This window comes from Dipodomys ordii, unplaced genomic scaffold (genome assembly GCF_000151885.1).
Source record: "Dipodomys ordii isolate 6190 unplaced genomic scaffold, Dord_2.0 Scaffold203, whole genome shotgun sequence".
Taxonomy (NCBI): Eukaryota; Metazoa; Chordata; class Mammalia; order Rodentia; family Heteromyidae; genus Dipodomys; species Dipodomys ordii.
Genome location: NW_012267419.1, coordinates 487,369 through 609,928, shown reverse-complemented (window position 1 = coordinate 609,928; position 122,560 = coordinate 487,369). Strand labels below are relative to the sequence as shown.

At 40.7% G+C, this 122,560-nt stretch overlaps 6 protein-coding genes across 7 annotated transcripts; 2 read left to right on the top strand and 4 right to left on the bottom strand.

The window, feature by feature from the left end:
• Window positions 1-3,042: 3,042 nt before the first annotated feature.
• On the bottom strand, window positions 3,043-20,696 carry Taf7l (TAF7-like RNA polymerase II, TATA box binding protein (TBP)-associated factor, 50kDa). The gene is made up of 13 exons (XM_013035063.1): window positions 20,408-20,696; window positions 17,003-17,070; window positions 15,957-16,035; window positions 13,522-13,655; window positions 12,024-12,147; window positions 11,753-11,808; window positions 8,318-8,359; window positions 6,767-6,911; window positions 5,958-6,071; window positions 5,357-5,569; window positions 5,067-5,179; window positions 4,234-4,293; window positions 3,043-3,087 (listed from the first exon to the last, which is right to left on the bottom strand). The coding sequence occupies exons 1-13, from the start codon at window positions 20,694-20,696 to the stop codon at window positions 3,043-3,045; spliced, it is 1,482 nt and encodes a 493-aa protein (XP_012890517.1).
• Window positions 20,697-32,393: 11,697 nt separating this feature from the next.
• Window positions 32,394-36,189, bottom strand: Timm8a (translocase of inner mitochondrial membrane 8 homolog A (yeast)). The gene is made up of 2 exons (XM_013035106.1): window positions 35,910-36,189; window positions 32,394-33,437 (listed from the first exon to the last, which is right to left on the bottom strand). Exons 1-2 carry the CDS (start codon window positions 36,036-36,038, stop codon window positions 33,276-33,278), a joined length of 291 nt encoding a protein of 96 aa, XP_012890560.1. The 5' UTR covers window positions 36,039-36,189; the 3' UTR covers window positions 32,394-33,275.
• Window positions 36,190-36,774: 585 nt separating this feature from the next.
• Window positions 36,775-72,058, bottom strand: Btk (Bruton agammaglobulinemia tyrosine kinase). 2 transcript variants are annotated; one of them, XM_013035095.1, is made up of 20 exons: window positions 71,865-72,058; window positions 64,705-64,837; window positions 62,897-63,067; window positions 61,330-61,428; window positions 58,701-58,769; window positions 55,389-55,470; window positions 47,047-47,175; window positions 46,600-46,667; window positions 45,703-45,890; window positions 45,259-45,321; window positions 44,594-44,648; window positions 44,275-44,354; window positions 43,970-44,097; window positions 43,240-43,314; window positions 42,576-42,747; window positions 42,086-42,302; window positions 40,848-40,912; window positions 40,179-40,297; window positions 39,558-39,715; window positions 36,775-37,263 (listed from the first exon to the last, which is right to left on the bottom strand). In XM_013035095.1, the coding sequence occupies exons 3-20, from the start codon at window positions 63,035-63,037 to the stop codon at window positions 37,192-37,194; spliced, it is 1,980 nt and encodes a 659-aa protein (XP_012890549.1). In that variant the 5' UTR covers window positions 63,038-63,067; window positions 64,705-64,837; window positions 71,865-72,058; the 3' UTR covers window positions 36,775-37,191. The 2 variants fall into 2 exon arrangements, with proteins under 2 accessions (XP_012890549.1, XP_012890548.1); XM_013035094.1 differs by lacking the exon at window positions 64,705-64,837 and having other exon boundaries at window positions 71,865-72,057.
• An 8,645-nt stretch (window positions 72,059-80,703) lies between these two features.
• On the top strand, window positions 80,704-83,223 carry LOC105999911 (60S ribosomal protein L36a). The gene is made up of 5 exons (XM_013035069.1): window positions 80,704-80,783; window positions 81,175-81,280; window positions 81,684-81,751; window positions 82,705-82,827; window positions 83,151-83,223. The coding sequence occupies exons 1-5, from the start codon at window positions 80,781-80,783 to the stop codon at window positions 83,169-83,171; spliced, it is 321 nt and encodes a 106-aa protein (XP_012890523.1). The 5' UTR covers window positions 80,704-80,780; the 3' UTR covers window positions 83,172-83,223.
• A 2,826-nt stretch (window positions 83,224-86,049) lies between these two features.
• Gla (galactosidase, alpha) lies at window positions 86,050-94,321 on the bottom strand. The gene is made up of 7 exons (XM_013035101.1): window positions 94,022-94,321; window positions 92,014-92,188; window positions 90,248-90,425; window positions 89,669-89,760; window positions 87,381-87,542; window positions 86,926-87,123; window positions 86,050-86,444 (listed from the first exon to the last, which is right to left on the bottom strand). Exons 1-7 carry the CDS (start codon window positions 94,210-94,212, stop codon window positions 86,172-86,174), a joined length of 1,269 nt encoding a protein of 422 aa, XP_012890555.1. The 5' UTR covers window positions 94,213-94,321; the 3' UTR covers window positions 86,050-86,171.
• A 207-nt stretch (window positions 94,322-94,528) lies between these two features.
• Window positions 94,529-102,192, top strand: Hnrnph2 (heterogeneous nuclear ribonucleoprotein H2 (H')). The gene is made up of 3 exons (XM_013035100.1): window positions 94,529-94,623; window positions 94,844-94,977; window positions 99,984-102,192. Exon 3 carries the CDS (start codon window positions 100,039-100,041, stop codon window positions 101,386-101,388), a length of 1,350 nt encoding a protein of 449 aa, XP_012890554.1. The 5' UTR covers window positions 94,529-94,623; window positions 94,844-94,977; window positions 99,984-100,038; the 3' UTR covers window positions 101,389-102,192.
• Window positions 102,193-122,560: the final 20,368 nt, after the last annotated feature.

The window sequence follows — 122,560 nt, the reverse complement described above, 5'->3', positions numbered from 1 at the left end:
GACTCCTATCTCCAATAAACCACCAGAAAACCGGAAGTGGCGCTGTAGCTCAAGAGGTAGAGCGCTTGCCTTGAGCTGAAGAGCTGAGGGACAGCGCCCAGGCCCAGAGTTCAAGCCCCACGACTGACCAAAAAAAAAAAAACTACCAAAAAGCCAAAGTGGAGGTAGAGCACTAGACTTAAACACAAGAAGCCCAGAGGTAGAGCCCAGGCCCTAGGTTCAAGCCCCAGTCCTAACACACACACACACATACACACACAGAATGCAAAATTAGTGATCATTTCAGCTCCCTAGGTCCATTGTCTCATTTGCAGCACAACTGATAGAATGACCTGGAGTTGAGTAATTGAGACCACACCAGTGCAGCAGTTTTATGGCTTATATCTAACCCACCTAACAGAAAGGCCTATACCCTTTGGAAATGTGGGAAACAAATGAGAAATTATTTCATGGTAGCCAGCCTTGATAGGAAGGCAAATGAAGAACCATGTTGTAGTCACTTCTCACAAGATTGCCTTTCTTCTGATTCTGACAAAAGTCAGAATCATTGAGCTATTATAAAACTTCATGAGGTATGTGTACACATCTGTATGCACACCCATGTGTTCAAGTAGGGTGGAGAGGAAGCAGCAAAGCTGATGACAAGGGCAGTAGTGAATGTATCCCCTGGGATACATTGAGAAGTGGCAACAGAGGGGGCAGAAGGGCACTGAAGACACTCTAACTCCCCCCTCAAGTTGTCAAACTCATCACCCTGCATCTCAGCAGAGCTCTGGCTGTTTTCAGGCTACAATATTGGACAGAGCTCTATGAGAGTTCTTCTACCTTGCTTACTCCTGAAGGCCACCTTAGTAAGTTTGGGTTGAATTACCATGTAATAGAATGAGTATGTGGTTGCAATTCCAGTTCTGACATTTGTCTTGGGCTCGTCTACCATGTGTGAAGCCCTGGAGTTAATCTTCATTATTAACACACTTTTTTCAGAAACCCAGAATGCTAAAAACTTGAGAATAAAGGGAGAAAATTAGAAAGGGAATTTAATATCAGAAGCAGAAGGTGGAAGAAGAGGCAGAGTCGGAAACAAAGCTAAGCCATTTTAGATAAAGCAGAGGGATGGGACAGAAGCATACGTAAAACATGCCTTTATATACAGATTGGGGCAGTGAGGGAAGCATACTGAGAACAAGAATACATTTCCTAGAGCAGTACTTTTTTGTCAGTTAGGACCACATCTGCGGCTAGCTGGGCTATGTCTAGAAAACCCTTAGATGCTTCATGATGATGTGTATTACCACCCTTACTGTGGAAATAGGAGTGTCTAAGAGGTATAGGGCTTGCCCAGGGGAAGTGGCAGAACTGTTCATTCCATCGTGAATCAATCCAAATACCAGAGCTGCCATTTGTATCACTCCTCTGAATCCTTTGGTTTTCCCCATTCTTTAGAACTTATGCTTCTTCTTTGAAAGGAGATGCACCTTGTCATTTCCTAATCATAAAATGCTGTGGTTTAAATGTTACCCTTAATTCACATAAAATATCACCTGCAATGTGCTGATCCTAATGGGTGAAACTTAGGAGGATGTCTAGGGTCACTCAATGAACTTAGTACCCTTATAAGACGCTGGAGTTTGCCTCTCGTCATGGTAAGGTTGCCCAAGATAGCAGTGTCTTTGAAGCAGACATATGCAAATAAGCTGTCTGGCATTCTAGGCTACATTGCATTGGCTGATGCCTTAATTTTGGACTTCCCAAACTCTAGAACTATGAACAATGAACATATTGCTTATAAATTACCCTGCTATATTTTTGTTGCATCAGCCTGAAAGAACCAAGACAGAGCTTTCTCTTGTCTACTTGTGGTATGAGTATGTTTCTTGTTTAAATATATTTAAGAAGATAACAGCAGCCGGGCACTGGTGGCTCATGTCTGTAATCCTAGCTACTCAGGAGGCTGAGATCTGAGGATTGTGGTTTGAAGTCAGCCCAGGTAGAAAAGTCTCTGTGAGACTCATATCTCCAATAAACTACTCAAAAAAGCTGGCACCTGGTGCTGTGGTAGAATACTAGCCTTGAGTGCAAAGAGGCTCAGGGACAGCACCCAAGCCCTGGGTTCAAGTCCCAGGATCAGTAAAAGGGAAAAGAAAAGAAAAGAGCAGATCAGAGCAGGATAGCAATTAGGGCCTGGGGATTTAGCTAGTGGCAGAGAACTTGCCTAGCAAGTGCAAAACCTTTCCAACATCCCTCCCAAAAGTTGACAGAATTTAAAAGGATTTTTAATTTTTTTATTTTGCTTAAAAACACATCATACAATCATAATAGTGTAACTTTAGAAACACCCCAAAACATCCCAGGGCTTTATAACAAGTTTTCATAGGCATGACAGGCATTTGGATTTTCTTTATATTTTTTTTAATTTTTATATTCTTTATCTTATGCAGGTTAGCTCAAAATAAGAACAGTTCAGAATTTCTTCACTTTGCCCTATTTCTTTAGCTAATGAATAACAACCAGTCACAGTTGGAATTACACAACAGAATACAGATAAACAGCAAGAAGTTATCTCAAATTGGATAGCAGCTTTTATCTGAACAGAGGCGGGGCACAACCTAGTATAAACTGCAGAGAGACAGGCACTCAAATTGTGGCAGGTCATAGCCCTTGATAGGAATGGACTTTTTTCCTTTGTTCAGAAACAAAGTGTAGGAAATACGTAAAACAAATAAAAGATCTTTAAAAATGTTTTAAAAGATACAAACCAGCTGTATGACTTTCTAGGATATACTGTCTGCCACTGATAAACACAGGCAAGAATGATCTGAAAAGCAGTATAGCACAGAGGCAATATATGTAAAGTCTCATGGTGGAATGGGATCTTTAAAGCTATTACATTTGTGTACTGTCCTCATCTCCATTACTACAATCTTTGAACATATTATAACTAGCAAAAAATATAAAAGAAACAAATGGAACTGATTGATCATAAGGCAACTGAAGAAACATGCACTGTTTCACCTTGTCTTCAGATTAGATGATGAACACTTCTCACTTCTTCTGAAAGTACCTCAATTGTTCCTGAAGGAAAAAAAGCTGCAAGCAAGGAAAGCCAGAAAAACATGAACAATTCATCTAAAAACTTGTTTTATTACTTCATTACCTCACAAGAACTAAAAAGAATGATTGTCACTTGACATTCATAAGGTTACCTTTGTTTTACAATATTCCAAAGAACAGCACCACATCATCCATTTTTTGCACTTAAAAAATAGGGTCTTGTTTTTTTGCCAGAACATATTGGGCCTATACCCATAAGACCACAATCCTCTCATTTTATGATACCTATTATAGGGAGGATGAGAAATGGACCTTACCACACACAAATATTGGTTAAGACTGGGCTTTATAAACTTGCTCTTTGGCTGGCCTCAAAGCATAATGCTACTAACCTTACCCTCCTAAGATCACAGGCAGGAGCCTCCTAAGATCACAGGCAGGAGCCACCATGCCCAGCAAACTGTTTTTTGTTTTTTCAGTGCTGGTATTTGAACTCCGGGCCATGCACAGGCATTGTCCCAGGTAAGGTACACCCTCAGCCCTAAGGTAATTTTTTTTAAGTTTAAATAGATGTGATTCTCCTACGCAAGAACTCTTTAAGGCCCTCTTTAAGCCCATTTAAGACTAAAAGCCAACTTCCTTATATCCTGCTAAGAACTACTATGCTATGACTTGTGCCTACTTTTTCCAACCTTTTAAGATAATCTCTTCTGTGCTTTAAATATTTGAGTTCTGCAGTGAGACCAAGTTTATTCCCAGTGTGTTACACTAAATATGCTCCACTCACATGGCTGTTCATCCCACTATCTGCCTGGCTGTATACTTGAGGTGTAGACTTTAAATATCACTCTCTCTCTCAAGAGGTTTATCATGATCTATTGGTTTAATTCATGAGTCTATTCTAAAAACAATGACTTCCTTTTTCTTCACAGTACTTTCTTACAGTTTGTATATTCATGTTTGTATGATAACTTGTTTGTTGTCAATCTTTGCAGATAGACTGTTAGCTCTTTACTAAGGACAAGTATTGTATATCACTCCTCACTATACATTCAGTGCTTTTCTGCTATTCTATTCAGAAGATTTGTCTACCCTTATTCTTGTGAGATGAAAAGCTACAAATGAGACTGGAAGAAGGTTCTTTGCAGCAAATATATTCTTATTTGAAAACGTACTTCTCACCTGATTCTGCCTTTCCTTTTCTTGTAACCTAAGCTGCTCCAGCACAGAATGCAAATGAGCCTGGAAAATAAATTGTATAAACAATGAATGCTGTGTGTCAAAGGAAAGGGAACAACTGGATATAGAATTTGTTGAATAATTTGATAAGAAAATTGTTAATAACCTGGGAGCCCGTGGCTCATACCTATAAGCTACTCAGGAGGCTGAGATCTGAGGATCGTGGTTTGAAGCTAACCCAAGCAGAAAAGTCCCTGTGAGACTCTTACTTCCAAGTGGTAGAGCGTTAGCCTTGAGCACAAAGAGGCTCAGGGACAGCGTCCAGGCCCTGAGTGAAAGTCCTACCACCAACAAAAATGAATAAAAGTGTCAATCATATAAGAGTGACCTTTTTAGATGATTTAGGTCATGAAAACTACCCTATTTTATTTTATATACTCTGCACTAATTCTTTTTTGTTGGTGGTGGTGGTGATGGGGCTTGAACTCTGGGTCTGGACGCTGATGCTGAGCAATTCAGCTCAAGGTGAGTGCTCTTCCACTTGAGCCACAGCACTACTTCTGGTTTCCTGAGGGTTAATTAGAGATAAGAGTCTCAAAGATTTTTGTGCGGGGCTGGCTTTGAACTGCGATCCTCAGATCTCAGCCTCCTGAGTAGCTATGATTACAAGCATGAGACACCTGAGCCTGGGGCTCTACAATAATTCTTTATTGGAGTCTTCTAAGAGGTTGTTTAGTTTCTTGAATGTACAAGAACACTCCATAAAGATGACAAGAGTGGAAACACAAAGATGAGATATGAGGATGTTGTCAATGCTAGTCAATAAGAGGACTTACCTTTAGGGGTAGGTTATCCACTTTCCTGATGATCGTCTTCTGTCTTTCTGCTTTGTTCTGAATCCTTTGCAGTTTTTTCTCCTTAAAATAAATCTGCTTCTGAAGTTCCAAAACTAACAAAGATAAAGACTTTTATGTAACTTCATACAGCCTAAACTACTGAACAAAGATCCAAATCAAGTTCTGATTAAGAACTCTTCAAACTTAGTCTTGTACCTTGCATATCAGGAGTTAGTGTTTAGCTCTGCTACCCATCTCATGAAATACCTTTGTCTTTTCCGCTGACTTACCTAGCTCACAGGTATCTTCTATTCTTTCACACTTCCTGACTTCGAGAATTCTGGCTCGTAGTATCCTTTCTTGATCCTCTTCAAAACCATCATCTTCCTCTTCTTCCACCTCTATGAGTTCATCATCATCATCTCCTTCATCTTTGTTACATTTATCATCATCTTCACTGCTACTGCTAGAATCACTGAACATCTTCCGCAGTCTCTCATATTCTATTGATTTTGAGCAAGAAGTTGAAATTACCTGAAGCTTTGCAAATGACTCCCACCCCAGATAAAATTACTCCTTACCCTCAAACTCACTAGGCAACCAGTAAATTTTATGCATCAATTTTCTAACAGGAAAGTTATTCCCTTCGTGAAACAATGTCAGGAAATACAGAGCAAATATCTCAAGGTATTTAGAGAATCTAAGGGTCCATAGGAAATTTAATACCTAGGATGAAAGGGAAATTAGAATTCCAACTGGAGGACCAATAACAGGCGAGAAAGGTAAAATCATCCTTTTCTTGATTTATCCTGTGAATCTACAGAGAATCACCTCATACATAGGTTAGCATTTGGCCTACCTGAAGTACCAGTTCTGCTTTTACTAAAATACCTGATAAGCTATAATTCTCCTTATAGTCACCAGTTCCTGGAGATACTGGAGAGTCTGAAAGGCATCTTTGAAATTCTGTTTCCTTGTTTTCCTCATCAGCAACAACTTCCCATCCTAAAAGGAGGAGCAGTCAAGGAACAAGCAGAAGGAAAAGAGAGGGCACAGCTAAAAGGTAAAGGTTCTTCCACTAAAAATGGAGTTCAAATTTAGGCCACTTTTCTTTGTTAGTGGTAGGGCTTGAACTCTGGGCCTGGGCACTGTTTCTGAGCTCTTCAGCTCAAGTCTAGCACCCTACCACTTGAGCCACAACACCTCTCTAGGCCACTTTTATCCATATTCCTACAGTGGCAAAATGCCTTATAATGAATTAAACAAGTAAATACATTTCCATAACAGGTATTTATGTTAGTTTAGCCTCTTGGGAAGCTGAAATCTGGAGGATCAAGTTTTGAAGCCAGCCCAGGCAGAAAAGTCTGCCAGACTCCATCCCCAATTAATGAGTAAAAGTCTAGACTGGAAGCTATGTTAGCTATGAACAAGCAAGTGGAAAAAGCATGAGACCATGATTTCAAGCCCTGGTACTGGTATAAAAAAGTAATATTTCTAAAATTCCTAAGTTCTCTGCACATCAAAACTATCACACAAATAACAGAAGTGAAGGCTGAGAATGTCACTCAGTGGTAGAAAGCTTGCTTTAGCAAGGTCCTGAGTTTGATCTTCAGCCTGCAAAAAAAAAAATCCATAAATTTATTGTCATATTCATATTGGGTGGAACAGACCATAGGGAAAATATTTGATATAAAGGATACGTATGTTGATGGCTTCAGCATCTGAAAAGAGCAGTCTCTTCACTTCCTTTTCCACTTCTGGAGAGTCAATGAACTGAAGCAGGGTTTGGGAGGAACTACTACTACTGTCATTTAACCCCTTGTTTTTTGGAGAAGTACCCAGTTCCTATAAACCAATGAATTCAATTTAAAATTTAGCCTTTTTAGATACCTATCCAACCACCAGTTTTACTGTGTGTGTGTGTGTGTGTGTGTGTGTGTGTGCGCTCTTGCTCACCAGTACTGGGGCTTGAACTCAGAACTGTACCTTCCTGCTTTACTTTTTTTTTTGCCGGTCCTGGGACTTGAACTCGGGGCCTGGGCATGGTCCCTGAGCCTCCTTTGTGCTAGCATTCTACTACTTGAGCCACAGTGCCACTTCTGTCTTTTTCTGAGTAGTTTATTGGAAATAAAAGTCTCCTGGAGCCGGGCGCTGGTGGCTCACACCTGTAATCCTAGCTACTCAGGAGACTGAGATCTGAGGATAGCGGTCCAAAGCCAGCCGAGGCAAGAAAGTCCGTGAGACTCTTATCTCCAATAAACCACTAGAAAACCAGAAGTGGCACTGTGGCTCAAGCGGTAGAGCACTAGCCCTGAGCTGAAGAGCACAGGGATAGCACCCAAGCCCAGAGTTCAAGCCCCATGACCGACCAAAAAATATTCTCGTGGCTTTTCCTGCCCAGGATGGCTTTGACCCAATGATCCTCAGATCTCAGCCTCCCCAGTAGCTAGGATTACAGGCGTGAGCCACTAGCACCCAGCCTTAAAATTTCTACTTAACAGAGTGCTACTTATGAAAGAATCCTTCAACATGGCTTATATTTTTGTTTAATAAACTTATTTTCTCCAATTAAATCATGAGACATTTGATCTTTTTAGTCTGAATCTCAGAGCTACTTCCCTAAATCTTTAATTGGGAGAGACATTCCTACAAAAACTGGATCTTAGGTAGGTGTTTTCTCTTGAATCTACTTTTTTTTGGTCAGTTGTGGGGCTTGAACTCTGGGCCTGGGCTCTGTCCCTCAGCTCTTCAGCTCAAAGCTAGCGCTCTACCACTTGAGCCATAGCACCACTTTTGGCTTTTTCTGCTTATGTGGTACTGAGGAATTGAACCCAGGGCCACCTTCCCAGCCCCTTGAATTTATTTTTAAACAATTGTCTCTACAGCAATCAGTTCATCATTCTACAGATAAAAATTGAGATTATGTAGCTATAAGCCATTGCAAACAACTACTAGTAAAAGTGGACCTTAGCCTCCAAGGAAAGGCTTTGAAAATAAATTAGAGAAAAAAATCAAGACCATTGGCTAAATGGTATCTTTTTCTCTGGGAGATTTTGGACACTAAATAACAAATGCACTTCTCAGTGAAAATCCAGGCTATGTATTTTTGACATACACACACCCTGAGCAAGGGCTAGAGGTAAGATAGAAGGTTCTAAAAAGTTTGTAATTCATTTGATTTGTTTAAAACTAGTGAGCTAACAAATAAAACACTAAATTTAAGCAATGCAGTTACATTGTGATTGCTTTACCTCAAAAAAGCTCATTTCTTCAGCTGACTTGGCATCAGGGACCTATGAAATAAACACAGCAAATACTGAAGTTATATTACAATTGGTATAGTTACTAAACTATTACTATTACTATTACTAAATGTTTAAAGATCTCTACAACTATACTTATTTTTATATTTAGTAGGCACCTAATAACAGTATGAAACCAAAGCAACATATTGGCCGGGAAAAAAAAAACATAATAAAGATGTCAACTCTCCCCAATTTGGTCTATAACTTGAATTACATTAAAATATTCTTATTTTAAATTCCAGCATGTATTTACAGCCAGAGACAAGTTAATTCTAAAATTTTTATGGAAAGTATAAGCTCTAAAATTGCTACAACAATCTTGAAAAAGAAAAATGAAGTAGAAGCAAACAATTTTCTGCTTTTAAGACCTATCACATCAGTGGAGAGAGTCATACATTGATCAGTGGGCCAGAATAAAAAGACCAGAAGCAGACATTCACAGATATACCAAACTGATTTTGGCAACATTATAAAACAATATATCAGAAGAAGGATAACAAATGATACTAGAGCACTTGGACATGCTCAAGCAGAAAATGAACCTTTAAAACTAATACCTTTTATTTTTGGTGTTGGTACTGGGGCTTGAACTCAGGGCCTGGGCACTATCACTTAGCTTTTTTTTTTTTTTTTTACTTTTTTGTCGGTCATTGGGCCTGAACTCTGGACCTACGTGCTGTCCCTCAGCTCTTCAGCTCAAGGCTAGCACTCTACCAGTTGAGCCACAGTGCCACTCTGGCTTTTTCTGCTTATGTGGTGCTGAAGAATTGAATCCATGGCCTCATGCATGCAAGGCAAGCACCCTACCACTGAGCCACCTTTCCAGCCCTCACTTAGCTTTTTTGTTCAAGGCTGGCACTCTGCCACTTGAGCCATAGAGACACTCTGACTTTTTAGTGGTTAATTGAAAATAAGAATCTCATGGACTTTCCTGACCAGGCTGGCTTCAAACTGTGATTCTCAAATATCAGCCTCTTGAGTAGCTAGAATTACAGGTGTGAGCCACTGGTTCCCAGAAAAACTCGTACTTCATAAAATTTAAGAAGCCAGCTTCAGTCTTAAATATGAAATTAAAACAAAAAATACATCAAAAAAAATCTTCAGGATCTCCCCAAAGTAAAGTGCTGTTAAACATAACACAAAAGAGAAAGACCCTTAAAAGAAAAAAGTAACAAATTGGACCTCATCAAAACTAAAAACAATGTTCCTTCTAAAATATCCTATGAAGAGGATAAAAAGACACTCTAGAAACTGGGAAAAGGCATTTGAAAACTATACATTTAACAAAAGACTGTGATACAGAAAATGAAAAGAATTCTTAAAACCCAACAATAAAATATCAATTTAGAAAATGGTCAAAAGGCATGAACAGATACTTCACTGAAGTGTATATAAAGATGGACAATAAGCACATTTGATCTTCAATGTCATTTTCAGAGAAATGCACATTAATACAACAATGAGATCACCATAGCCATCAGAATGGCTAAGATTAAAAAATAGTGATAACACCTAATGCTGGTGGAGAACACGGGCCACTCACATACAACTGTCAGGAATATAAAATAGTAGATAAAGAATTCCTACAAAAACAGCATGGCAGGGGCTGGGAAGGTGGCTCAGTGGTAGAGTGCTTGTCTCGCAAGCATGAGGCCCTGGGTTTGATTCCTCAGCACCACATAAGCAGAAAAAGCTGGAAGTGGCGCTGTGGCTCAAGTGGTACAGTGCTAGCCTTGAGCTGAAGAGCTTAGGGACAGCACTCAGGCCCAGATTTCAGGCCCCATGACCAACCAAAAAAAAACAAAAACAAAAAAAACAGCATGGCAGTTTTAAAACTAAACATGCAACTATCATATAACTCAGTAATACCTGGGCATTTATCCCAGAGAAATGAAGGCTTTTGTTCGTACAAATACCTATTTGTATTTTTATTTATACTAGTCAAAAACTGAAAACAGCTCAGATGTCCTTTAATGAGTAGACAGCTAAACAAACTAATAATTTCATACCATGGAATGCTTATTAATAAAAAAGCAATATTGACAAATAGAAAAAAGTACTGATAAATACAAAAACTTGCATGGATATATAGAGAATTTTTCTGAGTGGAGAAAAAGCTACTATCAGATGTTATATACTATATTATTTAATTTATGTGACATTCTAAAAATGGAAAACCTACAGAGATGAAGAATGATTAGGGCTGGGAAGGTGGCTCAGTGGTAGAGTGCTTGCCTTTCATGCATGAGGCCCTGGGTTTGATTCCTCAGCACCACATAACAGAAAAAGCTGGAAGTGGCACTGTGGCTCAAGTGGTAGAGTGCTAGCCTTGAACTGAAGAGCTGAGAGACAGCTCCCAGGCCCAGAGTTCAGGCCCCACAGCCACCCCCCCAAAAAAAATCATTAAAAAAATGATTAGTATGCCAGGTACTAAGAACCAGAGGTGTAAGGTAGGAAGGAGGTAAGTATAATTATTTAAGGACAAGACAAGAGATACTGTGGTAATGGAATTGTTTATTGCCTTAACTGAGTATGCGCATATGAATCTACACATGGGATAAAGCTGCCCAGAACTGCCATGTGCCAGTGGCTCACACCTTTATTCTAGTTATTCAGAAGTCCGAGATAGGAGGAGGATAATTTGAAGCCAGCCTAGACAGAAAGTCCCTAAGACTCTTATCTCCAATTAACCACCAAAAAGCTGATATGGAGCTGTGGCTCAAGTGGTAGAGTGCCAGCCTTGAGTAAAAAAGCTAGGAGACAGCACCCAGAGCCTGAGTTTAAGTCTTAGTACTGGCACATGCATGTGTGTGTGTAAACACACACACACACACACACACAATCTGCACAGAACTATACACATACTTGTGTACACATAAATGAGAAATTTGAATAAGATTGATGACTTTCAACAATGTCAAATACCTGTTTATAATATTGTATTATAGTCTTACAAAATGTTACAATGGGAAACCAAAGAAAAAAGTACATGACATCTCTCTGTCATTTCTTATAATTGCTACAAAATAAAAAATTCAGTAAAGAAAGAAGACTCATAATACTCCCATAGCCTGCCCAAGTTCTTACCAGCCTGAAGTAAGGTTAGGAATATAAACACAGGTCCCAGTTCTCACATTCTAGACATGTTAATTTTAAAGCTAAATCTTATAACCAAAAACTAAAAGCATGAGCTCCAGATCCCTAATTATCCTATAATATCAGACATCAGATATTCACAACTGCTAACATACAGTGTTGGAGTTGTTTACTGAATATATAAACAAATGAACAAATTAACTCCCAACTGACTTCCTGCCTTTACTCCTCAATCAGAATCATCTTCTAATTTACCCACAGATATACAAATAGCACAAGACTAACCTTTTTTTTGACTTTTCGGAACCTTCTCTTTCTGACATTCTTAAGTGGTGCCGCAACTAAAAGAAACACAACAGTGTGAAACATATACATGAACAATAGTGGTCAAATATCTCTGAATTTGATAAACAGGTTATGATATAACTCCTTTCATAGCAAGTGTCTGAGAGCCTAATGAAGCAGGCAAGAGGTATTTGATTCACAGGGAATTAGGACTCACTAAATACATGTAGTCACCTAGAATGAACAAGATGAACAAGATTTAGTAACTTACTACCATGTTTCCAGGCATATTTTTTCTTTTTTTCCTCATTATTAGTCCCAGTCATGCTATGGTTGGTGGAAGTAACTGCTTCCTCTGGAGATGGCTGGACACCACCATCATTGCACACAAGCATCTACATTTCACGAAGAGAAAGAAGTTAACTGTGGTCCTAAATCTTGGATTAGTAATAATTACTACCAAAAATCCTGAACCACAAAAAAGAGTGATGCTTGATATTTCTAGGAAGTCCAAGTATTATGTGATATGTATTCCTTCTTCTCACCTCTCTCCCTGTTTATCTCTCTCTTCATTTTCTTCTCTCATCCTCTCCCCTTTCTCTTCTCTTCTAGCAGTATTGTGATAAAAAGCTGATTGGGGGGGGGGTCCGGTCGTGGGGCCTGAACTCTGGGCCTAGGCGCTGTCCCTCAGCTCTTCAGCTCAAGGCTAACACTCTACCACTTGAGCCACAGCGCCACTTCCGGCTTTTTTCTTTTTGCTTATGTGGTGCTGAGGAATGGAACCCAGGGCCTCATGTATGCAAGGCAAGCGCTCTACCACTGAGCCACCTTCCCAGCCCCAAAAAGCTGATTTTTTTTATTTACAGTATTTATTAGTGCAGAAGGAATATGTTGAAAACACATATATTTTAGCATTTTGATTTAGGGAGGAAATCGGAAAGACTTGCAGAGATGATGAATATGGGCCAACTTAAACCTCCAAAGTTAACATACTATATTAGCAGAAAGTTCAGAATAACTAGATGTTGCTCGTTTTTTAATTAATTGAATTCACTATAGATGGCAAAAGAGGGTTCTGCAAGTTATTTGGATTAAATAGGGTAGTGAAAACTTAAGCATCAAACATTGAACGAGAATTATGATATTGTATTCCTGCACAAACTATCTAGAAATTAGGAATGGCAGCAGCCATTCATCAAGTGAAAAGGAATACTGAAAGGAAGGAAAATAAAAGGAATTGCTTGAAGGATGTGAGAGCAAGAATGTGGGAACACTAGAGTCGAATGGAAACTATGCCTCATTGCAGTATATTTGACAGTGTACTTGAAGTATGAAAAATACCAGTGGAAAACCACTGTCCCTGGGCTGAATGGATTTTTATGAATGTTTGACCTTTTGCATTAATTACTGTCAAAAGACAGCAGTCCTTGTATGTACTTATCTTAGTGAGGAAATTCCTGTATCCTTTTCCAAAACTGCTTAAGTGCTTCCTGATTTTCTGTCATCTACCCTTGGAATGTAACTGTAACCTCCTTAAGTTTTCCCTGGGAGAATTTGAACCTACAATAGCAGAGCTTGAGGGTAATAACACCAGCCTAGTCATCTCTGTCAGTTAAAATCATTCCTCTCTCTATGGTGGTAATTGGAATATTATTTAATAAGCAATATTCTGAGATATCACTGCATAGGCATCTCATCATCTGTCGCCTTGGAAACTGTTGTGGAAACTAGCACAAGAAGATTTTTTTAAAAACCAAAACTGTCCATACCTGGGAAATATCCCCCGTTTGATAAAAGCTTTTCTTATCAAGAGTTTTCAAGCTTCCAATAACACAAGGCAAATCAACCATTTTAGCAGATAGTCGGACATTTTCTATCTGAACAATCCCATGACGTCCATCAGCTAAAACAAAGTAGAAAAGAAAAAACAACATTTTCTCAATGACTTATTAAGCTCCATAATAATGAAGAGTTAGGATGGGCAGAATAGTTTTTTGGTGAAACCTGCTATTTCTTATGATGACAGAAGTAAGTAACTTCCAGACAAAAGAAGAAAGAGTATTTGGAGCTCTCCCCACCCCACCCCACCTCCAGTTTATGTCACTTGCTCAAAAGTAGTTACGATTTTGTTTTTTAGTTAAATGTGGACAAAACAAGAACTGTTTCATTTTTATGCTGAAAAGAAAACTCCCAACTGGCAGCCAGTAGCCCATGCTTATAATCCCACCTACTTAAGAAGCTGAGATGTGAAGAACACAGAAAACAGCCTGGGCAAAAAATTCTACAAGGCTCTTGTCTCCAATTAAGCACTGAAAAGCTGGAAGTGGATCTGTGTGATTCAAATGGTAGACCACTAGATTTGAGCAAAAAGTCTCAGACATTGCGCCCTGGCCCTGGATTCAAGCCCCAGGCTCATCATAAAACAAAAACAAAAAGAAAGAAAAAAAGAAAGAGAAAAAATAGGGGCTGGGAAGGTGGCTCAGGGGTAGAGCACTTGCCTTGCATGCATGAGGCCCTGGGTTCGATTCCTTAGCACCACATAAGCAAAAAGAAAAAAGCCGGAAGTGGCGCTGAGGCTCAAGTAGTAGAGCACTAACCTTGAGCTGAAGAGCTGAGGGACAGTGCCCAGGCCCAAAGTTCAGGCCCCACGACCGGAACCCCCCCCCCCAAAAAAAAAGAAAAAAAGATTTAAAAAAAGATTAAAAAAAAGAAAATTCCATTCACTTAAATATGTTCATTTTAACAAACATTCAATTTTGTCATTGTAGATGTACATTTTCAAAGGTTGGATGAGAGAAGGAATGGTCCAGAAATGGTGCTAAATAAGTTTCAAGTTAAAAAAAAACCCTAGTTAGCTATATAATGATTAAACTCTATCCAACAGCCAGACACACAATGAACTCTGAAGCCTGTTCACATATCACAAACAGGTATATTTTTCAGCACAAGATTATTCAGGAGAATATTATGCAAGATAGAATGTTTCGGCAGACATTGTATTTTCCACTTATACTACAGTGCTTATAAAGTACAATGTTATTTCTTTTCCTTGTATATACATTTCATATGCAAGTATTAAGAATGCACAGGGCTGGGAAGGTGGCTTAGTGGTAGAGTGCTTGTCTAGCATGCATGACACCCTGGGTTCGACTCCTCAGTACCCCATACACATAAAAGGCTGGAACTGGCACTGTGGCTCAAGTGGTAGAGTGCTAGCCTTGAGCAAAAACAGACATGCCCAGACCTTGTTTTCAAGCCCCAGGATTGGCACAGAAAGAATGCTCAGTATTTAACTACAGCAGCTCAATTTTAAAATTGAGACTTCTAAGAAGGCAGAAATTGGGAGGATTTCAAGAGTAGCTTAGAGAAAAAAAAATTAGTGAGACCTCCATTTCAAGAAGCAAGACAGGTATGTGGTTAACATTATATTCATGGCTATGTAGGTAATATAGGTAGAAGGATTATGCTCCAAGGCTAGTCCTACGCAAAATGCATGAGCTTCTATGACAAGAAACAACTCTTTCCTTGAGAAATATGTTCAGGTCCTCTGCCTATTTTCATTGTTATTTGTTTTCTTGCTATTGAGCTGTTACTTATATATTTTGGGTATTAGCTATTTATCATATATATGATTTGCAAATATAAAAATATTTTAAAAGAAAGTTCTATTCTTTTACAAAGACTAGCATATTTGTCATTCACTTCGACATTCAGAAATCATAAAGAATATAGCTTGAATATAGATTACCAGCTGTATGAGATAACCACAAATGATCCCCAAGATCATCCCTAAAAACACTACAAGTTGCATAGGTCTTTCTTTCTCTTTTAAAAAAGTGAGTCATTGAGTGAATAAAGTTTCTTTTTTGGGGGGGGGTCCGGTCGTGGGGCCTGAACCCTGGGCCTGGGCGCTGTCCCTCAGCTCTTCAGCTCAAGGCTAGTGCTCTACCACTGAGCCACAGCACCACTTCCGGCTTTTTTCTTTTTACTTATGTGGTGCTGAGGAATCAAACCCAGGGCCTCATGCATGCAAGGCAAGCGCTCTACCACTGAGCCACCTTCCCAGCCCCTGAATAAAGTTTCTTTAAACAGTGAATCCTTCAAAACAGAGATCATGTTCTTTTTCATATTTTTAGTATCTAGTACAGTGTCTGGCATGCAACAATCTTTTAATAAATTGTTTTTTAATTTATTATCTACTTACAATGTAAGTCAATTTTCAGTTTATTCCTCATAGGGACACTTCTGGAATGTATTAGGTTCCTAACAGTACAAGCATGTTCCTAAAAGTGAGGTAAATTGAAAAATCATAATCAATTGCCTAATTGGGAGCTAGAACAAACATATTAAAGAAACACATTCATGTCTTAAATAAAACCTTACATCTCCCAAATGTTAACAACAGTGCTATATACAAGAAATCATACACCATACAAGTAAGGATAAGACCAACTCTAATTTCATGGTTGTCCCAACTACTTCTCACAGCTATGTTACTGAATACATTAACTTTAAATGGAGAAATAGCTTTCTGAAACCATCCTTAACATATGTCCCTCAACTAAATAATGCTTGAATATTGGTCTTAGTAGGGGAAAAGATTTAAACACAATGTTTAGATGAGCTCTGACAGCCTTGCATGGTAATGAATTTGCAGAAGACAGTGCTGGTCTAACTTTCCCTTCTGAGGTGGAAGGTAAAAATTGACAATAATTTTATCTTGGCTGCTCAGGGAATAGGCTGTGTCTGTGATAAGTGAATGGTTTAATCATTATCACAGATGTGCTGCCAGGAAATCAACCTATGGTATAGGTGGTACATACAGAAAGGAAGAAATGCTCCTAGAAGTGTACACACTAGAATTATGGTTATCAACAGAAAATATTCCCTGTGAAACAAAGTATTTTGTTTTGGATTTTTGTATTAGTCAGTTGTGGGGATTGAACTTGGGGCCATGAGCACTGTCGCTTAGCTCTTTTGCTCAAGGCTAGCACTGTACCACTTTGAACCAAATTTCCACTTCCATTTTTCTAATGGTTAACTGGAGATGAGTCTCAAAGACTTTCCTGCCTGTGGCTTTGAGCCACAATTCTCAGATCTCAGCCTCCTGAGTAGCTAGGATATCAGATGTGAGCCATCAGTGCCCAGGTTTATTCTGAGTTTCTATGGCTTGAAATAATGTTACTGAATCCAAACAGAACTACCCTTTTGTAAAGGGGATATTGGCTTTGAGATGGAAAGGTTTCTTACCATAGGCAGACGCATTATAAAATGGTTCTCAAGTTCATAGGGAGGTTCGGTCACGCTTCTACCGGTCTCTTGTTTTTGAGGTCATGGAAAATAAATTGACAGAAAGTCACTTAAAACTGCTTTTGCTCATTCTGCTGATCACTTCTAGTAGTCACTGGTTAAATTATACAAGACCTTGGCCAAGGTCCAATATCTTATGTGATGTTTTAATTGTTCCTAAAGTCATTTATGTTTGCAAAGCAAGTACTTTACCACTTGAAGCACACCTCCAAACCTCTAAAGTCACTTATCAACCTTCTAATAGGCAGAGTTTTTCCAAAGTCAATGCAAAATGTTATGATGTAATAATCTGAAGAATAAGGTAAGCTGTTAGAAACATGAGTTAGCCATCTTAAAAATATTCTTTGACTCCTAAAAAGTAAAAATCAACCATACAGTGATAGCTACTTAAGCAAATTAAATGAACTCTAAGAAAAAGGAAAGAATGAAAACCAAAGGCTGAAAACAACCCTCAAACCACTTGCCAGAACATTATGTATGTTTTGACATAAACGGAGGCTTGTTTTTCTGTACTCCAGTGACCTTTTAGGACAATAGGAACTAATCAGTCCAAGTGATAGCAGACAGTTTTTCACCATACTAGAGCTAGCTTCAATGGCTCAGAGTTACCTTGGAAAAACAGTCCAGTTCTCTTTCTTTGGTACAGATGGAGGCTTGGACCCAGGCCCTCAAACTGTCCCTTAGCTCTTTCATTCAAGGCTGGTTCTCTACTGCTTGAGCTACAGCTCCACTTCCAGCTTTTTGGTGATTAATTGGAGATGAGTCTCATAGACCTTCCTGCTTGGGCTGGCTTTGAACCAAAATCTTCAAATCTTAGCCTCCTGAGTAGCTAGGACTACAGAAGCATGAGCTGGTGGCACCTGGCTATTTATAATCTTTTTTTCCATCTATTTAATATTTATCTGTAGTAACTTGTATTTTGAGTAGTATAGCCCACACTTCTAAGGAAAATTTTTTACCAAAGTAGAAGAAAACAATCTACATGTATGGAACCTAAGAAACTTTGTTATGCTCTAAGAACACTATGTACAAAGTTATAAAGTCTAATATCTTAATTTGAAGGATAAGTTCCAGTTAATTCACAGCTCTAATATTCTATATTACAAATATACCTTAATTCATATTAACTGGGATGTGAGTTCTGAATCTTAATCTTAAAAGCACAGGAATCTTCTCTTAACACATACACGTGAGTCTGGATCCCGATTGGTGTAAAAACATTGGTTATTGTTTAAATCCTTTCTTTAGTGGAATTTTAGAAACCTCAGAAACACATAGGAAGAACAGAAGTGTTGCTGGGCACCAATGGCTCATGCCTGGATTCCTAGCTATTCAGGAGGCTGAGATCTGAGGAGTGCAGTTCAAAGCCAGCCTGGGAAGCAAAGTCCATGGGATTCTTATCTCCAATAAACCACCAGAAAACCGGAAGTGGCACTGTGACTCCAGTGGTAGAGCACTTGCCTTGAGCTGAAAAGCTGAGGGACAGTGCCCAGGCCCAGAGTTCAAGCCCCACAACAGACAAAAAAAAAAAGAACAAAAGTGTCAGCAGTGTAAAAGTAGACAACCTTGGTGGGGAAAGGTGATGCATTATTTGTGGTAGTACTATTTTGGGCTTATAAAATATATGTTCACACACTAGTATAGTTATAACAATGAAAAGTATATGTAAGAAAGAGGTTCATTAAAATAACGTAAACAAAATACAGAATCTTAGGGCTGTGCACATTGCCTGAAGGGGAGAGAGTAGGGACTACTTAAGATTAGGAGTAGAGACTCAAATTTAAAGGAGTCCATCAGTAGAAACTTTTAGGTTTCTCAGCAGAGTTAAGACTAGGCATTTCATTCATTTCACTAATTTGGGGGGAAAGTCTTCTTTGTGGAAGAAATAATTTAAGAACTGAAAGGATTTCAAACTAGTCCTTTGTAAATCACTTTTATAAGGTCTAGTGGGAGAAAGATTGGAAAGTGAAGTTGAAATGATTTTATTTTTAAAATTATTAACCTACATTTATCTAAGGACTGCATGGTATTTAACAAACTGAATGCATCCACTTTTCCCCAGAAAGCACTCTGATACCTAATTAACAGGACTTCTCATACACCTTCACTGTTCTCTCAGTAGCTGCATTTCATGTGAGCAGAATCACAAGTGACATAAAGTGGCTGCAGTATGCACAGCCACACGTTCCTTTGCAAGTGCAAGTATCTTGGCTTGTCTCCCTGGCCTCAGCTTGGAAGAGAAGTTTAGTTCTTAGGTTTATTCCATTTCCTTGCAAACCTTCCACAGAACCAACTGCCCTCAATTTTGGTCCCTCTCCCGTCCAGTCATCCATTCCGGCTGCAGCCAGCGGGGTGTAGTGTGCATGATATTGAGCTCCCTCTTTCTGAAAAAAAAACACCCAGCCAGGTGCCACCAGTGGTTCACACCTGTAACCCTTGCTACCCAGAAGGCTGAGATCTGAGGATCGCCATTCAAAGCTATTCAAGCAGGAAAGTCCACCAGACTACTATCTGCAATTGACCACTAAAAAGCTGGAGTTGGGCTGTGGCTCAAGTCGTAGAGCATAAGCCTTGAGCAATAAATGCTTCGGGACGGTGTCCAGGCACTGAATTCAAGCCGAAGGACTGGCAAAAGAAAAACAAACCGAAAAAACAACCAACAACAATAACAACCAACCCTCCGCTGACTAAACAGTCACTGGCATGTGTGCCATTATCTTAAGGGCTGTGGGGCCTCAGGTCCTTCTCAACGGGGAGGGTTGTGGCCTATGAGCTATGCTTGCACAGGACAGCAACGGATTAGAGCAGCAATATTGCTTGGCCCCTCCGCACACTCCCTACTCAGAGCCAACTGAAAGAAGCCTTCCATGACTCCTGGCCAATCAAAGATGGCGGCAAATCGTTTGCCTCAGAGGAGGCGGGAAGGCTCGAAACAGGCCAAAGGTGTGTAGCATGCGGCGTCCGAGGGAAGAGGGATGCTTGGAGAGCAAAGCCACCATTTTCTATCCCATCACTTTCTACAACGTGCCAACCATTGGGTCTCCAGAGGGTTTTTCCCAACCAAGAACGGCCTATTTCCTTATTCCTCCAAATCAGTTAGATCAGATGATTCATTTCTTTGCTACAACGCCACTATCACACAAACCCACTATGTAAAATCCTACAATGCAAAAACCCACTACATAAATATGGCGCCCAGAGTCTTAGTAATCCACTCGAGTCCTCCCAGCCAAGTGGCTGAGGAATGAGTATCCCTCACAGGACATCGATCGAAAAACACTTTAAGCCTTGCATTTTGCCCAGAGGCCACCTCCGCCTGCTAGAATAAAAAAAATAACCACTGACTTTTCCCTGCGGGTCGGCTTGTTGGTTGGCTGGGTGGTTTGTTTGGTGTTTCGCTTGGAGTAGTCTTTTTCTCAGCCTCCACGCTGCTGCTAACCGCATCAGTTGGATCTCCATGTTCCACAGCAACTTCGGGCACTCTGTCCCCTGTTACGTCGGTGCTGCTATCACAAACAGCCTCAGTAGGATGGTTGTCAGGAACTTGGGTTTCTCTGTCCTCGATTTCCATCGAGGTGGAAGGTGTTAAATCACTTTCAGCTACACTGGTTGGCTCTCCCTCCCCACTCGCCATGGTCCACGCAAGAATGAAGACTCGTGGTAACGTAAAGTGTTTTCCGGTATATACGTATGAGAGCCTTCTAGAACTTTCAGAAAGTGTTCTAAAAAGTCATTTCATTAAAGGTACAGACATAATAGTATATTCTGTTACCCGGGTGCTTCTAGGCACCTGTAGACAGTGTATTTAAACATAATTATAAGTAATATTTATCTTTTTTTTCGGCCATGAGGCTTGAACTACTGGGCCTGAGCGCTGTCCCTCAGCTCTTCAGCTCAAGGCAAGTGCTCTACCACTTGAGCCACAGTGCAACTTCCGGTTTTCTGGTGGTTTATTGGAGATAAGAATCCCATGGACTTTGCTTCCCAGGCTGGCTTTGAACTGCACTCCTCAGATCTCAGCCTCCTGAATAGCTAGGGTTACAGATGTGAGCAACTGGGCACCGGTCATAAGGAATACTTTTGAAAGACTAGTGATTATGCGATCATTTCTTCTAGACATATGAATTTTTTCCATTTAATTAAGCTAGATAAGGATCTTTATTTTCTCATTCTGCCATGGATCCACAAATAAAAAATACAGGGCTGGGAAGGTGGCTTAGTGGTAGAGCGTTTGCCTTGCATGCCTGAAGATCTGGGTTCGATTCCTCAGCACCAAATAAGCAAAAAGAAAAAAGCCGGAAGTGGCGCTATGGCTCAAGTGGTAGAGCACTAGCCTTGAGCTGAAGACCTGAGGGACAGTGCCCAGGCCCAGAGTTCAGGCCCCATGACCGGACCCCCCCCCAAAAAAAAACAAATAACAAAACCAAAACATCAGTATTACATATATTGAATATTACAATATTCTTTTTAAGACAGTTTAAAGGTAATAATTGGAAGAACTTTATAAAACATGTCTATTTTAAGGGCATGAGTAATTGTTTTTAATCATATGGACAAATTGAAATATGTAATCAGCCTTCCTTACTGTGACTGTTAGGGACTTTAAAACTAAAGTAGAAAGCCATTTCTAAAAACTAGGCATTTCATGAGCATGTGTCAACCTTTGTCTTAACTTTCTTAATTATCTACATTTATCTTATATGTATTTCTTCTATATGATATATCATAAAGTATATAATTATGTACAATATGCCAAATATTGTCATACAATAGTTTATCATATATATTATTTGTATCTTATAGAAACAACATTAAAATTATCATGGCGTGCCTGTACCATGTCATAAATCTCCTTTCTCTGCCCTTCAAAAAAGTTAAATAAGCAAGTACTGATGACTCATGCCTGTAATCCTACCTACTCAGGAGGCTGAGATCTGAGGATCACAGTTTGAAGTTCTTATTTCCAATGAAGCATCAAAAAGCCAGAAATGGAGCTGTGGTTCCAGTAGTAGCCAACCTTGAGCTTAAAAACTGAGTAACAGTGCCTAATCCATGATTTGAAGATCCATTATGACAAGACATTTTGTTTCTTTTCTTTTTTGTGGGGGAGAGGCATCCAGTCCTGGGGCCTGAACTCTGGGCCTGGGCACTGTCCCTCAGCTCTTCAGCTCAAGGCTAGCACTGTACCACTTGAGCCACAACGCCATTTCTAGCTTTTTTTTCCTGCTTATGTGATGCTGAGGAATCGAACCCAGGGCCTCATGCATACAAGGCAAGCACTCAACCACTGAGCCACCTTCCCAGCCCCTGACAAGACATTTTTAAAAGGTAAAATAAGACAACACTAGAAACTACTCAAAAATTTAAACATCAGTTATAAGTGTTGGATAATTTTTATTAAATAACAAAAATGGCTCCAGGAAGCATCCCTTTAAGAATATTGGAGTACAGTAACTTTTCCCTTACAAATCCAATCATCTGGCTGGGAATGTGGTTTAGTAGTAGAGTACTTGCCTAGCATGCATGAGGCCCTGGGTTCGATTCCTCAGTACCACATACACAGAAAAAGCTGGAAGTGTGCTGTGGTTCAGTGTGCTAGCCTTGAGCAAAAAGAAGCTCAGGGACAGTGCCCACATCCTTAGTTCAAACCCCAGAACTGGCAAAAAGAATTCAATCATCAAACACAGAAATTATTTATATTATTTAGTGTTTTAGTATTCGTGCATATTTAATTGTGTTTTTCTGTATTAATTGTAAAAGAAAGAGGCTACACAATGCCATTTCTATCATGTACATTAGATGTTTTGATCCTATTCACTCCTTCTATTGCCCTTCCTTGTTTATTATTGGCTGAGATGGAGTTTCAATAATTTTTTTCTACCTGGCTGCTGCCTTTGAACTGCAATCCTCCCACTCTCAGCCACCAAAGTAGCTAGGATTATAGGTGTGAACCACCATATAGAACCTTATCGGTTCTTTTGGTGTTTAGTATTATGAGATTTTTCTTAATGTACTCTGGATAGTAATATCCTGTCAAAGGATATTAGTCCTTGCCAGGATTTTCTTTTATTTTGTGGGCTTTCTTCATTCTGTTCACTGTTTCTTTTTGCTGTGCAGAAGCCTTTTAGTTTAATACCATTCTATTAGATTTTTTTGCTATTATTTTATGAGCTATTGCAGTCATATATAGAGTAATTGTCTATGCCTATGTCTTTGAAGGTTTTCCCCTAGAAGTTTCAAATTTTCACATCTTAGGTTAGTGTCTATTTTGTTTAAAAGTTTGTAAAGGATTGGAGATAGGAATTTATTTAGGCTGAAGTCCTATTTATGCTTCCCATGGAGTTGGGATGATGGGTGCACATTATCATGCTAGTTATTGGTTGAGATAGGGTCTTGCTAATTTTTGCCGAGGCTTCGAACTTTTAATTTTTGGATCCCCACCTCTTTAGTAGATGAGATTATACATATGTGCAGCCATATCTGGCTTTCTATCCCTTTTGCTTCTTTCCTCTTATTGATCTGGACAATTAAGACTATATTCAGTAAGGGGAGGTAAGACATATTGGCTCCCTCTTTCCTCAAATTTTAGAGGAAGTGCTATCAATTTTCCCACAGTTAGTATAATGATGTCTATAGGTTTATCATTGATAGCCTTTAGTATGTTGATGTAAGATCTAGCAATTCCTAATTTCTTTGGGGCTATTATTATGGAGTGATATTGAATTTTGTCAAAAGCTTTTTTTCTGTATCTATTGAGGTGATCATATGATTCTTGTCCTTTGATTCTATTTTTGACATCTATTGATTTGCACAGGTTGAGCGAGCCATGCATTGCTAGAATTCACTACTAGCTTAGTATAGATATGTGAAATAATGGGACATGGAGAGATCATTTTTAATCATTTCTATTTGGGGCTCTAAATGCCTCTTATACTTGGATGAACATATCTTTCCCTAGCTTTGGAAGATTTTTGGCTATAATTTCAATGAGTAAGTTTCCTAATTGAGATATTTGTTTTCACTATTCAGGGCTCTTTGTTCCATATGAACATTAGGGTGTACTTTTCCTATTTCTGAAAAATGATTTTTTTAAAAATAAAGATTGCTGTGGGCTGGGAAGGTGGCTCAGTGGTAGAGTGCTTGCCTTGCATGCCTGAGGCCCTGGGTTCGATGCCTCAGCACCACATAAGCAAAAAAAAAAGCTGGAAGTGGCGCTGTGGCTCAAGTGGTAGAGAACTAACCTTGAGCTGAAGAGCTGAGGGACAGTGCCCAGGCCCAGATTCAGGCCCCATGACCGGACCCAAAAATAAATAAATAAATAGGGATGGGAATGGGAAAGAAAGGAGGAGGCAATAATGCTTGATAAGAAATGTACTCATTATCTTTCCCATGTAATTGTAACCCCTTTGTACAGTATTTTCACAATAATAATAAATAAATAAATAAAAATAAAGATTGCTCTGAATGGCAGTCACTATGAGTAACATATCTATCTAACAACATTTAGTCTTCCAGGTCACAAACAAATGTCTTTTCATTATTTCTTCTCTTTAATTTCTTTCATAAATGTTTTATTATTTTATATATTATTATTTTTGAGGGGGGGGGTTCTGGTCGTGAGGCCTGAACTCTGGGCCTGGGCGCTGTCCCTCAGCTCTTCAGCTCAAGGCTAGCGCTCTACCACTTGAGCCACAGCGCCACTTCCGGCTTTTTTTCTTTTTGCTTATGTGGTGCTGGGGAATCGAACCCAGGGCCTCATGCATGCAAGGCAAGCGCTCTACCACTGAGCCACCTTCCCAGCCCCTGTATGTTATTATTTTTTTTTTTTTGGGTCCGGTCGTGGGGCCTGAACTCTGGGCCTGGGCGCTGTCCCTCAGCTCTTCAGCTCAAGGCTAGCACTCTACCACTTGAGCCTCAGCGCCACTTCCAGCTTTTTTCTTTTTGCTTATGTGGTGCTGGGGAATCGAACCCAGGGCCTCATGCATGCAAGGCAAGCGCTCTACCACTGAGCCACCTTCCCAGCCCCCCTGTATGTTATTTTATTGAGTTGTAGTCTTAATTTTATTTTTTGTTCATTGTGATTATACAGAAATGCAATTGATTCTTTTTTCTAAGTAGTACCTATTTAACATAATGTTCTCAAATTCAGGAGATACATTTAGCAAAAAGACACAAGCAGCAAGTATCTATCTCATCAGCAGCATTGACTGCTGATAAATGATAAATGAAGTTGAAAAGTCCAGTAAGGGGCTGGGATGTAGCTCAGTGGCAAAGCGCTTGCCTAGCAAGTGCAACATCCTGGGATCGATCCCCAGTACCAAAAAAGAAAAGACAATTGTTTCTAACATATTTATAGGATGATTTCTATGTTGCTTTGTATGTCCCTCGTCCACAGTATAACCGATGTTTTCACTGTATAATTTGTGGAGGTGAAGGGAAAAAACCAAAGCGTTTAACTAGGGATACAGGTGGACTCATTGCAACAATGAGATGTACAAGTTGTTATGTCAAAAAATGAACTTTACAACTTTGATGGGGGGTGGGGGAGGACCTGGTGGGGTGGGGTGGGGAGGAGTATGGGAAGGGATGGGAAGGGGAAACAAAGAGGAGGCAACAATGCTTGATAAGAAATGTATTCGTTATCTTGCCCATGTAATTGAAACCCCTCTGTACGGTATTTTCACAATAAAAAATAAATAAATAACATTTAAATCTTGAAAGTTAGTTTTTCTTAGAACTAATATTTAGGACTGGAGACATGGTTCAATGATAGAGCACTTGCCTATCAAGCATGAGGCCCTGAGTTTAGACCTAGTATTGCCAAAAATGAATTGATGTTTAGATAATTTTTTAGCAAAAGTATTTTCTCAGTTACGAAGTTATATCTTCATCTTTAAAAACTGAAAGCAAGGGGCTGGGAAGGTGGCTCAGTGGTAGAGTGCTTGCCTTGCATGCCTGAAGCCCTAGGTTCGATTCCTCAGCACCACATAAGCAAAAAGAAAAAAGCTGGAAGTGGCACTGTGTCTCAAGTGGTAGAGTGCTAGCCTTGAGCTGAAGAGCTGAGGGACAGCGCCCAGGCCCCAGAGTTCAGGCCCCATGACCGGACTCAAAAAAAAAAAAAGAAAGAAAAGAAAACCTGAAAGCAAAACTAACTTCATTACAGTGTATAATGATAAACTGTAATAACAGAAAATATTTTAAAATAAGTATTCCTGTTCAAACATAAAGTTCATATAATACAGAGACAGTGTGATTTAATTTCTAGAGAAGAAGTAGCAGCCACGCTACTCAATAGTTGTTCAACTGGTCCTAAAACTTACATGTTTATTAACACATAAAGCAGAGCTCATCATCTTTATAAAACAGGTTTGCAAAATACTCTGTATTCTGTAACTGATCGTTATCACCTAAGAACACAAAAACAAACCCACACATCCATCCCCTTCCTTCTTCAAGAACTCACTGAATATTTTTATTTTATACATCAGAGGTCATGCATGTCCAAGTCAAACAAGTTCACCCACTTAATTATATGTGGCCACAAGCAAAGATTGTTGAGGTAAGTTTTCACAATACTTAATTTACCAGTGTCTCTATTTTATTAACAATGCGTAATATCTACAATCCATATATTTTTGTGTTTTGGAAGCATTGGTGATTAAATCCAGGTTTCACAAGTAATTGCAAGAATTCTACCACTGAGCTATATAATCCAGCACTTATCTATAATTTTATAAAGAATTCCATTTAGATTTTAAATTTATGCACAAATTATAAATGAGTAAATTTGTAATTTTATTTTTAACAATTTAAACTGTTACTCAGGTCTACTTTAAAATTAAATCAGTACTGTGCATAACAAAATTTTAAATGACCTGTATTAATATTTTAAAATTTAATGATATAAATGTCCTAAAAAGATGTTTTCATATTTCATTATGCAATAAATAGGCCATATTTTTAGGATTATAATTTTTTTCTGAAATCAACTGTTCCCCCAAATAAAGCACATTTAAAGTAAATATATCAATTTACTTGAGTCATATTTCCAGTTATTTTCTTTTTGACATACTATGCACAAATCCAAGTGAATATGGGACATATACACAGCATACACACACCTCACAAATGACCAGGTAATTCATGCAAGGTTTCCAGTTACCAATTACAGACAATAACACAGAGTATTCAAGGAGATGACATTGAGCCAGATGGTGACTCACACCTGTCATCCTACCTACTCAGAAGACTTGAGATCTTACGATAGAGTTTTGAAGCCAGTCAGTAGAAACAAAATCCATAAGACATTTATCTCCAATTAACCAGCAAAATCTTGAACTGGAGATGTGGCTCAAGTAGTAGAGTTCTGGCCTTGAGCAAAAATAAAAGCACATTGAAAGTGAGGAAGCCTCAAGTTCAAGCTCTAATAGTGGCACACATCAAATCAAATAAACCCATGTAGCCTATTGTTTTATAGTTTACCTTATAGGTAAGCAGATTTTTCTGTATAACATTGAACTTAAACTAGAGACATTCTGATCATCTCCAGTTCAAATGCTTTTCAAAAATTTTTATAGTTATTATAAAGTTTATGTATACAGGGGTTACAACAAATGCTTTGAAAGAGAATCTAGTTTTAAACTTTCTGATAACATAGGACAAATCTTATACAATGAATTTTGTTTTCAAAATAATGGAAGATCCTTTTGCAAGTTAGAATCTTGAATGCTGATTTTTTTATGAATGGATTTTTCCATCATGATTTTGCTAAATTTATTAGCTCTGTGTGTGTGTGTGTTCTAGAATTTTCTGTATATAATACCATGTCATCTGTGAACAGAGATAATTTTACTTCTTCCTGTCCATCTGGATATCTCTCCTTTCTTTTTCTTTCCTCACTACTCTAGCCATAGCATCACATGTTGAGTAGAAGCAGCATATTTATTGGTCGTTTCTGATCTTAGTCTATTATTAAGTATGGCCATTGTCATGTTGAAGTTTCCTTCTATTTCTTAATATGTTGAATGATTTTTAAAATCATGATAGTGTAAAATTTTGTCCAGCTTTTTTCAGTATCACTTAATATGCTCCTGTGTTTCCCTTTTCATTAACTGCTGTATTATGTTAATTTCCTTATATTAAAACATTCTTGTACTTCCAGAAAAGGCCCCACTTGCCAATGATGTACACTTTAATAACTTTGCTGAATTACATTTGCTAGTATTTTGTTAAAGGCATTTGTGCAAAAACTCATGTGGACTTATAATGTCTTTGGTGTTGGGGCATTGTTAGCCTCATAGAATAAGTAAAGAAGTGCTCTCTCAAGGAAAGAGGTGATATTGTCCAAAAAGAAATGTACTCTACCTTACTTATGTAACTATAACTCCTCTGTACATCACCTTTATTATAACAATACATTTTAAGTGCTCAATCCTTACATATTTAGGAAGAGTTGGAGGACTGGTATTATTTCCTTAAGTGTTTGGGAGAATTAATCAGTGAGCCCTCTAGTTCATTATTTTGGGGAGGTTTTATTTGGGGGGGTTTTGTGTATGGTATTGGGGTTTGAACTCGGGGCCCCACACTTGTTAGGCAGAAGCTCTACCACTTGAGTTATTGTGCCTCAGCTCTCTTTGCTTTTGTCATTTTCAAATAGGGTTTCAACTTTTGCCTGGGCCAGTCTGGACTGATTCTATTCATGCCTCCCCTGTAGCTGTGATGACAGCCCAACGTTTTACTGGTCTTATAATCTTTTTTCCTGCGCTGGTCACCAACCTCATTTCTCTAAATTAGCTGGGTTACAGGCATGAGACATTAGGCCTGACTAAATTTCCCTCTGAGTTTTCATGCATCCCATGTTGTGTTATGCTGTTTTCACTTTCATTTGTTTTGGGGTATGTTCTGATTTCCTGTATTATTTCTGACCCAATGGTTGAATATGTTGTTTAATTTCCACATATTTGTGAATTTTCTAGTTTCCCTTCTACTTCATTTCTATTTCACGTGGTCAGAAAAGGTAGTCTATATGATTCAGTGTTTAACATATTTTTATAGCATTAGAGATTGGACTCCAAGCATTGCACATTCTAGATAAGCACTCTACCACTAATCTACATCCCAAACCCAATCTTCTTCATTTATTAAGACTTGTTTTGTGATGTAACACGACTTATCCTGGAGAATGCATGCTGAGGGTGGGGCAGGAAGGGTCAGTTACCAGCATTAGCTTCAGACATTTTCCTGGCTTATTTATGTGTTTGAAGCTGCTGCTGCTCTCAAATAACTTTGGAACCTACAGATTGGGCAGATCCCCAGTTGCTCCAGAAGCCTCCTAATTTGTGCTCCCAAGAGTAGCAAATAACCAAGCTAAAGAAGGGTGATCCTTAAGCTCATTGGAGATTAGAGAAAACAAATAGAGCACTCAGTCCTGGTCTGGAAGGGGAGATCAGAAACAGGCAATCTACCTGCCTGTCATTGCCTCCAGATCCTGTCCAGGAGTAAACTACCCTGTGAGAGAGGAGATTGGGGAAATAGAGTAATCTGCTGTACCTGAGCTCAAAGTAAGCTCTCAGTCCACTCAACAGCAAGCCACTCAGTCTTCAGTAAATCCACAGGCCATTGGACTTGCTCTTCACCACAAAAGCTGGAGCCAACATCTGTACCTCCTGGAGCCCAAGTTCCTTCCTACTTACATTTCTCAGATGGTCCACATCTGTACATTCTCTCTCTGTTACTATTTCTTGTGGCTCTCTCACCCAGTGTGGGAGTGTCCCTGACTTCCTGACTTGTGAGTGTTCCCTGCTTTCAAGCCTCCCGAGCAGCTCAATCTCAAACATTAGGTTCCCTCTCACGATTGCACTTGGTGATAGCACTCCGAGTTATAAGGAACAATGTAGTTGATTTCTTCTACAATGCAGCTTCCAAAGGTCTCTGTTAGATCAGATCCTGACTCCTGTGTCTAGGACAGAAGTGTGTAAGCTGCCTGGCTTACTCTGTGGTTGTGACTTTGGCTCCCTACAACCACCTAGAGGTGTGGCTCAAGTGATAAAGTATCAACAGTGAGTGAAGAATATGGGTAAGAGCATGAATCCCTGAGTTCAAACCTCAATACCAACACAGACACACAAAAAGTTTGAGCATTAGGGGCTATGTGACTCAAGTGTTAGAATGTTTGCCCAGCAAATGTAAGCCAAGTTCAAATGCCAGCACAACTAAAAAAAGAAAAAAAGCCCAAGGCTGAATACTCTTCGATTTGTGTAAACATTCAAATGAACTGTTTGAAGATAGCTTTGGATATTTTCAGTACTGCTTTACTCATCCTCATGTTGTACCTTTCCCTTCAGCTGGTATGGCCTGCTTGTTATTCTATTCAAGAAATACTAACATGATCTCAGCAACTTCAGTGATACTATCTGTGGATACTATCTGTGGTTACCTTATATAGCTCTTGGTCTTTATTTCTGTGTCTTTTAAGATATCCATACTTGGAGCCACTTCAGGACAAGGGTTTGCTAACCTAGCCCAGTCTTTTTGTCCTAACATCTTTAATTCAAATTTTTTTTTTGTTGGACGTGGGGCTTGATCTCTGGGCCTGGGTGCTGTCCCTCAGCTCTTCAGCTCAAGGCAAGCGCTCTACCACTTGAGCCACAGCGCCACTTCCCCTAACATTTTCGAGTCAAATTTTCTACCTCTGAGTATCAGGGCTGAGAGTGCCCGTTTTCTTTTCTTTCTTTTTTTTTTTCCATCATGGGGCTTGAACTCTGGGCTTGGGCGCTGTCCCTCAGCTCTTCAGCTCAAGGCTAGTGCTCTACAACTTGAGCTACGGCACCACTTCCGGTTTTCTGGTGGTTTATTGGAGACAAGAGTGTCATGGTCTTTCCTGCCTGGGCTGGCTTTGAACCATGATCCTCAGATCTCAGCCTCCTGAGTACCTGGATTACAGGTGTGAGCCACCAGCTCCTGGCTAAGGGAGTGCCAGTTTTTAAATTAAGGTAAGACTGACAAAAACAAAAATCTAGGTCATTGTTCTTTCTCTCTCTCTCTCTCTCATGCTTATCAGATAGGGACAAATGTTAGACCTTTCCTTCCTGATTGTCTTATGCCTAGTAGTGTAACACAGATCTCAAGCACATTGGGTAGAACTGATAGACCTTCCTTCTCATTGGGTTAGCTGAATGAGTACTATTACTATAGAGCAGACATTTACTTTTATATGTACATGTAATGAGATATTGTTAAACTAGATGATGCTATATTCTTACTACTACTACTACTTCACCAATCATCAAAATTATACTTCTATAATTTAAATTCTATTACATCACACATCTGCTAAAACCCTTTAAAAGGCACTCCATTTGAAACTCAAAAGTCCTTAAATGGCCTATGAGGTACTATACCATTCTTGCACACTACCTCTCCAATACACATGCTATTATCATACATTTTCCTCAGCCTTCTTTCTTTTCTTCTTAAGTCATTTTTTCAGGGGCACTTCTGATCTTGGGTTGTTCTTCTAATGACATCATGGCATGCAATTCCCCCTTTGGAGCCTTTGGAGTTACTGTTACTGCTGCCTAAAATGCTCTTCTCCCAGATACTCATAAGAATTTGACATCTTATTCTGCTCTTTCCCAACAGTATTTATTATGACTACTTATGCATGTATTACTTGCCTCCCTTACCTACACTATCTGAAGATCAGGCACTAGTTTTATGTACTGCTTAATTCCTAAAACTGAAAATTGTGTCTATCACAAAGTAGGTACATTTGTTGAATTGCTTTTGTTATGATTTGCAAAATTTTCATTGTGGTGCATAAATATATATATATATATATTATATATATATGAGGAAATATAAATAGGAACTTGAAGCTTCTAGAAATGTGTATTTGCCTACTTTTCATCCAACTGCTCTGACAGTTGAATACAGTGAATACAGCCTCTCTTGCAGTGAGGGAGTTGTCAAGACAAGATTCTTTCTCTCCTGTCTCACCACAATGATCTCTCTTGTCAAAAAATGTCAGGGTTCTCCAGAAAGCAGACTGACTACATTTAAGCTTTTGCAATGAGCTCACACTACATCTATGTAAGTTTCAGATTAAAAAAAAAAACATCGGGTGCTGGTGGCTCACACCTGTAATCATAGCTACTCAGGAGGCTGAGATCTAAGCATCGCCTTATCACCAATAAACCAACAGAAAACTGGAAGTGGATCTGTGGCTCAAGTGGTAGGGTGCTAGAGGGACAGTGCCCAGGCCCAGAGTTCAAGCCCCATGACTGACAACAACAACAACAACAAACAAACAAAAAACAAAATAGAAAGCCTCTCAATTACAAAGTTGAGTCTTGTAGAAGCTTTTATTTCACTGATCAAAGAATGAACTAAATTGAATCACTAATGATTAACATCAGGCATGCACCCCTACCTGAAATTGCTGTTAGTTTCTGACCAGCCTAAAGTTTCATAATTTCTTTAGGCACATTTAAAAGTTTTTCATATCCTGATATATGGGGTAAGATACTTTCTTCCTGTGGCAGTCTAGTAATGAGAATTAAGTTCACTGACTCGATTCCTTTATAACTATAAAGGTCTCTAGATTCTCAAGCTGCCAATTCTTCTTTGAAACCATATTTCAATATAGGTATTTATTTCAATATAGATATTTAAGTAAATCATAGGGAGGGAAGAAAGTTAACCTAGAAAGATGAAGTGTACTATATAAACACTCCATCATTTTTCTGGCACTGATGGTCAAACAGTAGATAAAGAGGCCCACAGTTAAGTGCCAAGTTATTCTTCTCCCACGGCTGCCTTTTCTTGCACAAAGATCTCCCTCAAATCTGAAATTATTTCACACAAAAGAGATGTGGTCCTACTATCAAATTACAGAAAGCATTTCCACTATCAATATTATAGAAAGCAGTTAAGGAGACCTTAAGAAAAGCACAGCCCTACATACAGTAATCTGCATGTAATAGTTTTCCATTTGTCAATTTCACATGATTAGCATTAAAAACACAACCAAATACACGTGACCCTCAAGCTTCACCCCCACAAAACATTGGTCTTTGTTCATTGTCAAATGACAAGATGTCCCAACAGTGAGAAAAGGTGGGTGTCAATCCTCCATAGCCATTTCTTCAATCATTCCCTCAACAGCTCTTCATTTCTTGGACTACCTTCCTTTTCCAAAGAGGTAATGCTGAGATCAGTCAGAAAGGCTTTCTGAGAAGACTGGCTTGGATTTCTGGGTCTGTTCCAGTCGATTCAAGATGAATTGGCTCGTATCAATGAAGCGCTCAACGCAGTTCACAAAACAGGCCTCAGCCCGACTGTCCAACTTTGGCCCAGGCTTGTCCATGCACTTCTCCTGCTCAGGACAAAATATAAAATCACAACAGGAACTTGCAAAGAAAGAAAACATGTAAGAACAATATCTGATAAGTTACTCTTGCACATTTGGAAGTATACTAGTTGCCAAACAATTTTTTTACTGGCTTGTCTTAAATTCTTATAACAACCTTGTGGGAAAGACATTATTTTAAATCCTTGTTTTGGAGAAAATGAGGAAAACTGTGGCAGAGATATCCTTTGCCCAAGATTATAGGGCCAGGGAATTGTGTAGGTCAAGAAAAATGGTAAAAATACAAGATAATTCTCTTTTGTGCTGAATTTGGCCCTAACTGCACAACATTGCAGTACTTGCATTAAATGCCTTTATATTAACTGTAAGAATGAAAGGATTAGAGGATAACTCTTTATAGTAAGGCACCCTAAGTTCTATCAAGGAAATCATTATTTTTTTAAACTTTTTAAACTAGTACATTGGGGCTGAGAAGGTGGCTCTGTGGTAGAACGCTTGCCTTGCATGCCTGAGGCCCTGGATTCGATTCCTCAGCACCACATAAGCAAAAAAAAAAAGAAAAGAAATTAAACTAGTACATGGATGTATACAATAGATTTTGAACAAATTCACTCCTTCTATTATGTTCCTATGCCCTCTTCTCCCCTTCTATGTATGTGTATTTATGTATATATGTAACTTCATATATTTATATGTATGTATGTATATATATACATACTGTATCTAAGTACTTCTGTCATTTTTACCCCTCCCCTTTTTTTTGCCAGTCCTGGGGACTGATTTCAGGGCCTGGGCACTGTCCCTGAGTTGCTTTTGCTCAAGGCTAGCACTCTACCACTTGAGCCACAGAACCACTTCCAGCATTTTCTGTATATGCGGTACTGATGAATTGAACCCAGGGCTTAATGCATGCTAGGAAAACTCTACCACTAGGCCAAATTCCCAGCCCTCTTTACCCGTTTTTTATCATTTTGTTTCACTATGTAGTCCAGGCTGACCTTAAAGTTGCAATGTTTCTTTCTCAGACTGGGATCACAAGCATGCTCCACCACAGAGGGTTTTTTTTGGGGGGGAGGGGGGGATGGGATCTGGTCGTGGGGCCTGGACTCGGCCTGGGCACTGTCCCTCGGCTCTTCATCTCAAGGCTAGCACTCTACCACTTGAGCCACAGCGCCACTTCCGGCTTTTTTCTTTTTTGCTTATGTGGTGCTGAGGAATCGAACCCAGGGTCTCATGCATGCAAGGCAAGTGCTCTACCACTCAGCCACCTTCCCAGCCCAAGCCAGAGGTTTTAGAGTCTTCAAGATGAGTGAATATTTATGAGTTTTCCTAAAAAGTCCATAGTTCATAGATCCTTAAAGTGGCCCTTGCTGGGCACTGGTGGCTCAGCCTGTAATCCTAGCTACTCAGGAGGCTGAGATCTGAGGGTGGCAGTTCAAAGCCAGCCTGGGCAGTAAAGTCCATGAGACTCTTATTGCCCATAAATAAAACACCAGAAAACCGGAAGTGGTGCTGAAGAGCTCAGGGACAACACCCAGGCCCAGAGTTCAAGCCCCACAACCAATCAAAAAAATGTAGTCCTTATCCCCACCCTCTCCAAGTAAGAAATTAAAAATAAAGAATCAAAACACCTTAGTCAAAGACAGACCTGAATTAATAAGTAAGCATTCTGAAGGATCATAGTCCAGTTTATGAGGAAAGTGACTGTAAAAACCGATGCCTGATTCTAGTTCAAAAGTGGTTTCAATGAATTTCATTCTTGATTCTTTGCTGTAATCGCAAGCCCCCTACTCCAAATACAACAAATTATCTGTCCTCTAAGTTCAATAACTTTGTATGTGAATCGAGTGCAATATGCCCGCCTTGACAACCAGAATAGTTTGATCTCCTGCTACAAATGCTTTCTAATATTTTGCCAAAGTCTCCTAGTAGGGCAGACTCAAATCTTCAACTTTCAGATTCGAAATGGCTTGGGACTGCACAACTCAACAAGACAAGTAAATGTGTATGTTGGGAGAAATGCGCCCAACTTTTATTGTCAGTAGGCTCAAGCTACTCATTTTTTTCACTAGAGGGGTTAGAAATGGGTAATCAAGGTAACTCCTGAGAGAAATCCAGGAACAGAAGATTCCCAAACTCTCGGGATCTGGGCTCCCTAAAATAAAATTCCAGTACTGGGGGTCGGATCGTTCTTGGTAACCAGCATTAAGCAGCTTCAATCTCAAGTGTCTGGAAGTGCTTGGTAGGATGGCGGCCTAAGGCTGTGAGCTCCAGTTTCTTGCACCAACAAAGCGAGGTCCGGAGTGGAGAGAGTCCTCAGAAAAGTGGGGTCACCCTTCTCCCTTCCTGCTCGGCCTAGGGAGCCTGAGCCATGCCTCCCAGAGAATGCTGGTGACTCTACCCTCTTTTTAAATTCCCTGGGGCAAAGGCAGAGGGAACGTGAGGGCACTGCCTAGATCCCAGCCCCAGGATTCTTACCCAACAAAGTTCAGTCATCTGGTGCACCAGCTGCTGGAAGCGCTGCTTCTGCGTCTCCACCTCAATGAAATGCTGTAACTGTGGGTCCACTGCGCCCAGACCTCCCGCGGAAGACGAGGACGAATCCATCCCGGCGCGAACACGCGTGCCGAGAACTCCGCACCAAGTCACCGACCTTCACGTGTCTCAAAGACGGAACCGGAACCACAACCCACGGCCTTAGGGACCGCCCCCGTGAGCGCACTGCGTCGGCGCAAGGCTGCCGCCCTAGACCACTCCGCCATTCCGCAGGCCTGGCGCCATCACCCTGTTCTTCAGACGTGCGGGATCCGTAACCCGCCGCACTTTCGTGGCAGAGCCTGGCGTGCGCCTATTGCGCACGCGTGGTCGAGACGTTAACCCCAAAACAAAAGAATAAAGAGGATATTACATTAGACCACGTGTCCTGTTGCGGGAGGGCGGGGCCTGGCTGCTCTGCCCCGGTGCACTTCCAATCCGTCCCCGCCTTTTTACCACTCCCGGGGGGGGGGGGGGGGGGGGGGGGATTGCCTAGGCCGGGACTGGCCAAAGGCGTGGCTGGGAAGGGATGGAGGGTGGGGGAGGGATGAGGATGAAGGGGCGCTGGTTGTAGTTCTTTGATAAATTCTTCCACGCAGGCTAGTGAGGCTCTTGATAGTTTACCATTTTCTTTTAATGATACTGCACAGATACTCACTGTATCTGAGAATTCGAGGCAGAACTTAAAAAGAGCAAGACGGGTGAAATGTCGAGGATCCTTTGGAATATGGATACCCAATGCTTTACAGTTTTCTGCAATACTGAGATAGGATGCTCCAAGGAGGCTACATGATTGAGATGAGACACCTTCACTCTTTACAGTAATTTTATTTTTTCAAAATATCTCTCCCATTTTATGACACTTTCTGCCAAATTCCAACCCACCCGTAAGCTCTCATGCTTCCCCAAAGGGCAGTGGGACCCCCTACAAGATTATTTACATCCCTCTCTCCCCACCCCACCCCACCCCACCCCTCAAATGTTCCCATCCTAAATTCAGTCTCAAATGTGCTTCTCTTGGATCTGGGGCCAATACCAAGCACAGAAATCTTCTGATGTTTGTTCAGAAGGAATGAAACAAAACTATTCCTAGATGTACAGGGGCCTTTATGGATTCAGTTGAGAGAACAAAGACCCCTGATCCTGAAAACCTGTGATTTCTCAAAGAAAGTGAAATTGGGGTTTGGAGAACAAAGGAATAGAACGAAGAAGCTTATAGGCTAGTTCAGGATTCTTCATCCATGACATCTAGAATGTTGCTCAGGAGAATTTTGAAAGTGGGACGTTCATCTGCTTTCTAAAACCAAACAAAAAGTAGTGTGTTACAGTGATTAGACTCCAGAATCCAAGGAAAATATAATTGAAAGTAGCAAATGTTTATTAAAAATATACTATATGCTTAGCAGACTGTTGATTTAAAAAAAATAGCAGCTTTCCATAAAGTCTTTGTGCCCTTTTCATCTTTAGTAATTCAACTTATTAGTGATTAGAGCAAAACTCAGGTTATTAGTACAATAAGAATCTGAAAACTAAACTGATAAACATTGATTAAAACATAATTGAATATGCTTCTTATTTTGGAGCATCAAGTGAAAATGGATACCAAACAAGTGGCTGGAAGAATAAATGTCCTACTAGCTGTAATAAAGTTTAGTTTGGTTTCAAGCAGTTTCAACAATGCCAAAGAATATGAGTGAGGACTTAACATTTCCAAGCCACAAGCCATATAGCTGTCAGAGACCCTAAACACTTGGGACATTTTGTCTGCTTTTCAGACTTAGGCTCTTTCTTATATGTCTGTAATCCCTGAGGTATTTCATGATTGATGGAACATTCATGCCAGAGTGGGTTCAATCTGTTAGAACCAAAAGGACTTCAGTTCTTTAGTCCAGTGAATTGGTGGTTCTTAAACTAGCTGAGTTCACTGGGTGTTAGTGCTTTACACCTAGAATCCTAGCTACTCAGGAGGCTGAAATGTAAGGATCATGGTTCAAAGTTAACCTATGCAGCAAAGTCCATGAGACTTTTTTTGTCGGTTTGCGGGGCTTGAACTCTGGGCCTGGGCACTGTCCCTCAGCTCTTCAGTTCAAGGCTAACACTCTACCACTTGAGCCACAGTGGCACTTCCAGCTTTTTCTGCTTATGTGGTGCTGAGGAATGGAACGCAGGGTCTCATGCATGCAAGGCATGCACTGAGCCACCACTGAGCCACCTTCCCTGCCCCTCCATGAGACTTTTATCTCCAGTTAACCACCTAAAAAAAACTGGAAGTGGAGCTGTGGCTCAAAGTGGTAGAGTGCTACCCTCGAGCAAACTCAGGGACAGTGCCCAGGCCCTGAGTTCATGACCAAAAAAATAAACAAAAAAACTAGTTGAGTTTCAGAACTTCCTAGCAACTTTGAAAAGATCTCCAGGATCCATGTTAAATGTACCTAATTAGAAACTATAGGAAAAATTCCCAGAAATCTATATTTTTAAGAATTCCTCAGGGATTCTCACAGGCACCCAGTTTGGTTACCCACTACTTTAGCTTGTCTAGCATGTACAAGGCCTTAGATTACATCCCAAGCACTGCCAAAAACTGAGAGAGAGAGAGAGAGACAGAGACAGAGAGACAAGGAGACAGAGAGACAGAGGAAGAGAGAGAGGGATTGAGATTCAGAGAGATTGCCATTGGAAATCTGTTTTAGCCAGCCAAGTAAGGATGCCATGAACCAGATACTTTTCACCTCAGTAAGAGGGCTTCAGATTCACACAGATGCTGGTTGCTTATTGTTTCTTTTGTCCTATATCTATTGGGGCAGGACTGATAGCTATTTACTTCCTGTTAGAGTTCTAGGTTGTCAATTCAAGGTTGCCAAGGCTCTACTGAAAAGTGGGGAAAGCACTTCAGGCAGACCCCAAGGTAAGAGCAGCAAAGCATTTGGCAACAAATGGGAGTCTTTTATTTCCAAAATACCACACCTGTCTCCAAACTTACAATGTACCATATTTAAAAAGACATGAAAGAAGTAAAGGTGTAGGTCAAGTGGTAGAGCATCAACTTTGAGCAAAATAAGGTAAGCACGGTGTGAGTTCAGAAAGAGAGAGAGAGGAAGGGGAAAGAAGAGAAAGGAGAAAAGAGTGGATGAAGAGAGAGAGGAGGGGAGAGGAGAAGGGAAGATGGCTGGTTCCTGCGTTCTTCATTGAGAATGTAAAACAGGAAAAGTTGGCAGCTGGTGAAATGGAAGAAAAAGCTAATAACTCCCAAAGCAACTCCAAAGCACAACCTTTAGTGACTTTTACTGGCTGCTTATAGTAGACCACATGGCCGCACAAAACACCCTCTCCTTAGGGCTGAGTTGGTATAAGGTCCTCCCAATACCATAGTGAAAACTGAGGTAGGCTCAGCAAAGCCCCTGCAATTCAAGAATTGGTGTGCAAGCCAAGTCACAGAATCTGTATTTTATCAGTCTGTAGCTAGCTTGCATGTAGCTATGAAAAGTGGTCACTGACCAGCTAAATGAGAAACGCAGTGGAGATAATTTAATTTACTAATAAATTAAGGATAATAAATGGAAATAATTGAAGAGGGTACAATAAAACACTTACTTCATGCCAGCAGCTGTACATGATAGTATATACACTCTCTGAAGCCAGATGAGGCCTGTAGAGACGTAGGCCTTTGGCAATGTGTTCAGCTGTCTCACTGTTGGTAAATCTCTCATATGGCATCTTCCCCAGGGAGTAAATTTCCCACATCAAGACCCCTAGAAGATGAAATAAAATGGGTAAGTTTGCCATTTTTTGGAGTACTAGAGGTCCTAATCCTTCTAGATCAACTTCAAATATTAGAATCAGCTTTCTGCACATGTCCAGACTTCTTCAATAGTACTGATTACACTGGAGGGCTACAGAGTTGCACTAGACAATTAGCTACTCTAGAAGAGAGGCAGCATTTGATTTGTCTTTGTAGTTCACAGAGTCTGGCATACTGCCTAGTACATGATCAGTATTCAGAAGCTGTTGGATCCTGAATAAATTGTTTCCCTCAATATATTTTAAGTTCTAAGAAGGCAAGGTTAATATCCAGTTTACTGATTTTTGTCCTCAGAAACCCCCTCAAACACTCCCCAAGGAATAGATGGTCTCCCTGTACAGGTTACACAGTTGGGATTCTCTCATAGCACTAATCTTTCTTTCTATATGATCTGTATAATCTCCTTCACTTACCAAAAGCCCAAATGTCAGATTTACTGCTGAACTTGCTGTACATAAGGACTTCTGGTGGAGCCCACCGGACTGGAAATTTGGAGCCCACTGAACTGGTGTATTCATCATCCAGAACATACCTGTAAGGGATCCAAGATTTGTTGCCATTAGTATTTGGAGAACTTGATATTTGCTTAAATCTTCTTGGCACACTCAAAAGAGTTCCACAGGTTTTCTCAAAAGTCTTAGCCGATTAGCCAGTGTTTTTTTGTTTTGTTTTGTTTTCCCAAATGCTACCTTTAACAAAATTCCTGTTTTCATTACTGATTTAAGCTTTCCTTATTGACAATATGGTTACAGGAAGGATAAAGTGAAATGAGATCTAATCAATATTATTTTCCTTTTTTTAACACCCTTTGCTTCCTCTGTTTTCCTCTTCCTTCCAATTCTGCAGTTGCCAGTGGGAATTAGATGTAAAGGGAGAGAGGAGAGATTAGGAATATAATAATTAAACAAAAGGATGAAAGATGTGACCTAAGTAATTCAGAACAAGAAAAAGAACAAAAAGATGGTAAGAAATACTAGAATAAGAGCAGAAAAAGGAAATTAAGGGATTAAAACGGTCTCACTTCCCCATGTTTATGCTGTTCCAGTTTTAAGGGAAAAAAAAAACTTAAAAAGCACACTCACCTAGACAGGCCAAAGTCAGATACCTTCACAACTCCTCGATCGTTTACCAAACAGTTTCGAGCTGCCTGTAGTACAACAGAAACCGGTGAGACCTTATCCCTGGCACACAGGTTAAAGGAACAGAGCTTCTGCCTACCAGTGGAATGAAACCATCCGCTTCAATTAGAGATATGCCCATATGATAGGAGTCAGTGGATGCCATTGCCAAACACTGATGCATTGCTACCATACAGAAAGCAACCTGCTATGGAAGTCCTAAGTTAAGCACAGAGGAGGTACAGCACAAGTAAATTTACATGAGCAATTCCACTGCAATGAAATACTGAAAGAATTAGGGAAAAACAGAAAGGAAGTTTGTTTTGTTTTGTGCATGTCTGCCACTGAGGAAAGAGCACTTTGAGCTTTGGCCTGGCTGAAAGAAATGAAAGCACAAAGTCTGATGATTCTGAGAGCAAGGAAGGCAAGGAGTGAATTAGGGATGGTGGAGATAGGAAATACTAAACTGTTCTACAGTAGGTGGCTGCTCCTTAGCACCAGGTGACTCAGCATAGTGTATAAGAGTGTGCTCTCAGGGCTGGGAAGGTGGCTCAGTGGTAGAGCGCTTGCCTTGCATGCCTGAGGCCCTGGGTTTGATTCCTCAGCACCAAATAAGCAAAAAGACAAAAGCCAGAAGTGGTGCTGTGGCTCAATGGAAGAGCTTGAGCTGAAGAGCTGAGGGACAGCACCCAGGCCCAGAGTTCAGGCCCCACAACCGGACTCAAAAAAAAAAAAAAAGAGTGTGCTCTCAGTTGCTCTAGTTTCAGAGGAATAGAATTTACAGTCACTTTGCCACCACAAATATTTCTCTTTGTTAACTATCATAAAACTTTTTTTTCAAAATTTAATGTATCTATAGGCCCTCGAAATGGTGACTCCATGCCAAGAGTAGGCTCAATGGGGCATATAGGACTACCCTCATGCTCCTAGTCCAGAATTGCCACTGAAGAACCCAACTGCTTCCTTGTGAGTGGCAGAGTAGGGATGAGTAGCTGCTTTAGCTCTCACCATGTAAGACCTCAGGGAGTTGAGGACTGAGATATCTCATAGACTGGGACAGAGGTAAACTTTTAGAGCTTTTAAGAGAAAGCTGGAATGCTGACACCAGCAACTCTCCCCAACAGTGTGAAATATCTCTTTCAACATGAATTCCACCCTGCTTCCCAGCCCTGGATTCCAGGCCAATTCTTCTGAGGTCCCACCAGGTCTCGATGAAGGAACTGCTTTGACTCCAGGTATTCCATGGCTTCACAGACATCCTTGCACATCTCCAGCAGCTGCTGGGTCTGGAATGGGTGGCGCATCTCCCTTAGGTAGTTCAGAAGGCAGCCATTGGCCATGTACTCAGTGATGATAAAGATGGGGCGCTGTTTGGTGCAGACACCATATAACTGCACCAACTTCTCATGAGAAAGATTCCTACAAGAAAGACAAAAAACTAATCTTCCCCTTTTGGCTCTGCATACCTATTAGTCATAAAGGGATAGGGGAGGAAAGGGATTGTCTAAGATACAGTGCTAACATCTTAGAAGCAAGTTTACTTTTCTCCTCATTACAAACTTCCAAAGTGCCTAATATGTAAGTGTGAGCAGGAATTTCCTTCAATGTATGTCAACTTATACCACAATGTTTTCCCAGTAATTCTTAGACTTCAGCAACTGAATCCAGAATTGAGTTTGGAGTGTAACTCACATCATGACCTTGGCCTCTTCAATGAATTCATCTTCAGACATGGAGCCTTCTCTGATCATCTTGATGGCCACATCATATTGGCCTCTCCACTTCCCATACTTTACTACCCCAAACTGTCCAGTCCCAAGCTCCTTTAAGAAGGTCAGGTCCTTTGGATCGATTTCCCATGATCCTAACAACAAAGTTTTGGTGTGATTCTTTGGAGAATATGCTTATATAATTCATACAATAGATAAGACTCTCTACTAGGGTAGAAATATCAAAAACAGTAAAGGGAAATTTTTCAAGAATACTGATCCCTGCTTACTCAGGTAAATCTTAGGGGCAGGGGTTACTTGGAGGATTCTGAAAATTTTAGATACAAGTTTGTCATAATGTAAGAAGATAGTCTCTTCATGATTAAGTTAACTGTAGTTAATAAACTCAGGGATATTAAATTTTTTATGGAGAATTAAACACCCAACAAACTATGAATTTATGCTTTTGCAGTCCCAGTAGGTGCCCCTAGAGGGAGAAAAACCATAAAATAACTTTTGTTTGGCTCTGCCTTGACCTTCCTTGAGGTATAGAACAGTATATCCCAAGGACGTTTCCTAAAGCAAAGTCTACGAAAATGGTCCTTGCAACTGGCCAGCCCACTCTGCCCAAAGAAATAAGCAGTTACCATAGCCAAGGCCTGCAGTGGAAGGAGCATTCTTGTTTTGTTGAGACACTGGATATTTCAGCCTTGATATGAGTCCTAAAACAGAGATGTTACAATGTGGGTACAGCAGAGGGAGTGGGATTCTTCACATATTCTCACTTAAAGCCTTAAACTTCAAGTGTGCACCATTTTCATTTACTTTGTATCCCAGAAGATCCTCTATGAATCCACGTTTTTTTTTTTCTGGGAGTTTCTCCTCTCACACGAGTTTTTGGAGACAAAGAGAAAATATTAATTGAAATATACTCAATATTGTATATATTTCCACCTCCCAGCAAAAGGTCAGCTCAATTCCTATATACTTAATGGAGCTTTTGCCATATATTCATGCCTTCAACAATTTCCCAGTTTTTCAATTGTTCTTAGTCAGTGAATACTTAGAAACTGTCTCTGAACTGTCTGAACTGAGTTAAGAATGTGCTCTTCCAGATATATTGCTTGACTATACACTAGAACACAAATCACTAATGAATATTTAATGGCTGATTAGTCCCTAGTTTCTTCCATACCTTTCCTTAACACTAAGTATCAATAACCAAATAAAAAGTCTGCTGACCTACAATCACAGCTGTTTACTTTCACAGCTAATTCACAGTGCTTTATGAGTTCACAAAACTTTCTTAAATCTCTTTGTCCTGAATTGCTTCTCTTGGTGTCTGTAATACTTTTCTCAGTTGCCTTGGGTACTCACCTGCAGAGTTATGTTGATGGTAGTTAATGAGCTCAGGGATGGTGCTGAAAAGGTGCTTCTCAGCCAGATAATACTGGCTCTGAGGTGTGGAACATACAACATAATGGCGTATTACTCCTTTAGGGTCCCTATAGACATGAATGCTTAGTAAATAACTTGGGAACAGGGTTAGCAGGACCCCAAAAGTGGAGCAACATGAGTTTAAAGTTTAAAACACAGAAGGAGTGGGAAGGACATGACATTAAGCAGGTATTGGGAGGGCTCCTCTGAATTTTCTCCCCAAGGCCTTGGAATAGTGAACTCACCCTGTAGATCTAGCAAACACAGATACAGTGTATTTTCCAGCTTTGCTGGAATCTCTGACAATGAAACCTCCTTCTTTCCCCTGAAACAATAAATAAAGAAGCTGACTATAGAAAAACAGTGCTCATACCGGCATCCCACTTGCATGAATCTGAGAGAAAACAATCATGATTTTACTGCTAAATGTCATGCTCTAGCTGAGGCCCTTTGCTTTTAATATTGAAAAGTGTAACTAAAACCCTAGACAAAGGTGGCCATCAGTGAAGAAGCATTACTTGTTGTGCATACAAAATACTGTTGGTTTGTGGCTTTCCAACTCACCTCTTGCTTTAATAGTTGCTCAGCTTGACTCCGAGTCATGTGTTTGGAATACCACCTGTGGAGGGAGAGTGCTTGAGTGGTTCCTAGGCCATATGTAAATGGTTCAGATAATCTCTGAGCGTCCTGTAGGACTCATCCATGCTTGTGGCCTCATCAAATTCACTCAGACCCTACCAAAAGCCTATCATGCAAATAACATGCTCTATTATTTTCCTAAGCCTATAGTGGGAAAGGCAGGGAGCAAGGGTTTAAGGGAAGAGATTAGAGGCTGGATCCCTCAAGGACAATCCAATTTCATAATGGGGGAGAAAAAGACATCAGTATAAGTCTGGCATTTCTATCCTTCCAAATGTTTCCCATGAGGGTATCAACTCTCTCAAAGCAAGACCCCAAACAACAAATCCATTTATGGCATCAAAGAAAGAGTTGATACTCCCATGCTCATTCTGGATATGAGACTGTAGAAACCTTTCCAGCACTCAGAAACAGGCTTTTACAATCACAATAATATATAGACTCTAACTTGGGATGGCAACATCATTTGACCCAGCTGACACTAATTTTAATGTGATCTTGAAATAAAATACATTTATTGAAAATAAAAGCCATATACTATATTTTGTTCCTCTTGGAAGATGGTGCATCAGGAACATAAGCATACTCACTCATACATTTCTATGGAGTCTTCTGCTTCGGTGACATAATTACTAGGGATGTAGCCTTCCTGCCTGTAAAAGAGACAGTATTCTTATGTTGATCGTGCAGTACTTCTGTCATCCTCAGAGAGCTAGATTCATATACCTGAATTTGGAACCAATTCAAATTTTATATCTATATATGTATATATGTAAAATAACATACAGGTATATACCTCTGACACATAGTTAGGCCAGTGAAGGTTGGAGCTTCTGAATATGTGGCATCAGTTGAGGCACTTGAAGGTCACAGAGACCACATATAGATCTGTACCCTAGGAAGCACTTGACAGGAGAGTATATGCACTTCGGTGTGGGAAGACCAATCAGGGCAGGGAGATTATACTGCTGCAGGATTTTTTTTCATGTCTGGAGTGAGTAGGGACAGGTTCAGGAAGGACTATATGTGCTTACCCATTTTTATCTCGTGCTCGCCACCAGGGTAGGTTGCTCTCCTCCAGGATAAAATACTCATCACCCTTCCGAAGCTGTAGGTCATTTGCATTCATGGGCATGTAATCATAAAGGGCTACAACCTTTTTCAGCTCATTTGTGGAAATTGGTGCTGCTGTTGGCTCAGGAGGCAATGGCTTCTTCAAGATCTGTGTAGTTAAGAGGGAAAGTAGAGGGGTTGGCTAGTCATCAAGCATTCTCCTCTTTTCTCCCAGCTCTCTGGTTTACTAGAGATATTGTTCTAACTCAAAATCATGCATAGTAGGAGCTTCATTTTGTATTCATTCAACAACCATATTAAGGAATCTGGGACAGATATGAAAATCACCCAAGGAATGTTTTAACTATGTCAAAATTTCTGGAAATGGGACCCAGACATTAGTACTTTGAAAGCTTCCTAGATAAAAACCATGTATAGCCAAGGCCAAGAAACCTATCTGGGATTGAACTAGTATACGGATCTTACAAGTGATTGTGAACTTCAGCTCCTTTTTTGCAATGAGGACTAAGAGTTAGAAACCAGCCTTCATAGTGAGACCTTGCCTCAAAAAAAAACCACAAAAAACAGAAAATGTTAGTGGTTCCATGGATATTCCATGCTAAATTCTTCATTTTACTGCATATTTGGAAACTGTATTAATTTTTTGCTAAAAAGTTTAATAGATGATTAGATTCAATGGGTTCCAAGAGGTATCTGATAGCCCTCTATCTTTTCACTGAAGAGGAAGTCATAAGGAGATAGATAACTCCCCCCTCCTCTCTCTAGCAAAGTTCCAGAGAATATTAAGACTGGTGTGTTTCAGGGTTTGTCTGTAAATTTCCATTGAAGCAGTAGTAGTATGCAATTTTCCTCTGTACCTGGTCCTCTTCTGGTGTAGGGGGAAGAGGTTTTTTTGTTTTTCTATGAGAACTCCCAGGTTTTAAGCCTGCAAAATAAGAGAAACGGGTAATGATATAGAATGCATTTTAGGAAAGAGTCCAGAGATAAGTTTGGTTAGGGCAATTGCTGCTGCTCATAAAGTCTTTAGGTAATTTAGAAGCGTCTTGGTGCCAGGTCACATGGCTCAAAGAGCAGATTACCATTTGTATTTCAGCCTTCACTAGTACCTCTCTTCCAGGCCCATTTCTGCAGCACCCAGAATGTGTAAATATTCTGTGTCCCCGAGTTGACAGACACTTGTGAGTGTAATAGAGTCAAATTAGGAATAAACTGGAGCTGAGTGGTAGGGTACTTGCCTAACACCCCTAGCATCCCACCAAAAAAAAAAAGAAGAAGAAAGAAATGATATTGAGCAGATTTCTTACTTCCATTCCTGTTCTCCAAAATTTGGCAGCCCAAAGCATTTTTAGCTGTCTGAGAGCAGCAGAGATATTGCCCATCGATCCAGAAGCAAGGGTGGAATTTCTGTACCAGGTCACTATTGTACCGGATTACTGTAGCAGGAGAAAAAAAAAGACAGATCACATCTGACATGCAGAAGAATTCATCATTTGCATGTTTTCCTCTTTGAGGAAGGATGGTGGTGAGCCTCCCCAGCTACCCTGAAGGACTGCAAACCACGTAGCAGTTGGCTCACATGACTGGCCATTCTGCCTGTATGTCCTGGCCCCTCACACTTCCTGTGCTGTTGTCATCAGTGGTTTGTCATGATGAGCACCTTCAACTAACATGATAATAATATCTGATAATTCAGGAGCCCAGCAACAGAAATATTATCTATGTTTTCTCAGAAGGCATTGTAATCTTTCTGTAAGGGAAAGGCCGGGAGTGCTCCTTTGTTCCAATGGGGGAAATACAATGTACTCTAAAATCTCATTCTTTTCCCTTTTGGCTGACTGGAGGTTGAACTCAGGGCCTTGTGCTTGCTTGGCTTGCTAGCATTCTGCCACCTGAGACATACCTCTAGACCAGCTTTTTACTGGTTATATTAGAGAGGGAGTTTTGTGGACTTTTCTGCCTAGATTGCGCATTGGCTTTGAACTACAACCCTTAAGACCTCAGCCTCCTGAGTAGCTAGGATTGAAGTCATAAACACTAACACCGTGCATCATTCTATTTGTGTAGTGTGTATGCGTATGTGTGTGCATGTGCGTGCGCGTGCACACATGCACTTGTGGGCCAGTCAAGGGACTTGAACTCAGCACCTGGGCTCTTTTTGCTCAAGGTTGGCACATTATCACCTGAGCGACAGCTCCACTTCTGGCTTTTTTTTTTTTGCCTTTGGAATTAAATAGAATTAAGAGTCTCATGAACTTTCTTGTCCAGTCTGGCTTCAAACTACAATCTTCAGATCTCAGCCTCCTGAGTTGCAAGGACTAAAGGTGTAAACCACCAGCACCTGGCTTTCATTTCATTTTTAATATGCCAACTTTCTAGTTCCCAAGAGATCTTCCAAGAATATGTGCCCTGCACTGTTCACAATAGCCAGGATATGGAAACAACCCAGATGTCCCACCACAGATGAATGGATCCAAAAATTGTGGTATCTATACACAATGGAATATTATGCAGCCATTAGAAAGGAAAAAAATAATGGCATTTGCAGGGAAATGGATGGAGCTAGAAGAAATCATGTTGAGTGAGGTAAGCCAAGAGCAAAGAGACAAACGGCACATGGTCTCCCTGATAAGTGGATGTTAAATCCAAAACGTAAGGTGATATGACAAAATTAACAAGGCTTAAGAAACTCATCTGGTTGAATCATTACTAAATGACCCCATGCTGTTGATCACATATATGGTATATATGTACACACCAAAGGGAAACCAGGAAGAGGACACAGAACTAGAGGGAATCAGGGAAAAATGTACAACAGTGGGACCCATCAGTTGCACTGGACATTGATCAAAACATACTAAGCAACTCAATGGCAGCGAGGAAAGGGAGGGAATGAGTGGGAAAGAGGGAACAGCTGACGCTATGCAAAACAAAAGAAATGTACATATCACCCAATGTGGAAGAAATAACTGTATTGCAGAGCTCATAGAACTCATAAATGTTATAGACCACAATAGACAATTTGCCCCATGAAAGTTAGAATGTGTTGTGACTTTAACTAAGCAGCACTATCCCACAATACTGTGAAATTTGGGAAATTATGCAATCACTTAATCACAATAAAGAATTTGAAAAAAAAATATTTTCCCTAATGTAAACTTCCAGAAATAGGTTCCCCGTGTTTACAGAATAGTTAAGAGAGTTGAGTTAAAGAGCATATGAAGATGAGCCTGCCTTTAAGATCAACATGGTAGGGCTGGGAAGTTGGCTCAGTGGTAGAGTGCTTGCCTTGCATGGCTGAGGCCCTGGGTTCGATTCCTCAGCACCACATAAGCAAAAAGAAAAAAGGCCGGAAGTGGCTCTGTGGCTCAAGTGGTAGAGTGCTAGCCTTGAGCTGAAGAGCTGAGGGACAGTGCCCAGGCCCAGAGTTCAGCCCCCCCCCCGAAAAAAAAAACATCAACATGGTTCCAATCTTCCTTGGACCACTGAGGTAGGCTGAGCTCATTGCCAGAGGTAAACATAGCAGCTCAAAAGATCTCTCAGAAGCCAAAATATTATGCAAAGAGTGGGATGGAGAAAGGTGGGATCATTGTTTATAATCCCAAAATATTACCACAAAGTCAATTAGTAAAGGCATCCAGGGGATCAAGGTGACAGATAACTAAGAGTTAGCAAAGGAAACTGAAATACATGACAGTGGCCGGCATCAGGGCAAAGATCCAGGCTGGTCTAAAAGCATATATACATATATGTATGATATATATCGTATATCATATATACATATATATCATACATATATGTATGATATATACATACATATATATGTATGTATATATGTATATATGTCTCAAATGCATGTAGATAGATAGATTAGATAGATAGATAGATAGATAGATAGATAGATAGATAGATAGATAGATAGATAGATAGATAGATAGATAGCTATCTGGTGGCTCATACCTATAATAATAACCTAATTATGAGGTAAAGATTGGTAAGATTTTACATCATAATCATCACAGGGGAAAGCATGAAACTCCTCATCTCAACTAACATTTGGGTGCTGTGATACACATCTATAATTCCAGCCATGCAAAGGCTGAGATCAGAAGGATTGTCTGGTTTCAAGCCAGCCTGAGCAAAAAAAAAAATCAAGTTCCTATCTCAACAGAAAAAAAACAAACAAACAAGGGGCTGGGAAGGTGGCTCAGTGGTAGAGCGCTTGCATGCCTGAGGCCCTGGGTTCAATTCCTCAACACCACATAAGCAAAAAGTGGTAGAGCGCTAGCCTTGAGCTGAAGAGCTGAGGGACAGCGCCCGGGCCCAGAGTTCAGGCCCCATGACTGGACTCAAAAAAGAAAAAAAACAACTGGGTGTGATGGGGTGTACGTGTCATTCCATCTATGATGGAAATCATAAGTAGGAGGATCATGGTCCAGGCTGGACAGAGCAAAAAGTGAAACCATATCTCAAAAATAACCAGAGCAAAATGGGCTGTAGTCATGGCTTAAGAAGTAGAGTGTCTGCCTAGCAAGTACAAAGCCCAGAGTTCAAACCAAAAAAGAATTAAACCAAAATAAAACAAAACATTCCACAACAGTAAACAACTTGAACCATTCGCTGGTTCTGAGGTCTTCACAAGACAGGGACACAAGTGGTTTTTTCTTTCTTGCTATTGTTTTTAATGTACTATGTGACTCTTTTGTTTCTTTTGTATGTTCTTCTCCCATGGTATAATCCCTGTTTTCACTGTATTTGATTCCGGTGATCTGCATCTTGTATATACATTTTTGTAATTTGGGGAGGGGAAGGGATATAGTGGAATGCTTAAATGGGGATGCAGGCTGACCCATTGTGACGACGAGATGTACATACAGGACACTATGTTGAAAACGAACTTTACAGTGTCGGGGTGGGCCCGGCGCTGGTGGATCATGCCTATAATCCTAGCTAATCAGGAGGCTGAGATCTGAGGATCACGGTTCAAAGCCAGCCCAGGCAGAAAAATCCGTGAGACTCTTATCTCCAATAAAAAGCACTAGAGGGGCTGGGAAGGTGGCTCAGTGGTAGAGCGCTTGCCTTGCATACATGAGGCCCTGGGTTCGATTCCTCAGCACCACATAAGCAAAAAGAAAAAAGGCCGGAAGTGGCTCTGTGGCTCAAGTGGTAGTGTGCGAGCCTTGAGCTGAAGAGCTGAGGGACAGCACCCAGGCCCAGAGTTCAGGCCCTACGACCGGACCCCCAAAAAAAATTATAAATAAATAAATAAATAAATAAAAACCACTAGAAAACTAGAAGTGGCGCTGTGGCTCAAGCGGTAGAGCACTCGACTTGAGCTGAAAAGGGTAGGGACAGTACCCAGGCCCAGAGTTCAAGCCCCACGACTGACAAAAAATGTCGGGGGGGGAGCAGGAGGAGTTGGGGAGGTGGGGAGGGAAGTGATGGTAAAGGGAAAACAAAGGAGGAGGTAACAATGCTCCTACAAAATGTACTCATTACCTTACTCATGTAACTGTAACCCCCTCTGTACAACATTATATATATATACATACATATATGTATATATATACACATACATATATATATAGATATGGAAACAACTTGAAGCCAGGCAGGGAAGTGCACATCTGTAATCTCAAATCTCAAGAGATGGAGGAGAGAAGCGAAGTAAGGAGAGGAGGAGAGGGGAGAGGAGGTAAGGAGAAGCAGACAGAAAAGAAGAAAAGAGAACTCAAGTCCTTACTAGCTGGCTAGTCACATTCTCAAGTCACTCAAGCCCTTGGAGGAGGCTCAGAAGTTCTGATGGTCAGGTGTATTTTATAGGTCAATGAACAAAAGTACTATCTTTTTTAAGTGCTATCTCAATATCTTTAAATTTTTTTAATTTTGGGCTGGGAAGGTGGCTCAGTGGTAGAGCGCTTGCCTTGCATGCCTGAGGCCCTAGGTTCCATTCCTCAGCACCACATAAGCAGAAAAAAAAAAGCCGGAAGTGGCGCTGTGGCTCCAGTGGTAGAGCGCTAGCCTTGAGCTGAAGAGCTGAGGGACAGTGCCCAGGCCCAGAGTTCAGGCCCCACAACCAGACCCCCCCAAATTTTTTTTATTTTAAGTAGTTGTACAAAGGAGTTGCCATTCAACAAAGTAGAATATGAATATAATGACTCTTCATCAATGTCACCCCTTTCATCATTCTCCCTCATTCCTTCCAATTCTACCACTTCCTTCAATTTTCTTAATTTTGTAGAATATGTATTGAATTTTTTGCCAGTCCTGGGGCTTGAACTCAGGGTCTGGGCACTGTCCCTGAGCCTCTTTTGCTCAAAGCTAGCACTCTACCACTTGAACCACAGCGCCACTTCGAGTTTTTTCTGTTTATGTGGAAGTAAGCAATCAATCCCAGGGCTTATACATTAAATTTTATGTCTGCATTTCTTCCACTTCCTCTCTTCATTCCTCAGCCTACCCCCGCCTTCCACTTGATCCCACTCCCCAATTCCTTTCTAAGGAATTACACTGCGGTCTCTTTTTCATCATGGATTTGAAGACTTCTAACCACTCTCCCTTGCCTATCCTCAGCCCGCATATCACTAAGAGCAGGGTGATGGGCTCTGTTCAGGCTAGAGGGGGCTCTATTGCACATAGAAAAATTTATGACAATAATAAAACCAACAAAAGTCTGTCTGCCTTTTATCATTACCAGGCAATGAAAATTTTGAATAATGTTGGTGATAATCTTCCTTGTCAGGACTGATTGATCTCACCACCTTCATCTGCTGCCTACCCCATGTCAGTCTCCTCACCAGTGGATCTGAGACCCTCACATCCTCTGTGCCTATGCAGGCTGGCACCATCAAATGTGCCAACAATACTTCATCACAACTAGCTACTCATAAATTAAGTTATGTTAATACACTAATGAAGGGGAAAAAAACTTCCTGTCTTCCCTACCCTCAGAACTCTCATTAAGAACCCTCCCAACATTCCAAAATAATATCTGCCACTTAAGAAATCCCTTGAAGATAACATCTCTTCTTCATTGGCTAATCCAGAGCTTGTATTTCCAGCTGCTTATAAGAAAATTACAAAAGTAGTCCACTTAAGAGAACTTAGGGGAGGCTGATTACCAGTGTAACAGTGCACTGTCTGGGAAAAACTAATTGTTGACACATATTCTCCAAACACCCAATGGGCTGATCAGTGCTACAGTGCTATCCATGTTTATCAGGATAACAGCTAAAATTCTGTTCTGGTATGCAGGAATATTCTTCCCTGGATTGCAATTTTGCTAATGCCATTTTTCCATTCATTTGGGTGAGGTCAGGCTATTAGCATATCTTTGACATTGCAATTAATATAGGCTCTATTAAGCTTCACCAAACAACAATTCAAGAATGAGTATAAGGCTGTGGTATAACTCAATGGTACAGTGTATAAGAGAGGTGCTAGTATCAATCCCCAGCCTAAGGAAAGATCAAATGTAGGCAATATTTGTAGTGATGTAATATAAAAGTGCCTGCTACCATGTTCAAGGAAATGGAAGGAGAGTCTGTGGCTAAGTCCTTATGGATATAACCTTTGCATAGTATGTGACATGAGAAAAATATGGCAGCTGTATATGCAGTACCTGATGCCCACTTTGAAAACTAGGGCATAATTCACATATGATAAAATACACAATCTAAATTATATTGTGAGCCACATTTGTCACTCTAGTTTAATCCAGTAAAACAGGAGGCTACTCATGCCCCTCATGATCAAAGAAAGAAATCAGTATTCTAGAGCAGTGATCCATGTTCCAGTGAGGTCTCCTTACCACGATAGTGATTTGCACTTGGTATGTTTTACCCGAGAGGTATAGCATCACTGGAGTGTGATTTGATGGTTCTTTGAGTAGCTCACTATTAGCACTGCTAATACTTGGGGCCATCCGAGGTTATTAAGATCTCATGTGTATTTTCCAACATCACGATATTTGTTGGAAGGTATCTGGCTCCTGTGGTCAATCTGGGCAAGTCTGACAAGGCATACATCCATGTGGGACAACTGGGAAAAATATCTTCAGTGAAACAGAATGGGAGAGATTGCTAAGCTGAGGTGGGAGGATCAAGAGTCTGAGGCCAGCCAGGGCTACATAATGATACCCTGTGTCAGAGGAGGAGAAGAAAAAGGGGAGGGGAGGAGAAACAGTGGTAGAGTGTCTAACTAGCAAGGCACTCTAGCCTCTGAATTCAGTCCGAGTGCCACCAAAACAACAAAAATTCAATGAATGAACATTTATTTCCTTTCTTCTTTCAGTTGGAAAGACTTTATAACTACAATTTCTTTTCTTGCTTTCAAGGCAGTGAATAGGAAGGATGGTATAACCAACCACCCAGGATGAGAATGTAAATGTTTAAGACAAAGGGCTGTCATGCAATAACCGAGCCATGCAGTTATCAGGCTGCCCTCCTTCCTGTTTCTCTAGGCAGCCTTTCCTGATGTCAACTCAACCAGTTCATTTCTCAGTCACTTGACATGTGGCTATATTTACACACAAATATAAGAACTGCATCCTGTGCTGTAAGCATTCAGTCAAGTTTATCTTTAAGCACTGTATGGTTTCTGCAGTGCAGAAACAATATTCAAGTTTAAGTTAGCATGAAGTGAGGGACACAAAATGGTTCCTTGGAAAATATTTATCCATAATAAGGAGATGTACAATGCTTCCTTATATCGTGCTTTACAGTTTTGCACATATTTTCACAATTATTATTCTTCACTTGATTATTAGAACAACTCTGGAAGTAGTTAGATCAGGCATTATCATTATTCCCATTCAGGAAAAAAAAATGAGCCTCAAACAATCTCATTGGAATACTTGCCAGAAGCTACCTACCTTGGAAGTGATATACCAGGCAGCTTGAAATCAAGATGATATTTTTATTATAATTTGAAGCACTCTTATACATTACCTGTTTAATTTTTGGAACTAGATATTCCATATATAGGACTCTAACCATTGCATAGTCGTTGAAAAAGGCACTATCTTAACTGGTATATAGGGAAATAGAGGCTCCCATAATTACAATATTGCACTGAGTAGTGGTTGCACCTGTTGGTCTAATTTGTATATTTTATTCATATGATGAAATACTAAACTTTATAACTAATATTAAAGGAAAATATGATCTTTCTTTGCTTTCTCATTCCTTCTATCCCCCTTCCCCCTTCCTTCTGTCCTTACTTCTCTTTCTTCTTTTTTTGCCAGTCCTAGGGCTTGAACTCTGGGCCTGGGCACTGTCCCTGAGCTTCTTTTGCTCATGACTAGCACTCTACCACTTGTGCCACAGTGTCACTTCTGGCCTTTTCTGTTTATGTGGTACTGAGGAATCAAACCCAGGATTTCATGCATGATAAGCAAGCACTCTACCACTAAGCCACATTCCCAGACTCTTTCTCTTCTTTTACATTCCTTCCATTTATTCATTAGTTCATTCTTCCTCTTTATCTTTCTTCTCTCTCCTCGCCCCTCTCTTCTTTCCTTTTTTTGCCTTCTTTACTTTCTCTCTCTCTCTCTCTCTCTCTCTCTCTCTCTCTCTCTCTCTCTCTCTCTCTCTCCCCCTCTCTGTTTCTTTCCCCTATAAAACTATTTTACTTTCCAAATAATTCTCACCATTTTTGAGTTGATGAATCCAACGTTTTCTCAGTTCTTCAGTTGGGGAGAAGACATAGAGAGGCCCCTCATCATATACAACCTAGAGCAGTGGACACAGAATTCTTCAGTTAGGATTTGGGGAGAGTGGGGAGAAAGACATGGACACAATAAATTTAAATATAACTTTATATAACTTATATTCATTGTAGAAAGCAAAGAAAGGCAGGGTCTTGGGCTGGGAAGGTGGCTCAGTGGTAGAGTGCTTGCCTTGCATGCATGAAGCCCTGGGTTCAATTCCTCAGTACCACATAAGCAGAAAAAAAGCCAGAAGTGGCGCTGTGGCTCCAGTGGTAGAGCGCTAGCCTTGAGCTGAAGAGCTGAGGGACAGCGCCCAGGCCCAGAGTTCAGGCCCACGACTGGACCTCCCACTCCCCCCCAAAAAAAGAAAGGCAGAGTCTTCCACCAGCAGTTGTTCAGGGGTTCTGGAACAACCCTAAACTATTCAGGAAAGGAAGATGTTGAGTCTCTTAGCTTTTTTAATACTTTTAGTTCCTCTTTACTGGTGTATATGCTTTATGTATATGCTTATTCTATATTGTTTCCCTTATCACTCAGCAGAGATGTTTATTTTTTCTCTAGCAAAGGACATTTTTCTATTTTATTATCAAACTTTGAGCTTATATAGAAGGGTATTGAAGTGATGATCTATGTCTTGGTTAGTATATATGTTATTCATTTGGATAGTATAGAGGCCACTCTTTATAGCCTCCCCACACCAAAATTAGTTAGAACAAACCAAATTTGGAACCACAATTTACTTTGAGAAATCAAAGTATATATTAGCACTATCACTGAATCAGTCCACTTTTATTTGGAAAATAAAATCAGTCTCACAGACTTTCCTGCCCGGGCTGGCTTCAAACCACAATCCTCAGATCTCAGCCTCCTGAGTAGCTAGGATTACAGGTATGAGCCACTGGTGCCCACCTCAGTCCACATTTTTTGAAAATCTGCCCTATACAAGAGATGCTACATGTTGTGGAGATGCATTAAATACAAATACCTGGTTTTATCATTCACAAAGTTAAGACACACCACACATCAAATTCCAAAGTCAAATATAAATTGATTTAAATTAGGTACTGGTCAGCATCATACACTAGCACAAGCAACATCATCTTGTTGAAAGATGGTGGTAGTAAAAATTAGGCCTAAAAACATCCTTTACAGCATTTATAATAGTCAGGAAAGTGAATAAAGCCATTTTAGATTTTTCTTCTGTGCTTGTTAGTCTTACTGTGCTCATAAATTCATGGCAGAAAGCCCCCTCCCCTGAGATTTTCCACTTCCTTTTCTGGCTTTCACTGTTGCAGAGGCTGCAATATTCATAACATGTGACCTCCAGAGTTGTCAGGACATAAGCCACACGGAACACTGAATTTTCCTCTTTCCTTTTTATGGCTTTCATTGCATCCACTAAACAGATGCCTATGGGGCTGGTTCTTCAGCTATTTCACATTAGAAGAATTTAGGTTTATGCACGAGACTAACAGGCTTTCTCCATATGGAACTTCTTAATATCACTCATTCTCCCCTACTCCATCTTTCAACCCACATGATCACCATAGATAAGAGAAGCAGAATCAGAAGGAAGTGAAATGTTCACTCAACAAGCAAAGTATCTTTGCCAATGTTGTTACCATAAACCAAAGATGCCATAATGGAATCAGAATTATAAAATTTTTCTCTTCCATGTACAGCAATAGAAAAAACTATATTAAATTGGGAGAATTGGAAAGCAATCAATCTTGGCTCTTGTCAGTCTTATTTTTTTGTCCAGCTAAAACCAAGCTCTTGCTCCACAGACCACAATCATCTAGTGGGCAATTACTAGAAGAAGGCTTAAAACTGTAAACCAGTGTGTTTTATTCTGCAGCTCAGAACCATCGCTCAAGGATCTCTCAGCCATTCTCAAGAATGTAACTACCAAAAAGAATATTTGTCTCGAAGAGGCTATGGGAGGAAAGACTCCTAACTTTGATAATCACCAGTCAACAAACACAACAGACCTAGTCTCATTTACACTAACCATCCCTTTGTATATTTCACTTCTATGACTCTACTGAGCCACTGTATTGTCCTTTGTTTTTTAAAAAAATTACTAATCCTAGATGCCATGGCATTGAACTATATATTAGTCTCCAACTAGCTTTGCTGTAGAAAATGTCTCTTAAATATTGGTTTTGATGTTCCTATTTGCCTGGGCAATTTTCAAGGCCTTCATTATCTCTTTTGCTGAAACCACTAATTTTTTTTTTGACGGTTGTGGGGCCTGAACTCTGGGCCTGGACGTTGCCCCTCAGCTCTTCAGCTCAAGGCTAGTGCTCTACCACTGAGCCACATTCTCAGCCCTTGAAACCACTAATTCTTGCTTGATATGGTGGTGTACACTTTTGATCAATGTACTTGGGAGTCTGAAGCTGTAGGATTTGGGGCTCAAGGTTAGCCTAGGCTACATAGTGAAACCGTCTCAGAAAAGCAACAAGAAAAAGCCAGGCGTGACAGCCCCTGTCTATAAATCTAGCTACTCCGAGGGTAAGTAGAGATCAGGAAGACATTGGTTCAAGGCCACTCTAGGTAAAATGTTAATGAGACCTTATCTCAACAAATAAATCTAGGTATAGTGATGAATATCTGTAATGCCAGCTACTGGAAGGCATGGGAAGAAGGATCACAATCTGTGTCCTGTTCCAGACAAAAATTAGAAATCTTATGATGTAAAGGTTAACCAAAAGGGATGTGGCTCAAGTGGTAGAGTACCTGTCTAGCAAGTGTTGGCTCAGAGTTCAATCTCTATCAACAACAAAAAAGGGAGGAAAGAAGGGGAAAATGGAAGGGAGAAAGGAGAGAGAGGGGGAGGGAGAGAAAGATTGAGAGAGGTGGGGGGGAGAGAGAGGCTCTTCACTTGGGCCTACAGGTGTCTACTAGGTGACCTTTTGATATCAGGAAGTTGAAATCTCCAACCTGCTATCATGCTTGCACTGTCATTTCTTGGACATGTATATCAGCCATGAGGATTGACTATGAATGCACAGACTACCAATTACTTCACTTCAATTACCTTTACCCATGCCTTAAATCACCTGTGCTTCTTTATTCCATAAATATCCCCAAGCAATGTCAAGGAGGCAGATCTGAGACTTGGTATCCCACCACTATATTTCAAATTCTGTGCATTGAGACCTAGTAGCCTTCCCTCTGCCTTGAACTCCAACCTGGATAACTTCATTGTAGGGTCCTTTTCAGAACTGGTGAGAGAAAATAGCTCACCTGGAAGGGGTAAGGGAACCTTTCAATGATTGAAATTTGCTCCATTTCACTGGACTCTTCACCTCTTCTCTGTAATGAAAGAAGAAAGGGTTATCCTACTGATGCCTTGTTGTTTTCTGAACTTCTTTATTTATTGAAGGCTTTCTACAGCAGATTCAGAAGACTTTGTTGAACACATAATATTAATTCCTAGTGGTGACTAACTTCCCACAGCCTGGTAGGGACCATGTACATAGGCTCCAGCACTTAAGAATGGCTGCAGACCTTTCAAATTACTAAGAAAAGCAAATTTTCTCAATAATTCATGTTGGGACAAACATTGAACTACTAATATTAGAAGGAGAAGAATGTAATAGATATTTTATACCATATATCAAAGTAAAATCCAATCAAAAACCTACTTTTTATAAAAATGAAAATATGAGCTGGGCACTGATGGCTCATGCCTGTAATCCTAGCTACTCAGGAGGCTGAGATCTGAGAATCATGGTTAAAACCCAGCCCAGGCAGGAAAGTCTGTGAGATTCTCATCTCCAATTAACCACCAGAAAACCAGAAGTGGCACTGTGGATTAATGATAGAGTGCTAAGCTTACCATGGGATGAAAAGCTGAGGGACAGCACCTAGGCCCAGAGTTCAAGCCCCATGACTGACCAAAAAAAATGTGGCTATGAATGATCAAGAGCAAATATAAATGTCCTTATGTGATGTTGTGGGGAACAAGGGCTTTCTAGTATAATTTTAAAGGTCAGAACTATTAAGAACAAGATGAACTAACTAAATTTTAAAACCCTATATGGCAAAGTAAAAACCAACAACAACTATGTTTTATTTAATTTTTTACATTTTAATTTTTATTTTTTCAAAGAAAAGCAATAAACTGCACAAATATTTTAATATATTACCTTAAGAGATCTTTGGAACTACTAGACATATAATAAGTATCTTGATAGAAAATTGGGCCACAGATTGGGAATGTGGCTTAGTGGTAGAGTGCTTGCCTAGCATGCATGAAGCCCTGTGTTAGATTCCTTATTACAGAAAATGGGCCAAAAAGATTAACTGAAAGTCCATAATTGAAAATACAGGGGCTTGCCTAACAAGCATGAGTTTCTGAGTTCAATCTCCAGTACTGCAAAGAAAGGAAAGGAGGAGAGGAAGTGGGAGAGGGAGAGGGAGAGAGAGGGGGAGAGGGAGAGGGAGAGGGTGAGGGAGAAGGTGAGGGAAAGGAAAAAGAGGAGAGAGGAGGGGTGGGGAGGGGAGGGGAGGGGAGAAAAGAAGAAAATACATGTGAGCAATGGACACATAATCATCCATCCTTGAGTTAAAGGACACTAAAATAAACCAGAATGAAATAGTATTTTACTTCACTGTCAAATTAAATAAAACCTAAACTATCCATAATACTGGATAAAGACTATAGAGAAACAAATATTCTCCTACATAGTTTGCAGAAGTATATGAAAATCCAATCTCACTACTAAAAAGCTGAAATAGAATAAAAAAATAAAATTCAAAGCACCGAGATTTCATAAATAGAAAAACAAAATTCTACTTCCAACTTCTAAGAAAAGAGTATAAAAAGTATACAAATAAGGTGTGATGGCATATGCATGTAATCTCAGCACTCTGGAAGTAAGGACAGGAGGATCTCATGTTTGCGCTGATACAAGGAAAAATCTTGTCTCAAGAAAAAGTAAAGGAAGGTTACAAAGTAAGATGAATAGTATGATATGATTGTGGGTTCTAATTATGTACCACATATATGAGTGCAAGTATATGGATTGCTGTAGATAAAAGCATCTGAAAGTCTGTATATACCATCATGCCAATAGTTGTTTTGACTGCATAATCACACTATGCATAATTTTCTTATTTTTTAGCTTTTATATATATATTCTCCAGAATTTCTATAGTGCATTAGTCTTTTCTTTCCCATAGGGTCATCTTGCATTACTATTATGATCAGGAAAAATGAAAGTTCTGTATTTGAAAACACCAAATCAGCCAGGTACTGTTGGTTCATGCCTATAATCTTAGTTACTCGGGAAGCTGAGATCTAGAGGATCACGGTTCAAAGCCAGTTTAAGCAGAAAAGTCTGTAAGACTATTTCAATTAACAAGCAAAAAGCTGGAAGTGGAGGTGTAGCTCAAGTGGTAGAGCACTAGCTATGGGGAAGCCTAGGGAGAGTGTAAGGTCTAGTGTTCAAGCCCCAGTACCAGCACAATAATAAAACAACAACAACAGAAAAAAAAACAAAAACAAAACAAAAACATCTCATGTGACTCTAGGATCTTGACATAGAGACTTAACTCAAGTGTGAAATTCTGATCTTTGTAACTGAAGGATGAAAACCCACCCCCTCTGCTCAGTTTGAAAACCTGATGTGGCAATGATTTGTGATTGGTTATTAAGCATTTCACGTTAAGTGAGTTGTTTGTTCTGCAGCTGGAGGAAAGAAACTGAGACTCAGTATAAATAAGCCATAGTATAATGAAGACATTTATATATTTATATGTGACTGCATTCCTCATTGCACAGCATTACCAGTTTACTTACAGAAAATTGAAAAGTTTCAAGTTTCTCAGAATCTGTAGCCCTCCCTCTCTGACATTAGTCTCTTCTTACCGGAATCTGTCTTTCTGGTGGAGGATTTTTTTCAGGAACCACTGTTTCAACACAAGTGATCTTCTCAACATCTATTGAACCCTTCTTACTGCCTCTTCTCTGAGAAAGAGAATGAGGGGAAAATGGAGACAGATTAAGAACAATTAAACTTTTTATCTAATCATTCATAATGATGAGGATGTCACCATAGTCTATATCTTATCTTTTTTTTTTTGGGTCCAGTCGTGGGGCCTGAACTCTGGGCCTGGGTGCTGTTCCTCAGCTCTTCAGCTCAAGGCTAGCGCACTACCACTTGAGCCACAGCACCACTTCCGGCTTTTTTCTTTTTGCTTATGTGGTGCTTAGGAATGGAACCCAGGGCCTCATGCATGCAAGGCAAGCGCTCTACCACTGAGCCACCTTCCCAGCCCCACCATAGTCTATATCAAGACCTATATTGAAAAGGAACAATCTTCAAGATCCATTAATCTAACCATCTTTAACTACCAAATCTCTGTGGGAAAGTAATGTCAAAATAAATTTTAAAAGGATTTTTTCCTTGTCAGATGGCATAGATCTTCTCCTATTCTGTAGGCTGTCTTTTTAGCTTAGTGACTATGCCCTTTACTGGGCAGAAAGGTTTTAGCTTGTCCATTCTCTCTCCAATTTGCTGAGCCCCTAGAACTCTTCTCAGAATGTTCTGCCTACCCACATATTGTAATGTTTCTCCTACTCCTTCCTCTGGTAGTTGCAAGGTTTCAGTTTGAAGTCATTGGTCAATTTTAGATTGATATTAGTACAAGGAGACAGACAGGGATTGGAGTGGGAAAGATGGGGAAGAACAATGGAAGAGGTGACAGGGATCAAAATACATTGTGATGTGGCTCATACCTCTAATCTCTACTCTGGAGGCTGAAATCTGAGGATTGTGACGTGAAGCCAGCCTGGCTAGGGAAATCTGTGAGATTCTTATCTCCAATTAACCACTAAAAAGCCAAAAGTGAAGTGTGGCTCAAGAAGTTATTCTACTACTACCAACCTTGAGTGAAAAAGCAAGGGACAGTATCCAGGCCTTGAGTTCAAGCCCAAGTATTGGCAGGCACACACAAACACACAAACACACACACACACACACACACACACACCACAAAGATGCATTGTAGCACTGTAACTCATAAACTGATACAGGTACAACTACTTAAAGGTAATAATCAAAATAATAATAAACCTCATAGGTTAGTGGAGAAGACAGACAGGTATAAACAAATAAACATACATTTACAATTCTGCAATAAAAACGGTGATTTCCAACTCTTGGATTTCATTTGCAACAAGCATTTAATAAGTACTCACCAATTGCAAGATTCCATGACAAGAATTCCCCCATGGCTTCTTAGCGCCTTTGAATTTTTGCCCCAGCACAGCTGTAACAAGTTCTAAACTAGGAAGTATTTTGTTGACTGTAATGTACTTGGGTCTATTCTACTTCTGTCCCTTCCCCTATGATGGACACCTATCTCTTCCTGAAAGGCCTAAAGGCCAAGTCCTTGAAATATTCAGATTCAATCTTCATAGCTGAAAAACTTACCCCACGTTCAAAGTCATACTCATAGTAGGAAAGTTTGTGCACAGTCAGGAGAAAGAGGCGTTTCTTGAAGTTCAAAGGTGATGTTTTCTTTTTTTGCTGGGAGCGTTTCAGAAAGATGCTCTCCAGTATTACTGTGGCCATTGTTTCTTTGTTCTGGAGTTCACACGTGTGCTGTAGATAAGGAAAGTTCTTAAGGTTCCAGCACATTGATCCCCATCCTTCCTGGCTCCCCATCAGCCTTGGTATCTATTTCAGTTGAAATAAAAATGTGCAGTGCTAGCAATGTTCGAGGTTCAAAGCCAGCCTGGGTAAGAAAGTCCACAAAATTCTTATTGCCAATTAAACCTCAAAAAGCCAGAAGCACAGCTGTGGCTCAGGCTATAAAGTGTCAGATTTGAGTGAAAAAGCTAAGGGGCAACTCTCAGGCTCTGAGTTCAAGCCATAGTACTTGCATACAAAAAAGAAAGGAAAATGTAAAGTGTTGTTATAATAATGGGACACTTCTGTTCCCATCACTAAAAAAAACCCAAAAACAAAAACAAAAACAAAAAAACACAGTTCATTTAGCATTTCAAGCTGGACTCTGGAACACCTATTAGCCTGTAATCCTAGCTATTCAGGAGGCAGAGATCTAAGGATCTCAGATTTTCTCCCCAGGCAGAAAAGTCCATGAGACTTTTATCACCAATAAACTACTCAGAAAACGCCAGAAGTGGTGTTGTGGCTCAAGAGGTAGAGTGCTAATCTTGAACATAAACAGGCTCAAAGACAGCACCCAGGCCCTAAGCACCCAGGCCCTGAGTACCAGGACCAGCAAAAAATAAAAATAGAGTTTTAGTGTTATAACATTGTATCTCTTTGTTACACTACAAATGCACCCGTTTTTACATAGCTAACCTTTTGAGCCTCTTAGCTCTATATGGGGAGAATTCAGAAAGAGGAAGCTTATTAAGAAGAGTTTAGCATACAAACTGCACTATACCAACCAATTAATATTAATAGCACTTGTGGCTTTTATCGCTGGCTTTGTTATGATCAGGTAAAACACTGTTAAGGACACTACCAGAGTAAAACTCAGTAAGAGATATGGGGGGAGGGTGTGTGTGTGTGTGTGTGTGTGTGTGTGTGTGTGTGCGCGCGCGCGCGCGCGCGTGCGCGGGCATGTGTGCACATATGCCTGCCAGAACTGGGGTTTGAACGCAGCACCTTGAGTTTGCTTAGCTTTTTCACTCAAGGCTGACACTCTACCACATAAGCCACATATCCATATACTCATTAATTTGAGATAAGAATCTTGAATTTTTGTGCCCAGATTTGACTTCGAACCAGATATTCTCACCTTGTGAGTAGCTAGGATTACAGGTGTGAGCCACTGGTGCCTGGCTTTGGGAAGAGTCTATGAGATCTTAAAACTAATCAAACAACTACTTAGCCAGAATGTCCAAGAAGCAGTATTTTCATTTAATTCTTCTTTAAAATACTAGTGAATAGGCCAGCAAGATTCTGGTCATATCCTTTCTCTTTATAGGATGATTAAAACAAAATCCTGTTTCAGTGCCATCTACTTGTCAGGCATTTTATGTACTCTTTGTGTGTGCATGCACTGATAATCAAGTCCAAAGCTCTGCACATGCTATACAAGCAGTTTCCCACTAGAAAATATCCCCAGCCTGTCAGGCATTTTATATTCATTACTTATTTTTGACAATGGATGAGAAAAACAAGACTCTTAGAAGCTTCATCCATCTATATAATCTTCGCTATTTCATCATCTATGACCCCTTACTCTTTTGGGTACAGTTCCTCACCTCCCAGACAGTTTTGTTTTGGTTCGATTTGGCTTTCGCCTTCGACAGGGTATAATGCCAGCCACTTTAATACCCAGTCATCCCCCGGATGGCTATCATCAAAGAGAAGTTGACACAGACTTCTATGAATGTTCTGTGAAAGGAAATGGTGAGTACAAAGGATAAGGCAGAATTCAGAACCCAGGGACACTTCTGCCTATTCCTCTAGGCCTCAGGGTGATCTGCCTAAACTGTCAACTGTTCTTTTTCTTTTAAGGAAAACACTTTCTCAATCTTGCCATCTTTGCTTATATTTTCCTTCTTTAAATCCTCTACAGGAGACTGTCTCACTGATTGATTCCTAGAACACTTTTGCACTTTTTTTTTGGGGGAGGGGGGGTCCGGTCGTGGAGCCTGAACTCTGGCCCTGGGCGCTGTCCCTCAGCTCTTCAGCTCAAGGCTAGCATGCTACCACTTGAGCCATAGCACCACTTCTGGCTTTTTTTTTTCTGCTTATGTGGTGCTGAGGAATCGAACCCAGGGCCTCATGCATGCAAGGCAAGTGCTCTACCACTGAGCCACCTTCCCAGTCCCTACTTTTGCATTTTTTCAGGATATTTACAGTTAATAAAATAAAATCACAGTATTTGGGTAGAACCTGTATTCCTTTCTCTCTCTGTCTCTGTCTCTCTCTCTCTGTCTCTCTGTCTCCCGCTGTCTCTCCCTGTCTGTCTGTCTCTGTCTCTCTCTCTGTGTCTCTCTTTCTCTCTGTCTGTCTCTCTTTCTCTCTCTGTCTCTCTGTCTCTGTCTGTCTCTGTCTCTTTCTGTCTCTCTCTCTCTTTCTCTCGGGTTGTTCTTGCTTTCTGACACTATAAAATTTTGCATCTTTTTTTAAGTACTTGAGCCTCAAACCAAGTCCTTTTTTTTGCTTTTGTTATTTTTTGAGTCATTTTTGCCAAAGCAAGTCTGAATTGTGATCCTCCTATTTATGTCTCCTGTATAGCTGGGATCACAAATGTGTGCCACCATGCTGAGCTTATTAGGTGACCAGAAAGCCTCACTAAATTTTTCCTGAGTTGTCCTTGAACCATGATCCTTTCCATCAATACTTACCAACCATCTGGGATTATAGGAAAGAGCCACTACACTGGGCCACAGTATTCTTTTCTTTTTTGAGACACAGTCTCATTTTTTAGCTCAGGCTGGCTTGGAACTCAATATGTAGGCCAGGAAGGCATTAAACACAAGATTCTCATGCCTCAGCCACCTGAGTTCTGGGATTGCAAGTGTGAAGCACTTCATTGGCATACTTTATTGTATACAATAGAATATTTCAAGAGCATGAAGAATAATATTTCACCTTTGGAATTGCTACTGAGTTCAGAATCCAACATTGTGCCATTATTGCATCAGGGGTCTTTTAGAAATAAAATGCTATCCATTGAGACAAAATATCCCTGTGTACTATATAATCTTAGTTCCCTAACTCCTTAGGGTTTATCAATATCATGAATTTAGTTGTCATACCTAGGCAAGTCTTATGTTATTACTATATATATAAGTATCCATCAAAGATATGCAGTGTAGTTTACTTGTTTAATTTTTTTCCACTAGTGAGGTTTAAACCAGGACCCTTTTGTTTGTTAGGCAGACATGTTACTGTTGAGCCACCCATCTAGCCCTTTTTTGCATTAGTTGTTTGCAAGATAGGGTCTTGCTTCCTGTCCAGGGACACACATGACCATGATCCACCTATTTTTCACTTCCCATTGTAGCTGAAGTAACATGCCCAGATTCTGTTCATACAGAATCTCCCAGACTTTTTTTTGTCAAAGGCTGGCCTGAAACTGCAACCTTTCTCATCTTAGCCTCCCATAGATATAGGATGACAAGCACATGATAACCATTCCATGCTATCAATTGAAAGGAGGTTTTGCCTGTATGTCTGTGGTGGTCCCAAACTGCTTTCTCATCCTCTTGAGCAACTACAGTTATAAACATGAGCAACAGACACCAAGGCCTCATGTTAAAAATTTTAAAGTGGTATATATTCCTAGCCTTTTATTCCTTTTATTCTTTTTTGCCAGTCCTGGGGCTTGAACTCACGGTCTGGGCACTGTCCCTGAGCTTCTTTTGCTCAAGACTAGCACTCTACCACTTAAGCCAAGCACCACTTCCAGTTTTTTCTGTTTATGTGGGACTGAGGAACTGAATCCAGGGCTTCATGCATGCTAGGCAGGCACTCTACCACTAAGCAACAATACCAGTTCCACCTTTTATTCTTTTTTTTTTGTCAGTTTTGGGGCCTGGGCACTGTCCCTGAGCTCTTCAGGTCAAGGATATTGCTCTACCACTTGAGCCACAGCACCACTTCCAGCTTTTTCTACTTATGTGGTGCTGAGGAATCGAACCCAGGGCACTCTACCACTGAGCCATCTTCCCAGCCCCCACCTTTCATTCTTAATGTAATGTTTTATGATTTTTTTAACTTTGGTAGCTCTAGTTTGTATGCCTTAATTCATTTTAGACGCATAAAATATTTTATCTGAGGAATATAGTCCAATTTGTGCATTCTATTTTTGTGCTTGTATATGCTAGTCCTAGAGTTTGAACTCAGGGCCTGGGCATTATGCCTGAGTTTTTTTGCTCAAGGCTAGCCCTGGCTAGCCATGGCTCCACTTCCAGCTTTTTGGTGGTTAATTTGAGACAAGAATCTCACAGACTTTACTGCCTGGGCTAGCGTCAAACTATGATCCTCAGATTTCAGCCTTCTGAGTAGTTAGGATTATAGATGTGAGCCACTGATGCTTGGCTCCACTCTATTATTGATGGAAATATAAGTTGTTTTTTTAAGAAGTTATATACCATGTTTCTATGAATATTTTTTTTTTTGTTAGTCATGGGTCTTGAACTCTGGGCCTGGGCACTGTCCCTCAGCTTTTCGGTCAAGGCTAGCGCTCTACCACTTGAGCCACAGCGCCACTTCTGGCTTTTTTCTTTTTGCTTATGTGGTGCTGAGGAATCGAACCCAGGGCCTCAGGCATGCAAGGCAAGAGCTCTACCACTGAGCCACCTTCCCAGCCCCCCTATGTTCTTCTTGCTCAAGACTAGCACTCTATCTTTTTGAGCCACAGTGCCACTTCTGGTTTTCTGGTGGTTAATTGGAGGTAAAGGTCTCACAGACTTTCTTGCCTGGACTGACTTTGAACCCCAATCCTCATATCTCAGCCTCCTGAGTAGCTAGCATGAGCCATCAGTGCTTGGCTTTCCATGAATATTCTTGTACATGTGATCATAGTTTTTACTTTCAGAATGAATTTTCAGTTACTTAGGCAAAGTTGCAGCCTATTTCTTTTATGCACTTTGTATAACACAAAGTTCCTTGTTCTTCTTTCTAGTCCTATCTTTTGATGGTACAGTATGAAATGTGGTAGAATTATCAAACTGCCTTTAGACACAGACTGTAACTTATGTGTTAAATTTGGTCTACCCAAAATCTTTTCAGTCCCCCAAATCACCCCACTGTTCTGAGATTTTTATTGAGAACTCTTTAGAAGCAAAAGTTTTTACAATATCATAACAAAACAGACTCATACTTTTAAACACAGATACTTGGGAGATAAACAGGAGATTGTGGTTTAAAGCCAACTCAAGCAAAAAATTAGCAAGATCATATCTCAAACAGCAATCTAGAAGTGGTGGTGCAGGCTGTAATCATCAGTTACTCAGGAGACATAGATAAGAGGATCCTAGTTTGAGGCTGGCTCTTGGCAAAATCACAAAACACTGCCTGAAAACTAAAGTAAAACTAAAGTAAAAAAGAAAAGATTAGAGGTGTGGCTCAAGTAGTCAAGAATTTGCCTAGTAAGGGAGAAGCCCTATGTGCTCCAGTACTACCACCAAAACAAAAACAACATAATCACTGGGTGCTGGTGGCTCATGGCTCATGCCTGTAATCCTAGCTACTCAGGAAGCTGAGATCTGAGGATCGAGGTGAAAAGCGAATCCAGGCAGGAAAGGCCATGAGACTCTTATCTCCAATTAACCACTAGAAAACCAGAAGTGGTACTATGGCTCAAGTGGTAGAGCACTTGCCTTAAGCTGAAGAGCTCAGGGATAACGCCCAGGCCCAGAGTTCAAGTACCATGACTAACACACACACACACACACACACACATACACACACACACACATCCATTAACAATCACAGCCATAAAGCAGTCCAATTAATTAAGTTCCCCAAAAGCTCTATTTGGACTCCACTGAAACCTAATTACTTATAAGCTTCACTGTCAGGGCTATAGGTAACCAAATTGTAAAGAAGACATCCAGCCAAAAACAGTTTTCTGGCTGTATGCTATTAGGAAAATTCTTACCTTCCATTGTCCTTTCCAAAAGATTTAAGGATTCTGGTTCTTTCTGTAGTATTTTATGTGATGTGTATTTTACATTTCTAGTCTGTAATTTTGGAAATGTCTAAGTCTGTATGGCTCATTTTCTCTTCTGCTATGCAGAAGAGACAATATATTCTACAATATTACAATTTACAACATTGCAAGACCTAGATCCTCAATCTATCCTCAAGTCTATTGTTGGTAGAAAGACTTTCAGTATTGTGCTTCTGTCCTAAAGGTAACTGCTATGGTTTCCATCCTGTGAACCTCTTTGGTTTTTTCAATTTAATTCTTGCTTTCCTTGGTTTAGACATTTATTTTTCCTCTATTATCAAATGACACATATTCAGACTCCCAAGTACAAATGGATCACAAATATGCACCACCATACCCAGCAAGAATTAGTGGTCTCAACAAAACAGATAGTCAAGACCCTGAAAATAGCCTTGGCAACCAGGAAGATCAAAACTCATATGTCAGAGGTGTTATCTACAGCAAAGCTAGTAGCAGACTAATATGTAGCTTAGTACCATGGTGTCTAGTATGAATAATTACTTGTTTGAACTTTAACTTCTCTTGATTTCAAATTAGGTGAGTTGATAGACTCTAGTTTAATTTCATTTTATGGAGGCAGGCCAGTGAGACAAGCTTTTCCTCTAGGTACAAGTAGCCAATATGGCCCTAAAAGCATCTGGTTAGGACTTTCAAAGGGTGAGGAGGAAAGCATGGGAGTAAAGGTTTATAAAGTTCTCAAACTGTCCTCAGTCACTGCACATAAATCTCCACAGAAACTGAAAGTCACACGTGGCCCAATTGTTTCAGGGTCCTCAGAGAAGTTCTCCCTTCCCCTCCCCCACTGATAGCTCATGCATAACAAAGTAGCTTTGGAGAAAAACAGGTCAAGGTCTCTTCTCTAACTTCTTATTGAGCCCTGCCACCCAAAATTCTCACTCTCCCTTGTTCTCAAATTGCAACACTGAGGAGGGAAAGGTAGCAGGAATAGGACCACTCTTTGGAAAACATCCAAACTCTGGTTTTCAAAAACAGTATCTTCCCCATATACCTGAGTGACTTCCTGGTGTGGTCTAATCCACTGAAAGGAAACTTGAAATTTGTGCAAATGGAAATAACAAATCATAATGATAATTTAAAACTGTACCAACGCTCTAGAAGTAGATGAAAAGTTATACTAGTTCTTCCTACAGGAGGTTACAAAGGATTCCAAACAAAAAGATCAACAGACACAGGCAACAGGAATTTCGACTTTGACACAAGAAAATAGTTTTTGTTAGTCTGAAAATAAAAGAAGTCAAAATAAAGCAGAGAGGACAAGCTCTAAGGGATATTGTTTTCAGGGTAGCCTTTAAGTTTCCATGAGTATTTGTATTTTGTAGTTTATTTAGTAAGTATTGTTTTGTTTTGTTCAAATAAACAGTGTAGAGGCTGTAGCTCTCTTCAGGAACTTGGAGTGTAAAATTAGGGAATGAACAGAACTAATACACAACTAACAGCAAAGAGTGCAATCCCTGAGCATGTGGACCTTTCCCTAGGCTCTTGGCTTTAAGGTTACCCTGTCTCTGAAATGCAAGACATGGCTAGGCTTTCAGCTTTGAAAAGCAGCAGGGAAATTAGGATGTCAGGTAGAGATCTGGCAACTCATACAAGAATGAATGTCTTGAGGGGCAAGCAAACCCTTTCATCTTAGTTTAAATGTCATAGCAGTTGCTCTAGGTAGGCCTATGGGGACACTGGCAGATCTTAGGTTCAATGAAAATAATAAATGCTGTGGAATAGCTCTTACTATTCCCAAGCCCAGTTTTAACTGCTTTACATTTATACATTCACTATTTGCAATCCCTATGGGAAAGGTACTGGGTAAGTTGGAAGGGGAAAGAGAAATGGGAAAAGAACCAGAGGAGAAAGTAGCAAGAAAAATTAAATCCAAGTCAAAAACTATTTGTTAAATGCTGATTCTGTCAGGGGATATGGTAATTCAAAAAAGGAAGGTATAAAGAAGAGAGGATGCTAGTAGCAAAAGGAAGAGGAAGAACAGAAGGAATAGGGAGAAGAGAAAACAAGGGAGGAGAAATAATAAAGATGTGAAAAGCTAGCCATATACATGATAGGCAGCAGCAAGACAAAAAACCTTCACCACGACCTCAGGAGTTGGACACACTGTCTGGGCTGAGGCAGAGACTGCTTTCTTTTGGCCTACCCTCTTACCCACTGTTACCACGAGGTTGGCACAGACTCTACACAATCTATTCAATAAGCAGCTGTGATCCCAGCAATATTTGGCCTGATTCCGGGGCAGTTAGCTTACACTGTGGTCTAGCCTGGGTGTTTCCCTACTTCAAATTACCCTTTGTGACATGTGAGCTTTTACTGTTTTCTCAAATAAACGACCTTCTAGAATTCCTTCTTCATTGATACAAGTACACATTTTGAGTCTTGAGGCAATATTGGACCAAAGGATATGTCCTCTTGCCACCTGCAGTATTTTTTTCTACAAAGTTGTGCAGAGGTCCCTTTCTAACATTTGCCATATGTTCAGATGATCACCTCAAGCATTTTTTCTCTTCTTGTTCCCCTCAACCCCCTTCTCAGAACAGACCCTTGCGGCCCCTCTGATCACCTATACTGATGACATTCCCATTCCCAGTCATCCTCCTCTACCAGAAGATAGGCAGCAACAAACATGCTTTCTCCATGCCCTTTGGGGGTGGGGGAGTCCCCCTCCAAAAGTACTTGCTGCTGCTGCCCAGCACCTGTCTTCCCCATACCCACCTCAGTCCTGAATTAATTCAGGTAGCTTCCCAGATGCATTGAATTGACAGAACTTGGAAATTCAGACTTGATCTCCGAAGACACTGGCCGTGGAGACATAGTCTTACAATCCAGAGAGGAAGGACAGTCTGAGCAAACCCCACCCTTTCATAGCCACTCAGTTCCCCTTTTTTGTTTCCTGACTTAAACCAATGTCTTTTTTCTTCTTAGCAATATGGTATCTGGTTCCTTGCTGCTGTCCCTATCTACCCCCCACCCCAACTGTCTCCGCCCTTCATTTGCTTGGGACCTCTCACACAACTATCTTGGGTCTAGTTCTGAAAGAACCTTTCTTTGCATTACTGGAGCCAATGAGACTCTGAACAAAGCTAGGTTGAGCAGACAGGTTGTCAGGCTACCTCCTCTGAGATAAAGAGAGAACATACCTAAGTGGCAGTCAGCATGGTCAGCATAGATAGAAAAAATGTAAGGGAAAGAGGAAAGATGCCCAATCTGCTGGAGTTTGAACTAAAGGATTGCCAAAGGAAAGTTTATTTAGAGTCTCCTATCCACTGAATTGGAGAAGTCTCAGGACTGCACATTTAAACTTGAAGGACAGACAGTACTGATACAGGGACACTGAAGTATACAGCCTGATGGAGGTGGAGGCAAGACTTCCCTTGCTGAGTCATTTTCTAAGAAAGTAATTTTCTACAGATAAAAATGCCAAAATGCAAGCCCACACAGTCGTATGCTTTTCCCTGTTTTCTGTGAATGCTGATTTTCTCCATTTAAGAATTAATCTCAGGAGCCAGACATGGTGACATACACCTGTAATTTCATTCAAGAGGCTGAGGCAGAAAGATCAAGAGAGTTCAAGGCCAGTTTTGCACTCATAGTGAGACCTTGTTTTAAAATAAAAGCTGTGGTAGCTCAAACCTATAATGCCAGCTGTTTGATATTAGAAGATTCTCATGTAAAGGCTAGTCTGGGCGAAAAGTTATCTGAGATCCCTATTTCAAACCACAAGCCTGGAGACCTTCCAGCATTGAGGAGGTATAGATAAGAGGATTAGAGAAGATTGAGGCCTGAGACTGACCATGGGCAAAAATGCAAGACTGTATATTTAAAATAACTAAAGCAAAAAAATAAACGAGGAGGGGACCAGCTGGAATGGAGAATGGGAGATGGTAACAGGGATGAATCTGATAGAAGTACACAATACACACATGTATACACATGTGTGTATATGCATACACGTAGACATATGAATATATATATATTTGAAAAAAGCATGACAAAATCCACTAAAAACTTAAAAAGTATAGTTAAAAAACAATATAGATATGGAGCTGGGAAGGTGGCTCAGTGGTAGAGTGCTTGCCTTGCATGCATGAGGCCCTGGGTTCGATTCCTCAGCACCACAAGCAGAAAAAGCTGGAAGGGCGCTGTGGCTCAAGTGGTAGGATACTAGCCTTGAGCTGAAGAGCTGAGGGACAGCGCCCAGGCCCAGAGTTTTCAGTCCCAACACCGACCAAAAAAAAAAAAAAACAATATAGATAGTAAATTTAATAAAAGTACAGTATATGTGTGTGTGTAAATACCACAGTGAAGTCTCTTTCGATGATTAATTCATCATAATTCTTTATTGGTTGTGGGGCTTGAACTCTGGGCCTGGGCACTGTCTCTGAGCTCTTCAGCTCAAGTGCTCTACCACTTGAGCCATGGTACCATTTCTGGTTTTCTGGTGATTAATTGGAGATAAGAGTCTCATGGAGTTTCCTGCCTGGGCTGGCTTTGAACCGAACTCCTCAGATCTCAGCCTTCTGAGTAGCTAGGATTACAGGCGTGAGCCATCGAAGCCCAGCCTAATTTATGATAATTTTTAAAACTGTTTTACTTGAAGTAAAAATAAAAAGGCTTGGAAGCATGGCTCAAGTGCCTAGGAAGTGAAAGGCCAAGTTCAAACCTCAGTAGCAAAATTATTTGATCTCAGAGATGAATTTATACTTTTCTGTTAATCATGTAAAGCAATAAACCAGACGAGGTATGTTACTTGAAGTCTCAAAGTGTTCTCCACAGCTTCCTAGCCTATGTTCGAGCAGCAATGATCTCCTAAGGATTTTCCAAGAAAATACAACTAGTATCAGTTGCAAATGGAGACAGTGGAAGAGCCCCTTTTGACTGATTTCCTTTTCCACTTGACTTTTGCCTGAAGGTGCTATATCCTAATATAGAAACAAACACAACTCCCAGGGTCCCAGGAGTCTGTCAGATTATTTTTTTTTGGTTGGTCACAGGGCTTGAATACAGGGCCTAGGCTCAGGACCTGGGCTCTTTTGCTCAGGGCTATTGCTCTACCACTTTGAGCCACAGCATCACTTCTGGCTTTCTGGTAGTTAATGACATCGCCCCATTTGTTAGGAAATGGAAAGACTTGGAAAAAAATTATATTAAGTGAAGTAAGCTAGGCCCCCAAAAAATAGGTCCCATAGTTTCCCTTATAAGCAATAACTAGTATATGTCTAGGACAAGCAGGAAAGTTCAAAAGCTATGTACATATGACCATATAATATGATGTTAAGCGACCGGGCGCTGGTGGCTCACGCCTGTAATCCTAGCTACTCAGGAGGCTGAGATCTGAGGATCGCAGTTCAAAGCCAGCCCGGGCAGGAGAGACCGTAAGACTCCTATCTCCAATAAACCACCAGAAAACTGGAAATGGCACTGTAGCTCAAGTGGTAGAGCACTCGCCTTGAGCTGAAGAGCTGAGGGACAGCGCCCAGGCCCAGAGTTCAAGCCCCACAACCGACCCCCCCAAAATATGATGTTAAGCGAAATGAACCCCAAGATAGGGACACAAATGGTTTTTTTCTTTCTTGCTATTGTTTTTCACATATTTATAATGTACTATGTAATTTTTTTGTTTCTTTTGTATGTTCTTCCCCCACGGTATAACTCCTGTTTTCACTGTATTTGATTCTGGTGCCCTGCATCTTGTACATACATTTTTATAATTTGGGGAGGGGAAGGGAAATAACAAAATGCTTAAATAAGGATACTGGTTGACCCATTGTAACAATGAGATGTACAAGACACTATGTTGAAAACTAACTTTACAACTTTGGGGGTGGGGAAGGAGGGAGGAGTTGAGGGGGGGTGGGGAGGGAAGGGATGGTAAGAAAAAAACAAAGGAGGAGGTAACAATGCTCGATAGGAAATGTATTCATTACCTTACTCATGTAACTGTAACCACCCTCTGTACAGTATTTTTTACACTAAAAAGCATATATATGAGTGTCATGGATTTTCCTGCCCAGGCTAGCTTTGAACTGCAATCCTTGGATCTCAGCCTCCTAAGTAGCTAGGATTACAGGCGTGAGCGTGGCTATCAGAATTTTTAAGGCAATAGCATGTTCATTTAAGAACATTTACATGATAATGGAGTGATTAACTTTCACATTGGCACAAGGCAAATGGGCACCACATAGTGTACACATCTCAACCCACTTTAGTGACAAGTTATCTTCTTTCACAAGTTACCTGAAATAGCAGCTCCCATAATTGCATCATCATTGGCCACTGGCATCCACCTTCCTTCCCCTTCTTCAGCCAGATTTTCCTTGTTGCCACATGTCCTACCACCTTCTGAAAGTCCATCTTGAGATGGAGACTGGGAGTTGATAGGGACACAATTGGAAAACTAGACAATGAGGAGGACAAGGGAAGAAACCAAGTGAACCAAGGCTCTTCTTCACCCTTTGCCCATGACAACAACTCTAGCACACTCACCCATATCTATAGGACCTTACCTAATGGTGCAAAAAAACGACATCATATTATCTCAAAAGATTCCTAATGTAATGTTAGTTCCTGTTTTGGTGCTACCTGTTCAGCATTTCTATTAATGATCCCTGAGGAAGATTGAAAAAGTAACCTAGTTAATCTGTGAGTAGTGCAAGGTGTTGCTACACTGGATGACAAAAGCAGGCAATAATGCCCCAAAGATCCTGATCATCTGATGTGAAAAGGCAAATTCGGCAGAATAAGGATGATGTACCATGATTAGGCCCTAACTTTGAATTTCAAATGGCTCTAGATAAAAGTAGGGTAGCAATAACATTTTTTAGGAATGGTTCTGAGAGTTTGCTTGTACAAATCAAAAGAAATGTCATATCATAACATAGCTGACGGAAAATCCAAAGTGATTGTTAGGATTTCTTGTAGAAGTAAAACGTTTTGACAGAAGATTGTGAATATGCCATATACTTTGTAAGGCCAGGCCACACCTAGAGACCTATTGTTAAGTTCTGAGTGCCTCATTTTAGGATAAACTAATGAGTAAAGGCCCATCCAAAATACAGACCAGCATTGATATACAGATTTTGAGTTATAAAGATAAATAAGTTTTGGAAATCTAAGGTACAGCACAGTGGCTATAGTTAATAATACTGTACTGTTTAGATGAAATTTGTTAGAACAGATACATGTCCTCATTACAGATACATACAAAACAATAACTGAGTGCTGATTGATGTGCTTATAAATTTGACAATGGTAATCACAGAATATTATGAGCACATTATATATGTTGAAGATATTCAATGTTCTCTATTAAATATTTTGTATTTTAAACAAAATTTCCATATCATATCATATGGGGAACTCTAGGAATAAAGCTGATTAGATGAAGAGGGACTATATTTATTGTCTTCATGTTACTAACATTAAAAAAAAAACAGTCTGCCAGGCACCAGTGGCTTATGCCTGTAATCCTGACTAATCATGAGGTTGAGATTTGAGGATTGTGGTTCAAAGCCAGCTCCGGGAAGAAATATCTGTGAGACTCTTTTTTTTCTTTCTTTTTTTTGGAGGGGGAGGGGAGAGTCCAGTCATGGGCCCGAACTCTGGGCCTGGGCGCTGTTCCTCAGCTCTTCAGCTCAAGGCTAGTGCTCTACCATTTGAGCCACAGCGCCACTTGCAGCTTTTTTCTTTTTGCTTATGTGGTGCTGAGGAATCGAACCCAGGGCCTCAAGCATGCAAGGCAAGCGCTCTACCACTGAGCCACCTTCCCAGCCTCTGTGAGAATCTTATACCCAATAAATTATTCAGAAAAAGCCAGTGCTGTGACTCAAAGTGGTAAGTGCAAGCCTTGAGCACAAAGAGGTTCATGCTCATGGACAGTGCCCAGGCCCCGAGTTCAAGCCCTAGGGCCAGCTAAATAGATAATAGATAAATAAATAAATAAAACACTGAGAAGCTAATGACATGTCTATAATCTAGCTACTTGGAAGGATGAGATTATAGAGGATCTCAGTTTCAGGCCAGCCCAGGCAGAAAAGTCTGCTAGACTTCACAATAATCAGCAAGAACATAGGGCTGAAGCCATGACTCAAATGGTAGAACAATCAAGCTAAGCAATGTGAGGTTCTTACTCAAATCCCTGTACCTCTAATGATAACAATAATAATAGGCCTTTAGAAACATTCTAAAAGTCAGTCAGATTGCTTTAAATGTCTGCAGAGAGAAAAATACAAGGAGACTTCAGGCAGTATTGGGGGAAATTTTATGAAAAGTAAAAGTGCTTTTACAAGCAGCATGTATGGATGTAATTATCTTATTGAAAAGACCATCCAACAACAAAGAGGGTGACCAGAGAGTTGGCTCTGGACTTATGCTTCAGGACTTCAAGTTCCTTATCCTTTAATCCACCTGCTTCTCCTCTTGCCTCTCAGTCCATTCTCTGTCCTGCAGATGCACCTGCTTCTTCAGTGTAATACAGTGATTAGATGACAAGACCACATTCCAGCTTCAGAAAATAACCCTCTAAGTGGTTACTCAAATTCAGAGTTCCTGATGCCTCAGTTTCCTCCCTTAGTAAGCAGGAATGAAATGCTATATACCTCCTGGGTGTTGTCAGGATTAAAAGAGGTTACATGTAAGGTGGTTACAAAAATACCTAACATAAGTGCTCCATAATTGTTAACTATTATAATTAGCAGAACACAACAGCAGTGTTGTATATAATAGTAAAGGAACCCAGGCTCTGGAGTCAGATTACTTGGGTCTGCATCTTGAATCCACTAAATACTGGTGACAATAGAACAAGGTTTTTTTTAACATCCCACAGACTCATTATCTTTGCAGGTGTAATGGGAACAATAGTACCCCCTGTTTCCTAGAATTACTGTGTGGATTGTATGGAACAATTCATTTTTAAGTTCAACATTCTTCAAACTTTCTCAGCTAGATTGTTACTTTACTTATTCCTACTTGCTAGTTAGGTGTTCTATCATCAGAGCTATGTCCCATAGAAGCTGTAATTGTTCCCTAGCACAAGAGGCTCTTTAATATCTCACTGTTTCACTTCTTGAAACTTCTTGGGGCATAGCAGGTACTGAGATTTGAGCTGATATTTTAAAATACAAAACTTTTCTCAGGTATCAGTGGGTCACACCTGTAATCCAAGCTACTCAGGAGACTGAGATCTATTTGAAGCCATCCAAGGCAGACAAATCTAAGAGCCATGACCCAGGCCTTTTTGCTTTTGTTGTTTGTGGGCTTGAACTCTGGGCTTGGGCGCTGTCCTGTGCTCTTCAGCTCAAGGCAAGCGCTCTACCGCTTGAGTTTTCTAGTGGTTTATTGGAGATAAGAGTCTCATGACTTTTCTGCCGGGGCTGGCTTTGAACCATGATCCTCAGATCTCAGCCTCCCGAGTAGCTAGGATTACAGGCATGAGCCACCAATGCCCAGCTTTTGTTGTTGTTGTTTAGACTGCCCGGGACAGTCTCAGACCATGATCCTCCTCATCTCAGCTTCCAGAGTAGCTAGGTTTACAGGCATATTCCACCACCTGGTCTCTGTTAGACGGTCTTTTTTTTTGGGGGGGGGGGTCCAGTCGTGGGGCCTGAACTCTGGGCCTGGGCTCTGTCCCTCAACTCTTCAGTTCAAGGCTAGCACTCTACCACTTGAGCCACAGTGCCACTTCTGGCTTTTTTCTTTTGGCAGTGCCACTTCTGGCTTTTTTCTTTTGGCAGTGCCACTTCTGGCTTTTTTCTTTTGGCAGTGCCACTTTTGGTTTTTTCTTTTTGCTTATGTGGTGCTGAGGAATCAAACCCAGGGCCTCATGCATGAAGGCAAGCGCTCTACCACTGAGCCACCTTCCCAGCCCTGTTAGACTGTCTTGAGATCTAATACATGTCTGCTGTCAGGTATGCAGGGAATCTCACTCTTGGTCCATATAGCATAAGTGGACAATTTTCTTTTTTTCTTCTTTTTGGCCAGTCCTGGAGCTTGGCCGCTGTCCCTGAGCTTCTCTGTGTTCAAGGCTAGTACTCTTCCCATTTGAGCCACAGGACCACTGGTGGCTTTTTCTTATATGTGGTACTGAGGAATCAAACCCAGGGCTTTGTGCATGCTAGGCAAGCACTCTACCACTAAACCATAGTCCCAGCCCAAGTGGACAATTTTCTATCATCACATTTCAGAACTAGGAGCAGCCAACTTATTTCTTCAACTAAACAATTTGTTGCTTTGAGCTGGACACTGGTGGCTCATGCCTGTATCCTAATTACTGAGAAGACTGAGGCTAAGATTGGAGGATCAAGGTTTGAAGTCAGCCCTGGCAGGAAAGCTCATGAGACTCATCTCCAATTAAGCACCAAAAAGCCAGAAGTGGATTTGTGGCTCAAGTGGTAGAGCACTAGCCTTGAGTGAAAAAAGCTAAGGGAACCGGGTGCCAGTGCCTCACGCCTATGGTTCTAGCTACTGAGGAAGCTGAGATCTGAGGATAGCAGTTCAAAGCCAGCCAGGGCAGGAAAGTCCTTGAGACTCATATCCAATAAACCACTCAGAGGTGCTGGTGGCTCACGCCTGTAATCCTAGCTACTCAGGAGGCTGAGATCTGAGGATCGCGGTTCAAAGCCAGCCCAGGCAGGAGAGACTGTGAGACTCCTATCTCCAATAAAACCACCAGAAAACCGGAAGTGGCGCTGTAGCTCAAGTGGTAGAGAGCTCGCCTTGAGCTGAAGAGCTGAGGGACAGCACCCAGGCCCAGAGTTTAAGCCCCACAGCCGACCAAAAAAAAAACACTCAGAAAACCAGAAGTCGAGCAGTGGCTCAAGTTCTAGAGCACTAGCCTTGAGCTGAAGAGCTGAGGGACAGCGTTCAAGCCCAGTATTCAAACCCATGACCAACAACAAGGCCAGGCCCTTAGTTCAAGCTCCAGTACCCATCCAACCCACCCCAACACGTGCATGCATGGCTTAGTGTTGCTTTAATGCAGATCATTGTTCCTATTGTTCAATGGACTCTGTCCATAATTGAACATCCTGATCACACTAGCTTACTGGACCCCTCCTTCTAGCAGAGTGCTTGACACAAAATAGGCATTCAATAAACGCCTGTTTGTTAAGCGTACCAATTAGCCAAGTAAGTGATAGATGAACTGGAGAAAGTTGCTCCCACCAAGACTTCACTAAACCAGCAGCTCTTGGAGAAACGTAGAAAGATGTTCCCAGGAACCTTGAAGTGGCTCAGGAAAGAAACATACATAGGGAGCCTATTCCCATGACACAAATATAAGCTCTCAGGTATAGGGTGGCCAGAGATCCTGGGAAGAGCATTGCTTCCTTCACTTATCACTACCGTGTAGCAGCAGCCGCCAAAGTTATGAAATAAGGAAAAGCTGTAAGGCTGGGGGAGGGAGGAAGTAGAGTGAGATGTAAAGACTTGGTGGTGGAACACCACCGCCCCCCCCCCGGCCCCGCCCTGCTCTCGGTTGGATCCTCTGAACCGTCAGATGGCGCTATGCAAGGAACCTTAGACTCTATGGTTGCTCCTTCCGACTCCGGAGGAAGTCCGGCCCGGAAGCTCCTATATACTTCCGTTTCCAGCCCTGCCTCTTTCTTTTGGCGCTGCTGCGGGCTTCCTGCCACCATGGTAGGCTCTTGGTTGGGGCTCTGGTAACAATCCATCTTAATCCTCATTCCATCTACCATGGTACTGTCGGGTCGGTATTGTCCCAATAAGCTGGCCCACTGCATGGCCCCTATGTACCAAAGAAATCCGAAAGTGGTGGAAGGGACCCTGAAAAAACAGGTCTCCGGGGCGCGGAACTGAAGTGGGGTCTGTGAGTCGTGGGTGGGGCTTATAAGGTTTCTTGTTTCCTGGGTTTAAACGGTGGGCGCAGTGTTTGAAGCGAGTGTGGGGAATCTCGGCTACTCTGGAATCGTTGTTCGCTAACAACCCAGTCTTTGTAGTATTCGTCAACTTGAGCTACGTCCGGAAGGGCACTGTATTCCAATAACCGCACGTTTTGAATGTTTACTAGGTTAACGTTCCTAAAACCCGCCGTACTTTTTGTAAGAAGTGTGGCAAGCACCAACCTCACAAAGTAACACAGTACAAGAAGGGCAAGGATTCTCTGTATGCCCAGGGTAAGATGACTCTTATGTGATTTGTTTTGCTTGCCAGAGGGTGATTGGGAGGGGAGCCTGGGAGATGACAGGATCTCAACTAGTCTAGGCTGTTCTCAGTTTCCCAGCTGCTGGTATTACTCCGAGCTCAGGGAGTTGATTTTGATGTATGTTCTCTACCTGCCCCCTGCTGCCCCTATATTAATGCAAGAGAGCCCAAGATTTATCCAAGTGTCTGTTGTGATAGGTAGGGGAAAGGATGCCATTGTTAAGTCCCCACGTGTTTACAATGTATTCCAGTCACCCCCTTCTGATTGCTCTCCCTCCCCTAGACAGAGTGTCTCAGGCTTCATTTCTGTGTTTACTTCATTGTTTGTGATCTTTGCCACAACATAACAAATAACTTCTGCCCCCTCTCCCCCAGGAAAGCGTCGTTATGACAGGAAGCAGAGTGGCTATGGCGGTCAGACTAAGCCAATTTTCCGGAAAAAAGTTAGTGGTTTTTACTAATTGCCATGCTAATTAATTGTAACGATCTTGTATTTGTCATCTGTTGTACTACATGATAGAATTGATCTCAGCAAAGTTAGTCCAGTTGCCTGTAGTGATATACCTAGTAAGTGGACTTAGAAGTGTTACTTAAACTCTTACTTTGCTCAACAGTACGGAACTGCCTCAATATTTTAATTTTCTGTTAAGCTTCCAAAGAGGCAAAAAGTGATGGTGCCCTCAAGTGGAAATAAATCTGGTCAGTGTTGTCATCATGTCTGAATCCTCCAACCTTGGTTGCAGTAAAAATTTGTTTTGAGCGGCTGAAGTATGTGTAACTCACTGGTTAAGCTCTTGCTGGCTATCTCCTGGAAGATGCCTGAGGTTCTATCCCAGAACTCCAACAACAACAACAAAGGAAAAAAACATTTAAAAAATTCTTGCTGGGCACTGGTGGCTCACGCCTGTAATCCTAGCTACTCAGGAGGCTGAGATCTGAGGACCACAGTCCAGAGCCAGCCTCGGCAGGAAAGTCCATGAGACTCTTTTCTCCAATAAACCATTCAGAAAACCGGAAGTGGTGCTGTGGATCAAGTGGTAGAGTACTAGCCTTGAACTTAGAGCTCAGGGGCAGTGCCCAGAGTTCAAGCCTCACGACCCTCAAAAAAAAAAAATTCTTCCCTTAGAGTAGCCATTTAGTCCTTCCACTGGTATCCTAAATTCTATATAATGCCTCTGGCTAGGTTTTGGTTTTGTTTGATAGAAGGTCTCACTATATAGTTCAGGTTTAAGTTTTTGTAGATAGGGTCTGATAACTACAAACTAGCACCAGAACTCTATAAAGAGGTGGGCTTTAAAAGTTGAGGATTAGTGGAGAATGTGTCTTTGAGTAGTCTCATTAAACAATAAATTCAAGGTACAACTGTAGGTAATTTGTGAAAAAAAATTTTTTGCAGGCTAAAACTACAAAGAAGATTGTGCTGAGACTTGAATGTGTTGAGCCCAACTGTAGATCTAAGAGAATGCTAGCTATTAAGAGATGCAAACATTTTGAATTGGGTGGAGATAAAAAGAGAAAGGTATGTTCTTTACAACAACAGCTTTATGCTTTAATTTGGAGCAGTGATGATTTGTACTTGGACATTCTAAAACATGAGTTTTCCTAAGTGCTTGGGACCCAATTTTGTAGTTTCTAAATTTATGGGACTATGTGCATAGTCCTTAAGATGAAGACATAAAATTGCACATAAATGGTGATACCTAAAATGATTCAGATTTTTGGTGTGAGCTTTCAAAAGGAAAGAGGACAATAAGCAGACTAGTATGCTGATCCCCTTAAAACTAATGTTCTTGATAGAATGGTGGTACTTTGTAAAACAACTCTTTTCCTATTCTGTTACAGGGGCAAGTGATCCAGTTTTAAGCTCCAACTTTCGTTATGAAGACAATAAAATTGTGAGGTCAAATTCACTTCATTTGGTTGCTTTGGTCTTTTGGGAGGGAATAATCATCAAAATTCTCCTTGGATGTTTTTCATGTTTCTTAGTACTTCCATTTGATTGGATGTGAATGGCTAAGTTTACATCTGGTGTTTTGATGGGATTCCCTTTGGTGTTAAGCAAAAATGTTAGCCAGACGGCTCACCTGAAATTAGAGTGACTTGGGAATCCAGAGATAGAGGTAGGGCTCAAGTGGCCACGAGTTAAATTCCCAGAACCACAAAATAAAAATAAAAAGCAAATGATGCTGGTTATATGGTTACAGAGACTTAGGTTCCAGGATAATAGCAGAGCAGTAACATCCAAAGAGACTAATAAAAGTTTACTAAAAGGTAAATAATTTCATACTTTTGATACTTAAGGCATCTTATTAACACAGGCCCTGTTCTCTATGTATAATATACTCTATTAGGTATCACATCTTTAGTACACTCCCTTAAGCATTTATCCTACACATCTTACTAGCATTGCAAAGAACATAATTTACTGTGTTAAGCGTCCTAAGAAATTTTAACTACGAATTTTGTGTCCTTTTTAAAAATGTCTCAATGTAGTTTAAAATTACACATCCTTTTCCTCTTACCCTATCCTTCTGTTTACTTATCTTTAGATCTTTATTCAGCAACAAAACCTAGTTAAGTCTGTAGTTAGCAATTCTGTTTCTGTCAACTGGATATTGCTTTTATGAAAATTGGTAATTGAAGGTAAAATCGTTTCCACATACTTTTGTGGGTATTTCCATTCTTAGGGCTTAAGCTCGGAGGAGGCACTGTCCTTGAGCTTTTGTGCACAAACTAGTGCACTGCCATGTGACTCACAGCTTTATTTCTGGCCTTTTGGTAGTTAATTAGGGATAATAAGTGGCATGGACTATTACTGCCTGGGCTGGCTTTGAATAGCAATCCTCACATCTCAGCTTCCTGAGTAGCTAGGATTACAGGAATGAGCCACCAATGCCTGGCTTCACTTTTGTGTTTTGACTGGGACAGTGGTAGCTCAACACTTAATTCTAGCTACTCAGGAGGCTGAGATCTGAGAATCAAGTTTGTAGCCAGTAAAGGCAGACAATTCTATGAAACTAATCTCTAGTTAATTAGCAAAAAGTAGAAATTAAGGTGGGGCTCAAGTTGTAGAGCGCCACTTGTGAGCAAAATAGCATGAGGCTGGGAGTTAAACATAACTTTGGCTCAGGAACAAGGGTGTGTTTTCATATATGAAGGGAGGACCTTGAAGCTTTGTGTTGAGATTTGTTCAAACTAAGAAAAGCAGGGATCTGTGGCTAGGAATGAGGCTTAGGTTTAGAATGCTTGCCTAGCATGCATAAAGCCCTGGGTTCAATTCCTCCTTACCACATAAACAGAAAAGGCCAGAAGTGGTACTGTGGATCAAGTGGTAGAGTGCTGCCTAGGCCCTGAGTTCAAGTCCAGGACTGGCAAAAAAAAAAGAAAAACGGACCTAGAATGCCAGTAATTTTCCCTGAAAATTATCTGTGCCTGAGTACCCCAGTTTGGATATTACTACCTCATAGTAGCAATGTGTGAGATAGAACAATTATCTAAAGTAGAGAGGGTATCTTGCATCCTCATGTATCACTATCCTTGGATAAAGTAAAATGACCTATATTTGTTAGGTCTATGTTACAAACCTGAAGATGAGTTTCAACGTTATTCCCACCTAGCAAATGTTTAGCTGATTCTATTCTATTTTTTTAAAAACTGGTACTGGGCCTCATCCTTGCTTGGCTGGCTTGCTTGCTGATTTCCTGTGCTACCATTTGAGCCGTGCTTCCAGCCCTGCTTTTTGCTGGCTAGTTGGAAATTGAGTCCAGACTTTTCTGCCCAGGCTGGATTCATACCTTGATCCTCTAGGTCTCAGCCTCCTAAATAGGATTACAAGCTTGAGCCAATGGTGCCTGACATTTTCTTTTCTTTTTCACTAATTCTGAGTCTTCCAAGTACCAATTAGGCAGAAGTGTAGTAGCAACAGCTTGGGTTTAAGTCTTGACTTGGTGGATAACCACTTTTAGGGTTGGGATAGTTAAAATACATTTATTATACAGTCTAGCACAAAGGCAATTAAAGTAGAGCTTTTATTTATTTTGGTCCAGTCGTGGGGCCTGAACTCTGGGCCTGGGCACTGTCCCTCAGCTTTTCAGCTCAAGGCTAGCACTCTACCACTTGAGCCACAGCGCCACTTCCGGCTTTTTTCTGCGTATGTGGTACTGAGGAATCGAACCAAGACCTCATTCATGCAAGGCAAGCGCTCCACCCCTGAGCCACCTTCCCAGCCCCAAGAGCTTTTTTTTAGTAGTTGCATGCAAGGCAAGCCACTGAGCCACCTTCCCAGCCCTCATATTTTTTTAATGAAAGAAAATGTCCTTTTATTCATGATTCCATATCCAGTCAGTCTAAACAATAGTATATTAACTAAGCAAATGAAATAACACTTAATATCACCAAAGATTAAGACATATATCACAGTGATTTAACAATTATGATCACTGCCCAGAAACTCTACAAACAAAAAATTCAAAAAATCCCCAATTACGCTTGTTAGTAATCTCATTCTAACTAACTGATACAACAATCAAATAAAAATATAAATAACTCTTGACATGATTCTTAAAACTTTGTATAATATACACTGAGACAATATATGCTGACTACAGAAAATCCAAAGACAAATCTAAGAATATATATCAAGGGAAGATATAAAAAAAGCCCAAGATACTTAAAAAGGCAAATGCCACAGACTTACCTAGTCTAGCTTTACTCCCAAACTGTTCTTTGGATTTTAGGAAGATTTTTTTTAAGTTCTAATTTAGGGAAATTTTATTCAAGGAAGTAGATCTTTTATAGTGGAAATGCAAAGAAGCAGGCAGGAAATAGTCACTGGAAAAAATAGATTTCAAAGTACTAAGCTTTTCAATTTACACTAATAGCTTCTAGCTTTAGCAAAACAGTGCCTGTGGGATTTATTTGTGTTTTGAAACTGGAAGTCCATCCATAGAAGCCGTAATCCTTCTTCATGGGGAGGAGCTGTGTAATGAAGCAACCAGGATTGCAGGCAACGCCTTTACCCAGAGAAACAAGTGATGTTGTGTAAGAAAGAGGTCCACCAATTTCCTTCAGGTTTCTCAGAGCTACAGCCCAGGCTAAGTTTGAGAGAGGTCGTTCCCACACTTCAATGTCTTTTTCCTGAAAACCCACAAAAAAAAAAAAAAACCAAGAAAAAAAAAGATGTGTGATTGCTTTGTAACTTGTAGCAAGCTTCCTTGACAAGATACCATTCAATCTTGTCAGATCAAACTCTTGTAGGAAAAAGAAATTGTAAGGTAGTTTATTTTGGAAATAAAGTAATTCTCTTAGTAGCCATTTTATTACTGATTTTAGCATCAAAATCAAGGGAAAAATAATCTCGAAAATTACTCACGTCTTCATATCTAACAAGTTTAGGTCCAAGACACACTTGGTACTTTACTAGTAATATAAAAAGCTACCACAAAATAAACTACCACACTTAAGTCATGGTGGTACATGTCTGCAATCCTAGCACACAGGAGGCACAGACAGGATTGTAAATTGGCCACCCAAAATAAACAAGACCGCTCACTGATTGAATTGTAAAGAACACAGGTGTTTTTTAGCTGTTTTCTCCCTAGAGCATTGTTTACCATACCTTTCTAAGGCGATACCCCTGCTTTCCCAAGGGGTCTTGGTTGACAGCAATCACATCCTTATTTTGAAGTAGAGCTTTCGCTTGAGGGTTGATTTGTCTGAGGTCATTAGACATGAATAAAGGAGCTGCCATGATAGCCCAGAGAGCCATCTGAGTTACTTGTTGATCCCAGCTAAGTCCAAAGTTGCCAATCACTAACTGGGGAAAAGAATGAAACCAAATAAGACAAGGTAAAACACTTTAAAGTTGTACACAAGCCATTTTCCAACATTGTCCTGATCTAAGTACTTTCACAAAAAGCTTCCCAGGAACACCGGAAATGTAGCTCAATAGTAGAACATTTGCCTAGCATATGTGAGGTCTAAGGTTCAATCCTTAGTACCACCACCATCACAACAAAAAATTGTCAAATAGGTATACCACAGGGCCTTGAACAGGAGGATGCAGGTCCTTACCATGTCTGGATCATTCCAACCCCCTGGTCCAGCAATATTAACAATTCTGTCCTGATTAGAAGCTGTCCAGTCCAAGATGAGCTTTATACTTTCCCAAGAATCATAAATATCAGCAAAATTTCTCCAGTGATTGCAGTACTGTCGGATTTTTTTGTAATTGGGCTGTGAAGAAAAACAAGACTTGTTTGTTTTCTAACTTATGAAATAAAAAGTCAAATTTAAAGGACATCCCAATTAAAGCCTCTAGTTTAAAGGCCTCCATGGAGAAATCTAATTTAAAAAAATATTGTAAAGGTGATGAACAAGGAGGTTACAGTTACAAAAGTAAGATAATGAGTAGATTTCTTTTTAAACACCATTACCCCTCTCTCATTTTTCCCTGCTTAACCCTCACTTCCCTCCCTCCCAAGTTGTAAAGTTCATTTCCAATATAGTGTCTAGTGAGTATCATTGTTGCATTAGTTCATCCTTTGTCCTGCTGTTTCTGTTATTCCCTTTCCATAGATCAGATAAACTTATATACAAGACAGTGGGTACAGAAATATAATTTTTTTTGGGGGGGGTCAGGTCGTGGGGCCTGAACTCTGGGCCTGGGCACTGTCCCTCAGCTCTTCAGCTCAAGGCTAGCGCTCTACCACTTGAGCCACAGCGTCACTTCCGCCTTTTTTCTTTTTGTTTATGTGGTGCTGAGGAATCAAACCCAGGGCCTCATGCATGCAAGGCAAGTGCTCTACCACTGAGCCAACTTCCCAGCCCGCAGAAATACAAATTTTATAAAGGAATTTCATTGTAAAAAGTTGGCTTCAGTAGTAGACAGCATATAAAATCTTAAGATTTTAATACTGTTTATGCTGGAAATTTCCCAATTGTTATCTAAGTATTAGCATTATGGATTTGTAATATTTTCTTGGAACTTCACTGCATTTTCATACTTTTCTAAAATAAGCATGTATCCCTTTTTTAACCAAAATAACTAAAATGACATAAAGCAAAAAATAAGCTGCAAAATGCAACAGTATTTCATCAAACATACAACCTGAATGTTAGGCATATAATTTGTTAACAGAACAAATAAAAGCTTGTGAATAGGTGCAATGTATGAGGTTTAAGATGCTGGGGAATACATGAGACCAACTGCAGATATTTCAAAGAAATAATAGGGTTTTACCCCACAAGTAATTATTTTATACCTGCAATTTACTTGAGATACAATGATAAAATCAAGGTCTCTCACTGATGAAATTGACAGTGTAGTGGGAAGACAAACAATGTTAAGTGAAAGAATAAAGCTGAGTTCAGAGAAGGCAATTTTTTTTTGGTGGGTCATGGGGCTTGAACTCTGGGCTTGGGCGCTGTCCCTCAGCTCTTCAGCTCAAGGCTAGCACTCTACCACTTGAGCCACAGTACTACTTCTGACTTTTTCTGCTTGTATGGTGCTGAGGAATTGAACCCAGGGCCTCATGCATGCAAAGCAAGCATTCTACCACTGCGCCACCTTCCCAGCCCCAGAGAATGCAATTAAACATATGAATGTGGTAAAGAATGGACAGAAAGCTAGTAAAGTAGTAAGTGAAGATATCTGGTATGATATTGCAATGTTAAAGAGCCAACCAATGCTTTAAAAATCTTGGGGGGAAAGGTTGATGGTAGGAAACAAAAAGCAAGTGTAAAAGGATTGATTGATGGTGTTTTTGGATAGAAAAACAGTTTGGTGAGGGAAAGTCATCATTTTTTTTTGTGGGTTCATGGGGGCTGAACTTTGGGCCTGGGCGCTGTCTCTGAGCTCTTCAGCTCAAGGCTAGCAATCTACCACTTGAGCCACAGCAGCACTTCCGGCTTTTTTCTGCATATGTGGTGCTGAGGAATCGAACCTAGGGCCTCATGCATGCGAGGCAAGCACTCTACCACTGAACCAACTTCCCAGCCCCAGAAAGTCATCACTGTAGGACAGAGACGCTGGAAAATCTATGGGGTTACAGAGAGTAGAAGTAGAGAGACCATGCTATTAGAGTAGTCTGGCTGAGACACTGAGACATGAGTGGCTTGGAAGGTGAGAGTGGAATGCAGCACATATGTAAAGAAGTGAGTTGATTCAAGATTAGTTCTAGTAGGATGCTGATAAGATATGGGTGATGAATGAAGTAAAGAGAATAAAATTATTTCTAAAGGTTGCGAACTTACACTATAATTACAACACTGGGGATGGTGAAGATGTGATTGGGTTTTGAAGGGGATTCATCTCCTTTCTTTTCAAGTTCAGAAAATTTGGATAGGGCTCACTAGCTCACCTGATGAAGGGGCCACATATAAAGAGGCCACTCACAGGAGTATACAATGCTTCTGCCAGTCTTGTTCAGGGCCAATGACATGTGCTTATAACCTGCATGAGAAAACAATGGGTAAAATAAGGGAAAGAAAGGGAAATTCCAGCTAGTACTACAGATTTTAAGATGCTGCCTGAAAGGACATCTGTTTGTATTTTAAACCAGTGGCAGGGCAAGTGTTTGCTCTGTGCTCCAATAGTGTAGTCTATGTGTGAAACTGTTGGGACTATTCTGTGTAGACAGTGCAGAGGTGATGTATATATTGAGGAAAAGCAGGAAGAAGGTACTTCTTTCACTGTGTGATATCCTAGACTATTTTCCTAAATATAATTACTATTCACAATGAATTTGCTGTCCTGTTGAACTAAAAGTTAACAATGTTAGTCATGATTAGGTGTGCATGGATTCCATATAAAGGAATAAACAAACCGAAAGAGAAGAGGTGAGTGATATGATACATTGACAATAATTAGTTCTTTGACTAGTTCTTGGTCTCAAAGTTTCCCTCTTTGCTTATGGCTAAATCTCTTCAGTGAAACTTACCTTTTGCCAAAAGGTTTATACTGTCACAGTGACAGCCATCAAATTTTAGCAGATCTACTCCCCAGTCAGCAAAGGTCTTGGCATCAATGTCATAGTATCCAAAACTCCCAGGGAAGCCTGCACAGGTTTTATTTCCAACATCTGCATAAATCCCTAGCTTTAGTCCTTTGCTGTGGACCTGAAATGAGATGAAAAAGTCTCCACAATAAAAGGGCAGGGGCTGGGAAGGTGGCTCAGTGGTAGAGCGCTTGCCTTGCATGCCTGAGGCCTTGGGTTCGATTCCCCAGCACCAATTAAGAAAAAAAAAAAAAAGCCGGAAGTGGCGCTGTGGCTCAAGTGGTAGAGCGCTAGCCTTGAGCTGAAGAGCTGAGGGACAGCGCCCAGGCCCAGAGTTCAGGCCCCACGACCGGACCCCCAAAAAATAATTAAAAAAATAAAAGGGCAATCAAGAAGTAGCAAAATTCCAGGCTGAGAGCAGAGACAAGTGTGCTTAACTAAGTATTAGGGGCATTTTTCCACAAATACCTTTTGCAGATTAGTTTGTTGGTAGTAAAGAACAAATTCTAAGCTGAGTGCTGATGGCTCATGCTTATAATCCTAGCTACTCAGAAGACAGATCTGAACATCATGGTTTGATGCCAGCCTGGGCAGGGAAGTCCATGAGACTTACCTCCAATGAACTACCAAAAAGCTGGAAATGGAGCTGTGGCTCAAGTGGTAGCATGCTATCCCTGAGCAAAAAAAGCTCAAAACTAGCCGCCAGGCCCTGAGTTCAAGTCCTGGGGCTGACACACATAAAGAGGAACAAATCACTCAATTCTGTTGAGATAGATCAAACTATATATGTAAGCTACAAGGCAGAACTGAGGAGAAAGCTATCAGCTGTTCTAATGTTCCTTATAAGATGCTAAACAGTATTTTTCCAGGACAGTAATAAATTTATCAAGATTCTTCAACTAAGCTTTCTTTAGGCTTCTGAGTCCTCTCAGGTAGGCCTTGACTATGTCCCAGTGAGGTCAACCTCATTTTGAACACAAATCCTGCCAAGTCTTGGTCACTCTTGATGTCTTCGTTAGATCTGTTCTTTTTGTTGTTGTTGGTTGTGGGGGTTGAACTCAGGGCCTAGGTATGGTCCTTGAGCTTTTCACTCGTTAGTGTTCTACCACTTTGAGCCACAGTGCCACTTCTGGTTTTCTGGTGGTTAACTGGAGGTAAAAGTCTCCTGGACTTTCCTGCCCAGCTGCCTTTGAACCGTTGGTCCTCAGGTCTCAGCCTCCTGAGTAGCCAGGATTACAGGCATGAACCATCAGTGCCCTGCAAAGCCTCATTGCTTTTTGTTGCATTTGGATTTCAGCTTGGCTATCCTGCCTATTACAATAGTACTGTGTAAAACCTGTCTTCATTACATTTAGCTAGTGTTGGGCTCTGATACTCATGAACAATATCCAGAACATTTTACTTCTGTGTTCTAAAAAGCTATCCAATGCTTGTATGAAAATATATGTACACACATAACAAGAACCAAGTTTCCTTTTCCTCCTAGAAAAAAAATCAACTGTTTCATCAAAAAACCCTCTCCAAGATGGACCTTGAGATATTGCAAAACATATATGCTTATGGATGAAAGTTCCACCTGATAAGCTTAACAATTCAATGTTTAACAACCATTCAGTTTTCTAAGTGTCATGAGGACTATTTCTCAACATGCTCTATATGGAAGTGCTTACAAACTCCTGAATGAAAAAAAAAATCATCTGTAAACTCACATAATTAGCTAGGCGTCGAATCCCTCCAGGAAATCGCTGAGGGTCTGCCTGAAGTCGGCCTTTTGAATCTCTTTGGGGAGCCATCCAGCAGTCATCTATACATACGTACTCATAACCTGCATCCTTCCAGCCGTCAGAGACCATGAGCTCTGCCATCTGCATAAAAAGCTGTTCACTGAAATAGTAATTCCAATAATTATTACAATTCATTAAATGAATACTTAGGTACTCCTTGAGATTTCTTTTTCCCCCCTCCTACCAGTACTGGGTCTTGAACTCAGGCCCTGGGCATGAGTTTCAAGGCTTGTGCTGTACCTCTTGAGCCACAGCTTCAGTTCTGTTTTTCTGGTGCTTAATTGGAGATTAAGAGTCTCACAGACTTTCCTGCCTTGGCTGGCTTCAAACCCTGCTTCTTAGATGGCAATCTGAGTAGCTAGGATTACAGGTGTGAGCCACCAATGCCTGGTGAGATTGCATAATTTTTTAAATTCTAGTAAAAATGTGGTACTCACCATCAAGACAAGGTAAAAATTAATTGTTCTTACAATTATTTTCTCACTCCTACTTCCTTAGTACCTCTGCCACCAAAACTCTAAACCAGTGGCTTGGGGGGGAGGTGGGGTTGGGGGGGGGAGGCTGGGAAGGGATGGGAAGGGGAAACAAAGGAGGCTACAATGCTTAATAAGAAATGTACTCATTATCTTGCCCATGTAATTGTAACCCCTCTGTACTGTATTTTCACAATAAAAAATAAATAAAATTTTTAAAAAAAGAATGTGGCTTGGTGGAAGAAAAGCAAATGCCTGAATCTTAGCTACTTAGGATGCTGAGATCAGAGAATGGCAGTTGAATGCCATAAAAGTCTGTGGGATTCTGCTAAATTAGAGTCCAAAGATATTATTTTGATACATGTCAAATGATCCTTCCCAAAGATTTTACTGTTGCCAACAACAGTGTGTAAGAATACCTATTTCCCTTACAAAATGACCCAACACTGGCTTTGTCATACAGGTTTGCCAATCAAGTAGGTATCACTTGCATTTTTTCTGAGGTGCTCAGAATTGAACTTAGGCCATCCCCACATAGCTAGGCAATTGTTCTACCACTGGGCTATATATTTCAGCCCCAGTTTTTTACATTTAATTGACTAATTTTCTTTGTGCTAATACCAGGGCTTGAACTCAGCCTTATACACTCATTTTTGTCTGGGGCTCTACTACTTGAGTCACCTCTCCATTCCAGCGTTTTTGTTGTCGGTTGATTTGAAATTATAGCTCTTTCTGCGTCAGATCTTCTAGTTAAAAAAGATATCACCCCAATTTTTAGACAAGGATAGTGAGGATTAGGTATGCTAAGTAGAGCCTCAATTATTTGATGTTTAAAATCTCCCCAGGTCTACCTTCCAGCCTGATTGCCACATTCAAGGACAAAGAGGTGAGGGAGATTTCACAGACTCCAATGTTTTTCTAACTCCCTGAACCTAAGGAACTAATGACCCTCAAAAACAAATGACACAAGTCTTAGTCACTTGTCTTTATCCTCTACAGTTGTGTTTGTGCTAGCTTAAATGGAACCAATAGAACAAATGATATATGAAGAAAATCTAGCACTATTAGACACCCTCCCCAGGAATCATACCACACACGCACAGTTACAAGACAGTGCACCTCAGTTTGTTTTTTGTTTTCTGTCAGTCCCTGAGCCTCTTGATGCTCAAGGTTAGCGCTCTATCACTTGAGCCACAGCGCCACTTCCGGCTTTTTCCCGGTAGTTAACTGGAGAGAATAGTCTCTCGGACTTTTCTGCCCTCGACCGAATTCGAAAATAGATCCGCAGACCTCAGCCTCCTGAATAGTGGCGTAAGCCACCGGCGCCTGGTAAGGATTTTTTTCAAAGCAACAGTAAGGGAGCTCTCCTTCAGACTCAGATGTTCCCGTTGAGACTCTCCAAACACACTCAGACAAACACATGGAAAAGCGAGAGGAAGTAGCCACCCAATATCTGATACCTGATGCAGGAATCAGGCTCTTCCTGGCAGTCCAGGTTGCACATGAACCGCTCCCAGTGCAGCCAGCCCATGGTAGGAGTCCTCGCCAAGCCATTGTCCAGTGCCCTGACCCCAAGGACATCCCAGAAAACTAGGGCGAAAAAGAAAAGGGCAAGAACAGAACCCAGTCGCTGACTGCTGCAGAACTTCATAGCCACCAAGAGTATACAGGACAGACTTCAGCGGGCAACCTCAGTTTTAAGTTTTCCCTAATGGGCAGACCAATCACCGACGAGTAATTAAACAAATACGTCATTGTTTCTCAGGCAACTGGGAGGTTAACTCCAGAAGCAGACCAATGATCAGTCACGTAAGACGTATTTCATCAACCAATCACGATCTTTTTATCATATTGGCCCGCCCCATTTCAATACCGGAAGAAGTGCGGCAACTTCGCGATCCCGAGTTTAAGCGGAAAGCTGCTCACGTGACCGAGATCTCACATGACGTAGGTGCTCACGTGAACAATCGCTTACGTGAGCAGAAGTAGTTCTGGTCGTCGTCAACCGTCTCGCTGTAACCGTTTGAGGGAAGAAAGAGGAAAATTACCCGTTTCGTGAGAGGTTGGTGTGTGTGTGTGAACTGAGGATCCGGGGATGGTGATGCTAAAGACCAAAGCGAGGTTCGGGGGACGCCTCCGCCTTTTTCGTTCCCCGCTTTCCCCTCCCCCCGCCCCCCCCTCCACAGTGCTGGGAAACCGTCTTAGCTGCGTCTGGTGGGGAAATGGTGGGCCGTCGAGACTGAGTATGTGTTTGTTTATTTTTGTGTCTGGGCTCCTCTCAGAGGGCCCCAATAGGGACCGAAGGTGAAAAACGTTTGAAAACTACTTACCTGAATTAAGGAAAACATCGAGACCATTGGTGGTCCATCCATTCAAGCACTCTTATCTACTGCTTACTTGTCGCGGGAGCCCCCAGGTAAATTATATCAGTAGCCACATCTACTTCAGTGCTGCGTGCCTTACCGAGGTGTCCAGTTAACGTTTTTCGTTTTTGTTTTTTGGCTTGGGTATTTGAATAACGTTTGTTTTTCTGCTTATAACAGCAGCTTACATGTTAAATTTTGGTCATCTGAAAAATACCAAAATAACGGTATAAATTTAAAGATGAACGTAATTCATAATTAAAATTTATATCGTTACAGTTTTTTTAAGTGTATGTAAAACACACGCAATAAGTACACAAATTTTTAACTTACAAATGGGATCCTGGCTCCTATTTTAAGCAACAGAGCCTTGGTGGCCTTCCCAGAAGATGTAGTCTGCTCCTAATAGGGGCTTCTAGCATAAGGGCTGGGCTGTTGAGGCAGAGTGCTGCAGAAGTCACCGTCGTCATCATTCTGGGATGTTCTGCACTGTGATTTAGGATGGTTTGTAGGAAATGTTAACCACTACAGATGCAGGCACATAATAGGCAATTAATAAATACTGGAATTGTGTCCTCAATGTGCTTTTCTGTATGGCCGTTAGTACACATTTTACCATCTTTCAAGAAGCCCAGAATTACTAGACCATATCAGAAAAGCATCAACATATAAAATCTGAGGATTTTTATAAAGTTGCAATTCCAAATCCCAGAAAGTAAACATTTTTTTAAGTAAAAGCATTTTTTCTTTCAGTAAAAAAAAGGCACAAAAATTTTTTGAAAAAAATTGAAAAATCAATATACCTACCATTTAATTACTGTTAGCATTTGATGTATTTTTCTAATTGTTATTTTTTGACGGTTGTGAGGCCTTGAACTCAGGGCCTGGATGCTGTCCCTGAGCTCTTTTGCTCAAGGCTAGCGCTCTACCACTTTGAACCACAGCTCCACCTCCGGTTTTGGAGTGTTTATTGGAGATAACGAGTCTCACAGAGACTTTTCAACCCAGGCTGGCTTTGAACTGTGATCTTCAGATCTCAATATTGAGTAGCCAGGATTACAGGTGTGAGCCACTGGTGCCTGGCTTTGTTATTCTTCATTGTAATTTTTAATTTTTATTTGTTAACTTTTAATTTTTTGTTATTTTTTTCAATGCAATGAACTTAAAGAACTAAAACTAGGATAAGAAGGGAAAATCTCACTTTATTCTCCCTATCTCACTTTCTTCATAAGAAAAAAGTAAATCTGGGTTCTAGGAAGGTGGCTCAGTGGTACAGTGCTTGCCTCACATGCATAAGGCTCTGCTGAGTTCAATTCCTCAGCACCACATAAACAGAAAAGCCGGAAGTGGCACTGTGACTCATGTGGTAGAGCACTAGCCTTGAGCTGAAGAGCTGAGGGATAGCATCCAGGCCCAGAGTTCAAGTCCCATGACCAACAACAACAACAAAAAAAACAAGAAAGTAAATTTCCAGATCTTCTGTTTACACATTTATGTACATATAGGCATGTTTATATTTTGCCATAAGTAGTATCATACTGTGCATATTTTTTCATTTAATGTATTTCAAAATGTTTCTAGGTCAGAAAAGTGTGTGTGTGTGTGTGTGTGTGTGTGTGTGTGTGTGTGTGTGTGTGTGTGTGTGTGTGTGTGTCCTGGAACTTGAACTTGGGGCCTGGCTGCTGTCATCAAGCATTTTTTGCTCAGGGCTGGTTGCTCTACCACTTGAGCCACAGCTCCATTTCTGGCTTTTGGGTAGTTCAAGGACTTTCTGCTTGGGCTGGCTATGAACCGCGATCTTCAAATCTCAGCCTCCTGAGTAGCTAGGATTACAGGCATGAGCCACCAGTGCTGGGCTTTGATTGTTTTTTTTTTTTAAATGACTATATAGCATGCTATTTTAAGGATAAAATATAATTCATTTAGCCATTTCTTTTTTAATGTCTATTTAGATTTCTAAGTTGCATCTGACATTACAATGGCTACATTGAATATTTGTAAGTTTTTTTTCTGTTCATCTGTTTTCCTAAAACGTATTTTAGCAGGCCAGAGAGTAAACATTTGTTTTTATACATAGTTACAAGAATAAAGTAGTGGTGATCTTAGGACACTTAAGATTTTGTAACTTTATCCTTAATAAAATATCATTCATAGAAGATACAGCTTTGTAAATCTTAGTCTGAATATCATATCTCCTTAAGGTACATACCCTGAAGTATATTTACTGTTGAAACATGTGGTAGATATTACCAAATTACTTTCTAGAATAGTATGAATAGTGTTGACTTATTGTCACTACTTAATTTCTGCTATCATGGTGGTTGAAAAATAGGGATTGTTTCTTTGACCTGTGTTTCTAACTATTGATAAGGTCTGAACATTTTTCAGACTTCTCTCTTGTATCCTTGTATACCTTTATTGACCTCTTTTGTCAAATCCTGTGATTCTACCTGTTTTTGGTACTGGTCCTTGGGCTTGAACTCAGGGCCTGGGTGCTGTTCCTGAGTTTCTTTTGCTCAAGGGTAGCATCCTATCACTTCAGTTAGAGCTCTAATTCCAGCCTTTTGGGGGAGGGGGAGGGTAATTTATTGGAGGATAGTCTTTTGGACTTTCCTGCATGGACTGGCTTTGAACCATGATCCTCAGCTCTCAGCCACCTGAGTATCTAGGATTACACTTGTTTTGTCCTGGTCCTGAAGCTTGAACTTGGAATGGGTGGTCTAGGTTTGGGCGCTGTCTCTGAACTCTTCAGCTCAAGAGCCACAGTGCCACTTCCGACCTTTTCTGTTTATGTGGTACTGAAGAACCAAACCCAGGACCTCATGCTTGCAAGGCAAGCACTCTACTGCTGAACCACCTTCCCAGCTTCAGCACTCTACTTCTTGAGCCATAGCTCCACTACTTGCTTTTTTTGGGGGGTGCGGGGGTTCGGTCGTGGGGCCTGGACTCTGTCCCTCAGCTCTTCAGCTCAAGGCTAGCGCTCTACCACTTGAGCCACAGTGCCACTTCCAGCTTTTTTCTTTTTGTTTATGTGGTGCTGAGGAATTGAACCCAGGGCTCATGCATGCAAGGCAAGCACTCTACCACTGAGCCACCTTCCCAGCCCACTACTGGCTTTTTTTGTAATTTATTGGAGATAAGAGTCTTACTTTCCTGCCTGGGTTGGCTTTGAACTGCTGAGTTTCTTAGATCTCAGCCTCCTGAGTAGCTAGGATTACAAGGTGAGCCACTGGTACCTGGCAGATTCTACTTTTTTAATATATATAGATCCCATTTTCCTTCCCTTCCTTTTTTTTTAAACTGTTGTAGTGAATCCCTTAATCATCTCTAAGAAATCATTCTAACTAAGCTAAATCTAGCTCACTCTACCTAGACCCCCTTCTGTTTGAGTGTCACACAGTTGCCTGGGTGATTTGTCTGGAAGTGTTGCGGTGACATCATTGCTGTTTAAAATCTATACAAGGCCCTTAGCAGTTGTAAATTAAATAGAGCCTTCAAGATCTGTTCTCCCTCTTGCCAGCCTTATCTCTTTTTTTGCTTTATCCCATTTTATGCTTGTCAGAATTTTAAGTTTTTATGTATTCCTGGACAGGTTTGTTTCACTTTACCATTTTGCCTTCCTCCAACTGATTAAGTTGCCCAATTAGTCCATCTTTTGTTCTATCTTAACACCCTGCACAGATTTTTTTTGCCATCAGTTGTAATGTATGTTTGCCTTCATATATTTGGTGAAGACATAGAGCACCCCCGTACGCTCATAAAACCTTTTGGCATTTATTGATTCTTTTTGCCATGGCTAGGACTTGGCACCTAAAACCGCTCAATATTTAAGTTCCCAGTAATGTCTTTTTCCATTTATCTTTTAGGCCTTAATAGTTCTCTTGATTTATTGATTATGCATTGTGAGTGTGTGTGTGTGTGTGTGTGTGTGTGTGTGTGTGTGTGTGTGTTTGCGCTAGTTCTGGGGCTTGAACTCAGGGCCTGGTCACTGTCCCTGAGCTTCTTTAGCTCAAGGCTAGCAATCTACCACTTGAGCCACCGCACCACTCCTGGCCTTTTCTGTTAATGTGGTACTGAGGAATTGAACCCAGGGCTTCATGCATGCTATGCAGCAAGCACTCTACCACTAAGCCACATTCCCAGCCCATATTTATGCAGGTTATATGAGGTTATATTATGAGGTTATAAACAGATTTTTCATGGGTACTATAGGAGTTGTATATGCTTTCCAATTATATTTCATTATACTTTTGATATAAGGAAGTTCTTCATTTTTATTTTTCTTTTGCCAGTAATGGGGCTTGAACTCAAGGCCTGGGCACTGTCCCTGAGCTTCATTTCACTCCAGGCTAGCACTCTTATCACTTAAAGCCACAGTGCCACTTCCGGCATTTTTTTCTGTTTGTGTGGTACTAAGGAATCAGACCCAAGGTTTCATGCATACTAGGCAAGCACTTCACCACTAAGCCCCATTCCCAGCCTCCTTCATTTTTATGTTAATGGGTAAAGTTATGTTTCATTAGTTAACTGTTCACTGGTCTTTTTTTCTGGTATTGAGGATTGAACTCTGAGCTCAAGGCTGGTACTTTGCCACTTGTGCCACAGCTCCACATCTGAGGGGTTTTTGTGGTTAACTAGAGATAAGAGTCCCATGGACTTTCCTGCCTGGGTTGGCTTTAAACCATGATTCTCAGATCTCAACCTCCTGAGTTACTAGTATTATTTGCATAAGCCACTGGCACTTGGGTGTTCATTGGCTTTTAATGTTACTTTTTGTTTTTCACTTTCTATGATGCTAATACATTTTCAATACAGAAAACTGAATAAAAATGTCCAAAATGGAAAAAAGTTCTCTGAAACTAGATGTTCCCATAATCTTACTACTCAGAAATGTATACATAATAGGTATGGAGCAAATAATTGTTGAATGAATGGGTTATTCGGTACAAGTTTGTGTGGATTTTTTAATGCTACCAATGTGATTGAATTTCATAGTTTGCTTTTTTCTTTTACTATATTGTGAGTATTTTTCCATAACAAGTCTTTTTATTTTTTAAAGCCACATTAGCATTGTTATTGAGCCGAGCTTGCTGTTAAGAATCCCAGCAGTCACCATGATGCTGAGCACAGAAGGCAGGGAGGGGTTCGTGGTGAAGGTCAGGGGCCTACCCTGGTCCTGCTCAGCGGATGAAGTGATGCGCTTCTTCTCTGATTGCAAAATCCAGAATGGCACATCAGGCATTCGTTTCATCTACACCAGAGAAGGCAGACCAAGTGGTGAAGCATTTGTTGAACTTGAATCGGAAGATGAAGTGAAACTGGCTTTGAAGAAGGACAGAGAAACAATGGGACACAGATATGTTGAAGTATTCAAATCCAACAGTGTTGAAATGGATTGGGTCTTGAAGCATACGGGTCCAAATAGTCCTGATACTGCTAATGATGGCTTTGTCCGGCTTAGAGGACTCCCATTTGGCTGTAGCAAGGAAGAGATTGTTCAGTTCTTTTCAGGGTTGGAAATTGTGCCAAATGGGATGACACTGCCGGTGGACTTTCAGGGGCGGAGCACAGGGGAGGCCTTTGTGCAATTTGCTTCACAGGAGATAGCTGAAAAAGCCTTAAAGAAACACAAGGAACGAATAGGGCACAGGTACATTGAAATCTTCAAGAGTAGCAGAGCCGAAGTCCGAACCCACTATGATCCCCCTCGAAAGCTCATGGCTATGCAACGTCCAGGTCCTTATGATAGGCCAGGGACTGGCAGAGGGTATAATAGCATTGGTAGAGGAGCTGGGTTTGAAAGGATGAGGCGGGGTGCATATGGTGGAGGCTATGGAGGTTATGATGACTATAGTAGCTATAATGACGGGTATGGCTTTGGGTCTGATAGATTCGGAAGAGACCTCAATTACTGTTTCTCAGGAATGTCTGATCATAGATATGGAGATGGTGGATCCAGTTTCCAGAGTACCACAGGGCATTGCGTACACATGAGGGGGTTACCTTACAGAGCCACTGAAAATGATATTTATAATTTTTTCTCACCTCTTAATCCTATGAGAGTACACATTGAAATTGGTCCCGATGGGAGAGTCACCGGTGAGGCTGATGTTGAATTTGCTACCCATGAAGATGCTGTGGCAGCTATGGCAAAAGATAAAGCAAATATGCAACATAGATATGTGGAGCTCTTCCTGAATTCTACTGCAGGAACAAGTGGAGGAGCTTACGATCACAGTTATGTAGAACTCTTCTTGAATTCTACAGCAGGGGCAAGTAGTGGTGCTTATGGTAGCCAAATGATGGGAGGAATGGGCTTGTCCAACCAGTCTAGTTATGGAGGTCCTGCTAGCCAGCAGCTAAGTGGTGGTTATGGAGGTGGCTATGGTGGTCAGAGCAGTATGAGTGGGTATGACCAAGTTTTGCAGGAAAACTCCAGTGACTATCAGTCAAACCTTGCTTAGGTGGAGAAGGAGCACTGAACAGCTACTACAGGGATAAGATAAAAGCTGTGCATTTATATAAGTCAGATAGAAAGGGAGGGATGTCTAGTATATCCAGTATGATTGGTACATGGGAAATGCAGTTGATTACTTGGTTACCTTTCTTTTTCTTTCTTCCTTCCTTTCATTTTTTTCCTTTTTTAAAAAAAGTTTAAGTTCAATAGTTTTGCATTACAAGCTTGTGGTTTATGCTTACTGTAAAGTGGAAGTAAGGATTGTCTAAAACTTTAAGCTCAGTAATTCTGAATACTGAAACATTCACCTAGGACATAATAACAAAGTTCAGTATTGACCATAACTGTTAAAAACAACTTTCAGCTTTCCTCAAGTTAGTTATGTTGTAGGACTGTACCTAAGCAGTAAGCATATTTAGGTTAAAGCAGTTTCACTTCGTTAAATGTTGCTCTTATACCACAGTACATTGAAAACTTCAGATGCATGTTGAGAAACATGCTCTTCTTTAAAACTCAAATATAGGAGCTGTGTCTACGATTCAAAGTGAAAACATTTGGCATGTTTGTTAACTCTAGCTTTTTGGTTTAATATCTTGTAAGGCACGTGAGTGTGCATTTTTCCTTTTGTTTTTTTAAGACCTGGGATAATTTCGAGATGAAATATCAATACTTTATAAGTTTGGTCATGTCATTTGTATGAAAATCTGAGGCTTTGATTTAAATCTTACCTTGTATTGTGATTTCCATTTAGGTGTATTGTACTAAGTGAAACTTGTTAAATAAACCTTCCTTTTAAAAACTGGAAAAATAATCTTTGTAGTGTTATTTTTTTTTAATTCTGTGTGTGGGCACACTATAGTTGACTTTTAAATACCTTGCTATTCTTATGTATGTCATTTCTTTTTTTGGGGGGGGGGTCCGGTCGTGGGGCCTGAACTCTGGTCCTGAGCTCTTCAGCTCAAGGCTAGAGCTCTACCACTTGAGCCACAGTGCCACTTCCGGCTTTTTTCTTTTTGCTTATGTGGTGCTGAGGAATCGAACCCAGGGCCTCAGGCATGCAAGGCAAGTGCTCTACCACTGAGCCACCTTCTCAGGCCATGTATGTCATTTCTAAGACATATTCCTAGAAGTACAATTACTAAGTTAAAAATACATTTTTTTGGCCAGTCTTGGGGATTGAACTCAGGGCCTGGGTGCTATCCCTGAGACTCTCAGTGCTCAAAGCTAGCGCTCTACCACTTGAGCCACAGCACCACTTCTGAGTAGTTTATTTGTGATGAGAGAGTCTCACAGACTTTCTTGCCTGATTGACTTTGAACCATGATCCTCAGATCTTACTGAGTAGCTAGGATTACAGGCCTGAGCCACCAGCACCTTGTATTATATGCATTTTTAAGCCTTTTGATTTGTTATACCAGAAAGATCTTGGTACTTTTGTTCTTTTACTGGAAATGTGTATTTATTTTTCCCTTATATCTTCATGTGTGTGTGTGTGTGTGTGTGTGTGTGTGTGTGTGTGTGTGCGCACGCACGCATGTGCTGGTCCTGGGGCTTTTTGTTGGAAAATTGGAGATGAGTCTCATGGACTTTACTGCCCTGGCTGACTTCAAACTCAACCCTCAGATCTTAGCCTCCTAAATAGCTAGGGTTACAGACATGTATGAGCCACTGGCATCCAGCTTACACATTATTTATTGATTTTTGCCAGTTTATTAGTTAAAAGTGATATTCTAGCTGGGTGCCGGTGACCTACACCTTGTAATCCTAGCTGTTCAGGCTGCTGAGATCTGAGGATTGCGGTTCAAAGCTAGCCCATGCAGGAAATTCCGTGAGACTATTTCCAATTAACCACTAGAAAACCAGAAGTGGCACTGTGGCTTGAAGTGGTCGAGCTCTAGCCTTAAACAAAAAGGCTCAGGGACAGTGAGTGTCCAGGCCCTCAGTTCAAGCCCCATGACCACCACCACCACCAACCCCCAACCTCCGATATTGTTTTTCATTTTCCTTTCATTAAGATTGAATAATTTTTCTGTTTCAAAATTATTTCCACAGGACTCAGGAAGACACTGTACATTATAAGACAATATTCTTCCAAAGCCAAAGAACTGTTCTTTTTGTGTATGTGTCTGTTCCAGTACTGGGGCATAAACACAAAATCAGGGTACTCCTTTAGCTTTTTTTTTTTTTTTTGCCAGTCCTGGAGCTTGAACTCAGGGCTTGGGCACTATCCCTGAGCTGCTTTTGCTCAACTTGGCTAGCACTCTACCACTTGAGCCGTAGGGCCATTTCTGGCCTTTTCTGTTTATATGGTACTGAGTAATTGAACCCAGGGTTTCATGCATGCTAAGCAAGCACTCTACCACTAAGCCACATTCCCAGCCCTCTCCCTAGCTTTTAAGGTTATGGCTGGTGCTCTACCACTTGAGCCACTCTGCCAAAATCCAAAGAAGTAAAAAGCAAATCTTTTCATGTACCATAAAGAAGATTCTACTTGCCTTGATTTAGAAATAATTCAGTTTCATGAATTCATTAATAGGGCCTTTAACACAGGGTTTTCAAAAGTATCTCTAAAGCTTGTGAACCCATGTTTCCCAAACTGCATCAGTATCACGGAGCTTTTTTTTTGGAGGGGGGGTCCGGTTGTGGGGCCTGAACTCTGGGCCTGGGCACTGTCCCTCAGCTCTTCAGCTCAAGCTCTACCACTTGAGCCACAGCACCACTTCTGGCTTTTTTCTTTATGCTTATGTGGTGCTGAGGAATCGAACCCAGGGCCTCAGGCATGCAAGGCAAGCGCTCTACCACTGAGCCACCTTCCCAGCCCCAGCACAGAGCTTATTAAAAGGTTGGTTGCTATGCCCTGTGTTTCAAATTTTGATTCATTCTACAATGGTGCTTAACGAAGTGTAAATACTGTTGTCTTAGAGTTCTTCAATAGTTCTTCAATGAAAGTAATTTAAAATACAACTTCCTTTATATCTCATTGTCTCCCATTTCCTGTCATAAGCAATTTGGAATTGCTTTTCAAGTATAAGCCCTAATGTGAGTATTTACGTGCAAATGAAGACTAAGCACCAATTGAAACCAGAGTTTTAGATCCCAGGCCCAAACTACTGGAATGTGGCCATTTGCTCCTTATATGCAAACAAAAGACACTGAGAGAATCATGTCACAGGAAGATAGTACTTCAGTATACCTTTAGCCTTCATGTAGGTCCATTGTTAAATAGGGAGGATTGGTGGCAGGAGGTGATAAAGTGAAAACATTCCCAGGTCACAGGTGTGTTCAGAGGTGTTCAGTGGGGGCCAGCCATAGGTGACATCAACAGTCTTGCAGTCCATTGCCTCAGGAATGGTCAGGAGGGACCTTGTTACAATAAGAGTCCTTGATGCCTGGCAAGTGGTCTGGTTTCTTTGTCCACTCCACCTTGACTTCCAAGATAACTGCATAGTGATCACAGGAAAGAGTGGATCAAGACCAGGGGCACAGATACAAAGTGAAGAGGCTGGTATCCTAGCATTTATACTGCTCATAGTCAATTTGTGGGCCCAGGTAAAGAATCAATGTGTCTCAGCAAGAGCGTGTTTTAAATATCCTTCACACTATGGCACCTCCGTATGAGGTTATCTTGTTTGTGCTCCTGTCACATTGTTAACCAATTTCAGGTCTAGATGACCTTAAGTCCTGGATGCACTCAAATCAGTATAAGTTACACCTGAACTTCTATAAATCCCTGTAGATCTGATTACCCTGGAATTGGATTGTTATCTGTATTCCTAAGGATGCAGAGAAATACCCTGAGATAGGGGGCACATGCCACTTGATAGTTCCTGATCCCAATCAGGGATATTTTTTAATTGAACATTCTTTCTAGAAAAACTGAAAGTCCAGTGGAAGAAATTAGAGATTCATTAGATTCTTAAGCCTTTGAGCTAGTCGTTACCTTGCCATCCCAGCCTTTCAGGAGGCCTTTCTCAGAGGGTAAAGTTCATACTAATAGGAATGAAGATTCTCCAGTTGGCCACAAGATGTCACCAAATACCAAGAAAGAATAGGCTACATCCTGGGATAAAGGGCATTTGCTTCTTTGCTAGTAGTTCAGAAAAAGGTCAATGTCCCCTATGAGCCGGCAATCCCACTTTTAGGAATTTATTCAAACGACCACAAACAAGGCCATACTAAAGCTACCAGCACAACTATGTTTATCGCAGCAGCATTCACCATAGCTAAGATACGGTACCAACCCAGATGCCCCTCAGTAGATGAATGGATCAAGAAAATGTGGATATATATATATATATATATATATAATTGAATTCTATGCCTCCATCAGAAAGAATGACACTGCCCTATTTGTTAGGAAATAGAAAGACTTGAAAAAAATATTAAGTGAAGTAAGCCATACCCAAAGAAACATAGATCCCATGGTTTCCCTTATTTGCAATAACTAGTATATGTCTAGGATAAGTAGAAGAGGTCAAAAGCTATGTGCATATGACCATATAAGCTGGGTGCTAAGCAAAATGAATCTCAAAAGAGGGACAGAAGAGATTTTCTCTTTCTTGCTGTTCTTCTTTTTTTTAATTTATTTTTTGTGAACATACTGTACAGAGGGGTTACAATTACATGGGCAGGATAATGCATACATTTCTTACCAAGCATTGCAGCCTCCTCCTTTGGTTTACCCTTCACATCCCTTCCCAGCCTCCCCCCTCCCCCCCAATCCCAACCCTTCTCCTCCCCCCTCCCCCCCCCACCGACGTTGTAAAGCTCTTTTTGGACATGACAACTTGTACTTCTCATTGTTGCAACAGGTCCACTTGTATCCTTAAACAACTGGTTTTTCCCCATCTCCTCCACAAGTTATACTGACATCAAATATAGTGAAAGCAGGGGTTATACTGTGGGGGAGGGACATACAAAGCAACAAAGAGATAGTCTGGTTCTTGCTGTTCTTTTTAAGGTACTTATAAAGTACTATGTGATTTTTTTGTTTCTTTTGTATGTTCTTCCCCCATGGTATAACCCCTGATGTCAGTGTACTTAATTCTGGTGTCCTGCATCTTGTATATACATTTTTCTAATTTGGGGAGGGTAAGGGAAATAACAAAATGCTGAAATAAGGATACAAGATGACCCATTGTAACAATGAAATGTATAAGACACTACAAGACACTACGTTGAAAACGAACTTTACAACTTTGGAGAGGGGGAGGAGTTGGGGAGGTAAGGAGGAAAGGGATGGTAGGAAAACAAAGGAGGGAGTAACAATGCTCCATAGGAAATGGACTCATTACCCTGCTCATCTAACTGTAACCCCTTTGTACAGTATCTTTACAAAAAAAAACACATTAAAAGGCACTAAAACTTTTTTTATAAAAAGGGGTAGATGAGGGAAAGTCAGTGGTCAGCACTAGGAGTGTGCTAGAGCACAGCAGTACTGATCAAGGCAACAGTATAGATCCTTAGTTATGCAAATGTGCACATTATGGGCCCACCACTAGTTATCATGACACAAATCTGAAGCTGCCCCAGGAGTATTATAGAAGGTAAAGTGGGCAGCCCACCAACCGCCCCTCCAACTATTGAGTCAAGAAACTCATTTTGGATTGTATAAGGTACTAAGCAGGACCACGTAGAAAATTGGCAGCTACAATAATCATGGCCCAAGATGGACTCCACTAATGGCTTGTGCCAATGTCTCTCTGTGGTTCCTGCATCAGAAGGAACCATATAACCTGAGGCCTCATTGGGGAATGCATTATCTCCCAGATGTACTAATTTAGGAACTGGGAGTGGGGTCTAAGCAAGCTACATGTGTGTGGTTTGTGTATGTGTCCAGTACTGGGCTTGAACTTGGGACCTCATGCCCTCTTTTGTCCCAAGGCTGGTGCTCTACCACTTGAGCCACCCCTCTACTTCTGGCTTTGGCTGGAGAATTGAGATAAGAGTCTCTGGGGTTTGTCTGCCCAGGCTAACGCACCAGGATCCTCAGATCTCAGCTTCCTGAGGTACTAGGATTGCAGGCATGAGCCACAAGCATCTGGCCAAACTTTTAAAAAAGGATTTCAGACAGATCTGCTACAGTGAAGAACTGGCTTATGCAATGGACTCTGCTATGCACCCAGTCATTTATTCCTGCATTCATTCATTTACGCCTAAAGGGGGTAACCAACACAGACAATCCTATGTGTAAGTATGCCACATGTTCTTGTGACTCATACCCTAGCAACTGATAAAAAATATGTGTTGTAAGTTTCATTTATAAACCAAATGCTTTTTCCATTCGGAAGAATCCCTAGCACTATCAATAAAAAGGAAGATTTTCATGGGGCTAGGAAGGTGGCTCAGTGGCAGAGTGCTTGCATGAGGCCCTGAGTTCGATTCCTCAGCACCACATAAAGAGAAAAGTCTGTAATTGGTGCTATGGCTCAAGTGGTAGAGCACTAGTCTTGAGCTGAAAAGCTGAGGGACAGCATCCAGGCCCAGAGTTCAAGCCCCATGATCGACCCAAAAAAAAAATTCCCCAAGATGAGCTGTTGCAAAACAACTGTTGATAGAATGAAATTCTACTTGCTGTGTCTAATATCAGGTGGCAAATGTCTCGAGGACCCTTTCACAACCAATTCACTTCTGTGAGGGCCAAGAAGGTTTAGCCATGGAGTGACCAGGTTAGTGGGTATTGGACCATACAGAGATGATGGGTCAGATTGTGCCAGTTTCAGAACCTGTGTGTGGGCCCCATCTGCCTCAGCAGTGATCAGCACACACTATGCACAGAGCACACAGTAGCTCAGGCCCTCTGACAGAGGCTTCTACTAGAAGAGATGGGCATTGAGAGGCAACATCTGAGATTTACCCTGACATCCTTGCTAGATTTTTTTCTTTCTTGTTTTTAACCTATAACTAATGCTATCTCAGCAACTTATATGGACATCTACTTGGACATTATGAGGTTCTTTTTCTTCCTCCCTCATTCTCCTTTCTGCTTCCTGTGCCCTTCCTTTTAGAGATCCTGTTTCTTCTCCACATGATGTCAATGGCAATGAAAACCAGATCCCCTTTAAAGATGCAGGATGCTGGGTGGGTGTAGGAAATGGTCTCTAGGGAAGGAAAGAGAAAGAGGTTACTGGAGTCTGTGCCTCATGGCTTAAGAGCAGCTTTTTTCTGGACCCTATGGGGTGATACTGGCAGTGACCAGAGCTGGAACCGGCTCCTCTCTTGCTCCCTATTTGGCCATCTCTTTGCTACTGCTAGGCCACAAGGAAGCAAGAAAAGGGAAGACAGGGAAAAGGGGAGGCGGGAGTTTCAGGAGAGTGGAAAGGGCTCAGTATGAATCCCTTCCTTCTCCCTCCTCCTCCCTCTCTTTCGGATTTCCCGAGGCTCCCTAACAAGCCAGGTCGTCAGCACTTTTTGTTTCCGGGAGAGGAACTGGAAAAAGTCTGCTGGAAAATGGCGGCTGAGGCCTGGCTAGGGCTTGTGAGGATTGCAGAAGCAAATGGGAGGGGTCCCTCAGGCGTGGTGAATAGCAGATGGTGGAGCTCAAGAGAAAGAGGCACGGTTGTTCGGTTGTTCGCGCGGCCACCAGGAAGCAGATGGTTGCTTTGGTTATCGGCTGCCAGGCATCTGGAAAGACAGGGTTACTTTGAGTGCCCTCTCAGTCCTCCTTCTTTCCTGTGGACCCACTGGGTGGGAAGGGAAAGGGTAAATCGAGTCATGGAATAGGCAAAAGGAAAGAAGGACCCAGGACCCCTCATGCCCTGCCTGTGACTCCTGAAAGGGGTTCTTTAGGGCTGGTGAGGGTGGCTGGAACTTTTCCTTCATATAGAGCACAAAATTGCCTGGATCTGCTGGGAGGGGACAGATGTGCAGATGTGCAGCTCTGTCCTGAGCTCATCTCTTCACATGGCACATAGTGGGCACTTGATTATATGTTTATTTTCAGTTGAGTGTTGATTCAATCCTTCTGATTAATCTTTTTCCTTCTGTTCTAGAAACTCTCATTTCCTCCTAGATCAAGGACAAATAACTCACCAACTGTCACAACACGATACTGGAGCTTTTAAAAGTTCAGGAGACATGTTGTTTTATTTCTTTATCATATTACTTTTATGTTTCTCTGAAGCAATGCCTTTTAAAATTTTACCTCTTTGAACCTCTCCTCCTTAGTTCACATTTTGTCTGAAATAGGATCTTGCTGTGTAACCCAGACTGGCTTTCAACTCCCCATCCTCCTGCCTCAGCTTCCCAAGTGCTGAGATTACAGGAGTGTGTCACACAACCTGGTATACCACAAGTAGTACACACTAATTTTTCTTCAGTGAAACCTTTTGAGCAAGTAATCATAACTGAAGAGTGAGTCTACATCATTCTCAAATGATTGCACATGTGGTATGTTTTTCTTCCCTAGTATTGGGGTTTGATCTCAGGGCCTCATATTGCTAAGCAGGCACAAGCCACACTCCCTGTACTTTTTTTTAGGTGATGTTTTTCTGTTGGGTTTTTCCCCTGAATAGTCTTGTGTTTTTACCATAGCCACCCTGGACTGAAATCTTCCTGTTTACATTTCTTATATAGCTGAGACATAGCTATATGCCACCACACCTGGCTTGTTTATTGAGATGGGGGGGGGGAGAGGCTTGCTACTTTTTGCCCTGGATAGCCTGAAACCATCTAGCTACGTAACTGAAGTAGCGAAGATTATGATATGAGACAGGGTTTCATTATTGTAGCTCATACTACTTTTGAAGTTGCTTTGTAAGTAGCCCAGGGTGGCCTTAAATTAGACATCCTCCTGCCTCAGCCCTTTGAATGCTGAGAGCATAGGCTGTGCCCCTATGCCTGGTTCACAAGTGATAGTTTTGATTTTTTGCTTATCCACTGTTCATGACCCCCCCCACACACTTTTTGGTCAATCTGGATATGACAGCAAGGGATTTAGGCAAATGTGATAACATCCAGAAAGATCTATAGGTGAGATGGAAGAGTGATTGCAAATGGACATGAAGCTCTTTTAGAGATAATGAAAATGTCCTAGTTAGGCACTGGTGACACACACCTCTAATCCTAGCTACTCAGTAAGCTGAGATCTGAGGATTGCTATTCAAACCCAGCCCAAATAGAAAAGTATGTGAGATGCTTAATCTCCAGTTAATCACAAAAAAGCCAGAAGTGGAGATGTGGCTTAAGTGTAAAGCACCATCCTTGAGTGAAAAAGCTAATGGACAATGCCCAGGCTCTGAGTTCAGACACCAGTACTGGCCCCAAATAAAACAATAAAATATACTAAGCTTAGGTTGTGGTAATGATTTGTAAAATAAACTTTAAAAAGACTAATGAAGTTATACATTAAAGGAGTGAACTTTGCGAAATATAAATTATTCCTCAAATAAACTTTGGTAAAATGCCTATGGAGTAATAAGAATAGTGGGAATATGATCTATTTTGTTGGAAGACTAGTAGAAAATGTAAGAGAATGATAAACACACTAGCCTAAGGAAGTGATAAATATCCCTTCCTTCCTTTGGAAGTGTCCCTCCTTTAGAAGGCTCTTTCAAACTATCTTTTTTTGTACTAGGCTTCTTCTTTTTCATTTTTCTTGGCTTTCTCATCTCAGACATAGCAGGTGAGTAAAAGGGACTGAAAGATTTGTATGGCTCAACTTTAAGAGGCAATTGGAAGAGCAGCATGCTGGCAGTTGAGGCTATTCCAATATGGAGGGTCAGGGAAGACCGAACCTTAGAAGCCAGTGTAAGCTATTTTTTCTGTATCCTAAATCCCTTTAATGCATATGGAGTGGGCTAATAAGTTAGATTTGTCTTTTGAAAATAGTACCCTGTGGGAGAGAGTGAAGGAAAGGGTGAAATTGTACACAAAGAAATGTACTCATTATCTGACTTATGTAACTGTAATTCCTCTGTACATCACTTTTATAATAATGAAAAATTAAAAAAAAATACCCTGAGTATAGTATGGGCCAAGCATGGGAAAGAGTAAGACTATATTGGGGAATCTCATTAGAAACTATTGCAACAATATACAGTAAAGGTGATGGCAACTTAGTTTAGGGTAGTTGTAGCTTAGACAGAAGGGATAAGTATGTTCTTAAGTTACTTAGGAGATCAGGTCCATAGGACTTGGAAATGGACTGTAGGCCAGGGAATTGTGAAATTCATAGTTGGTCATTGTCTCAGAAACTGAGATTGTGTACTGCCTAGGCAGAAGTTTAGTTTGGGCCATACTGGGGTGTGGAGCCTTGTGCTTATTAGGCAGGCTCTCTGCCATCTTTGCCCCCAGCTCTTTTTGCTTTTGTTACTTTTCTTTTATTTAATTGGCTTATGTTATATAGGGGAAGATTTTATTGTTATCTCCACATGTTTTGCACTGTATTTCATTCTGTTTCACCATTTATTTTTTTAATATTTTGAATAAATTCTCAATTTTTACATGGAAGATTTCAGTCCTCACATTTATGCTTCTAGAGTGGCTAGGATTATATGTGTGAGCTAATATGCTAATATGTTCTGGAGGTTAGCATTTTGCATCTGGTCAGCCAGTCTTTTATGGTGCTTTCTTTGCATATTTCATCCTCTAATAAGGAGAAAAAGGTGGAAAGGCTAAGAGAGAGCCATAGGGGGAACTCTAGGTTACTCCCTTTGGGAACAGGATGTGACAAAGTAATTCAGGTTGGACTGGAGCAAATTTACAGTCCTCACAACTCCTCCACCTAAGTGCTGGGATTACAGGTATGAATCACCATGCCTGGCTAAAATAGCTCTTTTTACATTTACTCCCTATGAGGGCAGAGCCATCATGGCCTAATCACTTCTTTTGCAAAAGTTAATTACTATTATTTTAATTGTACATATGTATGTACCATCTGGTGTGGCACTTTAATACATGTGTACTGATCAAATCAAGGCAATTCATGTTTCCATGTCTTGATTACTCTATGTTTGGAGCCTTCAAACTCCTTTTCTCTAGTTATTCACAACATATACAATAGGCTATTGTAAACTACATTCACCCCACTGTGCTACCGAACCCTATCACCTATTATTTTGATCTCTTTGTGCCTTGATACTTGCCTAATCATCTCCTAAAGGTTCTACTTGGTGCTATTATAATGGCAACTAAATTTCAATATAATGTTTGGAGGAGATTAACATTCAAAGCATAGTATGCTTTATTCCTGTTTCCTGACACACTGCTCCTAAAACCCTTGGATATTCTTGAGTATAATATGTGTCTTTTGAATGCTAATGAGGTAACTTATCTGAGACCCTTTAATAGCTTGAGGATTGGGAGAATCTTGTTATCAGAAAGACCTATGAATGGTCAGAATGTTGGATCTTCCAACTCCAACAGCCGGTGGTGGTGGGGTGTATAAAGTTAAATGGATCACCAATGGCCAGTGATAAGGAGTCATACCTATATAATGAAGCCTTCATGAACTTCCTAAGGACAGAGCTCAGAAGTGCTGCCAGACAAACACATGTAGGCTCCTAGAGGCTGGTGTACCTGGAGAGGGCATGAAGGCTCTACATGTCTTCCCTCATGTCTTACCCCATGCCTTTCTTCCACCTGACTGGTTGTATCTTTCATAATACCTTTTATAATAACCCAGTGAACACAAGGGTTTCACTGAGCTCTGTGAGTCAATCTAGCAAAGCAATTGAATCCAAAGAGGAGATTGTAGAAACACTGATTCATAGCTAGTTGGTCCCAAGTACAGGTCACAAGCTGTCATCCTAATTGGAAGGTGACACTATTGTGAATCTTCAGTGTGGTGGGTTCCAATGCTATTTCCAAGTCAGGTATGGCCAGAGTTGTAGAGAACATTCAAGCATTGTATGCTGCAAAATTGATTGCTTGATATGGGCATCAATAGCCCATACTTGTGGGATCACAAAAGTTCTCTGTTGAGAGAGAATAAGAAAAATAACACTTTGGCATTTCTGATATATTTTATGAGGAGAGGGAGGCGTCAAGGATGACAAGTATTTCTGGCTGTTTTGGTATTTCTGCAACTGTTTTGGGTATGGAAAAATACACTAAATGCCAACTTCAGGGAAGAAGAGTGTGAGTTTATGGCTAGGGATGTAGCTCAGCATTAGAAAACTTGCCTAGCATGTGCGAGGACCTAGAACCTAGGTCCAATGCTCAGTACTACAAAAAAGTGAGCTTGATCTTACATATATTATATTGGAGGTGCCTCTGAGAATATTCAATAGAAGCCATATTACATACTTGACTGGACACATCTAGAGCTCAGAAAAGGAATCTAGAAGTATAGATTATGAGCTTATATGTATTCAGGTGGTAATTAGAACCATAGGATCTAAGTTAGTATCAGAGTAAAAATGTAGATAGGAAAAAGCTCAAGAAACTCCAGTATTTTGGGAGGATCTGCCTACAAAGGAGATAGGGGAAAGAGCAGAGAGAGTTAAAAGAATGTTAGAAGTTGGACAATGGTAGCTAATGCCTTAGATACTCAGGAGGCTGAAATCACAGTTCAAAGCTAGTCAGGCAAAAATGTCTGTGAGACTCTTACCTCCAATTAACCATGAAAAAGCCAGAAATGGAACTGTGGCTCAAGTGATAGAGGGCTGGCTTTGAGAGAAAAGGCTGAGGGAGAGCAAAAGCTCCTGTTCAAAACCCAGTACCAGCACCCCTCAAAAATGTTAGGAGGGACTTGGATCATTGGAGCCAAAGAAAGAGTGATCAAAAAGTAGGGTTGCCAGGCACCAGTGGCTCATACCTTTAATCCTAGCTGCTCAAGATGCTGAGATTGCAGTTTAAAACAGCCCTAGCAGGAACGTTTGTGAGACTTATCTCCAATAAACTACCAAAAAACCCAGAAAATGGAACTGTGGTTCAAGTTGTAGAGTGCTAGCTTTGAGCAAATGAAGCCCAGGGACAGCACTCAGGCCCTGAGTTCAAGCCCCAGGACTGGCACACACACACACACACACACACACACACACACACACACACACACACACAGTAGGGAGTAAATTACCAAGTGTCCCTTGGTAGTTAGAGGAAAAATAAAATATTAGCTGGCAAATATGTGTTACACTTGGAAATATAGAAGGCATTAGTGAACTTTGCCAAATCCATTTTTAAAAAGTAATGAGATTGAAATCTGGATTGACGTTTGGTTAGCAGACAGAGGCAGCAGGCAATGGAAAAAATGAACACAGATGAACATTAGAAGTAGCTTTGTATTAGGGTATGGAAAAGTCAGAGTAGTAATAGGAGAACAAGTAGCAAGAATGAGCCTTTTTATTTTTTAAAATTTTATATATGCACACTGTTAAAGGTAATTTTTCCAATATGTCACAATAATACGGTGGCAATAACAACGAAAGCAGTAACATCTCTTCTTGTTAGATGCTTATTGAAACTTGTATTTGTTCTAAGTATTATTCATTTTAATCTTCACTACTGCTATGATTTAAATATTTCATTACTCCCACTTTATTGGTGAACAAATTAAGTCTTTTAGAATTTATTTTCCAAATTTACACAACTCTTTAGCATTTAGTCTAGGTTTCTGGACACAAAGTCTGTGGTAGTAATTTTTCTTATCCATACCCTCAGTTTACTAAATATGTTCTGAAACATTATGTGGAAATGTCATTAAAGAAAACAACATAGTTCTTGTAGCTACTATTTACATAATTGCATCTCAGACGACATTTTAACTCAGCCTTTCAATAGTACATACTTCTTGCAATTTTTCCTTTTTAATAGATTTCTCTTCTCAGTTTACATTTGTGTTAGCAATTCTGAGCTAATACATTACCATTTCTGTCTCAGACCCAACTCTCTTACCTTCCTTCCTTCCTTCCTTCCTCTTTCTTTCTTTCTTTCTTTTTTTCCCTCCCTCAGTCCCTCCCTCCCTTCCTTCCTTCCTTCCGTCCTTCCTTCCTCCATTCCTCTCTCTCTCTCTCTCAGATTTTATACCCCAACAAATCCCTGAAGCTATTGATACATGGTTGTGAAAAAATACATGCTGTAACACAAAGATAACAAAAATGCAAATTCAATAAATATAAGCAGCAAACATCAACAACTTGAAGGTATACTTGCTGTGATAAATTGTTCCCAGATACTAAATAAGTATCTGAATAAATGTAAGAATAAGAATGAGACTTTTTAATAGGGAGACTTTTTTTTATCTGAATAAGTAATAATAAGTAATAAGTATATAATAATAAGTGTATATAATAAGTATATATAATAAGTATAAGGATAAGTAATAAGACTTTTATCTGAATAAGAATGAGACTTTTTAATAGGGAGAAATTTTGTGGATGCGTGAAGTTTACAACTGTGTTTCAAATAAATGTACAGAAGATTATAATCCTAGCAACTCAGGAGGTTGAGATCTGAGGATCATGGTTCAAAGCCAGCCTGGGCAGGAAAACCTGTGAAACTCTTATCTGTAATTAACCACCAGAAAACCAGCCATGGCACTGTGGCTCACAGTAGTAGAGTGCTAGCCTTGAGCAAAAGAGTTCAGGGACAGAGCCCAGGCCCTGAGTTCAAGCCCCACGACCGACGAAAATAAGTATGGAATAGAGGGAATTATAGTGTCCTTTGCTAAGAAAGTACAGGTGGATGGGCTGGGAAGGTGGCTCAGTGGTAGAGAGCTTGCCTTGCATGCATGAGGCCCTGGGTTCCATTCCTCAGCACCACATAAGCAAAAAGAAAAAAGCCGGAAGTGGCGCTGTGGCTCAAGTGGTAGCGTGCTAGCCTTGAGCTGAAGAGCTGAGGGACAGTGCCCAGGCCCAGAGTTCAGGCCCCACGACCGGACCCAAAAAAAAAGAAAGAAAGAAAGTATAGGTGGAATAGGAGGCCCAGACTTTGCTTGCTTAATTGAAAGACTGCTGATTGTATTGATAAGGATATTTGCAGCTGTGGCAGGTTTATGCTTGGTCTTAGAAAGATGAGAAAGAGCCCCTTCTCCATCATTTTTCATCTTAATCATTCCTTTTTTTTGGGGGGGGTCTGGTCGTGGGGCCTGAACTCTGGGCCTGGGCGCTGTCCCTCAGCTCTTCAGCTCAAGGCTAGCGCTCTACCACTTGAGCCACAGCGCCACTTCCAGCTTGTTTTCTTTTTGCTTATGTGGTGCTGAGGAATCGAACCCAGGGCCTCAGGCATGCAAGGCAAGCGCTCTACCACTGAACCACCTTCCCAGCCCCTCTTCATCATTCTTTATTTTGTAAATGGGTATGTGGTCGCAGACATGAGGAGAGAATAAAGCGGAGGGTTTAGAAGTTTGAAGCAAATGGAGGTTCAGTGAGAACAGGTTGTAGGTTGACCTGGAAAATATAGAAAGATTTTGGATAATATTGATAGTCTATTTCAGATTACACACCAAACTCTTGTACCTTTCTTTTTTCTTTTTCTTTTTCTTTCTTTCTTTCTTTCTTTCTTTCTTCCTTCCTTCCTCCCTCCTCCCTCCTTTCCTTCCTTCCTTCCTTCCTCTCTCTTTCTCTTTCTTTCTCTCTTTTCTTTTCTTTTTCTTTCTCTCTTCCTTCCTTTCCTCCCTCTCCCCTTCCCTTCCCTCCTTTTTTTTTTGTGTGTGAGTACTGGTGATTGAACTCAGAATTTGAGCTTTCACTTGGCTTTTTCTACTCACTGCTCACAGCTGGCATCCTACCACCTAAATTCTGGGGGTTTTTTGCTGGTTAATTGGAGATTAACCAGAGGTTTTACATACCTGAGAAGGCTTTTAATCTCAATTCTCAGATCTTAGCCTCCTTAATAGCTAGAGTATTATAGGCATGAGCCACTGGTGCCCAGCTCTAAGTGTTTTTTCCATGTGGTCCAGTGATTTTATCTCATTTAATCTTCGAAGAAGCACCTTGAGGTAGATGTTATTATCATTATTACCTCCTTTTTACAACAAACATTTGTGTTTTTTTAAGTCAAAAAGAGCTAGGTTTGCAGCCAGCTATCAAATCCAGATTATCTGGCTCCAAACAAATTATCTCAACCATTGCACTGAATTACAGTAGAAAAAGAGGTCCTAGTCATACTTTATCATTATTAAATATAGATATACATAGTTGAGTTTAATGAATGCACTGTATTTTGTTGTATGAAAGTAGCACATATTATGATGTGACTTAATCCTTTTTCTCCTAATATGCTTAAGCTGGTTGGAATAAACTGTGTTGTGTGTTTCTCTGTACTTTGTGCTGTGGAGTAAGAAAGCTCAGGAAGGCTGGAAGTTGTTGACAAAGGGCTCTGTCTTATATAAGCCTCACAGTATATTGGGCTCTGACTCTTTCATAGAGAGCATCTCCATGGATTTGTAAATTGATTTTATGCTTGACAGTCTGCTCAGTTAATTTTCCAGAAAGTCTCTAGCTATGATGCTGTATTCTCAAGTTAGCAATAATCAACATTAAATTCCAGAAAGAAGAGAGCTTACTTAAGCCCTAGGTCATAGGAGATTAATTTCCTTCCTTTCACTTTGTTGCATTTTCCAGTTTTCTATAGAGTGACTGCTCATTTTGTGGGGGAAAATTGAGTTAACTAAAAGGTGACAGGCTAGGCAGGAAACAGAGGGCTAAGACTGAGTTCTTTCAAATGCACAAAAGCTAAACATATGTATACTCTATAACTCAACAATTTCATCCCTAGGTATGTATCCAAGAAAAGGGAAAATTTATGATATATATAAATACTTGTACACATATGTTCTTAACTCTATTCATAATTGCCCCAGACTAGAAATAACCCAAAAGTACATAAATAAATGGGAAGATAAACAAACTGTGGCACATGCATAGAGTGTGATATTACTTAACAATAAAAAGGAATATGCACCAATATGGGCAAATCTCAAAACAATTGTGCTGTGTGAAAGAAGTCAGATTAAGAAAAGGAGTATAGCAAAGTGAATCAAGAGAATCCCAAGTTCAAAGTCATTCTGGGATATATAGTTACATCCTAGCCGTAAATAATGTATTATGTTTTGTTCTTATTATTTTACTTATATAATATTCTAGGAAATGAAAAATAATATATATATTTACAATACACAGACCAGTACAAGTTACCAACAAGGGTGAGGATTATCTGAGAAGAAGCATGAGGGAGCCTTATGATGTATTGGAAATGTTCTCTATCTTTTTCTGATTCCACTGGCATATACACAGATCAAATTTGTCAAGTTAGGCCAGGTGCTGGTGGCTCACACCTGTAATCCTAGCTACTCAGGAGGCTGAGATCTGAGGATCCCGGTTCAAAGCCAGCGCGGACAGGAAACTTCGTGAGACTCTTATCTCCAATAAACCACTAGAAAAGGGGAAGTGGTGCTGTGGCTCAAGCGGCAGAGCGCTCACCTTGAGCTGAAGAGCTGAGGGACAGCGCCCAAGCCCAGAGTTCAAGCCCTACGACCGACAAAAAAAAAAAGTGTCAAGCTGTAGGGTTTTTCTTTGTGTTAGTACTGAGATTGAACTGAGAGCCTGGGCACTATCCTTTAGCATTTTCTCTCAAATCTGATGCTTTACCACTGTCACCACTTGCTTTTACATTCAAGCCTAGTGCTCTACTCTTGAAGACACATCTCCACATCTGGCCTTTTGTTGGTTAATTGGAGATAAGAGTCTCATAGACTTTCTGTACTAGCTGACTTTGAACCTGGATCCTCAGATCTCAGGCTCCTGAGTAGCTAAGATTATAGGAGTTAGCCACCAGGGCCTAGCCAGTTGGCTGTGTTTCATAAAGTGCTTAGGGGTGGTTCTGCTATAGTAGACCACTGGCTTCTGCATGAGCTCTGTTATGTATCCAGTCATGTATTCCTCTTCTCATTTATCTAAGCCTGAATGGGGTAACCAACTGAGACAATCCTATGTTAAGTATGCCACATGTTCTTGTGATTCATACCCCAGCAACTGATAAGAAAACATGTTGCAACATAACCTCTCTGTATATAACCTTTATGATAACAAAAATATTTTAGAAATTTGTTGCAAGGTTCATTCATAAACTAAATGCCTTTTCCATTAGGGAGAATCAGTCAGTAAAAAGGAAGATTTCCCCAAGATGGGCCTCCAGAACTGTTGCAAAAGAGCTGCTATTGGAATGAAATTCCACTTGTCTGTGTCTAATATCAGGTAGAGAATGTCACAAGAGCCCTTTCACAATCAATTCAGCCTTGTGAGGGCCAAGCAGGCATGGCCATGGGGTGACAAGATTAGTGGGTATTGGACCACACAGAGATGATGAAAGGTCACGTGCCAGTTTTGGAACCTGTGTGCGGGCCCCATCTGCCTCAGTAGTGATCAGCACACACTATGCACAGAGCACACATAGCTCAGGCCCTCTGACTGAAGTCAGGCTTCTACAAGAAGAGATGGGCACCAGGCACTGGTGGCTCATGCCTGTAAGCCTACCTACTCAGGAGGCTGAGATCTGAGCCCAGGCAGGAAAGTCCATGAGACTCTTACCTCCAATAAACCACCAGAAAACTAGAAGTGGTGCTGTGGCTCAACTGTTAGAGCACTAGCCTTGAGCTGAAAAGCTGAGGAACAGCACCCAGGTCCAGAGTTCAAGCCCCACGACCGACAAAAAATAAAAAAATAGATGAAGAGATGGGCATTGGAAGACAACATCTGAGAACTATTATGACTTCCACACTGTTTTCTGAACCTTTTACCTATAGTAAACTATGAAGTGTTGAAACAGGCACAGATAGGAATCTTAATTCTAGGGTTACTATTATTAATCTCCTTCCCTAATGACAGGCTTTGTTTCTGAGCTGTGCTCCTTGTGTCTAGCTCTGTTTTTCTTCTAGTGTAATTCTCTTACAGGAGACACCCTATGACCTGAGAATAGTTCTGTATCAGAATTCACCACCCCTTCTTCAGATATGGTCTAACTCAAGCAGTGGACATAGCTTGCTTGAGTCATTTCCTGGAGATTCTAATGCAAATGGAATTTCATAAATTCATTTCAATTCCTCCAGGGAAGTCTGACAATCAACACTTTCCTCAGCTGTCTCCAAATTTAGGAATCATGAGAATATCCCAGAAGACTCACAGTACACTCACAAGTGGACCTATTCAAGCCTTTTCCTGCAGTCTTTCAAGTCTGCCCAGTCTCAACTATGTTCCTGAGTGTAGGTGTATGAGTCATTCTCCAAAGGGACACAGATCCATGGTTACAAGGATTTCTGACTACAGTAATGACAGACACCTTGTTTATTCATCAGTAAATGACTTCCTGAATTTACAGACTGCCAGCCTTCCCTGTGCCAAGCCCCTTCATTCTTTATGTACCTTCTTATCTCCTGCGTACACTTAACTGAAGTCTCCATGTTTGTCACTTCCAGAGGCTTTAGATTTTTTTTTGCCAGTCCTGGGGCTTGAACTCAGGGCTGGGCACTGTCCCTGAGCTTCTTTTGCTCAAGATTAACACTTCAGCCATAATTCCAGTTCCAGCTTTTTCTGTTTATGTGGTACTGAGGAATTGAACCTAGGGCTTCATGTATGCTAGGCAAGCACTCTACCACTAAGTCACATTCCCAGCCCAGGCTTTAGCTTTTTGTGTAAAGCTTCTGAAACTCAGGGAAAGATGACGGGTATGTTGTAAAAATAAGCTTTAGCTCAATTGACCAAAAGGCAGATCCTCACTGTAGGCAGAGCCCAACAGAGAGAACAACCCATCCACACTGCCATCTTTCTATCTGTTAAAAGCCTCCCACCCTAGGGCTGGGAATGTGGCTCAGTGGTGGAGTGCTTGTCTTGTGCACATGAGGCCCTGGGTTTGATTCCTTAGCACCACATACACAGAAAAAGCCAGAAGTGGTACTGTGGGCTCAAGTGGTAGAGTGCTAGCTTTGAGCAAAAAGCAGCTTAGGGACAGTGGCCAGGCCCTGAGTTCAGTCTCCAGGACTGGCAAAAAAAAAAAAAGCCTTCCACCCCCACCCCTACCTCTTTTCCTCCCTCCAGACTAGAGCATACCAGATTAGAAGTCAAATTCAATCTCTATCCTTTTGCGATAGTTTTGAATAAAATCTTCCTCACATGTGTCAGAATAAATTCTCTCTTTTCTTAGTATTATTGACATATAATTCACAAATAAAAAGCTATTGATCCAAGCTGCCAAGTGATGGTATGATATATGTATATGGTATTAAATTATTTCCAGAAGAAATCAACACATGTACCTTCTCAAATAGTAACCATTTTGTATACAACATGTGATGAGAATACATAAGATCTACTTTCTTAGCAAATGTCAAGTATACCATACTTTATTATTACAGCGTGCTATGCATTAGGCCCTCAAGAACATATTTATGTTAGTTGTATTCACCTATCTTATAACTAATACTTTGTATCCTTTGATTAATATCTTGTTTCCTCCATTTCCTAGTGCCTAGCAAGTACCTTTTAACTTTCATACGTTCACCTTTTCAAAATTGCAGTGAGGTCATGTAGTGTGTACTTTTAGGGGCCCAGCTTATTTTATTTAGCATAATGTCCTCCAGGCAATTACAAATGATAGTATTTCCTTTTTTGGAGGAGATGGTGGAGCAGTGGATTCTGGGAATCAAACACAAAGCATTCCTTGCACATGCTCAGCATACAGTCTACTACGACTTTACAATCCCAATCCAATAGTTTCTTCTTCTTATGGATTACTAATCTTTTTTAAAAAATTTATTATAAAGATACTGTACAGAGGGGTTATAGTAACATGAGTAAGGGGGAAGAACATACAAAAGAAACAAAAAAATCACATAGTATATTAAAAACAACAGCGACAAAGAAAAAACCCTCTTGTGTCCCTGTCTTGGGGTTCATTTTGCTTAGCATCATCTTATATGGTCATATGGACATAGCTTTTGACTTTTTCTGCTTGTCTGGTATGATTTTCCTAGACGTAGACTAGTTATTGCAAATAAGGGAAACCCATGAGACCTATGTTTCCTTGGGTCTGGCTTACTTTACTTAATATGATTTTTTCCAAGTCTTTCCATTTCTTAACAAATGGAGCAATGCCATTCTTTCTTTCTTTTTTTGGGGGGGGGTCTGGTTGTGGGGCCTGAACTCTGCGCCTGGGCGCTGTCCCTCAGCTCTTCAGCTCAAGGCTAGCACTCTACCACTTGAGCCACAGTGCCACTTCCAGCTTTTTCCTTTTTACTTATGTAG

Excerpts from the sequence above, each read along its gene's own strand:
- Gla (XM_013035101.1), bottom strand. The coding sequence starts at position 94,212 with ATGAAGTTCTGCAGCAGTCAGCGACTGGGTTCTGTTCTTGCCCTTTTC. Across the intron at positions 87,543-89,668 it reads ATATGTGGCCCCTTCATCAG|CCCAATTACAAAAAAATCCG; the intron begins GTGAGCTAGTGA and ends TTTTCTTCACAG. Across the intron at positions 86,445-86,925 it reads AGGGGTATCGCCTTAGAAAG|GAAAAAGACATTGAAGTGTG; the intron begins GTATGGTAAACA and ends GTGGGTTTTCAG.
- Hnrnph2 (XM_013035100.1), top strand. The coding sequence starts at position 100,039 with ATGATGCTGAGCACAGAAGGCAGGGAGGGGTTCGTGGTGAAGGTCAGG.
- Btk (XM_013035095.1), bottom strand. The coding sequence starts at position 63,037 with ATGGCCACAGTAATACTGGAGAGCATCTTTCTGAAACGCTCCCAGCAA. Across the intron at positions 58,770-61,329 it reads CACCAGAAAGACAGATTCCG|AGAAGAGGTGAAGAGTCCAG; the intron begins GTAAGAAGAGAC and ends CTTTCATTACAG. Across the intron at positions 42,748-43,239 it reads CACTGCAGGCCTTGGCTATG|GATCATGGGAAATCGATCCA; the intron begins GTAACTGCTTAT and ends CTTTGTTGTTAG.
- Taf7l (XM_013035063.1), bottom strand. The coding sequence starts at position 20,696 with ATGGCGAGTGGGGAGGGAGAGCCAACCAGTGTAGCTGAAAGTGATTTA. Across the intron at positions 17,071-20,407 it reads AAGCCGACCCGCAGGGAAAA|AGACCGGTAGAAGCGTGACC; the intron begins GTCAGTGGTTAT and ends CTCAAAAACAAG. Across the intron at positions 8,360-11,752 it reads TCCGAAAAGTCAAAAAAAAG|GTCCCTGATGCCAAGTCAGC; the intron begins GTTAGTCTTGTG and ends TTTATTTCATAG.
- LOC105999911 (XM_013035069.1), top strand. Across the intron at positions 81,281-81,683 it reads GGATTCTCTGTATGCCCAGG|GAAAGCGTCGTTATGACAGG; the intron begins GTAAGATGACTC and ends CCTCTCCCCCAG. Across the intron at positions 82,828-83,150 it reads GTGGAGATAAAAAGAGAAAG|GGGCAAGTGATCCAGTTTTA; the intron begins GTATGTTCTTTA and ends ATTCTGTTACAG.
- Timm8a (XM_013035106.1), bottom strand. The coding sequence starts at position 36,038 with ATGGATTCGTCCTCGTCTTCCGCGGGAGGTCTGGGCGCAGTGGACCCA. Across the intron at positions 33,438-35,909 it reads AGATGACTGAACTTTGTTGG|GAGAAGTGCATGGACAAGCC; the intron begins GTAAGAATCCTG and ends TGTCCTGAGCAG.